At 50.5% G+C, this 104,057-nt stretch overlaps 3 protein-coding genes across 8 annotated transcripts; 2 read left to right on the forward strand and 1 right to left on the reverse strand.

Annotated features, from left to right (window-relative positions):
* Positions 1 to 17,108: 17,108 nt before the first annotated feature.
* Positions 17,109 to 34,469, reverse strand: CCDC102A (coiled-coil domain containing 102A). Of its 2 annotated transcripts, none has more exons than XM_063700237.1 (8): positions 34,000 to 34,469; positions 31,051 to 31,277; positions 26,049 to 26,157; positions 23,596 to 23,712; positions 23,039 to 23,248; positions 21,260 to 21,430; positions 20,305 to 20,408; positions 17,109 to 17,820 (listed from the first exon to the last, which is right to left on the reverse strand). In XM_063700237.1, exons 1-8 carry the CDS (start codon positions 34,327 to 34,329, stop codon positions 17,691 to 17,693), a joined length of 1,398 nt encoding a protein of 465 aa, XP_063556307.1. In that variant the 5' UTR covers positions 34,330 to 34,469; the 3' UTR covers positions 17,109 to 17,690. The 2 variants fall into 2 exon arrangements, with proteins under 2 accessions (XP_063556307.1, XP_018866938.2); XM_019011393.4 differs by having other exon boundaries at positions 33,745 to 34,469.
* A 13,094-nt stretch (positions 34,470 to 47,563) lies between these two features.
* Positions 47,564 to 84,952, forward strand: ADGRG5 (adhesion G protein-coupled receptor G5). Of its 5 annotated transcripts, none has more exons than XM_004057708.4 (12): positions 47,597 to 47,678; positions 68,896 to 69,003; positions 69,230 to 69,305; positions 69,937 to 70,093; positions 70,679 to 70,810; positions 71,878 to 71,994; positions 73,441 to 73,593; positions 74,312 to 74,433; positions 74,698 to 74,966; positions 77,899 to 78,016; positions 82,292 to 82,569; positions 82,915 to 84,952. In XM_004057708.4, exons 2-12 carry the CDS (start codon positions 68,934 to 68,936, stop codon positions 83,013 to 83,015), a joined length of 1,593 nt encoding a protein of 530 aa, XP_004057756.2. In that variant the 5' UTR covers positions 47,597 to 47,678; positions 68,896 to 68,933; the 3' UTR covers positions 83,016 to 84,952. The 5 variants fall into 5 exon arrangements, with proteins under 5 accessions (XP_055220327.1, XP_004057756.2, XP_063556308.1 ...); XM_063700238.1 differs by lacking the exon at positions 47,597 to 47,678 and adding an exon at positions 48,772 to 49,245; XM_055364352.2 differs by lacking the exon at positions 69,937 to 70,093 and having other exon boundaries at positions 47,564 to 47,678.
* On the forward strand, positions 75,281 to 76,202 carry LOC134757465 (uncharacterized; the record flags this gene model as incomplete). The annotated part of the gene is given in 1 exon segment (XM_063699792.1): positions 75,281 to 76,202. A coding segment is annotated over 1 exon segment (585 nt), but the record flags the coding sequence as incomplete, so codon positions are not given.
* Positions 84,953 to 104,057: the final 19,105 nt, after the last annotated feature.

A 104,057-nucleotide genomic window follows, 5' to 3' on the forward strand; every position in this document is an offset into this window, starting at 1 on the left:
GCTGGTATGGGTGGAGGTGAGACCAGTTTTTGTTTTGTTTTGTTTTGTTTTTGTGGTTTTTGGCTGGAGCTGAGTGGTTATTGTCTAAGCATTTTATGTCTAGCCAGGATGTCCCTTTCTTGGTCCTTTGGCTGGAGAGAGCAGGCTTTTCTCATTTGGTGGTGTTTCTTGCTCTGTGCCCACTGACATTTCTGGGTTGCTGGCCTTTTCAGCTCCAAGTGTGCCATGTATGTGGCAAAAGGAAAACCCAGGAAAATCACCACTGTGTTGTTGCTTGAGTCCCACGTTCCCTAGTCTGTATGCCTTCTTCTCTCCATCTTTCAGAGTCTTCTTGTGTTTGTTTTGGATATAACTTCCAGGGCTTTTGGTTGTACTTACTGGGAGGAATAGGAAAAAGTAGGCCTACTCCATCATCCCAGAAGCAGAAGAACCAACTCACTTAAAAAAATAAAGAAATAAGCACCAGCTCTGCTCTGCCCTTGAACTAGGCAATAAGCAATAATATCCATTAAATCACAGGTCCGATGGTGCTAGTTTTGTGTGTGTGTGTGTGTGTGTGTGTGTGTGTGTGTATGCATATGTATAAATAGTTTTGTTGAAGTATACGACATGCAGTAAACTTCACGTATTTAAAATGTACAATCTGACGAATTTTGACATAGTTATACACACAGGAAACTAACAACACAATCAAGTTAGTGCATATATCTATCATTTTATATTATTTTTCTTCCTTACATTCCTTCTTTGTCATTTCCCTGCCCCGTCAGTCCCCAGGCAACCATTGATTTACCTTCAATAACTATCTATTAGCTTACATGTCTATTTATTTATTTATTTATTTATTACATATAGGGTCTCATTCTGTCACCCAGGCTGGAATGCAGAGGCGTGATCGTGGTTCACTGCAGCCTCAACTTCCTGGGCTCAATCAGTCCTCCTGCCTCAGCCTCCCAAGTAGCTAGGGTTATTGGCACATGCCACCACACCTGGCTAATTAAAAAAATTTTTTTATTTTTTGTAGAGACAGTGTCTCACTATGTTGCCCAGGCTGGTCTCAAACTCCTGGGCTCAAACCACCCTCCTGCCTCAGCCTCCCAAAGTGCTGAGATTACAGGTGTGAGCCATTGTGCCTGGCCAGCTTGCATTTTAAAATAATTTAATAGACATAACATACATCGGAATACGGCTCAGCAATAAGAGGAACGAACTACTGCAACAACATAGATGAATCTCAAAATAATTACACTGAGTAAGAGTGAAGGAAGCCAGGCAAGTACATTCTGTATGATTCCATACACACACGTGTGTCCACACACACACAGAGACACACACACATACACATACACACAACGCATATGATATGTATCACAATACAGCATATACAATATATACATCCATCACATATCAAAATCTGAAACTGTTTCATTCATGTGTTAGCTGGAATCGAGTATTTGCAATCTATTACTGTGAATAATCTTCCCAAGGTCCAGTTTCCAAATCTGACCTTAGAAGTTGCACCCTGTAGGTGTTCATGCCACCCTTGGGTGTGGGCAGGGCCGGGGGTTGTGGACACTGTGGAAGACCAAGAATTGATTGAGTGGAGACCGAAGGGTGTGTCTCAGCTGCAGCCTGATGTTCCTCTGGTTGTGAGGCCATTGGCAAGTGCTTCTCTTTCCTGGAACCTCAGGGCCCCCAATCATGAGTAAGGCTGGGTGTGGTGGCTCACACCTGTAATCCCAGTACTTTGGGAGGCTGAGGCTGGAGGATCACTTGAGGCCAGGAGTTTGAGAACAGCCTGGGAAACAGAACGAGATCCTCATCTCTAAAATAAAATTGTTAAATATTAGCCAGGTGTGGTGGTGCATGCCTGTAGTTCTAGATACTCAGGAGGCTGAGGCAGGAGGATCACTTGAGCCCAGGAGTTGGGGGCTGCAGTGAGCTATGATAGTGACACTGCACTCTGTCTGGGTGACAGAGCAAGACCCTGTCTCAAAAAATAAATTAAATAAAATCCTTGATGGGACCCAGGGCTGCACTGAAATTTATAGATGACAGTCTCCGCTCCACCCCCTGGCACTGCCTAGGAGAGGTTAAATGAGGATGGTGTGACTGGGCACACCCCTCTAGCTCACGGCCAGGGGCCTCAGCCTGTTTCAGTCCAGCATTGATGCTGGGCCTGAGGCCAGGAGGGGCTGGGGGCAGCACGCTGGTCCCAGCTGTGTTTGCTTTATTAGATCCTTTGGGCCTGAGCCTGCAGAGCCGAAAGGCCGCCGTCACTGTCGTGGGAGGTTGGCAGTCCATTCAGCCCCAAACGACCCTCACCAGGGCCCCTCAGCCCCACCCGGCCGATGAATTTTATTGTCTTACATTTTCATTCCTCGGCCAACACTCTTTCTAGGTGGGAAGACTGGCTTTACTCCTCACCTGAGCATTATTGGGGCTTTTGGTGGCTCTGGGTGCTGGCTTTTGCCCCAATTTGTCTGGGAGGAAATGGGCTTGAGCAGCCACAAAGGAGAGAGATGGAGAGATGGCAGGACCAAGCTGGATGCTCTCCTGGGCGGTATCTGGTGAAGCCTGGGGTTGTGATGGCAGCCTTCCCTCGGCCGGGAAGGAACACCAAGGCCCTGGTAATCATGACCTCCAGTCAGAATGTGATGCTTAGGGAAACTGAGGCAATTGAGTAAGGGGCAGTGAATGAGGTGGACTCAGTTCCGTACTTCTGTTTCCCCCTGGAAATGGGGGTGGGTGAACCTCACACGGCCTGCCCAAGAGGCTGTGCTGTAAAGAACGAGAAGATTCCAGGCAGAGAAGGGTGGTGCTAAAGTACATACGTTCTAGAGCCAAACCACACTGTCCGAGCCCTGGTTCCGCACTTGGGCAACTCACCTTGCCTCTGTGCCTCAGCTTTGCCATCTGTAATGTGGGGCTCCGACATGTGGGGATGTGATTGCACCTCCTTTACCCACCCACCCACCCACCGTGGGCTGTTTTGGGGGTGGTGTGGGGCAGTGTTCTGTGAGGGGTTACATGCTGGACTCTGATTACCTCCTGGGCACAGATGGCAGCCCACGCCTCAGGGCCTAACCCAGGCATCTACTGGGAGAGGGTGGGAAGGAGGAGGCGTCCCTGGCAATCTACACTGAGAATGGAGGCAGGGAAGGGTCTGGGGCCAATCCCAGCTCCACCTTGGGTCCTTTCACCATTGAGAGCCTCAATTTTCTCCTCTGGAAATGAGAACACTAAGAGTTCAGTGAAATAAGACCTGTGGAAGCAACCACCTGGTTCATGGAATGGAGGGAGGCCTGTCGTCGCAAGTACTGAGGGGTTTTATTTTTGCTTTGTTTTTGTTTTTGTTTTTGTTTTGAGGCGGAGTCTCGCTCTGTCACCAGGCTGGAGTGCAGTGGTGCGATCTTGGCTCACTGCAACCTCCGCCTCCTGGGTTCAAGCAATTCTCCTGCCTCAGCCTCCCGAGTAGCTGGGACTACAGGCACACACCACCATGCCCAGCTAATTTCTATATGCTTTTGTTTTTTGAGATAGGGTCTCACTGTGTTGCCCAGGCTTGATTGCAGTGGTGCAATCATGGCTCACTGCAAACTCGAATTCCTGGGCTCCAGCGATCCTCCTGCCTCAGCCTTCTGAGTAGCTGGGACTACAGATGTGCGCCACCATGCCTGCTTGACTAATTTTCATATTTTTTGTAGAAACAGGGTTCTATGTTGCCCAGGCTGGCCTCAAGCAGTCCTCCAGCCTTAGCCTCCCAAAGTGCTGGGATTACAGGTGTGAACCACTACACCCAGCCAACCACCGTTTTAATCATCTTCTCTGGGCCTTAGCCCGGCAAACCTGAAGTTTTCACCCAGGAAAGGCAAAGCCCTTCTGTGGCGTGACTTTTCCATGCCCTTGACCTCCAACCATGTTTATACCGTACACGAAAGTTTTCAGGGAATTTTTGCCCACGCTATAAAATCATTTCCCAAGCCCGGCCATTCTAGCTACTCTGTGATTTTTGCCAGATTCAAGCATCTCCTCTACTATTATTTGCTCAAGACCTTTCTTTAAATCACCTCACATTTTTCTATTTGCCTCAAGAACAAACTGTATAAATAAAATACCTTGAAAATAAGACAAGCACATTCAACCGGGGCTGGCAAACAATGCCTGCCTGGAAAGCTATAAGGCTTTTGTTAAAAGGAGTTCAGCACATGTCAGAGAGAGGACAAACCCATGCTACCACCTGTCTGAGGCGTTCCCCTTGACAATAGTCAGAGAAGGAAAAGAAACACGAATAGGGAATTGCTTTCTCATAGTTCAGCCCAGTGTTGGTTAAGGCCATTTTGTGGAGTGTGGCTCACATCACTGTATTTATCACCATGGTGTGCTCCACGCCTGGGGAGTCACCTTACTAGCCTATTGAACCTCACGGCAGCAATCCTCATTTCACAGGTAGAGAAACTGAGGCCCAGGGAGTAGAAGAATCTGTCCAAGATGATGCAGTCATGCCAGGACTTGAACTAGTGACTCTGGAGACTCTGTTGCTTGGGGCCTTGGCATAACCTAGAAGGATGGGGTTCCCTGTTCATGTCAGCCTTCTATGGGGCCTCTCGCAAGGTCCTTGCTCTCCCCACACCCCCCAGGTCTACTCTTGGGGAAAAGGGTAAGCTCCACAGAGCCAGGTGCCAGGCCCAGGGAAGAGGAAGACACCTGGAGTCCCCTGAATCCTGGGCAGTGTCACCACAGCCATCAGACTGGTGAATTCTTTTTTTTTTTTTTAAGACGGAGTCTCACCCTGTCACCCAGGCTGGAGTGCAGTGGTGCGATCTCGGCTCACTGCAACCTCTGCCTCTTGGGTTCAAATGATTCTCCTGCCTCAGCCTCCAGAGTATCTGGGACTACAGGCGCCCGCCACCATGCCTGGCTAGTTTTTGTATTTTTAGTAGTGATGGGGTTTCACCATGTTGGGCAAGCTGGTCTCAAACTCCTGACCTCATGTGATCCGCCCGCATTGGCCACCCAAAGTGTTGAGATTACAGGCGTGAGCCACAACGCCTGGCCATGAATTCTTTTCAAATGACATTGGTGAGAGGCTGGTGTCTTCGAGAGCTACACGGGAGCACTGAGAGCTGGCCCCTCTGTCCAGTTAAGATGAGGCCTTGGCCAGGTGCTGTGGCTCATGCCTGTAATCCCAGCACTTTGGGAGATTGAGGTGGGAGGATTGCTTGAACCCAGGAGTTCAAGACCAGACTGGACAACAAAGCGAAACCCTATCTCTACAAAAAATAATAATAATAAAAATTAGTTGGGCGCAGTGGCGCATGCCTGTGGTACCAGCTACTCAGGAGGCTGTGGTGGGAGGATCACTTGAGCCCGGGAGGTCGAGGCTGCAGTGAGCCATGACTGTGTCACTGCACTTCAGCCTGGGTGACAGAGTGAGACCTTATCTCAAAAAAAAAAAAAAAAAAAAAGAAGAGATGAGGCCCCTTCCTGTCTCCCTCCCCGACTCGACAGTGACACAAACCAGCCTCCCCAGGAACCTTCACATCAAAGTGGACTGACCAGGAGGGGCGTGGAGAGGAAGGAGACAGGGGCCCCCTAGCTCCTTTAGCTTCCTCCTGAGGAGGCTGGGCGAGGGGCGATTTCTGATGGGCTCAGAGAGCAGCTCACAGGAAGGAGGCTTGGGACAACATTCCAGCCCTACCTCCCCGCACAGGGTTCTCCCTGGATTGCCTTCCTGAGCACATGCGTGAGATGCTAATAGCAGGTCTGACAAGCTGCTCCCTGGACAGGCAGCAGTGAAGGGAGGCCAAGTGCTTGGGCCAGCCTACTCTCCCTCCCTGATTCATTGATCCACTCAGCAAACATCTGAGCACCTACTCTGTGCCAGGTGCTGGGCACTGGGGACACAGTGTTCCACAGGAAGAGTCCATGGCCTTGAGGAGTTCACGGTGTAGTGCAAGTGACCAGCAAGTGCAACTGTGAGAAGGGCAGAGGGAGTGGAAACAGCTATAGGGTGCTAGAAGAGATACGGGGGCCAGGCACAGTGGCTCATGCCAACACTTTGGGAGGTCAAGGTGGGAAGATCACTTGAGGCTGTGAGTTCGAGACCAGCCTGGGCAACATAATGAGACCCAGTCTGTACAAGGAAATATAAAAAAACTAACCAGGCATGGTGGCATGTGCTTGTAGCCCCAGCTACTTGGTAGGCTGAGGCAGGAAAATCACTTGAGCCCAGGAAGTCAAGGCTGCAGTGAGTCAAGATCATGCTACTGCACTCCACCCTGGGCAACAGAGAGAGACCCTATCTCTAAACACAAAAAACAAAACACAGAGATACAGGGAGACCTGATTTGTCTGGGAAGGCTTCCTAAGGAAGGGACCCTTAAGGTGAAAGTGAAAGGATTAGTTAACTTGGTGAAGAAGAGAGGGAGAGTGTTCTGGGTAGAGGGAACTGCACGTGTAAAGGCCCCTTGGCAGAAGAGACCCTGGCCTGGAGATGGGCTTGGGAGGAGGCCAGGGTGGCTGAGTGCAGTGAGGAGGGGAAGTGTGGTGCTTGGAGAGGCCAGACACAGGGTCTTGAAGGCCAGTCCCAGGGTTCCATCTCTATCTTAAGAGTAACAGGGAGCCAGTCAAGGGTTTTACACGAAGCAGGAGATAAGATCCAATTGACTTTTTTTTTTTTTTTAATGGAGTATCACTCTGTCGCCCAGGCTGGAGTGCCGTGGCGTGACCTTGGGTCACTGCAACCTCTGCCTCCTGGGTTCAAGCAATTCTGCCTCAGCCTCCTGAGTAGCTGGGATTATAGGCGCACGCCACCATGCCTGGCTAATTTGTGTATTTTTTTAGTAGAGATGGGGTTTCACCATGTTGGCCAGGGTGGTCTTGAGCTCCTGACCTCAAGTGATCCACCTGCCTCGGCCTCCCAAAGTGCTGGGATTGTAGGCATGAGCCACCGTGCCCGGCCCCAGTTCATATTTTGAGAAAGAATCCCTCTGGCTGTCCTTAGAGAGCATATGGAGGGGGCCGAGTGGAACTGGGGGAGCAAGACATGAAGCAAGAGCAAGTCTCGAAGGAGAGAGGTGGTGAGTAGTGAGAGGGTTGGTGGCTCTGAAGAGGTCTGAGAGATCTTCAGAATGGCAAGTGTCCCTGACTCCTTGGTGATTGGCTACTGGAAGCCAGGACACTCAAGGATAAGAAGGAAGAAAAACAATGACCCTGAGACGAACACTATGGTCTCAGTGCCTCCACAGATATAGACAGAAAACCAAGCCCATGTTGGACGCTTTTTTCCAAAACTGATTTTTCACTCACTCCCTCTTCTTTCGCAGGAAAAGGTGAATTTTACCAACAGTCTCCGACATACCCCTGGAGAAACACACTGTCATTTATTTAACCAGCCCCTGACTGCGGCCATTTAGCTGTCTCTATTTTTGCTTTTGTAAACAATGCCACAATGAGCACTCGTGTGGCTAAATATTTGCGCCTGCACTTACAGATGATGTGTGCTTACAGACTTCCTTAGGAGAGATTTCTCAAAGTGAACTGTTTCTGCTGCATTTTGCCAGCCTGCCCTGTTCCCATCTGAGGGCGGGCATCGATGGAGGAAATCTTCTGATGCCCATAAGGTCAAAGCTGTCTTACCTTTCATATGCAGTACCTGAAACAAACCCTTCCAAGACCAACATGTTGACCAAAGGCTACTAGGAATTCCCCAGATGACTCAAATTAATTTGTTCCTCCTCTGCTGTGAGGACTCCAAACTTCCACTTGACAAGAGTCATAATTGTTTGGGTGAAACATTATTTGCTCAGTCCACAGATGAGACTTGCTGAACATATGGGTTTGGGGACCCCCCCTTGCCATATACCCTTAAGTCCCCTCCCCAGGGTCTGAGACTTAGCGATGCGTGGAGAAGTCATTCCCCACAAACTTGCGCATCCCCTGAAGGGCATCTGCACTGAGCAGCTGGGAGGACCTGGGTAAGGTGAAGACGGAAGGTGTGGGGATTAGGTCAACCCTCTGCAGGGACAGTCCATGGCCTAAAGGTATGGGCATTACCCTGGGGATGCACCCTGCGGCCATTTCCTGAAGCAGCATTGTCCCGTGGCAGCAAGACTGGCCACGTCATTTCTGGGGCCCAGTACAAAAAGAATATGTGCCCTGCCGACAGATTATTAATAAATTGCCAAGGGGTGACAATAGAGCATTAAACCAAGCCCTGGGCCCTCGGAAGTGTAGGGCCCGAAGTGACAGCACAGACTGCCCGCACAACCGTGAAGCTGGCCTTCTTGGCAAGTCTCTTCCTTCCAGAAAAGAGGTCTTGCAGGCGTGGAGCAGCAGAGAGGAGGTAAGCGTGGGAGGCCAGCTCAGGGAGCAGCCCAGCCCAGCCCTGGCTCACTGCCGGGTAGCCGGAGAGCCTCTGGGGCCTCCTAGAGGCTGCCTGTCAGGCTGATGGAGTGAATAGATGCAGTAGAAGCAGATGGGGCCGGTGACCTGGCAGACAGGTGCTCGCATAACACCTCTGCAGCCACAAAGCCGTGCAAGCCCAGCATGTGGGAGGGACTGGCGTGGCAAGGATTTGAGGGCCGCCTGCGGAGCGGGAGAAGAAAGCTGAGATTAACAACAGTGAGAGCAACAGAAGCTCTTCCTGCACACTCATGGGTGCCAGGTGCTGTGCTTGGCCTGAAGAGCCATCCCTTGAGACTGGAGCCACTGTTACCCCCACTGAATAGAGGAGGAAAGAGGCCCAGAGGGGAGAAGTGGCAGCATCTAGAAATCCTGAGTCCTCTTCTCTGTTCTTCCTTGTCCACCTCCAGCCCTGTCCTGCAAGGGATCAATGCCTGGAGTGGATGGGGAACTGGCCACCCGTGGCAAGGGAGAAACCCAGGAGTCCCACCTCCCAGAATGGGGCTTTGCCTCGATGTTGGGGGACCTGTTGCCCCAGTCCCTTGTTGAGCCTCCACCTTCTCCTCCCTTTACGAAGCCTGTCCCTTGGGACTGAGGGCAGAGGGGTGTGTGTGTGTGTGTGTGTGTCCTGGATGCATAGGAGCTTCCCCTCCTTCCTCAAGGGAGTCAGCCCCCCCACTGCCAGGACCCACAGCCAAGGCCAGCTCCATGGCCAGACCCCAGATGTTCCTTCCTGGCGCCTCTGTTACTGTTTTTGAATCAGCCGTGCGGTAGCCCCTCCACCCTATCTGGGTTTGATCGTCCATAAAAAAATTAATGGTCCCTGCAAATAAAGAAGCACAACAACAGAGGAAGGCTTTTTAGACAATCAATTAAAAGCCTAGGAGAGGGATTATCTCATTGAAATATCAATTTTTAATAGCACTACATCTTTGAATTTCCTCTCAAAAAACTTCGCAGAGTGCATTTGCCTGACTTGGTTTCTCTCTCCAGCTCTTGCTGCCTTCGAGTGCCCAGAGCAGGGGCCTGAGAGGGAGCATGGGAGGTCATCTAACCATCCATCCATCCATCCATCCATCCATCCATCCATCCATCCATCCATCCAATGCTTAATGAGCTCCAGCTATGTGGCAGGCATAGGTGGTGGGGGCACCAAGGTGAGCAAAAAGGAGGAACTCGCCGGCCGGCAAGGTCACAGGAGGGCAGCACCAGCCAGGTGAAAACACTGGCAATGAGGAAAGTGAAGCCATCTGGAAAAATCAATGTCAAGGGACTGAAATGCAGGTTAATAGGGGCACAGGAGAGGGTGTATCCTTTTAGCTAGAGGAGTCAGGGAAGCCCTTACCACTTCCTTGCCCTTGGGAAATGACCTTTAACTTTTTTTTTTTTTTTGAGACAGAGTCTCACTCTGCACCCAGGCTGGAATGCGGTGGCACGATCTCCGCTCACTGCAGCCTCCACCTCCCAGATCAAGTGATTCTCCTGCCTAGTAGCTAGGTTTACAGATGTGCATCACCATGCTCGGCTAATTTTTGTATTTTTAGTAGAGATGGGGTTTTGCCATGTTGGCCAGGCTGGTCTCAAACTGCTGACCTCAAGTGATCCACCGCCTCGGCCTCCCAGAGTGCTGGGATTACAGGTGTGAGCCACTGCACTCGGCCTGGAAGTGACCTTGAATATGAGACTGGAAGGATATGAAGGAGGGAAAGGTGGTTCTAGGCAGGAGGAACAGCCCGGCTGGAGGCCCCGAGGCAGGAGTGGGATTGGGGTGTTGGAGGAGTGGAAAGGAGGCCAGTGGACTGGAATATAGTCAGGGAGGGGGCGCTGTGGGGAGATGAAGCTGTGAAAAGAGACACCATCCAGACCTCAGGGCCCCGGGAGGCCCAGGAAGAGGTGTGTGTTATATTTAGGGTGTGCCACGGGCAGCAGATGCAGTGGGGTTACTAGCCCTGGTTCGAGCCCTGCCTCTTAGTTGCTCTGAGACCCTGGGAAGCTGCTGAAGATCTCAACCTCGGCTTTCTCACCTGTAAGATAATTAATTATTATCCCCTTACAGGGGATAATTGTCATCACTTCACCGGGCTGTCAGGAGCATCAAAAGAAATAACGAAGTCAGCCTGTTTAGCCCGGCACCTCTTTTTTCTCTCTGCCCCTACCTTTCTTAGATTGGCAGCTTCTTCAGTTTACACTTCAGGGATTGGGGGACCAGATAAGCCTCATCTGATAAAGGATTTCTACCAGACTGATTCCTACAGGATTTTGTTATACACCTGAGTCCAGTTTATCAGCCATCAGGGTGGGGATGGTGGGGACAGGGTGGTGGTCCAGGGACAGATAAAGGTGTCACTGCTCTCCAAGCATCGCCACTTCCCATCCCCATCCTATCCTGGAATTGAGATAGCTCAGCATTAAGATACCTAGGCGGGCCAGTAGCAGTGGCTCACGCCTGTAATCCCAGCACTTTGGGAGGCCGAAGCGGGTGGATCACGAGGTCAGGAGTTCAAGACAAGCCTGGCCAACATGGTGAAACCCCGTCTCTACTAAAAATACAAAAATTAGCTGGGCGTGGTGGTGCATGCCTGTAGTCCCAGCTACTTGGGAGGCTGAGGCAGGAGAATTGCTTGAATCTGGGAGGCGGAGGTTGCAGTGAACCAAGATCACACCATTGCACTCCAGCCTGGGTGACAGAGCGAGACTCTGTCTCAAAAAAAAAAAAAAAAAAAAAAAAAAGATACCTGGGCGAGTGATCGGGTGGAGGTTTCTGAGAGGGGACTGAGGGCAGGGGGAGACACTTGTGGCTGGGTAGGGCAGGCCGTGCAGGCAGAGGCAGATCCTGGACAAGGATCCTGCCCCAGTGTAGACAAGTGTGCTTTTTTTGCCTGAACAACTGGTCTCCCACACAGACTTGACAGGTGCCTTGGGACAAAGGTGGACACACAACAATACTGCTGGTGCTGGACCCTGTGTGAGGGGCGTGACAAAGGTCCTTTCCAAGCTCCACAGCACATCCCGTGTTACATAGGTGGAAACTGAGGCTCTGAGAGGTTGTGCGGCTTGCATGGTTAGGGGTGGAGGCAAATCCACATCTGTCTGGTTACGCTCTCTGAAGTTATGATAATGAAGGGGTCATTATTTCCTTAACTACGAAAAAAAAAAAAAGAATGGCTGGGGGATAAAGGAGTGATGGATTATGGCCCAATTAAGAGGATCTGGGGATGCTGGGTACCCTGGGACAAGCCACTTTGCTCTCTGGACCTCAGTTTACTCATCTAGGTAATGAGATTCACAACTGCAACCTTTCTAAGTTAGGGGTCAGGTGAGACTCTGGGTGAGAAAGGGCTTTGCACAATGATCTGAAGGGAGAGGGCTTGGTGACAGCTGTCAGCTCATCACTGGCTCAGTGCTGTAGCTGCAAATGCCCAGCCTTTGGAGCTACCTTGGTTCGAATCCTGATCCTGCCACTTCCTGGCTGGGTCCTTCCCTCCTTGGGCCTCAGTTTTCTCATTTGCCATTTTTCACCTCCCAGGGGGTTATGAAGGTAAAAATTAAACAGCAAAATAGAGAAGGAGCATGAGCCCCGAATGACACTCTCCTTCCTTTCCTGGGGGCACACTCAGATTCCTGCAGGCAGGATTCCTGCCCTCAGAGCTCGGAGCTCAGGGTCCAGGGGTGGGCTGATGGAGCATGGTCCCAAATCCCTGTGTTCTCTGGCATGCAGTCAGAGCAGGTCATTGGTGCCCAGGTTGCAAGGCAGGTGCAGTGGCATTGCTGGGGAAGGCAGTTGGGGAGGAGGAGAGGCCGTAGCAAGGGGCCCATCTGGACTTTCCCCTAGAGTAACAGGGAGCTGAGCCCACTTGGAGAATGTGCTCAAGGGTGAGAGTCTGGGGCACCCTAGGAGCCAGGATGTGGCCAGCCCTGCTAGGCCTTCAGCAGGGGAGGGGAAGGCCAGGCTGCTCCTCTCTGACGTAGGGGAAGCCTGGGAAATGGGAAAGCCTCGGAGGAAGGCTTCACGCTTCCACCTTTTCAGGCCCCCTCCCTGGGATGGGGAGGGAGTCTGAGCACTCTGGAGACCACCCCCAGTGCAGCTGGGTCTGTGGGGCTTGAGGAAGACTGGGAGGCTTTCCAGGGGAGCCCTTCTCCATTGGGAGGCGCCTGCCTGGGGCCTGGGAGGCAGATGGCATCTTGCAACCCTGCAATTAGTAAAGTCGGCAGGGGAGCCGGTGGTGGTGGGGGTGGGAGGCGGCCGGCTGAGAGCTGCAGCTGGCTTCTGGATGCTGCCGCTGCCTCCAGCCCCCCTCCGCTGGCCCAGAAGGGCTGCCTGGAGTGGCTGGAGGGCCCCAGGAAGACAAGGCAGTGGGGGCTTGGGAGGAAATACAGGGCAGCAGGGAGAGTCAGAGAGGGAATAGAACGGCACAGTCATGTCAGTGAAGGTGGGTTTGGACAGCCCATTTGTTCCTGTCCCCATTTGACAGATAGGGAAACCAAAGCTGGGAGAGAGGCAGGAGCTCACTGGAAGACACATAGCCAATCAGAGAGCAGGCTGGGGCCAGAAGCCAGGTTTGTCTGGAGGGCTGGAGTGCAGAGGGCTCACTGCTGGACATGGATTTCTAGGCAGGAACCCCTAGGGGCTGCCTGGTAGAGTCAGGCTGGACAAAATGGCCTTGGCTGGAGAGGAAGGACAGGCCCAGGGCCCCCAGCCCTCCCACTATGGGAGAGGAGGGGCTGGGTGGTGGGGTAGTGTCTGGCTCAGCCGGTTCTCCAGCCCGTCTGGGCACTCCAGCCTGTGAGGAGAGGCCCTGACACTGCTGGCCCTGACACTGCTGCCCCTGGGCTGCTGTGGCTTTCGGTACCTGGGCTTGGGGGACTTCCACGTCCCCCTCCAGGAGGAAGACTTAGCTGGGCAGCAGCAAGACCCTCCTAGGACTGGCCTGGCAGTTATTGCAGTGGAGCTGGGGGTGGGGTGGGGTTCTGGTTTCAGCTTCTACCATCCCACCCATCCGTCCTTCCTCCACCCATCCTTCCTCCACCCATCCTTCCATGCATCCATCAAGCTTCCCCTCCTGCCTCCCCTTTAACACTTAAAGATGCCCACTAGGCCCAAGGCATGTGCTGGTTGCTAGAGGATTCTCTGCCCTCCAGGAGCAGCCAGGGAGGCAGAAGCAGCAGACACATAAACAGCCCCTCTAACACGCTAAGAATGAGCCCAGTAGACCGAGTTCTGAAGGGCTGGTGGGACTTTGATGAGTGCAGGGCAGTACTCGGGGCAGTAAGGAAGTCGGCATGGCTGGAGCTGCAGCGTCTGCAGAGTAGAGTGTGGTGGTGAGGCAGAGGGCAGGGGCCACATGGGGCCTTGCTTTGGAGGGTGGGGTGGTGACCCATGATCAGGAGTGTGGGCCAGGTGCAGTGGCTCATGTCTATAATCCCAGCACTTTGAGAGGCCAAGGCAGGTGGATCACTTGAGGTCAGGAGTTTGAGACCAGCCTGGCCAACATGGTGAAACCCCGTTTCTACTAAAAACAAACAAACAACAACAACAACAACAACAACAACAACAACAACAAAAAACAGCTGGGTGTGGTGGCACATGCTTGTAATCCCAGCTACAGGGAAGGCTGAGGCAGGAGAATCTCTTGAACCTGGGAGACAGAGGCTGCAGTGAGCCGAGATTGTGCCCCTGCACTCCAGCCTGGGCGACACAGACACACATTGTCTCAAAAATAATAATAATAAATAAAAACAATAAAGGAGTGTGGGCTCTGGCCGGGATCCCAGTTTCATGTCTAATCAGCTGTGTGGCCTTGGAACAATCACTCCATCTCTCTGAGCCCCTGGATCCTCAGCATAAAATAGGATGATGATGGTGACACCTACCGCGTGTGGCTGTTGGGAATGATCAGTGAGACGATGCCTGTGAGGCACAGGGGGGTGGGAGGGGCGCTCAACACATTCTAGCTGTTCTTGGTAGTCACCCCTGGAGTGACCAGGAGCCTGCAGGGGATCAGAGCCCGCGAGTGACATGTGCCCTTGGCCTGACTACATCTCATGCTGGCGGGCTCAGCACCTCCCCTCTCTCTGTTTCCTTACTTGCTCAAAGAGAAACTGGACTAAGCCCGAGGAAAAATCTTCAAATGCCTCCAGGAGTGGGGCAGTAATTTAAATGAGTGAGGGCAGTGCAGGGGAAGGCTGCAGGGAGTGGTGGGGACTGCAGTGCCCAGGGTGCCTGTGTCCCACCCCAGGGAGCAGCCTCCTCTCAGCCCAGCAGCTGTAGCCATGTGGGAGTGAGTCCAGGCTGGTCAGAGATGCTAACTTCTCAAGAGAGGGAACCCCATGCCTTTGTGGGAAAACCTCCCATTACTAATGTTAGCAACGCATTAAATATTTTTTAAAGTATCAAATGCGGCAAAGCTAATGCTTCTTTTGGCAGTGGCCACCATGACCACTAGGTGACTTTCTCTGCAGGTAAGCTGGGGAGCCACAGAAGGGCTGTGAGCAGAAGCAGCACACGTTCCAGGCTGGGACCATCTCCAAGCCCTATCTGCAACCGTCCCTCCCCTCCCGAGGTCTGTTTTCTTGTGTACCATGGAGGTGGGAAGCCAGACCCTCTCCTTGCTGACATTCTTAGGAGCAGTCTGCCTGGGAGATAGTGGCTGTAATGAGGCCCCTGCTCAGTGCTATCTCACAGGTGGTGCCAGGGAGTCTGGGGGAGCCTGGCCACGCCAGACAGGGTCTGCTCTGTGTCTGGGAATGGCAGGTCTGGCAGGTCCAGCCGGAGGTGGCTCTTAGAGCTAGTGTCAGTGAGGGCCTGGCTCCTGCCTCCCAGCTCTTCAGGGTCAAAGGGCAGCACTTTCAGCCTTTTCTGGGACCAACTTGCTATTTGGGAGAGAAAGCAGACAGATCCCTGGCAGGAAACGACCTTCTTCTCAAAGCCCTGTTTTCCACTGGCGCTGACTTTCCACTGGCCACAAAGCGGGAGTCCCCATGGTTGTCTCACTCAGCCTCTCCATGCCCCTCAGAGCCCAGGGGCTTTGCCATGGCAGCAAACCCACCTCGCTAACATCATTAATTTAGTGTTGGCAACAGAAAATTTTTCAGTGCCCTTATTTATTAGCGCCCAGCTGGGCTCCTAGGTCTGCTTCTCTCCTCTTCACAATCCCCAGGGCTCCTGGTGACCCTGAGACCCAGCACCAGGTGTCCCTGGTGTAGCTCTGAGCATTGTGGCCTCAGGGCTCCCTCTTAACTAGGCCACACCGAGAGAAAATCATTTAGTGCAGCTCTCCCACCCCTAGCAGGCAGCCCCTTTGTCAACCGAATTTAACTGCTCTTTGGGGCCAGGCTGGAGCCCTAGCCTCTCCTTGCACAGCCCTAAACACAGGGAGCTCACCACCTTCTTTATGCTAGAATAATAGTGGCAATGCTTCCTTCTGCAGAAAGCAGGCCCGGGTACTGAGAATTTACCTAAAGGGTCCCATCAAAAGAGCAGATGCCCCGAAAGCCACTTTGACTGTGAAAGATCAAAAGTGTATGCTACCGTGTTTCTTTCTTTTTTTTTTTTTTTTTTGGAGACAGAGTCTTGCTCTGTCGCCCAGGCTGGAGTGCAGTGGTGCAATCTCGGCTCACTGCAAACTCCGCCTCCCGAGTTCAAGCGATTCTTCTGCCTCAGCCTCCCAAGTAGCTGGGATTACAGGCGCCTGCCACCAGGCCCGGCTAATTTTTGTATTTTTAGTAGGGACAGGGTTTCACCATGTTGGCCAGGCTGGTCTTGAACTCCTGACCTCAGGTGATCTGCCTGCCTCAGCCTCCCAAAGTGCTAGGATTACAGGCATGAGCCACCCTGCCCAGCCTGCTACCGTGTTTCTAATCACTGTTACCGTCAGATTTAACATAAATCTGCTGGTTATAGAAGGTGTAGAAATTAAGTACCAACAATAAAACTGCCTGTAATTTCGCTACCTAGGGCAGGGCTGGGGGAAAAAAAAAGGGTTTGTAATTTACTGTGTCCACACCTACCTCTAGGTAAACTTCCATCACTACTTGAACTTCATCCCCTGCGCCCACCTGGCAAATCCCTCCTCTCCAGGGAAAACCTTTAGGTATTTAATATAACTAACCTTTACCGAGCTCTGGGTTAACCTATCTAATTCTTGTGACAGCTCTGAGACATCTTATAAATGAAGAAACTGAGGCTCAGAGAGGGCAAGTAACTTCCCAGAGGTTGCACAGCTAATAAGGGGCAGAGACATGAATCCATGGGGTGCCAGAACTAAAGTCTCTAGAGTAGGCATGCACTGTACTTTCTTCCTCCTCGCCACAGGAGTGGATACCAGACTGCTCAGCAGCTCAGATGTTCATTCATTCATTCTTTGTGGGTTTTTTTTTGAGACCGAGTCTTGCTCTGTTGCCCAGGCTAGAGTGCAATGGTGTGATCTCGGCTCACTGCAACCTCCACCTCCTGGCTTCAAGCGATTCTCCTGCCTCAGCCTCCTGAGTAGCTGAAATTACAGGCAACCAACACCATACCCGGCTCATTTTTGTGTGTGTGTGTTTTTTTTTTTTTTTCATTTTTGTGTTTTTAGTAAAGATGGGATTTGGCCATGTTGCCCAGGCTGGTCTTGAACTCCTGGGCTCAAGCGATCTACCTGCGTTGGACTCCCAAAGTGCTGGGATTACAGGTGTGAGCCACCGTGGCTGGCCTCATTCATTCATTCTTTCTTCTTCACATTCACTCATTTATTAAATTACTTGACATTCCTGAGCTCTGGTTCAGTGTCAGGTGCAGGCCGATGCCGTCCCCCACAACCCCCGCCCACATCTGCCATACTTTCAGATGCCCCAAGAACTTGAACTTCATTTATTACAAATAACTGGGTTCACTGCATTGTATGATGAACAGCGAAGCCTAGAGAGGCAGCCCAGGCTGGGGCTCCAACAACTGCCCCCAACATGCCCAGCCCTGCACGAAGTCCTGGGTGGGTGAGGTCATCTGGACTGGGCCTTGGAGCTGTCCTGTATTTATAAAACCAAATGGGTCCAAAGACTCCTGGGTGTGCGCGCGTGCGTGCGTGTGTGTGTGTGTGTATATATATATATATATATAAAACATAGGCTTCCTTTCCACAGGGCGTTGGTAGGTGGGACTGTTGACGCCATCCCTGGGAGAGAAGAAAGTCGGCTGTGGCAGGGACTGGTCCCAGAGTGAGCCTAGGCGCTGCATCAGTTTGAGTGGCTGGTTAGCCTGGACCCTGGGCAGGTATGGGGCGGCCCATCCTGCCCAGCCACAGGAAGCTCTAGGCCACCTGGATTTGCAGGTCCTCGTCCTCGTCCAGGTCACTGGCTCCATCCCCGGCCTCCTCGGTGCCAAAGCGAGCACTGCGGATCTTCCCGAAGAGGGGAGCGTTCTGCTGCTGCCTGCGGAGCCTGTGGGGTGGGGGTTACAGGAGGTTAGAGCAGCCTGGCTGGTAGTCCCCCGATAAGGCGGCTGTAGCTGGTGCTGGAGCAGTTAAGCCTTCCCTGGTGCTTCCCCTGCTGTCTCATCTCCTGTAATCTCCTTATATGATGGAAGTGCCATTATCACCCCCATTTTACAAGCAAGGAAACCGAGGCACAGAAAGGTGAAGTCATTTGCTCAAAGTCACACAGATGGTGGGGAGTGGGGCAGAGCTCTGAACTGAAGTGGGTGGTGCCAGAGCAGCTGGGCGGTTAGAGAGGTGAAGGAGCTGGCTCAAGGTCATGCTGCAGGATTTGAACCCAAGCCTGGCTCTCAGAGCACAGGCAGCAGAGTTGGTTGGTGGTGACAGTCCAGGGTGGGCTGAGCCCTCTACATTCCCAGTGTCAGTGAGAAAGGGCTCAGCCCTAGTTCTTCCTCACATTAAAATTCCTAAAGTCAAAATTTACGAGGAAAACTTTGAGTCTAAGAAGAGCTGGTGAAGGAAATACCGATCCTTCCCCCAACCCCCCAGCAAAGTGGCCGCCCCCGGCTGCATCTTACTGGAAGGCATGAATTATTAACACGTAAGGGAGGGGCACAGGCGGGGGCCTCCATTACTGCACAGTGATTTAGTGAGCTGTCCCCGGAACATTAAAGCACAAAAAGTTGGAAAATAAAACGACACAGCGGTCCTGGGTGGCCCCACCCTCCCCGATGGAAGCACTTGAGAGGCCCAGCAGAGCCTGCCTGCCCACTTCTGGAGTTTATGGCTCCTGAACAATGTGACCCAGACTGCGGGAAAGCCCCAAGGCTAAGTGGTCTTTTGAAGGGTGTGTGCTGCAGGGTCAGAGCGGGCAGAGCCAGCCAGGCATGGGTCCTGACTTGGACCCACGCCTGGGCCCCTGCACAACGCTTTATGGGCATCATCCCAGGCAGATGGGGAAATCGAGGCTCAGTTTACCATGGCACAATAGCTGTTAGGTCTCTGCAGCCCACACTCTAAGCCACAAGATCTCAGCAAACAGCAGCATATAGTAAATGCTCAATAAATAAGGGCTTGGATGGCTGATGGCCAGGGGTGATTCTGCCTGGCCACCCACCAACTGTGTGGCCATGGAAAGACTTACCCTCCTGGGCCTTAGTTTCCTCATCTGCCAGCCCCCTAGGAAAAAACATCTTTCCTTTCTCTCATAGAAGCAGCGTGATGCTGACGCACAATATGTAACCCAAATATAAGCCCCTCCGCAGCGGTAGTAGTAACAGTAGTAATAGCAGCAGCTGCTGACAATCACTCAGCATTTATTATGTGCCAGGTGTTTTCTTTCTTTCTTTCTTTTTTTCTTAGAGACGGGATCTCACTTTGTCTCCCAGGCCGGAGTACAGTGGTGTGATCACAGCTCACTACTATAGCTATGAACTCCTGAGCTCAAGTGATCCTCCTGCCTCGGTCTCCCAAGTAGCTGGAACTACAGGCACACACACCACCATGCCTGGCTAAGTTTTGTATTTTTTGTAGACATGGGGTCTTGCTTTGTTGCCCAGGGGGTCTCAAACTCCTGGTCTCAAGCAATCCTCTTGCCCTGGCCTTCCAAACTGTTGGGATTACAGGTGTGAGCTACCATGCCTCCAGGTACTTTCCTAAGAATGGATCAGCTCATTTAATACTCACAACAATCAAGAGGTAAGAACTATCATCATCCCCATTTTACAGATGAAGAAACTGACACAGAGAGGTTAAATAAATGTCCCAAGGCCACACAGCTGCTAATGCTGAGCCAGGCTTCAGACCATTCAGGCAGTCTGGCTGCAGAACTGGGCACCCTCTATTCTACGAAAGAAGAGAATGCAACTAAGCGCATTCTCAGGGCCCGGCACAGGTCAATGCTGTGGCTCCGATGCTCCTTGGGCCTCCCAGCTGTGAAGTGGGAGGGACCTGGACTGAAGTTTTCTGATATCGCCTGGCTCTGTGATTCACAGAGTGCTGGGACAGAGACAGGGTTGGGAGAGGGAGGCAGAGTGTGCTGGGTGGGGCCTGTTGGCAGTGGACGGGATCCAGGCCTGGGACCCCTCCACGAGTCCCTGCTCACCAGTCTCTCAGATCCCTGCTGTCCTGGTGTCACCTGGGCCCAGTAACCCTGAGGGCTGCCTATTTGAGCCCCGCTGGCCCCACCCACTGCCCCAAGCCTTGGGCCTGACCTCTCCAGCCCGCCCTTCCTGCCCTCACTCTACCCACCAGCCCTCCTGCTAGAGGACACAATTCCAGGGCCTGCAGCTGGCCTGACTTCCTGCACCCCCTGCCCTGGTTTCCTGGCTCTGGCCCTTCCTGCCCGGAGGGGACAGGATTCTGGCTCCAGGCACCTGGATCTCTTCCTTCTTCGTCTCCCCCTCCAGCCTTGGTTTGGGCTCCATCCCTGACCGGAGGGTTCCCTGGCTGGAAGTCTCTGCCCTGTTTCTGTTCCCTGCCCGGGGCCCACCTGGACTGCAGGTGCTCCAGTTGCACTTGCAGGTTCTCGCTCTGCTCCGTCTGCTCGTCCAGCGACCGCTGCAGCTTACGTGCCTGGTTGTGGGCCTCGTCCAGCTGTGGGGGTGAGCAGGGCCGAAAGCACGAAGGTCACCCAGGGCTGGGCAAGGCCGGCCACCCGCCCAGGGAAAACCACTCCTACTGCTGTTCCCTGGGAAGGTGCTCCTCCGAGAGTGTTTGCTCCTTGAGGCCTAGGCTAAGGCTTACCTCTTCTAGAAAAGCATCCCTTTGGTTCCTCTCCATCCCCTCTGCCTCCTCTTGCACATCTACCCATCCTCTCAGGCCCTGCACTACTGATGCAGCCATCCACCTCCTATCCTTCTGTCCCCATCAGTCTGTCCATCGGACCATTCGTCCAGGGAGATATTCATCTGCCCATGGAGACAGTCACCCACCACTCCCCATCCATTAATCTAATCAGCAGCCCATCTAGCATGCCTAGCCATGCCTTCCCGCTCTCCCGGACACACCTACCTTCCCGTCAACCTGGCCTTCTTTCTCCCTCTGCATTCGTTCTTCCACCCACTGACCCAGTCAGCTGTCCATCCGTCTGTCCACTGTCTACCCATCCAGCCATCATCTGTTCATACATCCATTGGATCCACCCATCCATCTGCCCGCCCTGCCTCTCTCTCCCATTCATCCATCCATTCATTCCTTTACCCATTGGTTCATCCATGCACACATCCATCTTGTCTTCTGTTCATTTTTCTTCCCATCTTCCCGCCCACATGTCCATCCTGCCATCCATTCATCACGCACCTACCCACTCTACCCTGTGCGCCTCCTGAGAGCCAGGCTTGTGACAGGCACCAGGGGCTGAGAATGGAGAAGCCAGGAGGGCCCTGCGGTCCCCACTCCTCCCTGGCCAAGGTCTGTTGCTACCCCTGCCCCTCTGTGGTCCTCACCTCGTCCTCAGCCTGGGCCAGCTCCTTCTTGAGCTCCTCCACCCGCAGCCGCAGCTTCTTCACCTCAGCCTCGTGCTGCTCCACCCGCCGGTTGGCATGTGCCAGCTCTGCCACCTTCTCCTGGAACTGCTTCTTCAGCTTGCCATGCACATGCTTCAGGTCTGCCAGCTCCTACAGGGCACAGGGATGGGGTGGGAGGGAGGAGGGAATCATTATCAGCCTGGGCGCCATGCCAAGGAGTCCCACGAGGTCAGGCAGTTCTAGGGATGCTGGGTGTCTCTCCTTCCCAGAATCTCTCCATCTGTTGTCTGAAGCATCAGCAGTAGAGGTTTGGCTGAGCAGTGAGGCTGGAGGTGCCTTCTAGGGAGGTGAGAAGGCTGGGTGGGTGGAACCTGTGCCTCCGGTTTGGATGTGTAACTTTCAGATGCTACTGGATCTACCCTGGAGCTGTTGGAGCAGGGTCGGGGTTTCCGGGGAAGGATGAGGTCTGGAGTCTTCAGGGGCGTATGGCATTGAAAGCCCTGGGTTGGGAATGAGCTAGGCTGGGGAATGGGTGGGTGTCTCAGAGCCCAGAGTGGTTGGGAAGAGGAAGGGCAGCCAGCAAAAGAGGTGCCCACCCCGGAGCTCTGTGAGTTCTCCAAGCCTCAGTTTCCATTTCTGTAAAATGGGAATAGGCATTGCCTAAAGGTCTCTTGAGTCCATCCTTTTTGTTTCATCTCTACCGACTGCAACCTGGTCCAGGTCTCCTCCCTCTCTTGTTGTCCAGGGAACGTCAACAGCTTCCCCCCAGCCTGTCTTCTCATCTTCTGCCCACACAGCCTGCTCATACTCCCCTCCTGCTTTAAACTCTCTCGAGGAGTCCCACCACTTGTGCCTCACCTACCACATCCCCCCGCTCACTCCCCTCCAGCACACTGGCCTTGTTCCTCCAAAGCTCTGTGTCTCTTTCACCACGGACATTTATTCATGTTATTCCTAACTTCTCTCCATCCCCTCCCCTAAATGCACACGCTACCAGTTAACGGCTGCTTTTCCTGGAGAACTCAGTTTATTTATTTATTACTATTTTTTTGAGACAGAGTTTCTCTGTCACCCAGGCTGGGGTGCAGTGGTGCAATCTCAGCTCAGTGCAACCTCTGCCTTCCGGTTTCAAGTGATTCTCCTGCCTCAGCCACCCGAGTAGCTGGGATTACAGGTGCCCACCACAATGCTCGGCTAATTTTTGTATTTTTAGTAGATATGGGGTTTCGCCATGTTAGCCAGGCTGGTCCCAAACTGCTGACCTCAGGTGATCCGCCCACCCCAGCCTCCGAAAGTGCTGAGATTACAGGTGTGTGCCACTGCACCTGGCTGACAACTCAGTTTAAAATGTCACTGCCTCCGGGAGGTATTTCCAGGACCGTGGGCCTAAGCCAGGTCTCCTGGTATCCCCTCTTCTTGCTGGTGACCATGAAGCTGTGTGATTGGCATGAATCTGTGTGACAGAGAGAGCCATGTGTACATCCCCCAAGTAAGCCTTCAGCTCCATGAGGGGAAGAGGGGAGGCCACATCTGTCTGTTCAGTGCTGTGTCTCTGGCACCTAGAGTGGAGCTTGGCACACAGTAAGTGCTCAATGAATGCGGCTACTATAATTACCAACTGGTCTAGCACACAAGGTGCTGAATACATGCAGCTACCATAATTATCACCAGGCCTGACACATAGTAGGGAGACTGCGCTCTGGCTGGATGGGGAGGTGGTGGCGGCCCCAGCACTGGCCACTCCACTCCTTGCCCCACCTTGTTCTTCTCGAAGAGCGCGGCCTGGCTGGCCCTCAGGTCGCAGTCCAGTGCGCTGGCTGTCTGCCGCCGCCGCCGGGCCAGCGCCTCCTCCAGGTCCCCGACCTGTGCCCGCAGCTTCTTGTTCTCCCGCTCAAGGCCCAGTTTCTCTGTCTCCAGCCGCTCCCGGCGGCCCCACTCCGCAGCGTTTTCGGCCTGCAGCCGCTCCATCTGCAGCAGGGCAGGGCAGAGTGAGGACTCCCAGTGGAGGGGGCATGCAGGGCCTGAGCTGGACGCCCCCACCACCTCCTGGAGCCATTTTTGGCTCCAGGAAGCAGATCCAGCTGCATTGGCTATAATTAAGCTGGGCTCATTTCATGGTGTACAGGATGTGAGGGCGCTTCTGGCCTCTGTGTGGGAGAGAGGCCTGCCTCTTGCAGATCAGGACACCATTGGATGTGGCTGGCCCCGCTCAGAGCACAGTCCTGGCCCCTGCCCTGTTCCCAGTGACCTGCTGATGGAGCAGGGCCCCAGGACCCCTAAACCCAGATCCTCCTGGGTCCCATCCATGGCCTCACCTCGCCCCTCAGCTCGGCCATTTTCCGGTCCATGCTGGAGCGTGCACCGAGCTCATCTTCCAGGTCCTCAGACATGCGGCCCAGCTCGTCCTGGTGCGCCTCCTTCAGGATGCTGAGCTGCAGGGATAAGGCCCCACCTGGTCATGAGAACCACCAGGATATAGCCTGGAACCAGCTCCGGGGGTGGGCGCCAGTGCAGGAGTGCTCAGCGTGGAGCCTGAGGCAGCGCCCCAATGGGGCAGGCACCAGGTATTCCAAACAGACCTCGAATCTGACCACTTCTGCTCCTCCCAATGTCTCTCCTCCTCATTACTATCTAGCCTCCCAGTGTCTACTCCTGGCCCTTCTCTGTCAACCCGTTTTCCACAACAGCAGCCCAGAGGGAGCTTTTAACAAAGATGAATGCAATCATACCACCCTCCTCCCACAAAGCCTCTGATGGCTCCCAGGTGCCTTAGGGTAAAGTCCAACTCCTCTCTATGCTCTCACAAAGCCCTGCACGATTGGATACCTACCCGCCGCTCTCCCCTTAGTTCACTGTACTCCAGGCACCATGGACTCCTTTCTGTTCCTCAGACACACCAAGTTCCTGCCTACCACAGGGCCTTTGCACATGCGTGGATCTTTCTGAGACACTTCGTAGGACTGATTTTTCTTATTCTCAGGCCTTGACCTAAAGGCCCCCTCCTTAGGAATGCCTCTTCTGTCCACCTGGCCTGGAGGAGGGGCCTCCTCATCCCACTCACCACTGGAAAGCTAGCCTGGAAGGACGGGGAGCTTGTGTGTCTGTCCACCTTTGTGTCATTGTATGGCCTGGGCACAGGGCCACCCTCAGTGTAGAGTGACTAATTCCAACACTGCTCTGCACACAGGTGCATCAGAATTGCTTGGCGTGCATTTAAGACAATAACATTTCTTGCGGTATACAGCAAACCCCAACAAACTGCTGCTCCCTGTAACACACGGATGAGTTTTCAACACATAATGTTGAGGGAGAGACACCAGATACAAAAGAGAACCTTTATAATTTTCTACTAAATTGTACATTTGTGTTTCATTCGCTTTTCTTCAAATGATTATACTTCATAATTTGAAAAGACTAAAAGAACAGGGTCCTGGACCCAGCCCTGAAAGGTGCTGATTCAGGAGGGTGGAGGGAGGTCTGGGAATCTGTATTTTAGGAGATTTCCTAAGAGATTCTCATGTAAGACCAGTCTTGGTCCCCTCCAGGACAGTTTCAGGCTCTAAAGTTCTGTGATCCTCCCAGCTGCTAGAAACCCACCGATCCAGTGTGGCGTTCCCTGGGTGGCTGCGCCCTCTGGTGGCCATTGAGGCCTGCACAGGAGGCCGTAGTGGCAGCTCAGCCTGCTCTGAGCCCCCACACTGCAGTGGTGGATTCCCTTCTCTGGAGCCTCAGTTTCCCTATCTGTAAGATGGGGACATGAGGACCCAGCTCCCTGGGCTGCCATGAGGCTTCAGTGACACCTAGTACAGATAGGAACCCAATGAATGCCACATCCAGCCTCCTCGTCTTCATCCTGGTCTACAAGGCCCCCTCCTGCGGCCTCGCCTCTCACTTCCTGCTCTCCAGCCACCTGGCCCTCCCTGTTTCCCGCACACGCTGGGCTTGTTCCTGCCTTAGGACCTTTGCACCGCTGTGCCTTCTGCCAGGAACACTCTCCCCTGTATCTTTTCAAGGACAGCTTCCTCTAGCCCCTTTAGGTCTTGCCTCAAATGCCACCTTCTTAGGCCTTCCCTGACCTACCACCCCATCTCTCTCATTCTGTTTTGACTCCTTCATAACTTATGAATCTGCCTGGTGACTGTCGGTCTCCCATGCCCACAGCCCCCACAAAGTGAGCTCCTGAAGGCAGGGACCTTGCCTGCCCAGCACTCAGAACAACTCAGAAAAAATAAAATAAAATAAAATAAATAAAAAAATAAAAAAATAAAAATAAATAAATAAAATAAAATAAAATAAATAATAAGATAAAATAAATAAAATAAAATAAATAAAAATAAAATAAAATAAAATAAATAAAGCCAGGCACTGTGGCTTACACCTGTAATTCCAGCACTTTGGAGGCCGAGGCAGAAGGATCACTTGGGTCCAGGAGTTCGAGACCAGTCTGGCCAACATGGTGAAACCCTGTCTCTACTAAAAATACAAAAATTAGCCGGGCGTGGTGGCGGGTGCCCGTAATCCCAGCTATTCAGGAAGCTGAGGCAGGAGAATCGCTTGAACCCGGGAGGTGGAGGTTGCAGTTAGCCGAGATCACACCACTGCACTCCAGCCTAGGCGACAGAGCAAGACTCTGTCTCAAAAAAAAAAAAAAAAAAAGAACGACTGTTGGATGAATTAATGAATGAATTCTCTCTTCCATCTCCACTACTGAAATTCAACAGTGCGATCCTGCCACCTCCAGGAAGACCCTCTGGTCTCCAAGACTCACCTGCTTGAGCATCTCCTGCTTGGTCTTGCTCAGCTCCTCATACTTGATCTTCCACTGGCTGAGCTCCCCCTCTAGCTTCTCAATGTTCCTGCTCAACGCCAGTTTATCCCTGGGGAAGGGACAGACATGGGGGTGAGCCCACCAAGGCCCTCTGCTTGGAGTCCTCACCAAGGGTGGCCCTGCTGTGTGCCCTCTGCACTTGTTGAGCCCAAGTCCAAAATCCTTGCCTTGGTATTCAGGCCCAGGCACCCTATGTGGCTAGAAGCACCCTGGCTTTGCAGTTCTCCTGGAACTGCATTCCCTATCCAAGTGCAAGTGCCCAGCTCACATTGTGGGGAGGTGGTCGGGGTTCCAGAGCACTGAGCATCCCTGGGCAAGTGCCTCTCTCCTGCTGCACCTCAGGCTCATCTGAAAATGGCTCCAGGAGGTGGCGGCCCCGGCACTGGCCACTCCACTCCTTGGCCCACCTTGTTCTTCTCGAAGAGCTGTCGAAGACCACCCTGCTCCTGTCTGTTTTGTAGACTATGTTCCCTGCAAGGCTTGGTCTGAACACATGGTTCTGCAGACAGAAACACTGGAAAACACTGTCCAGTGACCCGAAGAGAGGGTTCTCTCTTGCCATCGTCACTGTGTGGGATCCCTACATCCTCCCATAACCCCCACCCTGCCTTGATCTTGAATAAGGCACTGTAGGTAACAAGCATGATGCCTGGCCCTGGCAGAGTAGGTGCTCACCAATGGCTGAGCTCAGCATCACCTTCCAGCACGCTGCCCTTCATGACCCCACACCACACTGGCCTCTCTCTCTGAGAGTGGAACACTCCATGCCTCCAACATGGGGTTCCCAGAGGGGACAACGTCACCCTGTAGGAGGCATGTTGAAAACCCATGGCAACATTTTTGGCTATCACAATGATTAGGGGTCATTTAGTGGACGGGGGCCAGGGTGCCTGACTCCCTGCAATGCCCTGGGCGTCCTGCCCATCAGGATGCATCCTGCATCCTACTGAATGCATGCACAGCCCACTGGACATTGCTCGGGGTAGAGATGATCTGAGCCTACAGCCTCATTCTGATTTACATTGAAACAGAAAGTAATTTTTATACTAACATATACTGAATTTTCTAGGAATGGAATCACTGTATAAACTGAAGGAAGACTGCACTTTTCTTTGTTTTTAGAGAGAGGATCTGGCTCTGTTGCTCAGGCTGGAGTGCAGATCACAGCTCACTCCCTGGAACTGCACTCCCTACCCAAGTGCAAGTGCCCAGCTCATATTGTGGGGAGGTGGTCCGGGCTCCAGAGCACTGGGCATCTCTGGGCAAGTACCTCCCTCCTGCTGTACCCCAGGCTCATCTCTTAAAGACTACCCTGTTCCTGTCTGTTCACAGCTCACTGCAACCTTGAACTCCTGGACTCAAGCGATCCTGTCACCTCGAGCTCCCAAAGTACTGGGATTATAGGCATGAGCCACTGTGCCCGGCTGCACTTTGCTTTGTTCAGAACTTTACCAAAGGCTGTTCATCTCTCAAGAAAGCTCATCGCAGTGACACCACTTGTGTCTTTGAGTTGCTAAGTCTGCACACCTGCATGAGCCGCCTTTGTAGCTGTCCTGCGAGGTGACTTAAATGTGCAGATAGATACATGTAAGCCTTCAACACAGCACCTGACTTGGAGCACATGCTATGTCTTTGCTGTTATAACTATTGTCACTATCATTCCATTTAAAGACACCCACTCTGACCACTTCACCATTTCTTCTAGAGGAGCTATGCCCAAGCACTTCCATATCACAACACGTGTATTTTAAGTTACTTTCAGGCTGGGCGCAGTGGCTTACACCTGTAATCCTAGCGCTTTGGGAGGCCAAGGCAGGTGGGCTGCCTGAGCTCAGGAGTTCGAGAGCAGCCTGGGCAACATGGTGAAAACCTGTTTCTACTAAAATACAAAGAATTAGCTGGGCGTGGTGGTGTGTGCCTATAGTCCAAGCTACTCGGGAGGCTGACACATGAGAATTGCTTGAACCAGGGAGACAAGAGATTGTAGTGAGCTGAGATAGAGCCGCTGTACCCCAGTCTGGGCAACAGAGCGAGACTCTGTCTCCAAAAAACAAAAAAAGTTACTTTCACTTCTACTTTATATTTCAGTTAGTGCACTAGGTTGATTTTTTTGCTTGTTTGGCTTAAACAGTCTAAATTTATTCTCTCATATTTCTAGAGGCTAGAAGTCCAAGATCAAGCTGTTGGCAGGACTGGTTCTCTGAGGGCTGTGAGAAAGAATCCGTTCCATGCCTCTCCCCCAGCTTCTGGCAGTTTGCTGGCCATCTTTGGTATTCCTTGGCCAAAGATGCAACAATGTCCGCAAAAGCATCACCCTGACCTCTGCCTACATCTTCACAAAGGCATTATACTGATTTTTTTTTTTTTTTTTTTTTGAGACAGCGTCTCTCTCTGTCACCTAGGCTGGAGGGTACTGGTGCGTTCATACAATCACAGCTCCCTCAGCCTCGACCTCCTGGGCTCAAGCGATCCTCCCGCCTCAGCCTTCCAAGTAGCTGAGACTACAGTGGCACAGCCCCGTTCCCAGCTAATTTTTTTTTTTTTTTTTTTGTAGGCCAGGCACAATGGCTCATGCCTGTAATCCCAGCACTATGGGAAGCTGAGATCGGTGGATTACCTGAGGTCAGGAGTTCGAGACCAGCCTGGCCAACATGGTAAAACTCCATCTCTATGAAAAATACAAAAATTAGCTGGGTCTGGTGGCTAATTTTTTAGCCACCCTCTGGGTTGATCCCTCTGGGAACCCCATGTTGGAGGCATGGAGTGTTCCACTCTCAGAGAGAGAGGCCAGTGTGGTGTGGGGTCATGAAGGGCAGCGTGCTGGAAGGTGATGCTGAGCTCAGCCATTGGTGAGCACCTACTCTGCCAGGGCCAGGCATCATGCTTGTTACCTACAGTGCCTTATTCAAGATCAAGGCAGGGTGGGGGTTATGGGAGGATGTAGGGATCCCACACAGTGACGATGGCAAGAGAGAACCCTCTCTTCGGGTCACTGGACAGTGTTTTCCAGTGTTTCTGTCTGCAGAACCATGTGTTCAGACCAAGCCTTGCAGGGAACATAGTCTACAAAACAGACAGGAGCAGGGTGGTCTTCGACAGCTCTTCGAGAAGAACAAGGTGGGCCAAGGAATGGAGTGGCCAGTGCTGGGGCCGCCACCTCCTGGAGCCATTTTCAGATGAGCCTGAGGTGCAGCAGGAGAGAGGTACTTGCCCGGGGATGCTCAGTGCTCTGGAACCCCGACCATCTCCCGACAATGTGAGCTGGGCACTTGCACTTGGATAGAGAATGCAGTTCCAGAACTGCAAAGAACATGCGCCAGAGGCATGGTGCACATGCCTGTAATCCCAGCTACTCAGGAGGCTGAGGCAAGAGAAACACTTGAACATGGGAGGCAGAGGTTACAGTGAGTCGAGACTGTGCTACTGTACTCCAGCCTGGGCAACAGAGTGAGGCTCTGTCTAAAAAAAAATATATATATATATGTATATATACATATATATACACACACATATATACGTATATATACATATATACACACACACATATATACGTATATATACACACACATATATATGTATATATACACATATACACACACATATATATACGTATATATACATATATATATATATATATATATATATTTTTTTTTTGTAGAGACAGGGTCTTGCTGTATGGCCCAGGTTGGCCACAAGCAATCCTCTTGCCTCGGAATCCCAAAGTGCTATGATTACAGACATGAGTCACGGCACCTGGCCATTATATTGATTTTTTAAAAAAGGAGTGTGTAGATAGGTTATGCTATTGACGTATTTAATTTCTGGACAGAAAAACTGCAGAATATTCATTATCATCAAGCTCGTGCCCTCTAAACTGCTCTGATCAAGGTCACTGGTGACCTCCACATTCTAAATCCAATGGTCAGGGCTCAGCCCTGTTCTTACTGATCACTCTGTCCTCCAGGAAACGGTTTCTTGTGGTTCCCCTTCCCAGCCCGGCTCCCTTCTCTTGTCTCCTCTGCTGTTTCCCTTTCCTCTAACTGACCTCTAAACTTGGCACTTCAGGGCTGGATCCTCTGACCTCTTCCCTATCCACACTCACTCCTTGGCCCTTGTCCATGCTCATCGTTTTATTTATTTATTTATTTATTTTTTGAGACAGAGTCTTGCTCTGTCGCCCAGGATGGAGTGCAGTGGCACAATTCCAGCTCACTGCAACCTCCACCTCCCGGCTTCAAGCAATTTTCCTGCCTCAGCCTCCTGAGTAGCTGGGATTGCAGGTGTCTGCCACCACGCCTAGCTAATTTTTGCATTTTTGGTAGAGATGGGGTTTCAATTCACCATGTTGGTCAGGCAGGTCTCCAACACGTGACCTCAAGTGATCTGCCCACCTCGGCCTCCCAAAGTTTTGGGATTACAGGCGTGAGCCACCGCGCCTGGCCCAGCTCATGGCTTTCAGTATCATCTCTTCACTGGTGGCTCTTGCATTTTTACCTCCAGCCCAGGCCTGTCTCATGAACTCCAGACTCATTCACATCCCCAGCTGCCTCCCTGCCATCTCAAACTCACATGTCCAAAACCAAGGTCCCAGCTGCAACCTTCCAACTTCCCTGTCTCCATTCCCTGCTTTTACGCTGCCCATAGCCCTCTCCCCCAACTAGAAAGTACGTTTCAGGAAGGCAGGGGCTTCTGTCTTATTTACGGCTGTATCCTCAGGGCAGAGCACAGTGCCTGGCCCAGAACAGGTGCCTGGTAATGTATTATTTGAATGAATAAATAAAAACTTGCACTGAGTTCTTGGGTGGAACACCACCGCTCTACAGTTCCAAGACACAGTCTAAACACTACCTGTCATCTTCGTGAGTCTAATGTTCTGTGATTCTGAGGGCGCTGTAGCACGGCCTGGCCCTGGCCCTGCCCCCTCCCGCCTCCCACGACTCACTCTCGCTCCTTGAGCAGCACCTTCTGGGACTCATCCAGCCGTAGCCGCAGGGCGGTCAACTTGGAGGCCTCCTCCTCCGTGGCAGCTGTGTCCTCCCAGGGTAGCCGGCTGCGCTCCTGGCGGCCTGAGCTGCCCCGCGGGCCCCCAGCCCCCAGGCTGCGCGCCTCCCAGCAGTCCTCAGACTCGTCTGGCATGCTCTTCAGCAGGCTCTCCACCAGCTCCAGTTCCTGTGGGGACCAAGGTGGAGGCTGGACCAGTGGCCGCCAAGCCAGGCCCTGGGTCTGAGATCAGCTTGATGGGTAACCTTGGGCAAGTCACACAGTGTCTCTGGGCCTCAGTTTCCTCTTCTGCTGCCTGCCTCTCCATCTCTGGAGAAGGAAGACACACCCTGCTCTGGGCCTCCCCCTTCACCTCTTGGAGCTGCAGAGTGTCAGCCACCATGGTTCCCTGTATCCTAGAAGATTCCCCAGGAGAGGTGGTGAGCTCCCTGTCACTGGAAGTATGCAAACCTACGGTGGGGCACCGATGGGAACAAATGTTGAAGCAGGAATTCCTATAATGGCTTAAGCCTAGATTCCTTCCAAAGGAATTCTAGCTCTAAGATCCTGTTTTTTCAGGGGCAAATAGTAAGGCATGGGGAGACTGGTGACACGGGCAAGCAGTGCCTGCGAGGAGAGCCAGCTCCCAGACAGGAAGCAGTTGAGAAATTAGGAACCCAGGGCCGAGCCCCCTTCCTTCTTGCCATCGTGCCCTTCTTCTCCGCCCCGCCCATCTCCAAGGCCTGTCTCTGACACAAACCCACAAGGACCACAGCCCCTGTTCCAGCTTCTCCCACAGCCTTTCCAGATGAGTCTGGACCAGCCTCTTCCTGGCCCGGCCCTTGGTTTCCCTAGCTGGACTGGAGCGGTGGCCCTGAGGACTCCCTGAGGAGTGAGAGCTACTCTTCTGTATCTCAGATTATTCAGGTGGAGGTGGCACCTGGTCCAAAGCCCCATTTTACGAATGGGGAACAGGGAGAGAGAGGACTTGTTCTGGGCCACAGCATGAAAAGGCTGGGCTGGAGAACAAACTCAGACTGCAAGCCTAGGGCTCCTGCCACTGCCCACAGCCCTCTGGCCTGTGACCGACAACTGGAATAAGGATAGGACAGGAACAGCATTGTGCGCAGTGAACACCACCTCCAAACACCAGGTCACCCCAGGGAAGAGGGGACTTCAGCCACAGGAGGCAGCAGTGCCCACGCTAGCCTACGGGATGGAGGGGGCTGGGCAGGAGAGAGGAGGGGGCAGTCTTATCTGGAGGAGTTGGCCTGTCCAGGGACTGAGCTGGGGAACTGAGCTTGGACCCTGCCCCTAGGTGGCTTTCTGGTAACAGGCCTGCTGGCTCAGGAGAGGGTGCCCTCTGCACCCACTGTTAATGCAGCAGCCATCCTGATTATTACCCTGGACTCTGGAGCCAGATTGTCCAGGTTCAAACCCCAGCAAGTTGTCACCGGCTGGCAGACACTGCTGCTGCTTTTTTTTTTTTTTTTTTTTTGAGATGGAGATTCACTCTCGTTGCCCAGGCTGGAGTGCAATGGTGTGATCTCGGCTCACTGCAATCTCCACCTCTCGGGTTAAAGCAATTCTCCTGCCTCAGCCTTCCGAGTAGCTGGGATTACAGGCGCCCGCCAGCATGCCCGACTAATTTTTGTACTTTTAGTAGAGATGGGGTTTCACCATGTTGGCCAGGCTGGTCTTGAACTCTTAACCTCAGGTGATCCACCAGCTTTGGCCTCCCAAAGTGCTGGGATTACAGGCGTGAACCACCACGCCCAGCCCAGACCTTACTTCTGAATCTCTCTGTGCCTCAGGATCCTCCCCATGGAGCAAATATCTTAGAGGGTTGCTGTGGGGGTTACCTAGATAACGCACATGCTCGGCTAAGTGCTGCGTGGGCGCCCAGTGAATGACGGCCGTTGCTATTACTGCCTTTTTCCAAACTCACCAGGCCCTCTCGGCCTCTATACTTTTTGCACAGGCAGTTTCTATCAGCTGGAATGCCTTCGGGCACTTTTTTTCTTAATTTTTATTTTTTAGAGGTGGAGTTGTTGCCCAGGCTGGAGTGCAGCAGTATAGTCATATTTCACTGCAACCTCGACTTCCTGGGCTTAAGGGATCCTCCTGCCGCAGCCACAGCCTCCCAAGTAGCTGGTACTCCAGGTACGAACCACGTCGTCCTGCCCTCCTGGCACTTTTCACAGCTAATTCCTACTCATCATTCTAGTCTCAGCTTGAATGTGACCTCTTCCAGGAAAGCTTCTGTGAAGCCTGCGTCAGGGACCTCCTCTGTGATCCCAGTGCCCTGATTTCTCCCACCGCTCAGCTCTGACTGAATCAATGGATTCGGCTCTGCTACGAATCAGCTAACTTCCAGGCAAGCTGCTGGATCCCTCTCCTGGCTCAAAGGGGATGATTCCTTGGTTCTGTTGACTTCTCAGGTGTGGGAGTGGAGGGATCACAGAACTTGGGATTCTCCACCCTGAGGTCTCCGGAAGGAAAATGATGTGAGGCCCCGCAAGGGTAGAACCCGACCTGGAGAAGTGAAAGCTCCAGGCCAGGCCTTTACTAGCTCGTTTCTGAGCCCAGCAGCTCAGGACAATCGGCCCCGCCCACTTCGAGACTGGAGCGCAAACGCCCCGCCCGCGCCGCGCACCTGGCTGCCTGGCGGCCTCTCAGACCCGACGTCACGCACTGGCTCGCGCTCCGCCTCCGGCTCGGGGCCGTCGCGCGTCTGGTCGGCGACCCCCCGGGCGCCCCTCAGCCGCGCCAGCTCGCGGCCCCGTGCCTCGCACTCGCCCTGCGCCTCTTGGCGCTCGCGCCGTGCGCCCGCCAGCTCCTTGGTGAGCGCGTCCAGGCGCTGGCGCAGCTGGCGCACCTCCTCGCGCGCGCGGTTGCGCTCAGCGCGCACCTTGCTCCATTTCTCGCGCCAATTGGCAGTGCAGTCCGACCACCAGCGCATGGTCTTCTCCATCTGCGCCGCCCGCGCCCGCGCCTCCTCCAGCTCCCGCAGCCGCAGCTCCTCGCGGCTCTCCCAGTCGCCGTCGGCCAGCAGCGCGGGCGCGGGGGGCAGGGGCAGTGCGGGCGGCGGCCCGGGCGAGGGCGTGCCGCTGGGCGGCGTGGGCGGCAAGGAGTCGGCAGGCCCCATGCGCTCCGGCGACGGGCTGCCCAGGATGGTCAGGAGGCTGCCCTTGGACAGCTGCGGGGACTCGGCCAGCCGGGGACTGGGCCCGTGGCTCATGGTGCGGCCGGGCGGGCCCTGGGCTCGAACTCGCGGCCGGGCTCAGGGGCGGCTCCGGGGACGCGCGGCGGACGCGATACAACTGTGCATGATGACGCCGTGCCCCGCTTCCCTCTGGGCCACGGGCGGAGGACGCCTCCTCGGACCTACGGGAGAACACAACCGTTATTGGACTGCAACCACCGTCAGTCTCGAAGATCAGCCGCGCCAAGGCCCTGGCGGAGGGAACAGAACGGCCAAGGTGGGAGGAGAGAGTTCTGTTCCAGGAGAGTCCCAGTGAGGCAGGATTGGTGGAGCAAGGGCCCGCAAAGGCCTCCTCAGTGGCCTCCAGACTCCCTGCTCCAATCCCTTCACCCAGTGGCGCTAATCTGAAACCTTGATCTGTTCTTTATTCTCCCGATCCCGGCTCACACACTGATGGCTTATACTATACTACTATCCACCTTCCGCACAGGACCCAGGCGGGGGCACTGGGCTGGTGCCAGGAGTCCCCTCCCTGTCTTTTCCTGCACTGGGCTAACTCTTCTCATATTTAAGACTCTTCTGAGGTATCACTTCCTCCTGGAAGCCCTCCTGGAGCACCTCAGGCCAGGTCCATCAGCCCCTTATGTGTCTCCATCACTGCACTAACTTACCCTGTCATTTATGTGTCTGCTCTGTACCTTTAACCAAGGCTGTGAGTTTGCTGTGGTCCAGGACTGGGTCCTGACCACTGTTTTAGTCCCAACACATGATGACAATGATATTTGTGGAGGGCAGGCCACAAGCCAGGCACTGTGCCCAGGGCTTTAGGTGAACGATCTCATTTATTCCTTAAAGAGTGGAGGTGAAGAAAATGATTACCTCCATTTATGGTATCTATGAGTCCAAATTCAAACTCTAGTAAGGATTTGCTGAATGAATGCACGCGCTGGGGATGATGATGGAAACAAACCAGTCCTCAGATGGAAAGGGCTTCTGAGAGTGCAGCAGGATGTTCTCTCCCCTTCTCTGCCGGAACCACCCCTCCCTGACACCCTGACTCACCGCAAACAGCTCTCGTTCTCTGTGTCTCACTTCAGCCTCCCCATCGCCCAGCACTGGGCTCTGCCATTTATGGGCCATGCCCTCCTCCTCCTTAAAATAAATGAGAGGCATGTCCCTCTCTGTCCCCAGTCTCCCTCCACTGCGGCCTCTGTTGACTGCCACCCACCAAGAGCCCCTTGGGACATCACACCTTTCCTTCCCCATTAGGCAGACAGCCCTGGTCCACAGATCTTCACACCTGCCCCTAAGACCCACCCTTTCTGAGTGATCAGTGTACTGTCGGTGGGACTCGGCACTGGCTGTCCCCAAGGCTGCCTGGCAGCCCTCTATGTCCCCTCTCCACCCTCTTCCAATCTCTAACCCACCTCATTCTCGGCAGATGATCTATCGTCATGGTTTGCAGTGAAAAAGGAAGCTGTCAAGCCCCACGGCCCCCTCCTCTCTGCCCCTGAGAGGACAGAGGGGTTCTCCTTCCTTGAGCCGAAGGCCTCCCTCCTGCCAGTCCCACCCTAGCCAGTGACGTCCTTTCCAGGGGTCTTACCCCTGCTGAAGTGTCTCCTGACATCTTCTTCTCCCCTCCCCTGGCACCTCCCTTTTAAGGTCCTTCCAAAGTGGTCCACACTCGCCGTCTCCACTCCATCTACCTGCTTGGCGCTCTGTCACCCGGCCACCTGTGCCAGGCTGGTTTCCAGTCCCCTGTGACGGTGTGCCCTCTGGACCCACCGTGGCACCTGCTTCCCTGCCTCACTTGCTTCTACGTCTTCCTCTCCAGGTTTCCCCTCCTCTCCAGCTGCTCGTCAGCCTCCCAGGTGAACCCCCTGGGCTTATCCCTCAAGTGCGGCTGTCATCGGGCCCTGGGCCCCCTTCTCCTCTCACGCTATCCCTGCCCGAGCCATCTCGCTATGTCCCCAACTCCAAGTCCCTCTCCAGCCCAGGCTGCCCTCAGAGCTTCCCATACCTCCAACCGGATGCCTGATAGATGATTCAGGCTCATCTTGGTCAAAATAGAACTTGCTGCCTCCATTCCCCCCCGTGACCAGCTCCTCCTGGGTGCTCCTCCGGGAGAAGGCACTTCCTCACTCCTTCCAGAGAAGGCACTTCCTCACTCCTTCCAGCTTTGGAGGCACCCTGAAATCTGCCTTCTTTCCTCCCCAACCCACCGCCAAACCTTGTCAGTCTATCTGCTGTGCATCTGCCTTCCATCCACCTTCTTTGTCCACAGTCACTAACCTGTCAGGGTCCACACCACCTTCACTCACCTGGGCAACAGTACCCACACCCACCTCCCTGCCCATCATGCACTTTCACCTCCTTCAAATCCATTCTCAACAGCAACAGCCAGAGTGAGTTCTTATAAGAACCTGACCACTCTGATGGCCCCTCCCTGTGTCATTACCAATACTGATTCCTCCCTAGCCTCAATTCTAAGGTTACTCCCTCTAGGACTCAACTCCAAATACTCTCCAATCCCAGCAGGAGCTGCAAGCCACTGATCCCACCACTGCACTGCCCACCCCCATGTCCCTCTCTTTCCCAGCTCACCTTCTGTGCTCCTAATCTCTCCCTTGCCAGCACCCTCTGTGCCCTAGGCCCCTCCTGTTCTGGCTTCTCCTGGCAAACGCCAACCCTGTTCCTTCCACTGCTTTGCCCACTCTTACCTTCAACTATGGAGCCGGGCATTGGAGGTTTACACCACCACGTGGAGCAGTATTTTTTAAAACTCACGACCTTTTGTCAAGGTTCCTCTGTGCTGCTCAGCGACCCCGCTGCATTTCTCTAGGCCATTTGCTGTTTGTTTATTGTCTGTCTGCCTTTACCATGCATGAGGTCTAGGCCCAGCTCTGACACCAACCTCATGTAAGCCACTGTCCCTTTCTGGGCCTCAGTTTCCCCATGTGTAGAAGGGGGGATGTGTGAGAGAGACCAGTGCTTCTTCATCAGGGTGTCCTTCAGATTCACCCAGACACTTGGCCCTATACTTGAGAGAGTCATGTTTGCTAGGTGTGGAGCTTGGAATTTGCATTTTAATAGTCTGGGATATTTGAGTATTTGGCGATGCTTTCTTACTACCCACAGTTCCATAAATACAACATGTACACCCCGACCCTGATAACATCTGTGTCACGCACCCAGACACAGCCATACAGATCCAGGCTCTGGTTCCATGTACACCACTGACACCCCAGGAGATCCCTAGCAGCCTGTGCCTCTGTGACCCAGTCTCTCCGCCTGTGCAGTGAGCTGGCTGGCCTTGATGCCCGTGTGCATTCACAAACATCTGTGCACACATAGACATGCAATCCCATGCACAGATGCAAAGACCCAGGGGCAGACACACATATGCTCAGATGGACCGATAGGCACACACAACGACACGGGTGCATGGAGAGACATTTGCCTGTAGACACAGACACGCCTGAAGACACACATATGCCAGCACACTGACACACAGATACAAGGACATGCAAGGAGACATGCTCATCCCCAAGTGAAGCAGATACACACACACTCCTCATTTTCCTGGCCTAGCTCCACATAGAGAAGCTCTTGGAAAAGAAAAACAATGTGAGAGCCTGTGGGGGAGGGGAGGAGGAGGAGGAGGCAGGAAACCCGAATGCCAGCCGGCAGCTGTGCTGGGTATGGGGGCCCGGGCCCTGTCTGCTGGGCCCTTCTTGCAGCCGCTGAACTAGGAGCCTGGCACGGAGGGGGCCACTGCCACATCCTCCCTGCCTCTGGGAGCTGCCAGGCCTGGCACAGGGCTTGGCCCGGAGAGGGCCACCGGCTTCTTCCAGGAATCCAAGCCTGTTGGGCAGGGCCAGGGCAGGCACCACCCAGGTCTCTAATGGCTTCCAGGCACCCATGCTAAAGGCAGAGACGGGGGCTCCAGACTCAGCTCGTTCTCCTTCCCAGCGGCCTGGCCAGGCCCCTCCTAGGGGCTGGGGGAGAAGGAAAGGGCACAGCAGGAGCAGGGAAGTTTTGGAACAGCACTCCCACCTTTGCACTTCAGGCCCAGGGTCCCCTGGAGCGGGTGTGTGGGAAGGGGTGGGGGTCGGGGTCCTCAGGGGAGTTTTCTGGAGAAGCCCACCCCGCCCCCAGCACACCAGGAATCCTGCACTCCCACGTAGACCCAAGGGCAGCCAGACCCTGCCTTGCAACGCCTCCCCCTACCCTGCCCCACTCATACAGCACAGCCCTGGGGACACACACTCACATACAGCCCCAGTAATGCACACACTCACACACACACCCCCAGGGACCCGCACTCACACACAGCCCCAGTAATGCTCACACTCACACATGGCCCCAGGGACCTGCACTCACACACAGCCCCAGTAACGCGCACACTCACATATGGCCCCAGGGACCCGCACTCACACACTGCCCCAGTAACGCGCACACTCACACACACACAGCCCAGTAATGCACAGACTCACACACAGCCCCAGTAACGTGCACACTCACACTCACACTCACACACAGCCCTGGTAACGCACACACTCACTGAGGGGCAGCAGCAGCGCAGAGCATGGCTCACAGTCGTGGAGATGCCCCAGCTGCCCTGCCCGCCCCTTCCACCAGGCTCAATGCCCTCTTGCCATGGGGTGTCTATGTGCGTGGGGCATGGCCTCCTGTTCCCTTGGCATCACTGCCCCACCAAGGGGCAGGTCACGGTGGGACCGGCCACCACAGGCCCCGGGGAGCCTTTCCTACCCCACCCTTCGTTGTCCTGCCTCCCAACAGCCAGACAGGTCTATTACTGCTTTAAGTCTCTGGGTTTGTATTCCAAATGCCCATGTCCCAGACTCCAAAACCCCCACCCATCTTCAAGTTCAGCTGCCACCAACTCCAGGAAATGCCTTGATCTCCCCAACCCCACCCCCACCTGGGGACCACAGCCCTACAACCTCCCACAGCCAGGCCCGGCAAGCTGCCATCTCTCTTCTGGCAGTACAGGCTTCCCTCATCCAGATGGGACACTTGTGCCACTTAGAGCTTCCATCAGGGCTCCTGAACCCCAGCCCCACAGCTGTGCTCACTGGTAGCTCACTCCAGGACAGAAACAAGAATATTTTGAGCTGACACTTGCTGCAGGCTAGGCCCTCATCAGCCCTGCCCACAGAAAGTGACCCAGTGGTTCCTGTTGCTTGTGGACTTGTCTGGAATATCTCTCCTTCCTTCATCAGCAAACTCCTACACATCCTTCAAAACCCACCTCCAGTGTCCCCTCCCCTGGGAAGCCTTCTCTAACCTCTCTGCACAGAGTATGCTCCCAAAGCACCAGGCACCTCCCTGTTCTACAGCAAAGGCCTTACTTTGAAGTCCACGAGCGAGAGCATCAGCACAGGGCCCAGCATACAGCAGATGCATGATGGATGGAAGGTACCCCTAAGAAGGTGGTACCACTCTTAGGGGTACCCTTGTGACCATGCAGAGTTTGGGAAGGTTGAGTCATCCTAAGGATCAGGAGTCAGTCCGTGGCCAGGCTCTGAGACAGGTAGGTATCTGAGCCTGTCTGGCCAGGGTTGGAGTAAGAGGTCATCTCACAGCCAGGTCGGCTGTCCCACCTTTTACCTGGGGAAGCCTAATTGACCCACCGGGGAACAGCGTTGTGTTTTGTCCTCAGCATGTTTGGATGGGTCTCTCCGTATCAGTGAGAGGAATGAGCAATGCCAAGGCCTGGACAGGGGCCAGTTGAAGGGATGGGGAGCCCAGTGCCCCAACCCCTTCCCCCGGCTCTGAAACCCTGTAGATCCTCCCAGAGCCTTTCAGGTAGGGCCCTGGGACAAGCCCATGGCCACAGGCCTGGCTGTGGACAGAAAGCAGGGCCCAGTGGGAAACCACAGAGGACAGCCTGATTGAATAAGTGCAGGGCCCAAGGCTGGTCAGCCCACAGACTGCGGGCACTTGTCCCTGTGACCTGCTGCCCAGGATCCAGCTGCAGGACCTCTGGGGGGAGCTGGCTGGTGGGAAAGGAAGGGATGGCGGCTAGGCCTCCAGGCTGGACCTAAGCCCAGGGGTAGGCACCCCTGGCCTGTTCCCAGGTACCCCCGTCTTAGACTGAGGAGCCACAGAGACAGCCTGGATCATTGATTTGAACTCCTTTCTTTACATATGGACCAACTGAGGCCCAGAGGGACAGCTACGTGTCTGTGTCCACACCGCAGACCAGCAGCAAGGCCAGGGTAGGGAGCTGGAGATGGGATGCCTCCTCTTCTGCATCTTAGCCACCTGAGGGGCACAATGCCCCCGGAAGCACCTACACGATGGGGTCTGCAGGCACCAGGCCAAGTGGATACGCACAGCTGGAATGGTGGGGTGAACCTTCATGGGGACCCAGCCCCACCCCGACCCCAGCCCCACTCCTCTCGGCAACACCGTGAACTCTTCACTCTTGTACAGCAGACATCCCGCTAGTCCCAGCTCCATCACTGATATGCTGTGTGATATCTGCAAGTCCCTGCCCTCTCTGGGCCTCAGTTTCCTTACCTACAGGATGGGGAGAGGCACTAAAAAGATTCCTGAACGCTCTAACAGGTGGGCAGACCTCCCGAACCCAAACCAATCCAACCCCCACAAGAGCCCTGGGAGAGCGGGGGTGGGAAGGTGGACACCACCCCCACCTAAGGTACAGAAACTGAAGCCCCAGCCCTGCGTCGCCTTAGTCCTCACTTAGTCGACCCCTCCCAAGCCGCTGGCCCTGCGAACCGCCCCACTCCACCTAGCGACGGCCGGAGGGTGGAGGGGGTTCCCGGCCAGCGCCGCGCGGTCCCGCCCACCCCACCGCATGGCCCCCATTGGTAGCCGCCGCGGCTGTGGGCAGGGCGCCGTGCTCTGATTGGCCAGTGCCGCCCGTCCATCCCGCATTCGCCATGGCGACCACGTTGGGTCCCCCGGGAGAGTCCCAAATTCCGTCCCCGCCCGCCGCCCCCTCCCGTCCGGCCCGGGCCGCGGCATTCCGGAGGCGCCTCCCCTCCCCCATCTCCCCGCGGCCCCTCCCCACCGGAGACCTGGGATTCCGGGGGCTGAGGGAGGCCGGGAAGGGGTCTAGAAAGTTCTGCTCTGAGTTCGGGGGTTGCCGCAGGCGCCCCGACTGTGTCTGCTCCTCCAGCACGCCCCACAACTTAACCCCTTCCTTCCCGCGGAAGGCGCGCGGCCTGGAGCAAGTTCCCGGGCCGCCTTGGCCTGCCGCCCCCCGGCCTGCCGCCCCCGCTCACCTCGGGCCGGGACTTGCGGGCTCCGGACGTCCGAGCCGCTGCGGCGGGGTGGAGCGGGCACCGTGCAGCTGCGACCGCCGCCGGAGGGGCCGAGGGAGGGCCGCAGAGTCTCCTCCTCCCTCCCGGGGGGAGGGGAAGCAGGGGGAGCGGCGGGGCCCCCGAAGCGGTCGCAGGCTGCGGCCCCGCTGTGACCCCGGCCCGCCGAGCTGCTGGGGTGGGGGGGTCCAGCCTAACTTCGGGGCGAGGGGTGCGGGCCGGGGCGGTGGGCTCTGCTGCAGAGCGGGCCGGACCCCGACGGAGGCCCCACCCCCGTGAGGGGCCGAGAGTGGGGGGGGGCTCGGCTTTCTTGGTTCAGGTTTCCTCAGCGCCAACTACGTACTAGGCGCCCCCCGCAGAAACGGCCACCGCGGGTCCCAGCTCGGCACGTGGAGCGAGCTTACCAAGTCTTCACTGTTGTTACCTGCATTTTTCCCTGGGCTAGCTCTGCCACCGAGTGGAAGTGGGCCAACAAGTCTGTGCCCATCGGGCCTCAGTTTCTCTTTCTGTACAACAGAAGGGTGGACGAAAGCAACCTTGCGCTTGTTAAGAGGTGGGGGGCGCGGGGAGCACTTGGCCCGACGGGCGGAGACTTTTCTCTGCATTGCGATGGTGGTTGGCAGGCCCTGGGGAATTACGGTAATGCGCCTTCGGGGACGCCCAGCCGTTTTGGGGCTTTCTCTCTCCTGGGGGTAGGGTGTTTGTGGTCTTGACTGGAAAGCCGGGACAGGCGTCTGGAGGACTCCCCACTACATCCTGTACCCTGGAAGGCCCCCGAGGTGAATCTATTTAAAAGAAGACCAAAAATTCACCAAGATGGTGGGGAAAACCTGGCCTGACTGGGATTTTACCTAGAAAAAGAAGCTAAATATTACGAAGATAAATTAGTTTTACCCCGTGATTAACGGAGTTTAGATTATGATTGCAACCACGCACGCCTTAAAATGAACCAAGAATGAATCAGTGTGTAGCATCCTTCCCTTCTGAACTGGTTTTTGCAGTAAGAGATTCATTTTTGCAAAAATATTTGAGAGCTTCCTCAAACTCAAGGATCACTCTGAATCCTTTGATAGTCTAGTGCCTTTTTTCGGGTCTGGGTCACTTCCCTTGCAGACGTTCCCTTTCTCTGTGGGCAGCGGCTGTTCCATTTCTCCTGCTTTGCTTCCACCAACTTCATGAAATCCCATACTTTGCAAGACTGGCAGTTTCACTTGTCGATTCATTTGCTTTGTATTTGTTATGCGTGGCTGAATGTTGAAAGCGTCTGTTCACCAGCCAGAGACAGATAGGAGATGTATGTGGGGTTTGAGTACTCAGAGGACAAGGGCATCCACATTTTACAGCTGAGGAAATGAAGGCTCAGAGAGGCTCTTGGCTCAGACTTGCACAAGGTCCTACAGCCAGTAACAGCCTTGGATCAAGAGCCCAGAGGTCTTGCCCAGAGTTTTTGGAGGTGGAAATGGGGCTGGGGAAGGTGGTGGAGACTGAGTTGATGGTGCACCTGAACTCCAGCTATAACCTCATCACTATCAGGCCTTCTCTCCTTAGGAAGAAGCAATAAATATTGTCCCGAGGATGTCTTTTGCAGGGGCTAGGGTGGGGTGACGTGACCCACCCGATCGTAGAACCAAAGTAGGTGCTGGCCCCAGGTTTTGGCAGCTCGCATGATGTTATCTTAGTTACCTAGGGGCTGGGTGTTATTACCACCCTCTCATAATGAGAAAAGTGAAGATCAGAAATGACTGGACTGGGCACGGCGGCTCACACTTGTAATCCTAGTGCTTTGGGAAGCCAAAGCGGGAGGATCGCCTGAGGCCGGGAGTTCAAGACCAGCGTGGGAACATAGGGACACTCTGTCTCTACAAAAAGATAAAAAGTTTAGACAGGTGTGATGGTACGCTCCTGTAGCCCCAGCTAACTTGGGAGACAGAGGCCAGAGGATCGTCTCGAGTAACTGGCCCGGGGTCACCCTATGAGATGTCAGATCCCAGATCTGACTGTTTCAATTTTACCGTAGTTCTCTTTCTAGAACAACACCCCCAGGCGCCTCTCTCAATGCAAGGCTAATCTGGCGTCAACCTCCCCGGTGGTCTCGGCAGGGTTTCTCTCTGGCAGCCTGTCCCACTCAGTTCAGGACAGTCAGGTTTTTGAGGCGTGTGTCAATATTTCCCACACTTCAGCAGTTCTCTTTTCCTGTATTACTGCCACCACTTTTTGCCACTAACACATGCCCTTATTACCTAGCATTTTTCTTTAAATCATTTCACTTTGTAGGATCTACGTGTATCTTAAAGGCTATTTCATATAGCTGGGTAAATAGAAAATTTGTATAACTTGCCACAAATAGAAAAAGATCATAAAAATAAATAGTATGCAAATAAAACAATGTTAGTAAAGTCTAGCTAGAAACGTTCTCTTTGTTAAGAAGGGGCATCATTTCTACACCCATGTTGATTGTAGCATTATTCACAATAGCTGAAAGGTGGAAGTAACTGAAGTGTCCATCAACAGATGAATGAACAAAATGTAATATGTATTATACACATAGTGGAATGTGATTCAACCTTTAAAAGGAATGAGAGTCTGACACACTACAACACGGAGGAACCTTGAAGACGTCATGCTAAGTGAAATGAGCCAGTCACGCAAGGACAAAGACTGTGTGATTCTACTAAGATGAGGTACTTAGAGTGGTCAAATTCAAGAGACAGAAAATAGAACGGTGATTGCCAAGGGCTTGGGGGAGTAGAGAACAGGAAGTTCTGTTTCATGGGTATGGAGTTTCAGTTTGAGAATATGAAAAATGTTTTGGACATGGGATGTGGTGATGTTTGCATGACAGTGTAAAGGTAGATAATGCCATTGCACTGTACCCTTTTTTTTTTTTTTTTTGAGACAGGGTCTCACTCTGTCACCCAGGCTGGAGTGCAATGGTTCGAACACAACTCTCTGCAGCCTCGACCTCCTGGGCTCAAGCGGTCCTCCCACCTCAGCCTCCTGAGTAGGTGGATCTACAGGGGCACGTTACCATGACCAACTAATTTTTTTTTTTTTTTATAGAGGCAGGGTCTGCTATGTTTCCCAGGCTGGTGTCGAATTCCTGGGCTCAAGTAGTCCTACCACTAGGGCTTTGTCCAAAGTGTTGGGATTATAGGTGCGAGCCAACCCACCTGGCCTGAATCTACACTTAAAAATGCTTAAAATGGTAGCTTTTGTTACATATATGTATGTGTGTGTGTGTATATGTATATCTTACCACAATAAAACGTTTAAAAGTCAGACGTCCTGTTTTGAAGTCTAATAAAAGATTGAAAAATGGGGAAAAATAAGGGACACAGTCTGTGTTAGAGAGGGGTTAAAACAGTTTAGCCCTCGGCGGGGCACAGTGGCTCATACCTGTAATCCCAGCACTTTGGGAGGCAAAGGTGAGCGGATCACTTGACTTGTCAAGAGATCGAGACCATCCTGGCCAACATGGTGAAACCCCATCTCTACTAAAAATACAAAAATTCACTGAGCGTGGTGGCTTGCACCTGTAGTCCCAGTTACTTGGGAGGCTGAGGCAGGAGAATAGCTTGAACCCGGGAGGTAGAGGTTGCAGTGAGCCGAGATTGCGCCACTGCACTCCAGCCTGGCCACAGAGTGAGGCTCTGTCTCAGACAAACAAACAAACAAAAAACAAAAGAAGCAGTTTAGCTCTAAGCTGAGGCTTTTGCTGGACACAACCAAGATTGAAAAAGATGTGTAAATGACTTTTTTTGCATTGTGACTGTTTATCTAAAGTCCTGTCGGGGTCCCACCTACAGTCTTCTTGCAGGCTACTCACCAGGGTAAGTAGCCCCCATATGGGGAGACACTTTACTGAGATGGTATGTGGCCTCCTCCCTGCCTGGGGGCCTGAGAGGAGGCTGGCAGGCTTCCTACCGCTCAAGCATCCAGAGTGTTTTGTAGAGGAGCAGGAGGCAGAGAAGCCTTCCTGGAGGAGGCAGGATCCAGTGGAGCCCTGATGGGTGGAGAGGAGCTGGAGGGCTTCCCAGGTACATGTGTGGGACCACAGCTGGGACCGAGCAGGGAGGTGGGTATTAATATGGCAAGCACAATCAGACTGGGTGGCAATGGAAGTTGGACGGGGTTAGACTGTGAAGGCAATAGGGAGCCACCACTGGTTTTTTGTTTGTTCGTTTTGTTTTTGAGGTGGAGTCTCACTCTGTTGCCCAAGCTGGAATGCAGTGGTGCGATCTCGGCTCACTGCAACCTCCACCTCCCGGGTTTAAGCGATTCTTGTGCCTCAGTCTCCCGAGTACCTAGAATTACAAGCATGTGCCACCACACCCGGCTTATTTTTGTATTTTTAGTAGAGACGGGGTTTTGCCATGTTGCCCAGGCTGGTCTCAAACTCCTAGCCTTAAGTAATCTGCCTGCCTCCACCTCCCAAAGTGCTGTGATTACAGGCCTGAGTCACCGCACCCAGCCTCACCACTGGCTTTTGAGCAGGAGAGTATCTTGGTAGTGAGCTTCAGGATCAGGAGTGCAGGGCTAAGTAACAGGCACTAACTTAGCCCCCAGCTGAAGCAGGGCACAGTGAGGCTGGTACAGACCCAGGCTAGAGGGGCTATGGGGTAGGCAGGGCCTCCTCCTGAGCCCTAAGAATAGCCACTTGGGCTCACATTGAGCATGAGGAAGGAGGAGGTTGGCATGGCAATCCTAGAGGTAGCTGGGTGACCTCGGAAAGGAAGAGCCTGGAGGTCAAGGTCTGGATCCTGATCAAAGAAAGCCGAAGCACAAAGAAGGGCCAAGGCTTGCCCAAGTCACCCAGAGGGAGTGTAGCCCAGGAGTCAGGACACAGGTGCACTGGTGTCCCTGCAAAGCCTTCACCATGCAGCTGGGGTGGGGACCTGGCTGCCCTCCAAGGAGCAGCTCCCTCCTGCTTCAGCAGAGGCCATGTACTACCTGCGAGCTGTATTTGGGCTGATGCGGGAAGGGCCCCAGTGAGGCAGAGAGGAGGGAGACCATGTTAGGACCTGTCTGGTTTCTCCCTTTTGCTGCCTCTCCATCTTTCCCCCAGGGCTGGAAGAGCACATTCCTCAGTCAGTTTTCCCAGGAGTCTGGATGGGGCCCAGGCAAGAGAGAGCACTGTCTCCCCATTACCAACACTCTCTCTCTATCCCCCACACACACCTCCTTGCTTTCCCTTAGAGCTCTTCAGTATGCTGATGCAGGACAGGCCTATCCAGCTGCCTGGCTCAAGGAGAAGCTGGCCAGCTTTCCAGCCTCACGTTTTCTGGGCTCTGTGGCCAGGGAGGCCCTTCTCCACCGTGCTCTGCCACTTGGCAACTCTGGGCCAGGCCCAGGTCCTCTCTGGGCTTCAGGTCCCTCATCTGTGAAATATGACGGCTTCATAGAGCACTTCCAGTGACTTTGCCAGCCTTACCTTTTGTAAGCCCCACACTGCCCTGCAAGGTGGTACTGTCATTATCTCCATTTTACAGAGGGGAAACAGGTTCAGAGAGCATGAGTGGCTTGCCCCAAGTCACCCACCCAGTAAGTGGTGGGCTTGGCACTTGAACCCAGGCAGTCTGACCCAGCTGCTGCCTGAGGTCTTTGCCATCATCAATATGCCATCAATTGTCAGGCAGGGATCATTTTCCCTTTTCTATAGATGGGAAAACTGAGGCCCAGAGGGGCAACATGTCTTGCCCAAAGGTGCAGAGCTCAGGTGGGTCTTGAGCACTGCATAAGGCCACGTTGCCATGTCCTTGAGCACCTCCACAGAGGAGCAGCCACCCCAAGAAGTGGCTGCAGACTCTACGGGGTGATACCCTCAAAGGGTGACCAGGGCATGACCGACAGCTCGAAGGAAGCAAAGAGGCTGCTGCTGGTGAAAGAAGAAGTGAAGTGAGAGTGTGGTGCCTGGGCCTGGGGTGAAGGGAGCAGAGAGAAGTGCAGTGGGGGTGCAGGTGTGGGACGAAGGGAGAGGCCACCCACAGACGCCTCCCGACTTCCCCTTCTTCCTGCAGAAGCTACAAGACAGCAGCCGAGACAGCAGCTGAGACGGCAGCGGCAGCTTCTCAGGTCAGCCTCCTCTGGGCCTCTCCCCACTCTCCCCTGCCCAGTTCTATGTCCTTATCCACAGGCCCTTCAGTGGGCACTGGCCATCCCCATGTCCAGGTGGGCACAGGCCTGGTGATATCCTGGTGAGCAAGCTGGGGACCCACCCTCCTTCCCTTTCTGGTTGGCAGCTCCACATCTGCGGCAATGTAGAGATCTGTGCTTTTGGAAGGAGGGGCAATTTAAATTAAGAAGTGGTTAGGCATGGGTCTCGAATCTTAGCTTCCCCACGAGGTCTGGGACAAGTGAAGAGAGGTTTCTTTTCTGGACCTCAGTTTCTCATCTGTAAAATGGGGTGAGTCTGGGAACCTGCACCTTGGATGGCTGTCAGGGGCTCAGTAGAGGACCTGGCACACAGTTTGTGCTTGGCAATCTGGAGCGGGAGCAGCTCCTTTCAGAGTGACCTGGATTGGATCCTGGGGACAGCATGTCTCGGGGAAATGGACCTGCTGCTGGCTTGGTCACAGACTTCCTGTTGGGCTCCAGGGTGGCCTCTCTTTCCCAGCCTGGGAAATAGGGTTACTATAGCGTTTCTTAGGGCTTTTTTTTTTTTTTGAGACGGAGTCTTGCTTTGTTGCCCAGGCTAGACTGCAGTGGTGCGATCTCGGCTCACTGCAACCTCCATCTCCCAGGTTCAAGCGATTCTCCTGCCTTAGCCTCCTGAGTAGCTGGGATTACAGGCACCAGCCAGCATGCCTGGCTAATTTTCGTAATTTTAGTAGAGGCGGGATTTCACCACTTTGGTCAGGCTGGTCTCGGACTCCTGATCTCAGGTGATCCACCTGCCTTGGCCTCCCAAAGTGCTGGGATTACAGGCGTGAGCCACCGTGCCTGGCCTCTTAGTGCTTTTTTGCAGAGACCACAGGTTGATTGATTCCTCACCCAGGCCAGGGGCAGGGGCTCCAGACTGTGGTTGGCAGGGGCAGGTGGGGCTGTGTGCGGAGAATGGCTGGCTCAGTAGGCCCTCGTGCTGCTGGGGAGAGGTGGGCTTCGGGGGTGCATGGTCAGCTGTAGGGAGGAAGGCAAGGGTTCCCAAGCCTTGTGCTCAGATGTATTCCTGGCCAAGGACTTTGATCAGAGCCCTGGACCTTTCTCAGGGCCTGATTCCCAGGAGAGGATCAGGGAAATTGTTGTTTGAATTTCTCTTTCTGGGAAATAGATTTCCTTGGCCTCATTTTACAGATGAGAAAACCTGAGACACAGAGAGGTCAGGTGCCTGCCCAGTGTCACACAGCCTAGGCACTGAATACTGGAACTGGTTATCAAATTCTCATCTTCCAAAGGCTCTGTCCTGTGCTCCACAGCTCCTCATTTCTCTATTGGCCTAAATAGAGTCTTACTTGTCTGCAAAGCAACTCAGCTGCCCAACCATCTTTGGGAGGCTGCAGTGTGCAGGGGGTAGTGCCCTGGACCGTGGAGGCCTGGGTTTGAGTCCCAGCTTGCCCACTGGCCTGCTGTAGAACCTCAAGCAGACTCCTCTTACGCAGTATTCGGTTTCCCCACCATCAACTGGAACCATCCTGGAAGTCAGGTAAAGGATTGCTGTTTCCTAGAAGGCCACAAATAATGAATTGCAGGGTGGAAAATGAAATGGCTCAGCGTGTGGGGGGATGGTGCATGGTGACCTCTCTGAAGGGATGTGGAGGGGAATTTGGAGGTTGCAAGCAGAAGTGAAGACCGTGGTTTGCTCCTGGGAAAGGGGGTGGAAACCACAGCTTCTATCTGGAGTGCCTGGGGGAGGTATCACTTCTGCTTTGGCCTCAATTTCTTCAGTTGTGTGGTAGGGTCAGGCTCTTCTTCCTTCAGTGCCTGCCTGGAACCAGTGGGGGTAAGAGCCTGGTCTTACACCTTGCAGGTCAAATCCATCTATCTCTCTGGGCCTCAGTTTCACCAACAGTATAGTGAAGGGGTGGACAAATTGGCCCAAGATCCTTTCTGTGCTGTCAGGTCCTCCACTACTGGGCCTGAGTTATCTCTCCTGAATGATTTCCTTCAGTAGCTTCTTTTGCCTCCCCAAACCTTTCTGTTTTTTGTTTGTTTGTTTGTTTTGTTTTGTTTTTGAGACAGAGTCTCACTCTGTCACCCAGGCCAGAGTGCAGTGTCGCAATCATGGCTCCCAGGCTCAAGTAATCCTCCCATCTCAGCCTCCCAAGTAGCTGGGACCACAGGCTCATGCCACCATGCTGGGTTAGGTTTTTTAATGTTTAATTTTGTAGAGATGGGGTCTCCCTATGTTACTCTGGCTGGTCTCAAACTCCTGGGCTCAAGTGATCCTCCTGCTTCAGCCTCCCAAAGTGCTGGGATTAAGGCATGAGCCACCGCACCCGGCTCCCCCAAATCTTGTCCCTTGTCTTTTCTCTGAGGTTCTGAGAGGGTAAGTAAATAACACAGCCAAATAAATAACCAAATAACCAAATAAATAAGAACCCAGTCCTCTGTGACTCCAGAGTCTCTATTTCATATTAAAAATAAACATATATATTAAAAAAATTCATGTTAAGAAAAATGGGTGACCACCTGGAGAAGAAATGAAATTGGATTTATATCTCCCAGTGCATCCCAGTATCAATGCAAATGGACTGGAGATTTCAATTGGAAAAATGAATCTGTAAAAGTACTGGAAGAAACAGGCAAATTCCTTCATGTCACTGGAGTGGAGACTGGGCTTGGTGGCTTCCTCCTGTGATCCCAGCCCTTTGGGAGGCTGAGGCGGGAGGATCGCTTGAGCCCAGGTGTTGGAGACCAGCCTGGGCAACATGCTGAAACCACGTCTCTACAATAGCTGGGCTTGGATGTGCCAGTTGATACAAAAGTGCCCCAGTTGATGAAATAAGTTGCATACTCTACAAACTATTCTGCATTTTGCTTTTTCACTTGAAAATACGTCTTGGAGAGCTTTCCATGTCAATAAGAGGAGAGCTTCCACCTGTTCATCTGCATATTCTAATGTTGTAGGAATAAGTTACAGTTTATTTAATTAGTCCCCTGTTCATAGATATTTGTGCTGGTTCTAGTTATTTGCTCTTACAAACAATGTAGCTGTGCTTATATTATTTCTCACATGTGCGAGTTCACCATTTATTTATTTTTATTTTTTGAGACGGAGTCTTGCTCTGTCACCCAGGCTGGAGTGCAGTGATGTGATCTCTGCTCACTGCAACCTCTGCCTCCCGGGTTCAAACGATTCTCCTGGCTCAGCCTCCCGAGTAGCTGGGATTACAGGCATGCTCCACTGCGCCTGGCTAATTTTTGTATTTTTAGTAGAGACAGAGTTTCACCTTGTTGGCCAGGCTGGTCTTGAACTCCTGACCTCAGGTGAGCCTCCTGCCTCGGCCTCCCAAAGTGCTGGGATTACAGGTGTGAGCCACCGTGTCTGGCTCTATTTATTTATTTTTGATACAGGGTCTCATTCTGTCACACAAGCTGGAGTGCAGTGCCACCATCATAGCTCACTGCAGCCTCAAACTCCTGGGCTCATGTGATCCTCTCACCTCAGCCTCCCACGCAGCTGAAACTACTAGGTGCATGGCACCATGCTCGGCTAATGTTTCTGATTTTTAGTAGAGACAAGATCTTGCTATGTTGCTCAGGCTGGTCTCGAATTCCTGAGCTCAAATGATCCTCCTGCCTCGGCCTACCAAAGCGCTGAGATTACAGGTATGAGCTACCACGCCCCGCCATTTGCCCATTTTTATATTGGGTTAGACTTTTCCTTATCAATTTCTAGAAACTTTTACATAATAGGGAAATCAGCTCTTGTCTATTATACATATATAAAACTATTACATGCAAATATTTTTCCTAATTTGTCATTTGTCTTTTAACATTACATATGGCCTTCTTTTGGCCAGGTAGAAGTGTCTTTTTAAATAATTTTTATGTAATAAAATGTATCTGTATTTTCTCTTTTGGCTTCTGGATTTTGAGTCATAGCTAGAAAAACCTTCCCCACTCCAGTGTTTTCTTATTTGGTTTCTGTTTTTTGTTTTTGAGACAGGGTTTTGATCTGTCACCCAGGCTGGAGTGCAATGGCACAATCATAGCTCACTGCAGCCTCAACCTCTCGGGCTCAAGTGATCCTCCCACCTCAGCCTCCCGAGTAGCTGGGACTACAGGTGTGCGCCACCGTGCCCAGCTAATATTTTGTAGAGATGGGGGTCTTGCTGTGTTGCCCAGGGTGGTCTCCATCGCCTGGGCTCAAGTGATCCTCCCGCCTTGGCCTCCCAAAGTTCTGGGATTACAGGTGTGAGCCACTGCACCTGGCCTGTCCAGATTTTGCATGTAATAAAATATATGGATTTTTTTTTCAAGAATGGGATTAGGTTGTTTTGCAGTGTGCTTTCTGTCTTTCATGAGCAATATGCCACTATTATTTCTTCCATATTGATAGTCATTTGGAGCATTTAAAAATCCTATTAAAATATTTGTGTTTTTTTTTTGTTGTCATGAAGGTAATATGTTTGTTGTAGAAAATTTAAACAATACAGAAAATATAAAAGGAAGTTTTGAAAAAACCTCTCCCCTCAAAAAAGCATTATTAACATTTTGGTGGCCACCCTTCTAGAGCTCCCAATATGCTTCAGCATGCATACAAACATAATTTTTCATAAATGAGATTATGTGTGTTATTTTCAACCTGTCCTTTCCACTCAGCGATATGCTGTGCTCTTCTTTTACATGGCTTTGTTTTTTGTTTGTTTTTGGTTTTGTTTTTTTTTGAGACGGAGTCTCGCTCTGTCGCCAGGCTGGAGTGCAGTGGCGCGATCTCGGCTCACTGCAACCTCCGCCTACTGGGTTCAAGCGATTCTCCTGCCTCAGCCTCCTGAGTAGCTGGGATTACAGGCGCCTGCCACCAAACCCAACTAATTTTTTTGTATTTTTAGTAGAGACGCGGTTTCATCATGTTGACCAGGATGGTCTCAATCTCCTGACCTTGTGATCCGCACCTGCCTCGGCCTCCCAGAGTGCTGGGATTACAGGCGTGAGCCACTGCGCCCAGCCTGTTTTTTGTTTTTTGTTTTTGGAGAAGAGTCTCACTCTGTCGTCCTGGCTGGAGAGCAGAGGTGCCATCATAGCTCACTGAAGCATTGAACTACTGGACTCAAGCAATCCTCTTGCCTCAGCCTCCTGAGTAGCTAGGATTACACGTGTGCCAACACGCCTGGCTAATTTTTATATTTTTAGTAGAGATGGGGTTTTTCCATGTTGCCCAGGCTGGTCTTGAACTCCTGACCTCAAGTGATTTGCCCACCTAGGCCTCCCAGTGTGCTGGGATTACAGGTATGAGCCACCACGCCTGGCCTCAAAATATTTTTTAGAGAAAGGGTCTCGCTATGTTGCCTAGGCTGGTCTTGAACTCCTGGCCTCAAGCGATTCTCCTGCCTTAGTTTAGGATTACAGGTGCAAACCATGGCGCCTGGCTATACACATCTTTTTTTTTTTTTTTTTTTTTTTAAATAATACACATAATTCTTAATAGTGAAATGACAATCTGTTGCATATTTTAACTTTTAATTTTGAGAAAATTATAAATGCACAGAAGGTTGCAAAAAATAGTACAGAACGTTTTGTATACCCTTCACTTATTCTCCAGTAGTAACATCTTGCATGCCTATAGTATAATATCAAAGCCAGGAAATTATCTTTGGTATAGTTCACAGACTTCATTCCGTATTATACTCACTCATTTATGTATGCCGGTTCTTTGGTAAGTATATTTTAACTTTATAAGAAACTGCCAAATGGTTTTCCTTGCAATTTTATGACATGATAAAATAAAAGATTCCTGTAAACAACACCACGATCAAGACACAGAACTGTTCCATCGCCACAAGGATCCCTTATGCGAGACCTTTAAAGAAACACACTCCCCCTCCCTAACCCTTTGCAACCACTAATCTGTTCTCCATCTTTATCATTTCGTCATTTCAAGACTGTTAAATAAATTGAATCACACAGCATGCAACATTTTGAGATTGGCTTTTTTTTTTTTTTTGGCTCATGATAATTCCTTTAAGATCCCTCCAAGTTGTGTGTGTCAGTAGCTTTTTTTTAGAAATTCATTTTTTTAACTGCTGAGAATTGTATTTCAGAGTGTAAAGGCACCACCATTTAACCATTTTCACCCACTTTGAGGCTATCATGAATAAAGCTGCTATGACTGTTCATATACAGGTTTTTGTGTGAACACGAGGTTTCATTTCTCTGGGATAAAAGCCCAAGAGTGCAATTATTGGGTCATATGATAGGTACATGTTTAGTTTTATAAGAAACCGTCGAACTGTTTTCCAGAACGGCATTGGAGTGTAATTTATTTATTCCTCTATTGATAGACATTCACATAGCTTTCAACTTTTCTTTATTAACAATACTATTCTAAATATTCTTGTATGTGTGTAATCCTGGCTTGCCCTATTCTTTCCATAGGATAAATTCATAAGAATGAGTTTCCTGGCTTAAAGGATATTCAGAACGTAAAGTTCGAATGTGTTGCTAAGCCGTCCCCTTGCAGATGAGGCTCAGATCTTAGACAGAGAGTGCAGGAATGTGCCTGTCCCTACAGACTCACTGGGTGCTATCATATTTCAGATCTTTGCAGATCCAATGGTGGAAAAGTGAGAACTCATGTTCTTAACTACTTTCCTCTGCCACTACCATCAAACACATATTTTGAGTTTTGTGGCTCTCCCTCTTGAAGCCTTGCAAGTTTTTGTTGACTTCCTTTCTTCTAAGAGGAGGATCATCAGTTCTCTTGCCCTCCCTCCCCTATTTCCTCTTCTTCATCCTCTTAATATGTTTTTTGATTGGATTTCTAAAGTCTTGTCTATAGAGGTATACATACAATAAAATTCACCCTTTTGGAGAGGAGTTTTTGCATTTTGACAGATGTGTACGGCCATGTATACATGTATATTACAATCAAAATATAGAACATTGCTGTCCCCTGAAAAGCCGTCTCAGGCCCTTTTGTAGTTAATATCTTTTCCCTACTCCCTGGCAACTACTGATTTGTTCTCTGATCCAATAGTTTTGACTTTTCTAGATTCCACTTCCATGTTACATTCCCTCCAGAAATGAATGAGGCTTCCAGCTGTTCTATATCCTCATAATACTTTGTATTACCATTTTAATCCTAGTCATTCTAGAAGGTGTGTAGTGATATCTCATTGTGGTTTTTATATGCATTTCTCTAATGACTAATGATATTGAGTGTTTCTCATGTGCTTATTTGCATCTATACATTTTTTTTTTAACATGTAGTTCCAGCTCTGTCACCCAGGCTGAAATGCAGTGGCATGATCTCAGCTCACTACAGCCTCCTCCTCCTGGGTTGAAGCAATTCTCCTGCCTTAGACTCCTGAGTAGCTAGGATTACAGGCACATGCTACCACACCTGGCTAATTGTTGTATTTTTAGTAGAGACAGGGGTTTCACCATGTTGGCCAGGCTGGTTTCAAACTCCTGACCTTGGGTGACCCACCCGCCTCGGCCTCCCAAAGTGCTGGGATTACAGGCATGAGCCACCGCGCCCGGCCCATCTATACATCTTCATTGGTATAGTGATTGTTCAAATCTTTTCCTATATTTATTGGGTTGTTTGTCCTCTTACTAGTTGTGTAAGAGTTCTTTATGTAGTCCAGATACAATTTTTTAAAAACATCAGATATGTGTTTGTAAATATTTTCTCCCAGTCTGTGGCTTATCTTCTCGTTTTGCTAACCATGACTTTCAAAAAGCAGAAGTTTTAATTTTGATGAAATTCAACTTATCAGTTTTTTGTTGTTGTTGTTGCCATGGATCATGTTTTTGGTGTTGTTTCTAAGAAATCTTTGCATAACCTAAGTCAGAAGGATTTTCTTTTTTGTTTTTTCCAAGGAGTTTTACAAGCATATCTTGGAGATATTGTGGGTTTGGTTTTAGACCACCACAGTAAAGCAAATATGCTAATAAAGTGAGTCACACAAATTGTTTGGTTTCCCAGTGCATATAAATGTTATGCTTACGGCCAGGCACGGTGGCTCATGTCTGTAATCCCAGCACTTTGGGAGGCCGAGGCGGGCGGATCATGAGGTCAGGAGATCGAGACCATCCTGGCCAACGTGGTGAAACCCCATCTCTACTAAAAATACAAAAATTAGCCGAGCATGGTGGTGTGTGCCTGTAATCCCATCTACTCGGGAGGCTGAGGCAGGAGAATCGCTTGAACCTGTGAGGTGGAGGCGGAGGCTGCAGTGAGCTGAGATCGCACCACTGCATTCCAGCCTGGGCAACAGAGCGAGACTGTCTCACACATGAAAAAAGTTATGTTTACATTATACTGTAGTCTATTTAGTGTGCAAAAACATTATGTCTAAAAATGTACATACCTTAGTTAAAGGACACTTTATTGCTAAAAAGTACTAGCAATCTATCTGAGCCTTCAACAAATCACACGCTTTTTTGCTGGTGGAAGGTCTTGCCTTGATGCTGATCAAGGTGGTGGTGGTTGAAGGTTGGGGTGGCTGGCTGTTTCTTAAGACAGCGGTGAAGTTTGCTACATCAATTGACTCTTCCTTTCATGAGATGTTTTTCTGTAGCACGTGATGCTGTTTGATAGTATTTTACTCATGGTAGAGCTTCATTCAAAATTGGAGTCAGTCCTCTCAAACCCTGCAGGGGCTTTATCCACTACATTTATTTCATATTCTAAATCTTTTGTTGTCATTTCCACAGTGTTCACCATATCTTCACCAGGAGTAGATTCCATTTCAAAAAACCACTCATTGTTCATCTGTGAGAAGCGACTCCTCATCCATTCAAGTTTGATCATGAGACTGCAGCAATTCAGTCACATCTTCAGGATCCACTACTAATTCTAGTTCTCTTGCTATTCTAATCACATCTGTAATTACTTTCCCCACTGAAGTTTTGAACCCCTCAAAGTCGTCCATGAAGCATGGAATCAACCTCTTCCAAACTCCTGTTAATGTTGATATTTTGACTTCTTCCCGTGAATCACAATCACATGTTCTTGCAGCATCTAGAAGGGTGAATCTTTTCCAGATTTTCAATTTACTTTGCCCTGATCCATCAGAGAAATCACTATCTATGACAGCTATAGCCTTATAAAATTTGTTTCCTAAATAATAAGACTTGAAGGTCGAAATGACTCCTTGATCCATGGGCTGCAGAATGGATGTTGTGTTAGCAGCACGAGAACAACATTGATCTCCTTGTGCATCTCCATCAGAGCTCTTGGGTGACTAGGTACATTGTCGATGATCAGAAATATTTTGAAATAAATCTTTTTTTTTTTGAGTAGTAGGTCTTAACAGTGGGTTTAAAATATTCAGGAAACTATGCTATAAATAGATTGCTATCATCCAGGCTTTGTTATTCCATTTGTAGAGCACAGGCAGAATAGATTTAGCATAACTCTTAAGAGACCTAGGATTTTCAGGATGTTAAATGAGTATTGGCTTCCATTGAAAGTCACCAGCTGCATTACCCGCTAACAAGGGAGTTAGCCTGTCCTTTGAAGCTTTGAAACCAGGCATTGATTTCTTCTCTCTGGCTATGAAACTCTTAGATGGCATCTGCTTCCAATATGAGGCTCTTTCATCTACACTGAAATTTTGTTGTTTAATGTAGCCACCCTCATGCATGATGTTAGCTAGTTCTTGTGGATAACTTGCTTCTCCATCAGCACTTGCTGTTTCACTTTGTACTGCTATGTCATGGAGATGGCTTTTTTCCTGAAACCTCATGAACCAACCTCTGCTAGCTTCCACGTTTTTTCAGCTTCCTCACCCACCTTGGCCTTCATAGAATTGAAGAGTTAGGGACTTGCTCTGAACTAGGCTTTGGCTTAAGGGAACATTGGCCGGGGGGCTGGTTTGATCTTCTATCCAGATCACTGAAGCTTTCTGCATATCAGCAATAAGGTTGTTTTGCTTCATGTGTTCACTGGAGTAGCACTTTAAATTTTCTTTAAGAGCTTTTCCTTTGCATTCATAACTTTGTGAACCATTCGGTGCAGGAAGCCTCGCTTTTGGCTTATCTGGGTTTTCATGTGTCTTCCTCACTGAGCTTAAAATTTCTAGCTTTTGATTTAAAATGAGAGATGTGTGACTCTTTCTTCTACTTGAACACTTAAGAGGCCATTGTAGAGTTATTCATTGTTCTGATTTCGATATTGTTGTGTCCTAGAGAATAGGGAGGCCCAAGAAGAGGGAGGGAGACAGGGGAACAGCTAGTTGGTGGAGCAGTCAAAACACATACATTTATTGGTTAAGTTTGCCATCTTATATGGGCGCAGTTTGTGGTACTCCAAAACAATTACAATAGTAACATCAAAGATCTCTGTTCACAGATCACCACAGCAGGTATAATAATAATGAAAAAGTTTGAAATATTATGAGAATTACCAAAACAGGACCCAGCCATTAAGTGAACACTTACTATTGGAAAAATGGTGCAGATAGACTTCCTTGATGCAGGGTTGCTGCAATCTTCAATTTGTAAAAAAACCCACAAGATTTGCGAAATGCAATAAAGCCAGGTATACCTGTACAGTTTTCGTCTTGTTATTTGCATCTGTGATCCATTCTGAGTTAAATTTTGTATGTGCTTCAAGATATGTATTCAAGATGGCTTTTTTGTTTGGCATGAGATATCCAATTGTTCCATCACTAATTGTTGAATCAATTATCCTTTCTCTACTGAATTATCTTTGCATCTTTGTCAAAAATTAATCGACAAAAATCAATATATGAACAAATTTTTGGACTCTCTATTCTGTTCTATTCATCTCTGTATCTGTCCTTATGCCAGTAACACACTGTCTTGATTATTGTAGCTTTATAGTAAGCCTTGAAATCAGGTAGTGTGACTCCTCCAACTTCATTCTTCTTTATCAAAATTGTTTTGTCAATTCAAGATCCTTTGTTTTTACATATAAATTTTACAGTCAGCTTGTCATTTTCTAAAAAATATCCCGCAGTGATTTTAACTGGAATTGGATCTATATTCATGAGGGGTGTTGGTCTGTAGTTACCTTGTAATGTCTGTGGCTAGTTTTGGTATACAGTAATATTAGCCTCCTAAAATGAATTTGGAAGCATTTTCTCTTCTATTTTCTAAAGGAATACATTTAGGATTGTTATCATTACTTATTTTGTCTTCCATTTTTTTGTAAGAGTTTCTGTAGAATTGATATTATAACTTTTTTAAATGTTTGGAAGAATTAATCAGTGAGGCCATCTGGGCCTGGTGTTTCTTCGTGGGAAGATTTTTAAATTACAAATTCAATTCCTTTAGTCAATGAAGGACTATTCCTATTTTCTATTTTTTCTTGAGTAAGCATTGGTAGTTTGTGTATTTCAAGGAATTTTTTTTCATTTCACCTAAGTTATGTAATTTATTGCCATAAATTGTTAATATTATTCTCCTATTTTTTAATATCTGCAGGTTCTGTAGTGATAGCCCCTCTTTTATTGCTGATAACTGGTCATTGTACTTTGTCCTTTTTTCCCCTTTATCATTCTGCCTAGAGACTTATCAATATTATTGAGCTTTTCAAATAACCAGCTTTTGGTTTCATTAATTTTTCTCTACTCCATTTTCTATTTTATTGATTTATAATTTTATCCTTTTTTTTTTTCTTTTTTCGAGACGGAGTCTTGCTCTGTTGCCCAGGTTGGAGTGCAGTGGCGCAATCTCAGCTCACTGCAAGCTCTGCCTCCCAGGTTCATGCCATTCTCCTCCCTCAGCCTCCCCAATAGCTGGGACTACAGGCACCTGCCACCATGCCCGGCTAACTTTTTGTATTTTTAGTAGAGACGGGGTTTCACCGTGTTAGCCAGGATGGTCTCAATCTCCTGACTTTGTGATCCGCCCACCTTGGCCTCCCAAAGTGCTGGGATTACAGGCGTGAGCCACCACGCTCGGCCATAATTTTATCTTTATTATTTTTCCTTCTGCTTATTTTATGCTTAGTTTGCTCTTCTTTTTATATTTATTAAGGTGGAAGCATAGATCACTGACTTGAAATCCTTCATCTTTCCTAATGTAAGCGTTTAATGCTATAAATTTTTCTCTAAGCACTGCTTTAGCTGCATCCCATAAATATTATGTTGTGTTTTCATTTTTATTCAGTTGAATATATTTTATAATTTCCCTTGTGATTTTGTCTCTGACTCATGGGTTACTTAATAGTGTATTATTTAATTTCCAAATATTTGGAGGATTTTTTGAGGCCTCTTTATGTTTTTTAATTCTAGTTTAAGTTCCTGGTGGTTACAGAACTTACTTTGTGTGCTTTTAATCCTTTTACATTTATTGAGATTTATTTTATGGCCCAGAATATGGTCTATTTTTGTGAATGTTTCCTGTTGTAATTGAAAAGAATATGTATTTCGCGTAATTAGGAGAGTGTTCTATAAATATAAAGAAGATAGTTAATAGTGTTGTTCATGTCTTCTGATATGGTTTGGCTGCATCCCCACCAAAATCTCATCTTGAATTGTAGTTCCCATAATCTCCATGTGTCATGGGAGGGACTGATGGGAAGTGATTGGATCATGGGGGCAGTTTCCCCCATGCTGCTCTCGTGATAGTGAGTGAGTTCTCATGAGATCTGATGGTTTTATAAGCATCTGGTTTTTCCCCTGCTAGCCATTCTCTCTCCTGCCACCCTTTGAAGAGGTGCCTTCCTCCATGATTATATACGCAGTCTTGGGTATTTCTTCATAGCAGCATGAGAATGGACTGATATATCTTCTATATCAATTTTTGTCTACTTCTAGCAATTACTCAGAGACAAATATTGCATTTTGCAACTATAAGTGTTGGTCTGTCAATTTCTCCTTTTAGTGTTATCAATTTTTGCTTTATTTTTCAAAACTCTGTTATTAGGTGCACACACATTAAAGATTGTTACATTTTCTTGACGAATTAGTCTTTAGCATTGTATAATCTTTATCCCTGGTAAAATTCCTTATCCTGAAGTTTACTTTTTCAGATATTAATATAGCTATTCCCTCTTACTTATTGATATGGTTTGGCTCTGGGTCCCCATGCAAATCTCATGTTGAACTGTAATTTTTCAATGTTGGGGAGGGACCTGGTGAAAGGTGATTGGATCATGGGGACAGATTTCCCCCTTGCTGTTCTCCTGATAGTGAGTGAGTTCTCAGAAGATCTGATGGTTTAAAAGTGTGTAGCACTTCCCCCTTCTCTCTCTCTCTCCCCTGCTGCCATGTGAAGACATGCTTGCTTCCCCTTCGCCTCCCGCCATGATTGTAAGTTTCCTAAGGTCTCCCCAGCCATGCCTGTGGAACTGTGACTCAAACCTCTTTTCTTTATAAATTACTCAGTCTTTGATGGCTCTTTATAGCAGTGTGAAACTATACTAATACACTTATGATTGGTATATCTTTTTTCCATCATTTTACATGTAACTTATTGGTGTCTTTATATTTGATACGTGTTTCTTGAAGACAGTATGTAGTTAGGTTTTGCTTTTATAATCCAGTCAGACAATTTTTGCCTTTTAATTGGAGCATTTGGACTATGCTTAATGTAATTATTTATATGATTGGGTTTATATCTACCATCTTGCTATTTGTTTTCTCTGTATTCCATCTGTTCTTTGTTTCTTTTTCTTCTTGTCCTGTCTTATTTTGGATTGAGCAGTTTTCATAATATTATTTTATCTCTAGTATTGCCTTACTAGCTGTATCTTATAATTTTCTCTTTTTTGTGATGGCATTGTAGGATTTAAATACACATATTTAACTTTCCACAATTTACCTTCGAATAACATTACAATACTTAAAATGTAGTTTAAGAACCTCACAACCAAATACTTCCATTTCCTCTATCCTGCCTGTCGTGCTATTTTTGTGGTACACTTCTACTTCTACAGACACTATGATCCCCACAATGCATTGTTACTGTTTTTACATTAAACAGATATTAAAACCAAGGTAATTTATTTTATATTTGACACATTTTTGCCAGTTTCAATACTCTTCATTTCTTTGTTTAAGTCCAAATTTCCAACTGGCATAACTTTTCTTCTGCCCTGAGAATTTTCTTCAATATTTATTTTAGTGCCAATCTGCTGGCAATGAATTCTCAAACTCCTTGCTCATCTGAAGAAGTTCTTATTTTGCCTTCTTCTTTTTTTTTTTGAGACAGGGTCTTGCTCTGTCACCCAGGCTGGAGTGCAATGGCATGATCATGGCTCACTGCAATCTTGACCTCCTGGACTCAAGTGATCCTCCAGCCTTAGCCTCCCGAATAGCTGGGACTACAGGTGCATGCCACCATTCCTGACTAAGTTTTGTATATTTTCTAGAGACGGGTTTTTGCCATGTTGGCCAGGCTGGTTTCGAACTCCTGGGCTCAAGCGATCTACCCACCTCAGCCTCCCAAAGTGCAGGGATTACAAGTGTGAGCCACTGCACCTGACCTAGTCTTCATTTTTGAAAGATATTTTCACTGGGCATGGAGTTTTAGAATGATAGATTTTTATTGAAAGATATGGCTGCATTATCATCTGGTTTTGATAGTTTCTGATAAGAAGTCTCTTGTAGTTCGTATCTTTTATCTTCTGTGTGCAATGGCTCTTTTCTCTGGCTGACTTCAAGATTTTATCTTCGGTTCTGCAGCAGTTTGACTAGGATGTATCTAGATGTGTTTTTCTTTGCATTTATTCCATCGGGTTTTGCAGAGCTTCTTGGATCTGTGGCTTGCTGTCTTTTATTAATTTTGGAAAAAAATTGGCCATTTTTTAATTTTCAATTTTCTTTTCTTTCTGTTTCTATTTATTCTTCTCTGTTCTCTCTCCTTTAGCTAGGATTCCAGTTACATATATACAGACCATTTGCACAGTTCTTGGGTAATCCGTTAATTTTTATTTTCACTCTTCTTACTCTTTATATTTCAATTTGGATAATTTATATTACACTATCATCAAGTTCAAGGATTCTTTTTTTATTATTATTATTTTTATTTTTTATTTTTTATTGATCATTCTTGGGTGTTTCTCGCAGAGGGGGACTTGGCAGGGTCACAGGACAACAGTGGAGGGAAGGTCAGCAGCTAAACAAGTGAACAAAGTTCTCTGGTTTTCCTAGGCAGAGGACCCTGTGGCCTTCCGCAGTGTTTGTGTCCCTGGGTACTTGAGATTAGGGAGTGGTGATGACTCTTAACGAGCATGCTGCCTTCAAGCATCTGTTTAACAAAGCACATCTTGCACCGCCCTTAATCCATTCAACCCTGAGTGGATACAGCACATGTTTCAGAGAGCACAGGGTTGGGGGTAAGGTCACAGATCAGCAGGATCCCAAGGCAGAAGAATTTTTCTTAGTACAGAACAAAATGAAAAGTCTCCCACGTCTACCTCTTTCTACACAGACACGGCAACCATCTGATTTCTCAATCTTTTCCCCACCTTTCCCCCCTTTCTATTCCACAAAACCGCCATTGTCATCATGGCCCGTTCTCAATGAGCTGTTGGGTACACCTCCCAGATGGGGTGGTGGCCGGGCAGAGGCGCCCCTCACCTCCCGGACAGGGCGGCTGGCCGGGCAGGGGGCTGACCCCCCCACCTCCCTCCTGGACGGGGCGGTTGGCCGGGCAGAGGGGCACCTCACTTCCTAGTAGGGGTGGCCCGGCAGAGGCGCCCCTCACCTCCCAGACGGGGCGGCTGGCCAGGCGGGGGGCTGACCCCCCCACCTCCCTCCCGGACGGGGCGGCCGGCCGGGCGGGGGGCTGACCCCCCCACCTCCCTCCCGGATGGGGTGGCTGGCTGGGCGGGGGGCTGACCCCCCCACCTCCCTCCCAGACGGGGCGGCTGGCCGGGCAGAGGGGCTCCTCACTTCCCAGTAGGGGCGGCCGGGCAGAGGCGCCCCTCACCTCCCGGACAGGGCGGCTGGCCGGGCGGGGGGCTGACCTCCCCACCTCCCTCCCGGACGAGGTGGCTGCCGGGCGGAGACGCTCCTCACTTCCCAGACGGGGGTGGCTGCTGGGCGGAGGAGCTCCTCACTTCTCAGACGGGGCGGCTGCCAGGCAGAGGGTCTCCTCACTTCTCAGACGGGGCGGCGGGGCAGAGACGCTCCTCACATCCCGGACGGGGCGGCAGGGCAGAGGTGCTCCCCTCATCTCAGATGATGGGCGGCTGGGCAGAGACGCTCCTCACTTCCCAGATGTGATGGTGGCCGGGAAGAGGCGCTCCTTGCTTCCTAGATGGGATGGCGGCCGGGCAGAGACGCTCCTCACTTTCCAGACTGGGCAGCCAGGCAGAGGGGCTCCTCACATCCCAGACGATGGGCGGCCAGGCGGAGACGCTCCTTACTTCCCAGACGGGGTGGCGGCCGGGCAGAGGCTGCAATCTCGGCACTTTGGGAGGCCAAGGCAGGCGGCTGGGAGGTGGAGGTTGTAGCAAGCCGAGATCACGCCACTGCACTCCAGCCTGGGCACCATTGAGCACTGAGTGAACGAGACTCCGTCTGCAATCCCGGCACCTCGGGAGGCCGAGGCTGGCAGATCACTCGCGGTTAGGAGCTGGAGACCAGCCCGGCCAACACAGCGAAACCCCGTCTCCACCAAAAAAATACGAAAACCAGTCAGGCGTGGCGGCATGCGCCTGAAATCGCAGGCACTCGGCAGGCTGAGGCAGGACAATCAGGCAGGGAGGTTGCAGTGAGCTGAGATGGCAGCAGTACCGTCCAGCTTCGGCTCGGCATCAGAGGGAGACCGTGGAAAGAGAGGGAGAGGGAGAGGGAGACGGAGAGGGAGAGGGAGAGGGAGAGGGAGAGGGAGCAAGTTCAAGGATTCTTTACTTTGCTGTGTCCAGTTTGCTAATAAACCCATTGAAGGAATTCTTCATCACTGATATCGAGTTTTTTATTTCTAACATTTCTACTTGACTAGCCTTAATAGTTTCCATTGTTCTGCTGAAATTTCCCATCTGTTCTTAGAAGTTTACCTTTTCCACTACACCCTTTAACATATTTATCAGAGCTATCTTGTCTCTATATGATAGTTCCAACATTTTGGCCATCTCTAAGATCTGGTTCTGTATGTCTTAAAATCTTTGACTAACTACCAGGCATTGTGTGTAATGGAACAGTAGTAAAGTAAATGATATTTATGCCTAGAAATTGGAATATTTCTTATGTCATGGCTGTAGTATAGGCCTCAAGTCAATATAATCTGTAGTTGATTTGGGTTTAAGTTTTATTTATTTATCTGTTTATTTAGAGATGGAGTCTCACTATGTTGCCCAGGCCAATCTTGAACTCTTGGGCTCAAATGATCCTCCTGCCTTGGCCTCCCAAAGTGCTGGGATTACAGGCATGAGCCACAGTGCCCAGCTGGATTTAGGTTTTGTTGTTGCTGTAGTTACCTTCTATACCTTCTATAGTTACCTGCTATACTACAGGCTCCAAATTTCTCCAGTGGTGGACTGTCCCTACATTGTGTTCAGCATGAGGACTTGAGTCCCACAGGAATTTTCCCAGTGTCCCCACTCCGCGCTCAGCATTGCATGCATGCAACACAGAGGAAATCTCTCTTTGTGTTCTAGTCCCTTCTCCAGCAGTAGACTGCTGTTACTTGTTGCTTGGTGCAAGGCTTGTGGTGGAGGCAGTGAATTCTTGATTCTCCTGCTCTAGCTTCAGCCTTAGACAGTCTTGAGCCCCAGGAGTAGGGCTTTCTAAGTGTTCCTGTTTCTCCTCCAGTTTTTGACAACCTCTGCTTCTTATTCAGTGCAGGTACTAGAGTGCAGGCAGACTTCTTCCCCTTCATCCCCATGGGAACCAAACTCTGCCTTATTGGTTGGGGGATCTTGAGTGGAAGTGAGATTCCTGTTCTTTTCCCAGTAGTAGCAGCAGCCCTCTGTTTTATATCAGTGCAAAATCCTGGACACTAATGGGTTGCCTCTTCCTTGCCAGTGTCCAGTGGCTTTTTTTTTTTTTTTGGTTTTCTTCTGAGACAGGGTCTCACTCTGTTGTCCAGGATGGAGTACAGTGGTGCTATCACGGCTCACTGCCGCCTCCAACTTCCCAGGCTCAGGTGATCCTCACACCTCAGCCTCCTAAGTAGCTTGGACTACAGGTGTGCACCACCACATCTGCCTAATTTTTTTTTTTTTTTTTTTTTTTTTTTTTTTTTTAGAGACAGAGTTTTGCCATGTTGCCCAGGCTGGTCTCGAACCCCTAGGCTCAAGCAATTCGCCTACCTCGGCCACCCAAAGTGTTGGGATTACAGGCATGAGCCAAGGCGCCCAGCACTGATGTCTTTTGCTTAGTGTCACTGCAGCATTGTGGTGGGAGGGTCTTCTACTCCTCCAGCAGCAGCAGTCAACATTTGCTTTATAGCAGGTCAGGGACCTGTGGGATGGGCATCTTAAATCAAAGCAAAGCCAGGGTGCAGGTGTTTATCTCTCGGTAGCAGCCAATTACCACCTTGCACTCACGCAGGGCCCAGAGTGCAGATGGGCTTCTCCAGGTAATCCTGCTCCACCCTCAACCCTTGGCATGTCCTGCATGGCTATGTTACCATGGGGCCTCTCTCAGGCCCTGTCCCACTCCACATCATTCTCATGAGCATCCAGTGGAGGACTGTAGGAAGAAAGTGAGGGTACAGGTTACACTTGTGTCTGGGGCTCCCAGTAAACTGCCACTCTAGCTAATGCTCAGCCATTAAGATTTCATTAAGATACTAATCATTTTCTCCTTATCTACTTTTGCGGCAACTACCTATTCCTCTGTGCTCTGTCAAACATGAAACAGATCATGTGTTTCATCCATCAAAGATAATGTGTTCTAGTTACCTCCAGAAACCAGTTTGCTTGGTGGCCTGTGACCCCAGCTCTCCAGTAGGCTAAAAAAAAAAAGATTTTGTATATTATTTGGCTTTCCCATTGTTATGATGGGAACAATACTCCCATCTGACTCTCTACTTTCTAGGTGGAAATCGAAATCATCTTAATATGGTTTTTACACAATTAAAAAAACTCCTGTTCAATGTTTCTATTATGACTATATGCATTACATTCCATATTAAGTCGTGTAGCAGCATTTCATTTTCTTGTACAACTTGGTTTTCTTGAAATTAATTGCTTCTTTTTATTTTTGCATTTATAAACTTCGGTAAGACATCTCAAAAAACAATTTTTCTAGATGTTCAAACCTATTCGATAGTCTATCTACTCTCCTTTTCCTCTTCCGTATTTTTTTCTTGAAGACCTCCCTCCCAGGGCATTCTTTTCTCCTGCTCCCTCCGGATGGGAAATGCCCTAGTCCTGCTGTTCAGCATCAACCCGGGCCTTCCCTTCACACATTTTCTGGGGAGTAGCTTTACCTCTCCCATGGTAGGATACAGGGTTTCCTGTATCCTGTGTCTTCTTTCATGATATACTTTCTCATTTTGTTGGAGCACATCCTCCAGCAGCTTCTCAAGAAAGGGTGTGTGTTTTGAAATTCTCAGTAATCCTTGGTTGACCATTCAAGAGAGGAGCACTAAAAACCTAATTGCTTGGCAGAGCTTGGTGACTGGTGAAATTTCACTGTAAGTTAGGTCTTGGCCATAACATTGAGGAACACAAAAATGGAAGTAGCTATGGGATACTATTCTTGGAATGGTTAGCTCCTCAGAGACTTTTCTCCTGCCTTGGGGCCTAACCCTGGTTGCTGCAGTCTTCTGGAATCTGAGTGGGGGAGGATGTGGGGAGGGGATATTGCTTAATTCCCCCTTCTGTTCTGATTATGGTGCATACTCTCTCCAGAGAGTAAACTTTGTGTGGAGCAGGACTGGGGATGGTAGGATGGTGAGGAAACTCCTGAATACTGGAGGTGGCAGGGGAGATCTGGGGACTGAGTTGGGCGTTTTAAAGACTCACAACCAACGAACTCTGTTTTTATTTTTATTTTTTATTTTTTTGAGACAAGGTCTCATTCTGTTGCCCAGGCTGGAGTGCAGTGGTATGATTTTGACTCACTGCAGCCTCCATCTACTGGGCAGGATCCACCTCACCCACCTGAGTAGCTGGAGACACAAGCACAGGCCACCATACCCAGCTAATTTTTGTATTTTTTTTGTAGAATCAGGGTTTTGCCATGTTGCCCAGGCTGGTCTGGAACTCCTGGTCTCAAGCGATCCTCCTGCCTTGGCCTCCCAAAGAGTTGGGATCACAGGCATGAGCCGCCGTGCCTGGCCAACAATCGCTGTTTTTATCCTCTTCCTTCATCCCCACTTCAGAGGTTACGGATGCCCCCAGTTCTCAAGTGCTTCCAAGGTTGTGAGGCTTCTCCTTATCTCCTGCCAACACCACACCTCTCCCCACTGCAGGCACTTGGGTTCAACTTTTTTCGGTCTGCTAAACGTCTTACCAGGTGCCACCTACTTGTAGCCTCCAAAATTTAGCTGACATCTCCCATCTCTGCAGTTGTTTTCTTTCCCATTGTTCTGTCTTTGTGCCTGTTTTCTAAGGAGTAGCTTTACCTCTCCCATGGTAGGGTACAGGGTTTCCTGTACCCTGTGTCTTCTTTCATGATTTACTCTCTCATTTTGTTGGAGCACATCCTCCAGCAGCTTCCTGAGAGGCTTTGTGCCTCTTTTCTTCCCCATTGTACTGTTTTTCATGCCTCTTTTCTTTCCCATTGTTCTGTGGCTTTGTGCCTATTTTATTCATTCCCTCTCATTTTAGTGGGGCTTTAAGGGGCAGACATAAATTTCTCTATTGAAGCAGAAGTTTATTAGTTCATTTTAAAATGGAGGAAAATGAGGGCAGAGGAGAGACAGATCCTACCCAAAGCCGCATGATGAGTTAATGGCAGGGCTGGATGGGGTTTACATGTTGCTTTCTCCCAAACACCTTCCCCCTGGGTAGAAGCTGGGATCCTGGGGAAGCCCCCAGAATCCCTTTTTGGGAAGGGGAGTGTATCAGGCGGAGCTGCTAATGGCAGCCATTACTTGGTGGTCAAGGATTCTGGAGTCTTAGAGACCTGGCTTTAGGCAGGTTTAAGTAAAGCAAGACCCTTTGCCCTTCATCCTCAGCTTCCTCATCTGTGAAATGCAGGAGTGGTGAGTCAAATAAGATGCTGCATGTCCTACTCTTGGGACATGCCAGACACCTAGAAGTTAGAGGTTGCTCTTTTATCATCATGGTGATGGCATGCACCTTTTTCAGGGCCGGAGCCAGTTCTTGGAGGAGACTCTGCACAGGGCATGGATCACTGTGGTGCCCTTTTCCTGTGCCTGTGCCTGTGCCTTCTGACTTTGCAGAATGCAACAGCAGGTAAGGGGGCTCTGCTGAACTGGGGGCAGCCCTAGCCCAGTCCTGGGACTGTGATGCAAAAGGGGGAGGCGTCAAACCATGGGAGATTGAAAAGGGCCACTTAGGCTTCCTGGGGGCAGCAGGAGCTGCTTGTGAACTAGACTCTCAGGGTGGGATGGAAAGCCCAGAGGTTGTGGGGCCAGAGGGCAGTTGAGACACATACTGAGGGGGAGGTGTGTCCCCACAGAGACACGGGAAGAACTCCTGAGCTACATGGAGAATATGCAGGTGTCCAGGGGCCGGAGCTCAGTTTTTTCCTCTCGGTGAGTTGGATGTGCCTCCCACCCCAAGCCTGCACCTTGAATCAGTGGGTCAGGGTTAGTCTAATGTAGACTCTTAACTGTGCATTTTTTCAGCACTTTTATTGAGCACCTACTGCATGCCTGACACTAGGCTCTGGGGATGCAGGATGGGCATGTCACTGCCCTCATGAAGTTTATCATCGAGGAATGGGGGCCCTTAATCATAGATGTCATGACACTAAGTGCAGAATTATGGGTCTCCATGCATTTTCCTGGGAAGGGGCTCTAAGATTCTGGCTGGGCTCTCCAGGGTCTATGACCCAAAGACTGAGCAGCTCTAGGTGAGCGGCCAGTGCTGAAGACTGGTCAGGGCTAAGAGTGGCTACTGGGAAGCTGTGAGGGAGCAGTCAGGGAAGGCTTCCTGGAGGAGGTGACAATAAACTGGGACCTGAACAGGAGTTAATCAAGAGGAGGGGATAGATGGGGTAGGGAGGTAACAGTGTGCCAAGGACACTGTGTGTGCAGTGGTCTGGAGGTGCGTGTGACAGAGGTGTGGGTGGGGAGGCCCTGCCCTCCCAGGCTGTCTACAGCCCCCTCTCACCCTTACCCCACTCCGGGCTCTGGCCTCCCTGGCCATCTCTCTGGGCTGCAGTCAACTCCACCAGCTGGAGCAGATGCTACTGAACACCAGCTTCCCAGGCTACAACCTGACCTTGCAGACACCCACCATCCAGTCTCTGGCCTTCAAGCTGAGCTGTGACTTCTCTGGCCTCTCGCTGACCAGTGCCACTCTGAAGCGGGTGCCCCAGGTCAGAGGCTGTGGGTTGGGGTCTGTGGCCAGCTGCCCCGCCCTAGAAGTCCTCCAGACATTTAAGGTCTGGACTTTCTTTAGGCTCCACTGTCTTCCTCCCCACACCCCACAGTCCAGGCTCTGCCTAACTGGCAGTGAGTTGCCTCCTCTGTAAAATGGGGCTGATACTCGCTGTGTGAACTGTGGAAAGGGAGGTGCTTTATTGCCCCTCCTTCCTGCTTTGGCTGGAGGCTGCCTGCTGCGGGAGGCGCTGTGGGAGAGGCCAGAAACCCTGGCTCCTTTTAGGACCCTGGGGTGATCAGCTGGGTCCCTGGCAGGGGCTGGGGCTGGTGCTGGGGCTGGGTGCTGAGGTAGCTCCATCTTCAGGGGTCCAGTGGGTCAGGTAAACATCCAAAACTCAGGAACAGCATGGAGGGAAGGCCTGGGATCTTGGGAAGTTTGGGAGGAGATGCAGCCTGGGGGGAGAAGGTTCTGTGGGTGGAAACCCCAAGGAAGGTTTCACGGGGAGTGGGAGGCAGTGAAGGTGTTGGGGTCAGGTCTCCAGGTCCTGGTTGCCAAACAGCCTGTTTGCGACCCTCCGCAGGCAGGAGGTCAGCATGCCCGGGGTCAGCACGCCATGCAGTTCCCCGCCGAGCTGACCCGGGACGCCTGCAAGACCCGCCCCAGGGAGCTGCGGCTCATCTGTATCTACTTCTCCAACACCCACTTTTTCAAGGTCAGTGTGATGGCGGGCCAAGGAGGGTGGGTGCCGGCCCCTTCTTGGGATCCACTGCAGGCGCCCATGTCACTGCCTGGCCTCTGGGTGACCAGCACTGAGTGAGACCAACCAGCCATCTGTGCAATCCAAGCCAGCAATTGTCCCTCTCTGGGCCTCAGTTTCCCTGCCAACTTTAGCAGAATGGTAGGAAGGTATAATTACAATCTGCAAATAAGACCTAAGAAACCTACGATGTGCCTGTCGGTAGGCGGGAGACAGACAAGAAGGCACTTATTATTCCCTGCCCTCAGATAACTCTCTGTCTTGATGCCTAGACTAAGACCTTACAGATTTTTTTTTTTTTTTTTTTTTTTGGCAGAGTCTCGCTCTGTTGCCCAGGCTGGAGTGCAGTGGCATGATCTCGGCTCACTGCAACCTCCGCCTCCTGGGTTCAAGCAATTCCCCTGCCTCAGCCTCCTGGGATTACAGGCGTGCGCCATCATGCCAAGCTAATTTTTGTATTTTTAGTAGAGACCGGGTTTAACCATGTTGGCCAGGCTGATCTTGAACTCCTGGCCTCAAGTGATCTGCCTGCCTTGGCCTCCCAAAATGCTAGGATTATAGGCGTGAGCCACTGAGCCCGGCCTGATCTTAGAGATGTAATGTCAGCAGAAGGTTGATTATAGCCATAGAGATCCAGAGTGATGGATGAGTCAGGGTGGGGTTGGGGCTCTTCCCAGTGGGCAGTCCAGGGGAGCTTCTGGGGAAGGTGCCTTTCAACCTTGGCTTTGAAAGTGAGTGAGGATAGTGGTGAGGTGGAGGGTGTGAGGCTGGAATGCATTAAACGAATGGGAGGTGGAGCAGGGGGTGGTGAGAGGACAGCTTTCCACAGGGCAGAAACAGCACATGCAAAGGCTGGGAGGCTGGGAGGCTGGGAGGCTGGGAGGCTGGGAGGCTGAGAAAGCTTTCACGCTGCACACGTGAAACTCTTGCTGCTTGTTCTCATCCAGGGAAGCGGAGCTCAGACCTCACCCAGGGCCTCCCCATTTCCCCTCCACTCAGCCCTTCTCCTGCTGCCCTTCCAGGATGAAAACAACTCATCTCTGCTGAATAACTACGTCCTGGGGGCCCAGCTGAGTCATGGGCACGTGAACAACCTCAGGGATCCTGTGAACATCAGCTTCTGGCACAACCATAGCCTGGTACTGCTGGGGGCGCCCCCGTTTCCACTGCACCCCTGCCCCTCTGTGACTCTCCTGTTGAACACTGGTTTGACTAGACCCAAACCTGTGGAACCATCTTGGAAATCCATCACACTTTGAAAATTCCTGCTCAAGAAATAAGAGAGAGAGAAGTTTTTACTCATGCATTTGTCAGAATTCTTTCAGTTGCAAGTAAGAAAAGACCACTTCAAGCCAGCTTGAGCACAGAGGGAACTGATTGGCACACATCCATGAAATGTCTAGAGGTGATCCACCAGCTTCAGACATAGCTGGATCCAGGGATGGATCTGATGCCCTTGTGGCTCAGTCTCTCTCCGTCTCAGCAATGGTCTCCTGTCTTGGCTGTCCATTCTGTGGCATGATGGATGCTGGAGAGCCAGACTTCCTTTCCCTCTTCCCATCAAGCTCTTCCCCCTACTCCCCACCCACAACCTGCCCCAGTGCAGATCAGGGTCTCAGGATCTTAAAGGTTCAGCTGGGTCACATGTCCATCCCTGCACCTGTCACTGTGCCCAGGGGGATGGAATGTGTGGATTGGCCAGGCCTGGGTCACACGGCCCAGGGACTGGGGTGAAGGAGTGAGCTCCTAGGGTAAGTGCAGATGCTGATCCTGGAACAGAGACAGGGCTGCTCGTTGGGGGTGGGGTCAGAGTGGGGTGGTTCACAAGCCTCAGTGCCTCCATTTCTGGTTCCTGGCATTCCTGAAAAGCCCGGAGCCTCTGCTTTCTGGCTTCATCTTCCCTTCAGCTTCACCAGGACTGCCCTGCACTCTAAATTTCACCATCATCCTTTCCTTTCAGCTCTGGGCTTTTGCCACTACGGTTCCCTCCACCTGGAATCCCCTTGCCCTACTCGTGTTGAAATCCAACACATCCTCTAAGGGTTCAGGGCCCCCACCTCCCCTTCTCCCTTTGGGTCAGCTCTGCCTACCCTCCATGGTTTTCCGTGACTACCTGTGTCATTTCCTCCACTTCTCCACCCACGTGGCTTGGCGTTAGGGTTGTCTGTGGATGAGTCTCCCCCAACCAGGCGTGGGTCTGAGCACATTGCTGTTCCCCATGGGGAGGAAGGGAAGGGATCAGCTGGTTATGGAGCACCTACTGTATAAAAGGCCAGAGCTGGACACTCAAGATTCCGTGTTGCCCTTTGTTTTTCCAGCATTGTTGTAACATGGGTACGAATGATCCTATTCTGTAGATGACTAAACTGAGGCTCAGAGCAACTTGGCGTCTTGCCTGGGTCACTCTGAGAGCCCACAGTGGAGGTGGGACAGGAATCTGAGACTGTCTGAGGCCAAAGGCCAGCCAGTGCCTGGTAAAATGTTGGCAAATGTGCAGTTGAGTCACCGTTGGCCCCCAGGACTCCCAGACACTGATCTGCAGCCTTTCCTCTGCACCCTATGACTGACCCAGCATCTCCACCCAGGAAGGCTACACCCTGACCTGTGTCTTCTGGAAGGAGGGAGCCAGGAAACAGCCCTGGGGGGGCTGGAGCCCTGAGGGCTGTCTTACAGAGCAGCCCTCCCGCTCTCAGGTGCTCTGCCGCTGCAACCACCTCACCTACTTTGCTGTTCTCATGGTATGTATGCATCCTGAGTGGGGCTCAGAGCTACAGAGGGCCCTGTGTCTGTGGCAGAGGAGCAAGGCAAAAGCTGGTGCAAGGGACAGAAAGTCCAACTGAAATGGGCTTAAGCAAAAAACAAAAAAAACTTTATGGACTCATGTTTCTGGAAAGCCTGGGTTAGGCTTCAGGCATGGCTTGATCCAGGGGCTGATCACTAAGATCACTAAGATAGCACTCTATCTCTGTCCCTCAACTGTGCTTGCTCTGTGCTGGCTTAGCCCTCAAATAGGATCTCCTTATGAGATAATAATATAGCTGGCAGCAGTTCCAGGCTCATGCCCTGCTAGCTTTCAGGCCAGTGGAATAAAATCTTCTTTTACCCAGTTCTGCCAGCCATGTGCTCATCCCTGACCCAATCACTATAGGCAGAAGGAGGGAGGGCCCTGCTTGACCAGGCCTGGCACCCCTTTCTGCACAAAGAGGGCAAAGTGGTGGAACCCCACAGGTGCATAGGGAGTGGGAGAAGGGAGGCACTCATAGAAGAAGAGGGAGATGGGAGATGTGGAGGGGGCAAAACTGACTGTATCTGCCATGGCCTTGTTCAAGCCAGGTCCATGGCTAGGCTTGTGGGGAAGGGGACTTGGAGAGGAGGCCTCAGGAGGTCCCTCTGACTGAGGCTGGGAGGGAGGGCGATACTATGCTTCTGGCCTCCAGCCCCTCTTCCCTCCTGCAGCAACTCTCCCCAGCCCTGGTCCCTGCAGAGTTGCTGGCACCTCTTACGTACATCTCCCTCGTGGGCTGCAGCATCTCCATCGTGGCCTCGCTGATCACAGTCCTGCTGCACTTCCATTTCAGGTATTCCGCTGCCACAGTGCTGGGCCTGCCCTGCACTGTGGCACATCACGCTTCCTTGTGTCCCATTTAGTCCACTAGAACTGGGTGTGCTTCTCCAGAGGGTGGGGACCAGGAGGCGGGAGACCAGCCTTGTGGTGCGACTGCTGTGGGATCCCTGCCCCTTCTTCGCCTCAGTTTCCCCGTCGGCATGCACCTATGCACCCAGTGGGTAGTGCTGCCTGGGTGATGTCCCTGGGCCATGGAGAGCCATTCTCTCACCTGCAGGAAGCAGAGTGACTCCTTAACACGCATCCACATGAACCTGCATGCCTCCGTGCTGCTCCTGAACATCGCCTTCCTGCTGAGCCCCGCATTTGCAATGTCTCCTGTGCCCGGGTCAGCATGCACGGCTCTGGCCGCTGCCCTGCACTACGCGTTGCTCAGCTGCCTCACCTGGATGGCCATCGAGGGCTTCAACCTCTACCTCCTCCTCGGGCGTGTCTACAACATCTACATCCGCAGATATGTGTTCAAGCTTGGTGTGCTAGGCTGGGGTAAGCACATCATCTCTCCTCTCCTCCTCAGACTTCCAGGCGGGCAGGGTATTGATCCCCTTTAGTCCTTTCTTTCCCCTCCTCCTCATCATCATAGTGGCCATTACATGACCACCAGCTGTGAACTCTGTCTACACCCACCTCTACTTTCTATGTTACTAATTTTATCACCTCTTCCACCTCCATCATCATCATCGTCACCTCCTCCACCACCATTATCACCTCCTCCACCTTCATTATCACCATCACCTCCTCCACCTCCTCCACCACCATTATCACCTCCTCCACCTTCATTATCACCATCACCTCCTCCACCTCCATCACCACCATCATCATCTCATCCACCTCCGTTATCGCCATCACCTCCTCCACCTTCATCACCACCATCATCACCTCCTCCACGTACATCACCACCTTCTTCACCACCATGATCACCTCCTCCACTTCCATCACCACCTCCTCCACCTTCATCACCATCATCATCACCTCCTCCACCTCCACCACCTCTTCCACCTCCTTCATCACCACCATCATCTCCTTCACCTCCACCACCACCTCCTCCACCTCCATCACCTCCATCATCACCTCCTCCACCTCCATCATCATCACCTCCACCTCCATCATCTCCATCACCACCACCTCCACCTCCGTCACCTCCATCATCACCTCCTCCACCTCCATCATCTCCATCACCACCACCTCCACCTCCGTCACCTCCATCATCACCTCCTCCACCTCCATCACCTCCATCACCACCACCTCCACCTCCGTCACCTCCATCACCACCTCCTCCACCTCCATCACCTCCATCACCACCTCCACCTCCATCACCTCCATCACCACCTCCTCCACCATCATCACCTCCATCACCACCTCCTCCACCTCTGTCACCTCCGTGATCACCTCCTCCACCTCCATCATCACCATCATCACCTGCTCCATCTCCTCCACCTCTATCACCACCATCATCACCTCCTCCACCTTCATCATCAACATCACCTCCTCCACCTCCATCACCACCATCACCATCTTCTCCATCTCCGTTATTGCCATCACCTCCTCCACCTTCATCACCACCATCATCACCTCCTCCACGTACATCACCACCTTCTTCACCACCATGATCACCTCCTCCACCTCCATCACCACCTCCTCCACCTTCATCACCATCATTGTCACCTCCTCCACCTCCACCACATCCTCCACTTCCTTCACCACCACCATCATCTCCTTCACCTCCACCACCACCTCCTCCACCTCCATCACCTCCATCATCACCTCCTCCACCTCCATCATCATCACCTCCACCTCCATCATCTCCATCACCACCACCTCCACCTCCATCACCTCCATTACCACCTCCTCCACCTCCATCAATTCCATCACCACCTCCTCCACCTCCATCACCTCCATCACCACCTCCTCCACCTCCATCACCTCCATCACCACCTCCTCCACCTCCATCACCTCCATCACCACCTCCTCCACCTCCATCACCTCCATCACCACCTTCTCCACCTCCATCACCTCCATCACCACCTCCTCCACCTCCATCAACTCCATCACCACCTTCTCCACCTCCATCACCTCCATCACCACCTCCTCCACCTCCATCACCTCCATCACCACCTCCTCCACCTCCATCAACTCCATCACCACCTTCTCCACCTCCATCACCTCCATCACCACCTCCTCCACCTCCATCACCTCCATCACCACCTCCTCCACCTCCATCAACTCCATCACCACCTTCTCCACCTCCATCACCTCCATCACCACCTCCTCCACCTCCATCAACTCCATCACCACCTCCTCCACCTCCATCACCTCCATCACCACCTCCTCCACCTCTATCACCTCCATGATCACCTCCTCCACCTCCGTCATCACCATCATCACCTGCTCCATCTCCTCCACCTCTATCACCACCATCATCACCTCCTCCACCTCTATGACCATCGTCATCACCTCCTCCATCTCCTCCACCTCTATCATCACCATCGTCACCTCCTCCACCTCCATCATCACCATCACCTCCTCCATCTCCTCCACCTCTATCATCAGCATTATCACCTCCTCTACCTCCATCATCACCATCGCCTCCTCCATCTCCTCCACCTCTATCATCGCCATCATCACCTCCTCCACCTTCATCATCACCATCATCACCTCCTCCATCTCCTCCACCTCTGTCACCACCATCATCACCTCCTCCACCTCTATGACCATCGTCATCACCTCCTCCATCTCCTCCACCTCTATCATCACCATCGTCACCTCCTCCACCTCCATCATCACCATCACCTCCTCCATCTCCTCCACCTCTATCATCATCATCATTACCTCCTCCACGTCTATCATCACCGTCACCTCCTCCATCTTCTCCACCTCTGTCATCACCATCATCTCCTCCACCTGCACTATCACCATCATCACTTCCATCTCCTCCACCTCCATCAGCACCATCATCACCTCCTCTACCTCCATTACCGCCTTCATTTTCTCTACCTCCTTCACCACCATCACCACCTCCTCCACCACCTACTCCACCTCCATCACCACCATCATCACTTCCTCCACCTTCTCTATCTCCAGCAGCACCATCACTGGTACCTTCATCACCGTCCTTGCCCCTTTCTTGCTTATCTCTATTTCCTCAGCAGTTCCCCAGTCCTCCCTCCCATTTGCTCCCCACCACCACCTTCCCAGTGTGACCACTCCTCCCTCCACCACTGTTCCATCGTAGAGCCGTCACTAACATCATCTTGGAGGAGAGCTTCCTCCAAACCGCCAGGCTCATTGCTCTGAAGTTGGGGGCTCACAACAGTCTCCTCTCAGTTGTCCCTTGACAAGTGAAATTCTGTGTCAGCAGCCCCAGGGACCGAGGGTCAGCCCTCTCCCACATCTCCTGAGCCTTTGTCCCACCCCTCAGGGGCCCCAGCCCTCCTGGTGCTGCTTTCCCTCTCTGTCGAGAGCTCGGTATATGGACCCTGCACGATCCCCGTCTTCGACAGCTGGGAGAATGGCACAGGCTTCCAGAACATGTCCATGTGAGTGCCCTCAGGGCTGCAGTGGGCTCCCTGGCTCTGGCAGAAGGGCCACATGGGCCTGGGGCTCCAAATGGAATATCCTGTAGGCAAGGCACTGGCTGTGGGGCAGAGAGAGAGCTGGGGCTTAGACAGGGGAGTTTGCAGGGGGCTCCACCACATCCCTTCCATGGATCCAGGTCTCCTGCAGAGGCAGCCTTGTGTTCTATGCTGGTGAAGTCTACGAAGCCAGCGTCTGCTCGCCAACCTGCCAGGGCAGCCGGGCCTCCCGCCTCCTCTGTCCTGCCCTGCCCTCCAGTGCCCAGGCCCTGAGGGTCTGGCTCAGCCTGCACTTGACTCTGTTCCCCTGCAGACCACCTTGCTGCACCTACCCAGGCTCCAACTCCTCCCGACCTGCCCTGGGCACTGCCAGGCCTCTCAAGTCCTTCTAGTCGGACAGGAGTGCTGTGGGGGCTGGGCTTGGGGGAGACAAACAGAGGCAGCGAGGTGGGCCTTTAGGGGCCAGGGGACACGCTGCTGCTTTTTTTTAATAGCCCCTCCCTGCAGGCGAGGACGTTAAGCTTTTTATTATTATGCAACATTTCTAACAGCCAGACATAGACTAGCCTAAGGAACCCCCGCGGGCCCATCACTCACTTGCAGTTGGCTGTGGAACCTTTTTCCTTCTTGGCTGATGCAGGCTCAGGATGGGGGCTGATTCTGTGGCAGGCCTTGGGTATCAGCCGGCTTCGTTTTCACAAGGGCAAGGGTCGGGTCCTGTTGCCAGCCCTATTTTACAGTTAGGGCACCTGAGAAACAGGCAGCTTAAGAACTCTACCTGAGGAGCCCTAGCCAGTCAGTGGCAGAGCTGGGGCTTGGTCTCTGGCAGGCTGGTCCAGAGCCTGGCCCCCAGCCCCTGAAGCAGGGCCGGGGGACTGCGTGCTACATAGGTGGGGCTGATCCCTCTCACAGTGAGGCTCGGGTGTATCAGAGAACATATTCAATTTACATGAATTGTTCTCTGCAATCTCCATGACAACCCATAAGGCAAGTACATAATCATCCCCAACCTACAGATGAGGAAATAGAGGCTCTGGCCTCAGTTTACATACTCTCTGAAGATGTATTTTCTTTTTTCTTTTTTTTTTTTTTTTGAGATGGAGTTTCGCTCTTGTTGCCCAGGCTGGAGTGCAATGGTGTGATCTCAGCTCACTGCAACCTCTGCCTCCTGGGTTCAAGCGATTCTCCTGTGAGTAGCTGGGATTACAGGTGCATGCCACCACACTCAGTTAATTTTTGTATTTTTAGTAGAGACAGAGTTTCAGCATGTTGGCCAGACTGGTCTCAACTTCTGACCTCAGGTGATCCGTCTGCCTTGGCCTCCCAAAGTGCTGGGATTACAGGCGTGAACACTATGCCCAGCCTATTTTCTTATATAATAATGTGATGGGGACAAAGGAGCTTTAGTGACACGTCCACAGGACCCACTAATGCACAGATGTTAGAGAACACCCACCTACTAGCCAGCTTCTCCCTGGGTCTTCCTCACTCTGCCCTCTCCTCTCAGGAAACAATTACCTTGGGGTTTGTGACTTTTTTTTTTTTAATTGAAAACATCTCTTACTACGTATATACACATTCCTAAACCCAAACATCAGTTAAAAACCAAAAACAGGCCAGGCGTGGTGGCTCACGCCTGTAATCCCAGCACTTTGAGAGGCCGAGGTAGGCAGATCGTGAGGTCAGGAGATCAAGACCATCCTGGCTAACACAGTGAAACCCCGTCTCTATTAAAAATACAAAAAATTAGCTGGGCGTGGTGGCAGGCGCCTGTAGTCCCAGTTACTCGGGAGGCTGAGGCAGGAGAATGGCGTGAACCTGGGAGGTGGAGCTTGCAGTGAGCTGAGATCGCCACTGCACTCCAGCCTGGGCGACAGCGAGACTCCGACTCAAACAAACAAACAAATAAAAAACACATCCTGGCCAACATGGAGAAATCCCATCTTTACTAAAAATACAAAAATTAGCCAGACATGGTGGCGGGTGCCCGTAATCCCAGCTACTCAGGAGGCTGAGTCAGGAGAATCGCTTGAACCCGGGAGGTGGAGATTGCAGTGAGCCGAGATTGCAGCACTGCACTCCAGCCTGGAGACAGAGCGAGACTCCGTCTCAAAAAACAAAACAAAACAAATACAACCCTTGAAAATCATTCAGATGTCCACTGATGGGATGCTGGATGAATGGACTGCAGTAGAGCTGTCCCTGTGGGGATATTCCCTAGCGGTGAAAGTGAGTGGTCGCCTACCACACTCATCAACTTGGAGGAATCCCAAAATAATGTCCTGGGACCCTTGTGACTGTAGGGGCAGGAGCCACAAAGTGAACCTCAGCAGGGGATTGTGACAGTTAGGGGCTCAGGCTCTGGGCCTGGGGCTTCAGGATCCAGCTTTGCCTCTAACTGGAATGTGTTCCTGAGCTAGAGCCTGAGTTTCCTCATCTGCAGGATGAGGACGATTATGTACTTGCCTTATGGGTTGTCATGGGGATTGCAGGGGACAAGTCACATAAAGCACATCGTTACTGGTGGAGGGTGTCCAGGTTCTTGGCGTCTTGAACCAAGAATTGGACAAGCCTTGGCATGGTGGCTCGTGCCTGTAATCCCAGGACTTTGGAAGGCCGAGGCAGGTGGATCAACTGAGGTCAGGAGTTCGAGATCAGCCTGGACAACACGGTGAAACCCTGTCTTTACTAAAAATACACAAAAATTAGCTGGGCGTGGTGTCAGGATTCTGTAGTCCCAGCTACTCAGGAGGCTGAGAGAGGAGAATTGCTTGAACCTGGGAGGCGGAGGTTGCAGTGAGCCAAGATCACATCACTGCACTCCAGCCTGGTGACAGAGATTCCCTCTCAAAAAAAAAAAAAAAAAAAAAAAGGACAAAGTGAGGAACGAATTAAGCAAGAAAAGCAGAGATTGATTGAAAATGAAAGTACACGCTACAGTGTGGGAGTGGGCCAGAGCATAGGGCCTCAAGAGCCCTATTACAGAATTTGTGGAGATTTAAATATGCTCTAGAGGTTTCCATTGGTTACTTGATGTACACCCTCTGTAAATGAGGAGGATGAAGTAAAGTTACAAAGTCATTTGGCATATGCCCTATGTAAATGGAGAGGATATTTTCTGTCATAGCTGAAGTGTTTCCATTTGATTTATTTTTATTTATTTTGAGATGGAATCTCGCTCTGTCGCCCAGGCTAGAGTGCAGTGGTGCGATCTCGGCTCACTGCAACCTCTGCCTCTCGGGTTCAAGTGATTCTCCTGCCTCAGCCTCCCGAGCAGCTGGGATTACAGGCACCTGCCACCACGCCCGGCTAATTTTTGTATTTTTAGTACAGACGGGGTTTCACCATGTTGGCCAGGATGGTCTCCAACTCCTGACCTCAAGTGATTCGCCCACCTTGGCCTCCCAAAGTGCTGAGATTACAGGCATGAGCCACCGCGCCTGGCCTCCATTTGATTTAGTTCTAGGAAGTCCTTACGTTTCCCTGTCTCTAAACCCTTTTCTCCTGCCTCAGCATGACATTGTGTCCGACTAAAAGGTGGCATCTGTCTTGAAGGTGTCTTGGGGAGGCAAAGGGCAGAGGCCTCCGGGAGGGCGTGGGACCGGGGCTGGCTTCGGTTAGTTCTCCATGGCTCTCTGCTCAGCCCTCAGTGGGCTCTCCTGCGGCTCTGTGTGCTCTCAGGTTGACACTTGAAGGGTCCCTGTCCACCAAGCCACAGGTTGGCAGCCCGCCCACTCTCCAGCGCAGGCCTTGGTGGCCCCGTCTAGGTGGGGAGTGGCTCCTGGGGAGGGGCGTCCCACTGCAGAGATGGTGATGAGGCGGTGACAACCATGTAGTGGGGTGGAAGGGGAAGTTTCCAGGAAAGAGGGCTCCGGGCCAAGGATCCAATAGAAGATGGGGCATGCCGGCCTTGGGCTGGCCATGGAAGCAGAGAGGAGTGAGATGTGGAAAGGAGAGAGGAAGAATTTTCAGGGGGGTGAAGACATGGGGACGTGAGAGAAACCACTGTGGCTGGAAAGGTGGGCATGAGGGAGCTTCAGAAGGTTGACCAAGGAGGCAGATGTGTCCTCTGATGGTGGCCTGGCTGGAAAGCCGGGTGAGGGGTTTCACTGTGTGTTCAGTCAGGCAAGAAACAATAGGGCCGGAGCCAGGAGACCGAGTGGGGCTTCAGGGAGTGACGCTGGCCTCCCCGCGGGCCTGGGAGCCACTGTGAGCCTGACACGTCACCCTCCCCTGCAGATGCTGGGTGCGGAGCCCCGTGGTGCACAGTGTCCTGGTCATGGGCTACGGCGGCCTCACGTCCCTCTTCAACCTGGTGGTGCTGGCCTGGGCGCTGTGGACCCTGCGCAGGCTGCGGGAGCGGGCGGATGCACCGAGTGCCAGGGCCTGCCATGACACTGTCACTGTGCTGGGCCTCACCGTGCTGCTGGGAACCACCTGGGCCTTGGCCTTCTTTTCTTTTGGCGTCTTCCTGCTGCCCCAGCTGTTCCTCTTCACCATCTTAAACTCGCTCTACGGTAGGGCTGGAGGGCGGCCTGGAGGAAGCTACCTGGCAGGGGGTGTATGGCTGGTGGGATGTTCACTGCTAAAGGGGTTCAGGTGAAGGGGGCGAGTGGGGGACTAACATCCAGCCCACAGCTCCACTAGCTAAGCTGGTGGGGGCTACATCTGCATGAAGGTACCCTATGGACTGGCCACAGCAGCTCTTCCAGCTCTGAGGCTCTGCCCCTCTGGCCTCCTACAGTAAGAGATTCTGGGAGTTGCCCATGGGCCCCAGGGAGGCCAGCTCGCTGCAGCCAAGGAGACCCTGGCCTTTGGGGAAGCCCATGCTGCCCCGTGGAACTCCCGCCTTTCTCTTGCAGGTTTCTTCCTTTTCCTGTGGTTCTGCTCCCAGCGGTGCCGCTCAGAAGCAGAGGCCAAGGCACAGATAGAGGCCTTCAGCTCCTCCCAAACAACACAGTAGTCCGGGCCTCCTGGCCTGGAACCCTCAGCCTCTCTGGCCACCAGTAGCCTAAGGCTACGGCTCCCGCTAGAGAGGGTGGCAGGCCTGCTGCTGGACCCCAGAGGCCACTGTGACCGCCAAGGGGCCTTTTCCACTTCCACGGCCTCTCCAGGCACTGAGGGGAAGGCATTGCTCTACCTCTCCCTGACATTTTGCTCCGGGGCAGATCCAACCTTACCTGGGGCAGCAAACTTTGTCCTGGTACCTGGGCCCAGCTCGCCAGGGATGTGGGCAGAGCACCAGCCTGGGCATCAGGAGGCCAAGTTTCAAGGACTGTCTTTGAGTCTGTCTGTATGACCTTGGGCCTGCCACTTCTCACAGACCCTAGGTATCCACAGCTGTGACATGGGGGCAAGCGGCTTTGTTTCAGCCTAACCCAGGAGCTTAGTAAAAATTGCATAAGACCAGGGGGAAGAGTGTCAGCGTGGGGTGGGAATTCCCGCGGCCTCCACCTGCTTGCTAGGGGCAGGATCTCATTCAGGCTGCCCTGGAAGCACCTGCTTGGCCCTGCCACCTTCCTCCAGGGGAGGGCCAGATGGCATCCTGGCTTGGGGCGGGTGGGACCTACCCAGGCTCTGAGACTTTACTGGCCTATGCCTGAGGCCTCTTTTCCTTTAACTCCCTAAATTATGATGACTCCAAGTCCAAGCCCACCCTTCCCAAAGATTGGGAGGTTCCGCCGTTGCCAGAGGTTCCTCCTGCGGTGCTCCCAAGACTTCCATAGACCATCTGGACCAGTAGCCCGACCCACAGTTTTCTTGGGGGCAGAGGAAAACGCTTCTTTCTCCTCCAGCTGAATCAGCTGGATCCCAGTGTCCTGGCTGTTTGGTGATTGGGCAAGATTGAATTTGCCCAGGTAGGCGTGAGAGTGTGGGTTTTAAATTCGAAGCTCAGGCCATAGTTTCAGAGAATCACCCTTACCCCAGACCTTCATGAGACAGTGCTCATGAAGCCAGTGCGTTTCCCAGAACGAACACGAGGCGGCACCGTTGGTCCACACTCAGAGGCCCTTGGCGCCAAGACTGCATCTAGAATTGCTCAAACACCTGTTTGCAGACCCCATGCACCAGCTGGAGGGGCTGTAACTGCAGGACTGCGCCTACTGAGTGACCCATTTCCTCCAGGAGGAAAGGCAAGACACGCTTACACGGCCATTTGTCTCTTTTCCCAATGCGGCGGTGCACTTTCGCTCTTGGGGGCTGCACCCCAGACATAGCTGGCACCAGAGCAGGGTGCTCAGGTGGTAGGTGCTCAGGGCCCTGCCCCAGGCCACTGGGCCGTTTTGATGACCTCGAAGGTCACAGGCAGAAAATAGGAGCAGGATTTCCCCTGGGGAAAAGTTCTCCTGGGACATCTTCTGCTCTTCTGTACATTTCTAGATGCAAATAACTCCTTCACCAGGCAGTGAGTGGCGTAGGCTCTGGAGCCAGGCTGCCTGGGCTCCAATGCCAGCTCTGCCACTTGCTAGCTGTGAGACTGTGGACAAACCACTCAGCCTCTGTGTGCCTCAGTTTTCCTATTTGTAAAATAGAGGCCATAGTGGTACCTATTTTGAAGACTAAGTAAAAGAATTCAAATAAAGAGACTTGGCACAGAGTAAGTGCTCAGTAAATGGTTACTGGTATTATCATTAGTATTTTTGCTATTATTATTAACAGTGTTAACTGAGTTTCAGAGGCCAGCCTGTCTAAGCCCCAGGCCCAGCTCTGCTCAACCTTGTAGGCACAACCCCTTCTTAGGCACATCTCACCATGCCTCAGTTTCTTTCCCCAGACGGGTCTCTACTCCCACCTCGCTGACTTTCTGCTGTTCTAGGAATAGTCCCCACACAGTGCAGCCTCCAGGCCATGCCACATGTCCCCCGACCTCCCAGTTCCCCAATCTTCCGGTCTACAGAAATTCCTGGTGGTCATTTATCACATGTACAAAATTGCCCCAGCGGTGCATAGAGAAGGCCTCTTTCCCACGCTAACTCCAGGCAGATTCTCCCCACCCCCGCCACCATCTGGGTGATGTGAGCACCCATCCAAGCTCCCATGGTTAAGCCCAGGCTCTCCAGGCCTTGGGGCAGGGGGTCCCCTTGCTAATGAGGGTCCCGAGGAATTATGGGAACCTTTAGCCCTTCTCTTGGGCAGCCCCAGGGAGTGGGGACACAGGCTCCTGCCGTGGCTGGGTCTGCGTAGAGCCCCCCAGCCCAGGACCCGGCCTCTCAGACCCCACCAAGCCCAGGGCTTGCCCGAGGGAGGATGTGGCCACAGCGACACGGGAGGAGACTGGCAGTTCCAGGAAGCAGCCCCAAGCGTGTGGCCCTGAGCCCCACTGGGGTCCAGGCCCTGGGCAGGGACCACTTCCTGGAAATGTCTCACCAGGTGTTGGGGAGGGACTGAGGGAGATAGTGTGGAGCCAGGCAGGGCCCCTCTTCCCCCTTCCTCTCTCTCCCAGCAGAGCCCAGATGGGGCCCTGGGGCCAGCTCTTGGGAGCTTCCAGACTTAGCAGGAGGATGGAATGGGGTGGAGTCTGGGGGCTGCTGTTCAGGGCCAGGGACTCAGAGCAGGCACTTGGTGAACAGATGACATGTAAATGTCAACGGGACCACAGATTAGGAGATTTCTGTGTGTGGTTTTGTTAGTGTTATTTCAGAAAAGGGTGTGTGCATGTGTGTTTATGGGGGGGCTATTGAAAATAGGGTTGCCAGATAAAATATCAGATGCCCAATTTGGGAGACGTACTAAAACATTATTCATTGTCTACTTGGATTCACATGTAGCAGGGTATCCTATTATTGATGTATTTTGATTTTGCTAAACCTGGAAGCTCTAATGAGAAGAGCATTGGCTCAGGAGTCCGGGGTGTGGACTCTTCACTCTCTAAATCCACCCAGGCTGTGCTGAGGGGGAAGCCCCTCTGCCCACTGGATGAGTCCCCCTCATTCACAGCCCACTCAGCTTGAGGTGTTCCTATTGCCAGCCAAAGCCACCACCAGAAATCCCAAGGGGTCTGCCTTGGGTGTCCCCACCCCTGCTGTCAGCCCTGGCGCAGACCTAGCCTCCATCCCCTGCAGAGGCCCCATGGACCTCCCTGCCTCCCCACTCCCAATTCCAAATTCACCCAGAAGCCAGAGGGTGTTTTCCATCCTGCAGCCTGCCCGTGTCCACCCCTGCGGAAGCCCTTCCAGAGCACCCCCTCTTCATTGCCACACTCCCCAGTGGAACTTGAAAGGCCCAGGGTCCGGCTTGTGTACCCCTCTCCAGCCGTGTCTTACCACTCCTTCCCCCTCCTCCTCGGTGCTGCCACACTGAACAGCTTTCGGTTCCCTGAACAGGTTCTTTCTCATCTCTGGGCTGTTCTCTGTCTGGAAGGCTCTCCCTGTGCATCTCATTTGTGGAGTGATGGCGACACATCCTTCAAATCTCAGTCTTGCACATCCTCATTCCCCTCAATCCAGACTTCAAATCTAGGGCGGGGCCTCCTTTCAGCCCCACCACTCCCGCCCTTCCCCCGTGACAGACGTTATTTCTTTGTATTATGACTGTCCCCATCTGTCTCAGCTGCCAGACCGAGGGCATTTTGGAGACAGGTGCTGTGTCTCATTGGCTCATTCATTCACCCATCATGTAGTTGTTAAACACGTGTTATATTCCAGGCACTGCACTAGTTGCTGAGGATGTATAAATGAACAAGTCATCACATTCTTGTGGCGGAGGAATGTCTCACACTAAACAGTTTAACAAATAGACATAAGATATGACAGGTGGCGACAAGTGCTGAGAAGAAAAATTAAGGAGGGTGAGGGAGTAAAGTGGCCAAGAGCCTGGGTTTCAGCAGAGGGAGCTGGAGAATGAACTCAGGGGCGCTGGAGCTGGGGGCGTGGGAGAGTGTCAGAGAGCTGGCATGAACTGGCGGGTTGCCTGGAGGGGAGGGCTGGTTCCAAAGCCAGTCTTATAGCAATTTTTCCATTTCTTGATAGTGAACTTTGGAAGAGCTAGGGGTGGGGAAGATGGGAAGTTGAACCACCTCTGAGATAAAACTCTCTGAGGGGGCTGAGGTGGTCCTGGGTTGGGGTGCCCCCTGCTACTGGCAAGAGAGAAGCAAACTCAATATGGAGGTAAGCTTCCCTTGGTAAGGCCAGGAGGATGCCCAGAGTGAGACGAAGCAATGAGCTTCAATACAAAACTTACCCAAATCACAAAGTAAGCCACCAAGTGAGAGTCGGCAGAAAAGAAGGAAGCAACAGATTTTAGACCCCAGGGACGGAATACAGAATAGCCATATATGACACGTTTAAAGAAACACAAGATGCAATCGCAAAGATGAGCATATAAAAGAAATGAAGAGAGAGAGAGATATTTGGGGGAAAACAAATGGAACTTCAAGAAATAAAAAGTATTATCTCAAGTTGGATGTGGTGGCTCATGCCTTTAATCCTAGTGACTCAAGAGGCTGAGGCGGGAGGATCACTTGAGGCCAGGAGTTTGAGACCACCCTGGGCAACATAGCAAGACCCCTGTCTCTATAAAAATCAAAAAAATTAGCCAGGCACGGTGGGGCACACCTGTAGTTCCAGCTACTTGGGAGGCTGAGGCGGGAGGATTGCTTGAGCCCAGGCGTTTGCAGCTGCAGTGAGCCGTAGTCACTCCACTGCACTCAAGCCTGAGTGGCAGAGCAAGACCTTGTCTCTACTAAAAAAATAAATAAATAAATAAAAAATATCTCAAAATCTAAAATTCAACAAACAAACAGTTGAATAGAGAATTAATTAGCCCAGCATGGTGGCATGTGCCTGTAGTCCCAGCTACTCAGGAAGCTAAGGTGGGAGGATGGTTTGAGCCTGGGAGGCAGAGGTTGCAGTGAGCTGAGATTGCACCACTGCACCCCAGCCTGGGTGATAGGGCCAGGCCTTGTCTTAACAACAACAACAACAACAACAACAACAAAAAGAGAATTAATAAGCCTGGAGTTATATACATAAAGCATGCAACAGAGATAAGAAGATGGATAACATGAAAAGAGATTAAGAGATATAGAGAATAAGAATGAGAAGATCTTGTATATTGGAGTCCCAAAAGAAGAAAATAAAGGGAATGGGAAAGAGGTGGTATTTGAAGACGAAATGGCTGCAGGTTTTCCAGAAGCGATGAAAAAACACAGTCTCAGAACCAGGAAACACGAAATATCTCAAGCATAATACATAAATCCATGCTTATACACATTTTATTGAAACTACAGAATGTCAGAGGGAGAGAAACGATGAAAGCAGGCAAAGAGAAAGGACAGATTGCCTACCAAGGACAACAGAGCATGAGCTGGCTTCTCAACCACCATGACAGAAGCTAGGAGGCAGCAGTAGTAGCTTTAAAGTGATGACAGCAAATAAATGTCCACTTAGAAGTGTGTCCAGCAGGGGCCAGGTGCTGTGGCTCACGCTTGTAATCCCAGCACTTTCGGAGGCCAAGGTGGGCAGATCACCTGAGGTCAGGAGTTTGAGACCAGCCTGGCCAACATGACGAAACCCCGTCTTTACTAAAAATACAAAATTAGCCAGGTGTGGTGGTGCACACCTGTAATCCCAGCTACTTGGGAGGCTGAGGCAGGAGAATCGCTTGAACCTGGGAGGCAGAGGTTGCAGTGAGCCGAGGTTGCGCCACTGCACTCCAGCCTGAGCGACAAGAGCAAAACTCCGTCTGAAAAAAAAAAAAAAAGAAGTGTGTCCAGCAAAACTGTTCCTGGTGGAAGGTATCCGAGTTACCGTTGGTGAATCCGTCTGGATCTGCCGCAACCTCTTGCCTCCTCAGAAGAAAGAGTTTGACTGAGGGGTATAAGGCAGAAGGAGAGACTGAGGTAAGTTTCAGAGCAGGAGTCAAAGTTTATTGAAAAGCTTTAGGGCCGGGAGCAGTGGCTCACGCCTGTAATCCCAGCACTTTGGGAGGCCGAGGTGGGTGGATCACTTGAGGTCAGGAGTTTGAGACCCCACTGGCCAAACATGGTGAAACCCCATCTCTACTGGTAAAAACACAAAAATTAGCTGGGCCTGGTGGTGGGCGCCTGTAATCCCAGCTACTCGGGAGGCTGAGGCAGGAGAATTGCTTGAACCCAGGAGGCAGAGGTTGCAGCGAGCAGAGATGGCGCCACTGCACTCCATCCAGCCTGGGCAACAGAGTGAGACTGTCTCAATAAACAAAACAAAACAAAGAGCTTTAGAACAGTAAGGAAAGGAAGGAGAAGAAAAGTACAATGTGGAAGAAGGCCAAGCGGTTGACCTGAGAAACCGAGTGCGCAGCTTGGCCTCTTGACTTGGGGTTTGATACCTTGGCATACCTCCAGGATCTTGGAAGTAAGCTGCTTCCCACTCTGGAGATCTTACTGGGAAGCTGCTGACCAGTTGCAGGTGTTTTCTATTAGGAGCCTGCCTTTCCCCCGTACTGGCTGTGACCAATTACTAAACAGAAACAGTTAACAACCACTTGACCACCACCTGATGGTCACCCAGCACTCCTAGTGTGTGGGTGTGTATGTGTGTGGGTGGGTGGGTGTGTGTGTTGGGGGGAAGTCCTTTCCTGCCCTGCTCATACCTAACTAGCTACCTACTGTAATAAAGCTACCATTCAAGAACCAAGAAAAAAAGGAAAAAAATACATTTAACATTTACAGGTAAATAAAAGCTGAGAATGATCCAAAGAAACTCCCAAAGGATGTACCTCAAGAAGGAAGATGATTCCAGGTCAGCCTAAGATGCAAGAAGAAGGAATGGTGAGGTTAGAAAATGGTAAAAGGCTGGGTACAGTGGCTCACACCCATAATCCCAGCACTTTGGGGGACCAAGGCGAGAGGAGAGCATGAGTCCAGGAGTTCAAGACCAGCCTGGGCAACATGGTAAAACCTCATCTCTACTAAAAATACAAAAATTAGCCAGGCATGGTGGTGTACACCTGTAGTCCAAGCGACTTGGGAGGCTGAGATGGGAGGGTCACCTGAGCCCAGGGAGGTCAAGGCTACAGGGAGCGGTGATTGTGCCACTGCACTCCAGCCTGGGTGACAGAGTGAGACCATGTCTCAAAAATAAATAAATTTAAAAAATAGTAAGTGTAGCTAAAGCCAATCCAAAAATCATCTGTATAAAATAATACTTTTATTTGTGATGTTAAGAAGAAGGAATGTGAAATGTTGGAGAATAATAGTGTATAAATCAGGAAGAGTAAGACTGGAGTTACAGTGTCCTAAAGTGTTAGCTAGTATTTGTGCGGAGGGGTAGGAAAGGTGTTAAGATATTGTTTAATATGAGATATCATTAATTAAATACACGTGGTAAAACTTCAAGGGTTTAATAGCCTTTAGCTCAAAAAAAAAGCAATTTCAAGGGCAACAACTAAAAAAAAAAAACAAAAACTGGAATGTAGACATTTTATTCCAGTAGAGAGAAAAAAGTGGGGTAGATAAAACAAAACTCAAAGAAAAAGAAACAAAAAGTGGAACTAATAGAAATCCAAAAGTAAGATAATACAAACATACCCAAATATATCTATAATTATAATAAATATAAATGGACTAAATGGATCAGTTAAAAGGCAGGAGATATTAAGATTGAATGCAAAAACAAAACCCAGGTATATGTCGTTTATAAGAAATGCAGCTCAAGTAAAAGGACATGGAAATGTTGAGAGTAAAAAGATGAATCAAGGCTGGGTGTAGTGGCTCACACCTATAATCCCAACACTTTGGGAGGCTGAGGAAGGAGGATCGCTTGAGCCTAGGCATTCATGACCAGCCTGGGTAACACAGTGAGACCTCATTTCTAAAAAAAAAAAAAAAAATTTGAAAATCAGCAATGCATAGTGGTATGCACCTGTAGTCCCAGCTACTTTGGAGGCTGAGGCAGGAGGATCACTTGAGCCCTGGAAGTGAAGGCAGCAATGAGCTGTGATCATACCACTGCACTCCAGCCTGGGCAACACAGTAAGACTGTCTCAAAAGAAGAAGAAGAAAAAAAAAAGATGAATCAAGATATGTGATGGAAAAAATAACCAAACGAGAGACTGTGTAGCAATTTTGATATAAAACAAAATATGTTTTAAAGCACAATGCACTAATAGAGATGGTCACAACATAATGATACAGTGTTTAATTCACCAAGAAGATATAATAAAGTAGCCTTAAAAGGTATAAGGCAAAAATTGGGCCGGGCGTGGTGGCTCACGCCTGTAATCCCAGCACTTTGGGAGGCCGAGGTGGGCAGATCACGTGGTCAGGAGATCGAGACCATCCTGGCTAAACGGTGAAACCCTGTCTCTACTAAAAATACAAAAAATTAGCCGGGCATGGTGGCACGTGCCTGTAGTCCCAGCTACTCAGGAGGCTGAGGCAGGAAAATGGTGTGAACCCGGGAGGTGGAGGTTGCAGTGAGCTGAGATCACACCATTGTACTCCAGCCTGGGTGACAGAGTGAGACTCTGTCTCAAAAAAAAAAAAAAAAAAAAAAAAAAGTATGAGGCAAAAATTGAAAGAAGTTTTTAAAACTCTACGTAATTGGAGAGTTATGCCATATCTATGAATTGGAAGACTCAATATTGTTAAGATGAAAGGATTCCCTAAATTGGGGAGATTCAATGATATCCCAAGCAAAATCACAACAGACTTTTTTCCCACAAAGGCACAAAGGCAATTTAATGGAGGTAAAGGATAATCTTTTCAACAAATGGTACTGGAACAAATAAGCATCTGTATGCAAACAATATGAACCTCGACCCATATCTCATACCATGGACAAAAATTGAACGAATCATAGATCTAAACATGAAGTACAAAGCTATAATACCTCTAGAAGAAAACATAGGCAAAAATCACTGTGACTGTGGTTAGACAAACATATCTTAGGACACAAAAGCAGGCAAAAATAGATAAACTAGACTTCATTCATAGAGAAACCAGACCTATTTATAAAAAATAGATAAACTAGACCTCACCTCTGCTTTTCAGAAGACACTCTTAAGGAGAAATAAAACAAAAAACTAGAAGAAAAACTTTGCAAAAATACATATCTGACAAAGGACTTATATCCAGAATAAATAAGAACTCACATGCCGGGTGCGGTGGCTCACACCTGTAATCCCAGCACTTTGGGAGGCCGAGATGGGCAGATCACCTGAGATCAGGAGTTCAAGACCAGCCTGGCCAACATGGTGAAATCCCATCTCTACTAAAAATACAAAAATTAGCCGGGTGTGGTGGTGCATGCCAGTAATCCCAGCTACTTAGGAGGCTGAGGAAGGAGAATCGCTTGAACCTGGGAGGCAGAGGTTGTAGTGCACCAGATCGTGCCACTGCACTCCAGCCTGGATGACAAAAGCGAAACTCTGTCTCAAAAAAAAAAAAAAAAAAAAAAAAAAAAAAAAAAGGAAAAAAGAACTCTTACAACTAAAAAAAATATAATCAAATAAAAGATGGACAAAAGGCTTGAACAGACATGTCACCAGTGAAGGGATATGAATGGAAAAGAAGCACATGAAAAGATGCTCAACATCTTTAATTATAAAGGAGATGCAAATTAAAGCCACAATGAGAATATGTTATACATCTATTAGTAAACTACATAAAAAACAAACACAAAACCCCAAATTGACTATACCAAGTGCTAACCAGGGTACAAAGCCGCTGGCACTGTCATACACTGCTGGTGGAAATACACATGGTACAGTCACTTCGGAAAACAGGTTGACAGTTTCTCACAAGTTAAATATACACCAACTTTATGCTCTAGCAATCCCACTCCTAGATATTTCTCCAGAGAAATAAAAACACGTCTGCACTGATACCTGTATGCAAACATTTAAAACATAACAGCTCTACTGAGACATAGTTCATATACCATAAAGTTAACCTTTAAAATTTTCCATGTGGTGGTTGTCGTTGTGAAACCATTACTACTGTCTAAGTTTGGAACTTTTTCATCATTCCAAAGAAAGACCTCACACTCGTTAGCAGTAACTCCCCACTTCTCTCTCCTCCCAGACCCTGGCAAACTATCTGCTTTCTATCTCTGTGAACTTGCCTATTCTGGACATTAATTATTCAATATAAATGGAATCACATATATCACAAGTAGAATATTTTGTTTGGAGCTTTTTTTCTTAGCATGATATTTTCAAGGTTCATTCATGTTGTAGAACATATCAGAATTTCATTCTATTTTTTGGCTGAGTAATAGTCCACTGTGAATATACCACATTTTGTTTAACAATTCATCTGTTTTTTTTGTTTTTTTTTTTTTGAGGCAGAGTCTTGCTCTGTCACCCAGGCTGGAGGGCAGTGATGCAAACACGGCTCACCGTAGCCTTGACTTCTTGGGTTCAAGTGATCTTTCCACCTCAGCCTCCCAAGTATCTGGGACTACAGGCGCGTGCCACCACGCCCAGCTAAATCTTTTATTTTTTGTAGTGACAAGCCAAACTACTGGCCTCAAGGAATCCCTCTGCCTTGGTGGCCCAAAGTGCTGGTATTACAGGTGTGAGCCACCAAACCCGGCCTGGGACTTTTTTTTTTTTTTTTTTTGAGATAGAGTCTTGTTCTGTTCCCCAAGCTGGAGGACAGTGACACAATCTCGGCTCACTGCATCCTATGCCTCCCAGGTTCATGGGAGTCTCCTGCCTCAGCCTCCCCAAGTAGCTGGGACTACAGGTGTGCGCTACCATGCCCGGCTAATTTTTGTATTTTTAGTAGAGACGAGTTTTGCCATCTTAGTCAGTCTGGTCTTGAACTCCTGACCTCAGGTGATCCTCCCGCCTCAGTCTCCCAAAGTGCTGGGATTACAGGTATGAGCCATCACGCCTGGCTGGGACTTTTTAAGCTATTAAAAATATAATGTATTCTGAGAGTGGTGGTGATTGCATAACTGTATATATAAAAACTCACAGAACTGTTTAAAAAGTAAATTGTATTGTGTTTAAATTTACTCCAAAAAACTTGACTTTTAAAAGTTGATAGAGGCCGGGCCCAGTGGCTCATGCCTGTAATCCCAGCACTTTGGGAGACTGAAGCGGGCGGATCACAAGGTCAGGAGTTTGAGACCAGCCTGATCAACATGGTGAAGCCCTGTCTCTACTAAAAACACGAAAATTAGCCGGGCGTGGTGGCATATGCCTGTAGTCCCAGCTACTCAGGAGGCTGAGGCAGGAGAATTGCTTGAACCTGGGAGGTAGAGGTTGCAGTGAGCTGAGATCGCACCATTGCGCTCCAGCCTGGGTGACAGAGCGAGACTACATTTCAAAAAAGAAAAAAAAATTGATAGAATAAGGAGAAACTGACAAATCTACCATCAGTGTGGCATATTTAAAATGCTCCTCTTAACTATTGATAGCAAAGCTGAAAAAAATAGCGAAGATTTGAACAACAGGAGTAACAAACTTGATCCAATGGACAGTGATTGAATCCCACCTTCCACAGTTAGGCGCTCCCCAAGCAATCATGGACCATTTACAAAAATTGATTGTACGCCAGATTAGAAAGCAAGTTCCAAAACATTTCAAAGAAGAGGTACAGGTTGATTATCCCTTACCCAGAATGCTTGGGACCAGCAGTGCTTTGGATTTTGGATTTTCTTTTTTTGTATTTGGAATATTTGCATTATATACTTACTGGTTCAGCATCCCTAACCTGAAAAATTGAAATCCAAAAGGGTCCAATGAGCATTTCTTTTCTTTTCATTTTCTTTCTTTCCTTCCCTCCTTCCTTCCTTCATTCCCTCCCTCCCTCCCTCCCTCCCTTCCCCTCTCTCTTTCTTTCCCTTTCCCTCTTTCTTTTCTTTCTTTCTTTCTTTCTTTCTTTCTTTCTTTCTTTCTTTCTTTCTTTCTTTTTCTTTCTTTTCTTTCTCTCTCTCTTTCTTTCTTTCTTTTTCTTTCTCTCTTTCTTTCTCTTTCTCTCTCTCTTTCTTTTCCTTTCTCTCTCTCTTTCTTTCTTTCTTTTTCTTTCTCTCTCTCTTTCTTTCTTTCTCTCTTTCCTCTCTCTTCTCTCTCTCTCTTCTCCTCCCATCCCCCTCTCTCTCTGTTTCTTTTTTTGAGACGGAGTCTTGATGTGTTGGCCAGAGTGGAGTACAGTGGCACTATCACAGCTCAACAAATCTACTGGGCTCAAGGGATCCTCCTACCTCATTTTCCTGAGTAACTGGGACTACAGGTGTGCACCACCACACCTGACTAATTTTTAAAATTTTGCAGAGACAGGGTCTCGCTATGTTGCCCAGGTTGGTCTTGAACTCCTGGGATCAAGTGATCCTCTCACCTCAACATCTCAAAGTGCTGGGATTACAGGTGTGAGCTACTGTGTCCAACCCCAATGAGCATTTGAGTGTCATGTCTGTGCTTTAAAACTTTTTAATTTTGGGCCGGGTGTGGTGTCTCACGCCTGTAATCGCAGCACTTTGGGAGGCTGAAGTGGGCAGATCACTTGAGATCAGGAGTTCAAGACTAGCCTAGTCAACATGGCAAAACCCTGTTTCTACTAAAAATAGAAAAATTAGCTGGGCATGGTGGTGCACACCTGTGGTTCCAGCTACTCGGGAGGCTGAGGCAGGAGAATCACTTGAACCCAGGAGGCAGAGGTTGCAGTGAGCCAAGATTGTGCCACTGCACTCCAGCCCGGGCGACAGAGCGAGACCCTGTCTCAAAACAACAACAACAACAACAACAATCACAACAAACAAATAAAAAATAAGAGTTTTGAATTTTCGAGCATTTTGGATTTTGGATTTTCAGATTAGAGATACTTAACCTGTATTTGATAGAGGACATTCTTTGATCATGATGCAATGAAGTTAGAGGGTAATAACAAAAATACAATGTAAAAAATCCCATATATTTAGGAATTTGTCACAGAGATCAACAAATTGACCAAAGAAACAGAGAAGAAAGCCCAGAGGCAGATGCAGGCATACGTGGAGCTCTGACCTATGCCAGTGGGAACATGTCAGATCAGTGTGCAAGAGGGACCATATATTCATTACTCAGACTGGGTAAAATTGGTTGTTCATGTGAGGGGAAAGTGCAGTTGGATCACTACCTTCCAGCATAACCAAGAATCAGTTCTAAATGGATTAATAATAGAGGTACACCTTTAACACCGTTTGGAGAAAACATAGGTTAATATCTTTCTGCCTTCAGGGAAATAATTGTTAAATAAAATACACCAAAAGCATTAACTGTGATAAAATAATTGACACAGTTAAAAAATAACAATTTTGTTTCCCCAAAGATACCTTAAAGCAAATGAAAAGACAAGCTAAATCTGGGAGGAGACATATACACATATACATGCATAATCAGGATTGGTATCAAAAACCCCTATGAACTAGCAAGAAAAGGATAAATGCGCAAAAAACCATGAACCAGCATTTCACCAAAGATGAAACAGCTATGGCCAAAAATTATGACAAGATGCTTAATTAAGCCCACTGGCTATTAGGCACGTGGAAGTCAAGACCACAACGAGACATCATCTTTCACGCATTTGATGGGTAAACATTATGATGTCTGACACTGCTAAATGTTGGTGAGGACGTGGATCAACAGGAACTCTCAAAATTGCTGGTGAGAGTGTAATTAGTTCAAGCACTTTGGAAAAGCAGTTTGGCATTTCTCTTTGTGTAGAGCAGGGGTCCCCAACCCCCAGGCCATGAACTGGCTGGGGAGGAAACATTATCACCTGAGCCCCACCTCCTGTCAGATCAGTGGTAGCGTTAGACTCTCATAGGACTGAGAACCCTATTGTGAACTGTGCATGTGAGGGATTTAGGTTGTGGGCTCCTTATGAGAATCTAATGCCTGATGATCTGAGGTGGAACAGTTTCATCCTGAAACCATTCCCCACTCTGCCCCCCTAATCTGTGGAAAAATTGTCTTCCATGAAACCAGTCCCTGGTGCCCAAAAGGTTGGGGATCGCTGGTATAGAGGCATACTGGCACACCTATGCTCTGGCAAATCTACCTCCCAATTATATCTAAGGGGAAGCCTTGCAGTGTTCCTAGAGATGCACCTGAGAATGTTCATAACAGCGTTGTTAGTAATCACAGAAACAGCCCGACTTCCCCTTGATAGGAGAGTGGCCTTGTGGTATCGTCACAGAACAGAGCATTCTAAACCTCTGAAAGCAAATGGACCGCAGCTACCAGCCACAGCATGGGCAAAGCTAAGACACATAGATGCTGATTAAAAAAAAAAAAAAAATGTTCCGGAGACTACAGTTTCATACCTTTAAAAAATTTACTTATTTATTTTACTTTTTTTTTTTTTTGAGACAGACTCTTACTCTATTGCCCAGGCTGGATTCCAGTGGTGTGACCTTGGCTCATTGCAACCTCCACCTCCTGGGTTCAAGCAATTCTTCTGCTTCAGCTTCCCGAATAGCTGGGACTACAGGTGCTCACCACCATGCTCAGCTAATTTTTGTATTTTTAGTAGAGATGGGATTTTACCATGGAGGCCATGTGATCCTCCCACCTCAGCCTCTGGAGTAGCTACAAGCACGCCACCATACCCATCTTTTTTTTTTTTTTTTTTTGTAGAGATGGGGGTCTCACTATGTTGCCCAGGCTGAGATTACAGGCATGAGCCACCACACTTAGTCAATACCATTTTTTTTTTTTTTTTGGAAACAGTGTCTTGCCCTGTCACACCCAGGCTGGAGCACAGGGGTGCAATCTTGGCTCACTGCAACCTCTGTATTCCAGGCTCAGGCAATTCTCCTGCCTCAGCCTCCCAAGTAGCTGGGGTTATAGGCGTGTGCCACCATACCTGGCTAATTTTTTGTATTTTTAGTAGAGACTGATTTTTACCATGTTAGCCGGGCTGGTCTCAAACTCCTGGCCTCAAGTTGATCTGCCCACTTCGGCCTCCCAAAGTGCTGGGATTACAGGCGTGAGCCACCGTGCCCAGCCCATACCTTTTTAATAATGGTTTAATGCCAAGAAAAAGTAAGTAATACATATCTAAACATTTATACTGCACTGAACTATACAGACAGAGCTGTAAAGCGTACATACAAAATTCAGGATGCCTCTGGGGAGGGGAGGTAGGGAAGGGTAGGGGAGACTCAGGAATTTGGATTTTATTTGCAGGCAAAGGAGGGGGCACTGTTTCTAAGAAGAGTGATGATACCACCGTATTTTTGAAAAATGATGAAACAGCGTGGGGGAAACTGCTATGTCTTCCATATTCAGGCTTTTTCTTCTCCAAGCCCATTTCCTCCCTAGCAATGATAAGAGGAAACACTCCCGGTGAGTCAGATGCTCTCTAAATATGTTTGCTCATTGAATGTTGACACCAGCCCTGTGTTTAGTATCATACTGGGAACACGCATGAGGAGCTGAAGCACAGACAGGTTAAGTGGCTCGCCCAGGGTCATACAGCTACTCAGTGCTGGAGCCGAGATCACACCAGGCTCTGCTTCCCCACCAGAACCATGAGAGGTTGGGAGTGACCCTACTGGACAGGGATATCTGAGGTGGGAGGGGCTGTGTGTGTGTTCATGCTGAGGCCGGCATGCTTAGAACATCAACCTCAATTTTCCTCCCCACAGGGTCTGGCGGGGAGGCAGGGAGCAAGGTCGTTAAGGGTGGGCAGGGTGAGGGGGAGATTCCCTGACAGCCTGGGTTCTGCCCCTCACTTGCTACAGCCCCATGCAAGCCTCTTGGCCTCTCTGAGGCTCTGTATTCTCATCTGTCAAATGGGGGTTGTCCTGGGTGTTACTTCAAAGGCTGATGAGAAAGGAGTGAGTGGGCTGGCTCGCAGCCTGGCGTGACAAGCAATGCATAAATGTATGCCGTATGAGTCACCTGTCCACAGTAGCCCCAGCAGCTCTCTCTAGCAGGGCTTGGCCAAGACTAGGCCCTCAGAGTGTAAGAAAACTCCTGGTTTGGTGCCTAGCACACTATAGATGTGGCAAACTGTGTCCAGGAACGTTTTGATGGGAGCCTGCCTGGATGACAGAAGATCAGAGTGTGCTGGAATGTCCCACCCTTTCCAGCTTCCCGCAGCCAAGCCAGGCTCTGGGGTGATCAGTCCCATAGCAACCACCAGGGGTCAGGGCTGGCCACTTCTGCCTTCTTCCCTCATCCTAGCGCCTGTGGGTGGCGATGACACCCCTGCCATCTATGAGGTGGAGCATTTCCAACAAGAGCAGGTCTGAGGCCCTGGCTTGACTTTCCCAGTCCTGTTAAAGAAGAACATTGGTAAGTGTGTCCATCCATCTGTTGGGCTGTCTGTTGTTCTAACATTCACCCATCCATTTATACTTTTGTCCATTCGTCCATTTATCTGTTCATTCTTTTGTCTGCCCATCCATCCATTATTGCTTTATCTTCTATTTCCTCATCTATCCACTCATCTGTTCCTTCATCCAGCCATTCATCTGACTATCCATCTGTCCATTGTCCTCCACCCGTCATCCATCCATCCAGCCTCCATCCATTCATCCGTCCATCTATCCATTCTAATGTCTGCGTGTCCATCTGTCCATCTATCCATCCATCCCTCCATCCATCCATCCTTCCTTCCTCCTTCATCCACTCATCTGTCCATTCTAATGTCTGTGGGCTCTTCTCTTCATCCATCCATCCATCCATCCATCTATCCATCCATCCATCCAATGTTCAAACACCTGTCCATCTACTCTCTGTCTATCCAACATGCAGTGAGACCTTCTGTTGAGCCAGGACTTGCTCAGCTCCAGGGTACCCTATGAAGGAAGGAGACCCAGTTCCCGTTTCTGCCACTTCACTCCCCCACCTTTGGCTCACCATTTGCTGGGGAGTGGAGAAGTATCAGGCAGTGATAACATAATGAGATGTGTGTGGTCAAGCTTGGAGGTGCAAAAATGTCATATTAATTTTTATGCACATTAGACTCCAGGGCCTCTCATCCCCTGCATGGGTAGGAAATTCAACTCGTCCTTTATGGAGAAGGCCATTGGGTTAAACAAAAATCTGGGTGGCTTAGGTTGCTTGCTCCTGGAAGGAAAACGGGGGAAGGGCCTGGGGTTAGACTCCGTGGTCTCAACGTGGTTCTCTGCACCCTCCAGGCTTGGTCCAGGGAAAGCTTTGCTAAGGCTGAGAAGCCTGCTTCTCAGAAGCACCCCAGACCTGCTTTCAGGCTATGCCTGGCACAGTGGGAGCCTCTGGTCTCAGACAGGCCCTGCATTTGTTCCCTTACCCAGGAACCCAGGCTGCAAGAACACAGACCTCTCTGGAGTGCCTGGAGCCTGTGGGCTTGGCTGCTTCCCCTAGCAGATGTTAGAGTGGGGAGAGAGGTGTCACCCAGCCTGGCTCGGGTGGTGCAGGGCAGGAGGGTTTCCTGTGGGAGGTGACTTCTACACCAAGACCACAGTGTTGAACAGGGTTAGGCAGGAGAAAAGGGAGGGGAAGTGGCACAGGCTTGGGGTTGGGTGTGGTGGGGGTAGAGAGAGAATGCAGGAGAGTGGGCTTGTTGAGCAGAGTGATGGTGGGAGGAGCTGGAGAGAAACCAGAAAAATAAGGAAGAGCCAATTATGGTGCTCGGGAAGTAGGGAGATACTGAAGCTCTTTGACCAGGGGAGTTCCTGATCCAAGTGGTGTTTCAAGAAGATCACTCTGGCAGTGGGTGGAGGCAGGTTGGAGTGGCATCCAGGGAGGAGTAGCTGTCCTAGATTGTGCTTGGGCATCAGCAGCAGGTGATGATGAGCCACCACACCTGGGTCATGCTGCCAGCAGGAATGAAGGGAGGGGCGAGGCTCTGGGAGGTGCTGGGAGGTAGAACCCACACTGCAGGTCAGGTGAGGGTGAGGGTGAGGGTGAGGTTGGGGAATCATCAAGGCTGATGTCTTGGACTCTTGGGTAGTTGGGGTGGCCTGTCTGTAACTAAGATGGGGAACCCAACGGAGGGAAGAGAATTGGTGATGTGTGTGCTTCAGTTTGATTGATAGATTGGTGGATTTTCAGAGACAGGATCTACTCTGTTGCCTAGGCTGGAATGCAGTGGCACAATCAAAGCTCACTGCAGCCTCAAACTCCTTGGCTCAAGTGATCCTCCCATCTCAGCCTCCTGAGTAGCTGCAACTACCGGTGTGCACCACAATGCCCAGCTATTTTTAAATTTTTCTGTAGAGATGGGGGTCTTGCTTCATTGCCTAGGCTGGTCTTGAACTCCTGGCTTCAAGTGACCCTCCTGCTGCAGCCTCCGACAGCATAAGGATTATATGTGTGAACCACCATGCCTGGCCTAGTTATTTATTTTTAAGCATTAAAAAATGGTGAACATTTAAGCATTAAAAAATGGAGAATACACAGGATATGCCCATAGTTTAACAAAAATGATAAAGCAAATCCCTGTGTAACTACAACCCTGGTAAAGAAAGAGAACATTGCCACCACCCCAGAAACCCCCACCGCCAATCCTCCATCACAACCTCACTGTGCTGGAGAGGGAAACGTTATCCCGACACTTAGAGGAATCTCTCTCTCACTTTTATTTATGGTTTTACCACCTGTACAGTTTTAAACAATACAGTTTTAGCTCTTTAGTTTTAGTTTTAAAATAATACAGTTTTAGTTTTGCTTATTTTGGAAGATTACATGAATGAAACCCACCTTCTTTTACTCAATGTTATGTTGGTAAGATTCATCTGCATTGCTGTATGTAGAAGTAGTTTGTTCCTTTTCATTGCTGTATACTATTCCAATATGTGAACATATTATGATTTATTAATCCATTAATTTCCTGGTGGATGTTGGGATGTTTGCAGGTTAAGGCTGTTACGAACAATGCTACTATAAGCATTCTTATAGGTGAGTAGCGGTACAAATATGCATGTACTTCTGCAGGCTATGTATCTGGAAGTGGACTGTCTGAACCACAGGTCAGGAGCATCTTCAACGTTACTAGATAATGCCTGCTTTCTAAAGTGGTTGAACAAATTTACAGCCCCGCCTAGCCATCCTCCACCCCCTCCTAAGTGTTCCACAGAGCCACACTCCATATGGCTAATTTGGGGAAATCTCATGGGTGGGTCATGATGGCTCACTGTTATTTTAAGTTGTATTTCCATGGCATGTATTTATCGGCCAGTTGGATTTCCTCTTTTGAAGTGCCTATTCAAATGCGTTTCCAGCTTCTTATTGGGTCATTTGGCTCTATAGCAGACACATCTGGGGCCAGCATCACTCTGATTTCAGCCTCCATGTCATGGAGCCTCCCACTGCCAGAAAGCCAGTCTTTCCACATTCTACCCAGGGACTCATCCAACCATGTGGGAAAGCCTGGAATGGTGGAGAAATGCCCCAGCCTCCTGACCTTCATGGAAACAACCCTGGAACTCTCAGGGGTCTTGGAGGTCCCAAAGGAACCCAGTCTTCAGTACCTACAGCAGTGACCTTGACAATGCCCGTGAACTGGGTTTCTACCTCCCTCCCCCACCAACTCTGCTGCTGGCATGACCTTCTAGATATACTGCCTGTACCCAAGTCCTTGTCTCAGGCTCACTCTTCATTTCTTCCTTGTCGATTTGTAGGAGCTATTTATGTATTCTGAATAGTATTCCTTTGTCAGTTATATTATTGTCAATATATTCTCCCATTCTATGAATTTTCTTTTTCACCTTTTTTTCCCTGCCGTCTTTTGACAAACAGACATTCTTTAGTTTAATATATTCTAATTGATTAAACTCTTACTTCTGGTTAGTGTTTTTTGTGTTTTTTTTTTTTTTTTTTTTTTTTCAGAAATCCTTCCCTGCTCCAAAGTTTATGTTATGGCTTGGAAGTTTAATAGCTTTTCACCCTTAGGTCTTTAATTGATTTTGGTAACTGGTATGTGCTAGGGTCAAATTTCATTTTTTTTCCCGTAGGGATACCCAACTGTTCTAGCACCATTTATTGAAAAGTCAACTCTTCCTTCAATATTCAGAAATGTCACCTCTGTCATAAACCAGGCAGCCACATGTGTATTAGACTGCTGGTGAGTGCCCTATCTTGTATATTTCTGCATGTCTTAAATTAGTTCTCAATTAAGTTTTAGAATTTTATCTGGGTTTTGCACATTTCCAGTTAGATTTATTTCTCAGTACTTGATATATTTTGAAGTATTATAAATGATGGTCATATTAGTTATCATGGCCATGTAACAAATCACTCCAACACTCAGTGGCTAAAACAACAAAATTTATCTCCCCATTTTTGTGGGCCAGGAATCCAGGGGTGGCCTAGCTAAGTGGCAATGGCTCAAGGTCTCTTATGAGGTTTCAGTCAAGTTGGAGGACAGGGCTGAGGTCTCATCTGAGGGCCTGACTGTGGAGGTGAACCACAGGGCTCTCTCATGACATGGCAGCTAGCTTTACCCCGAGCAAGTGATCTGAGAGAGAGAGATAGTACCAGAGAGAGAGAGAGAGAGAGAGATAGTATTCAAGATGGAAGCCACACTCTTTATAACCTAATATCAGAAGAGACATCCCATTATTTCTGCCATATTCTATTCATTAGAAGTGAGTCACTAAATCCAGCCCATACAAGAAGATGAGATTACCCAAAGGTGTGAATACCAGGAGGTAGGGTTCGCTGGGAGACTTCCTTAGAGGCTGCCTATTGCAGTGATTTTTAAAAAATTTTCATTTCCTGATTCTTATGGCTACTATATAGTATTACATAATTGTTATTTTTTTTGAGATGCAGTCTCACTCTGTTGCCCAGGCTGGAGTGCAGTGGTGCCATCTTGACTTACTGCAACCTCTGCCTCCCAGGTTCAAGTGATTCTTGTGCCTCAGCCTCCTGAGTAGTTGGGATTACGGGCACATGCCACCATGCTCAGCTAATTTTTGTATTTTTAGTAGAGATGCTGTTTCACCATGCTGGCCAGGCTGGTCTTGAACTCCTGGCTTCAAGTGATCCACCTGCCTCAGCCTCCCAAAGTGCTGAGACTGCAGATATGAGCCACTATGTCTGGCCTCACAATGAAGTTTTAATATTGATTTTTGTATTCAGCAACCTCGCTAAACTCTCT

The sequence above is a fragment of the Gorilla gorilla genome, chromosome 18, assembly GCF_029281585.2.
Source record: "Gorilla gorilla gorilla isolate KB3781 chromosome 18, NHGRI_mGorGor1-v2.1_pri, whole genome shotgun sequence".
Taxonomy (NCBI): Eukaryota; Metazoa; Chordata; class Mammalia; order Primates; family Hominidae; genus Gorilla; species Gorilla gorilla.

What these genes read in the sequence shown, in the direction of transcription:
- CCDC102A (XM_019011393.4), bottom strand. Translation starts at nt 34,329, where the DNA reads ATGAGCCACGGGCCCAGTCCCCGGCTGGCCGAGTCCCCGCAGCTGTCC. An exon ending in TGGCCGAGCTGAGGGGCGAG is followed by an intron (nt 23,249 to 23,595) that starts GTGAGGCCATGG and finishes GCCCTGCTGCAG; the next exon opens with ATGGAGCGGCTGCAGGCCGA. An exon ending in TGGCCCAGGCTGAGGACGAG is followed by an intron (nt 20,409 to 21,259) that starts GTGAGGACCACA and finishes TCACCCCCACAG; the next exon opens with CTGGACGAGGCCCACAACCA.
- ADGRG5 (XM_004057708.4), top strand. Translation starts at nt 68,934, where the DNA reads ATGGATCACTGTGGTGCCCTTTTCCTGTGCCTGTGCCTGTGCCTTCTG. An exon ending in GGCTTCCAGAACATGTCCAT is followed by an intron (nt 78,017 to 82,291) that starts GTGAGTGCCCTC and finishes CCTCCCCTGCAG; the next exon opens with ATGCTGGGTGCGGAGCCCCG. An exon ending in CATCTTAAACTCGCTCTACG is followed by an intron (nt 82,570 to 82,914) that starts GTAGGGCTGGAG and finishes TTTCTCTTGCAG; the next exon opens with GTTTCTTCCTTTTCCTGTGG.